Source organism: Perna viridis, chromosome 3, assembly GCF_037379345.1.
Source record: "Perna viridis isolate PV_CMFRI_1.1 ecotype Kerala chromosome 3, ASM3737934v1, whole genome shotgun sequence".
NCBI classification, from domain to species: domain Eukaryota; kingdom Metazoa; phylum Mollusca; class Bivalvia; order Mytilida; family Mytilidae; genus Perna; species Perna viridis.
In genome coordinates this window covers 52,719,651-52,828,470 of record NC_142447.1, presented here as the reverse complement: position 1 = coordinate 52,828,470, position 108,820 = coordinate 52,719,651, and the positions used below count along the sequence as shown (strand labels likewise).

Sequence of the window (108,820 nt, the reverse complement as noted above, 5' to 3'; positions counted from 1 at the left end):
TACCGGTTACCCTTGTCTGAGAACTCCAATTGTGCATGTGGCTATGATATTGAAGATAACTATCACTATTTTTATGTTTGTCCACTGTACGAAAGACAGCGCATGAAATTATTTCATGACCTTAGAAACTTTGATAATATTACAGCTGATTTACCAACACAACTTTGTGGTTCAAGTAACCTGTCTCCAGATGATAGTCGTCATAAATACTGTATACAATTATATAGCAGATTTGAATAGTATGTATTATCGAGTATAGGTCTGATTCACCAACACAGTTTTTGTTTTCAGATACAACATTGTTCTCATATTACATTGAATTTCTCAAGCTCACGATTAATGGATGTGATGATACATAGTTTTGATTGCTCCTTCTGTGTTTTTTTCTCGTTTTATTTTGTGTATTTCTTATTGTTTTGATATTCTGTTTTTCCAAGTTATTTCTTCCGATTATTTTAATTCCTCTTTCATATCATGAACCTAACTGAAGGTCCATTGGCATACTAAAATAAGATAACTTAGTACTAGGATATAATCAGAACTCTGCATTTGTAAAGTAATAGATTAGATAAATAGATAAAAGTATCTATGTGAATATAGCTCGCTAATGGACTTATCAGCAATCAGTGTTCCTTTATTAATAATGAATGACATTCTTGCTTGTATTTTCTATCTTGTAATTGGTTAGGATATGTGTAGGCATAACCTGTTGTCCAATCCATTTCATTTAGATCAATCAAATATTTGAAATGAAAAAAAAAATGAAACGGAAATAGAAAACACCTCAAAATTTGTCGGCGAAGCGTTAAACCGTGCATTTAAACAAAGAAAATACTTGATGAAATGTTGTTAAAACTTAAGTGAACAAAATCGTACATTGTAATGATTAAAAATATGCTTTGTTGGGAATTCCGACTGGAGCTTTTTATTAAGGTAAAAATGTCAAAAATGAATTCTCCGCGATTCTTGTTGGTATCTTTTTACTTTTCCTGCATCATGATCTTCAAAAATTGCATTTATTGTAGCTATACGGTTTTTCGGTATCTACAGATTTTAAAGAAAAATCCGACATATTTAAGTTGTCTTCCCTCTCAATATTCTTGGATTATTTGAGCAATATTCTTTTGATCATTATTGACTCCAGATTCAAAGTTGCAGATGGACCAATTTTATTTTATGGAAAAATACGTACTTTTGCAAAGGAAACAATGTACAAAAGACACGGCGATACCATTCCTATTATCTCTTCAATGGGATATAGTTTTTTTGTGATACTGTACGATATAATATATTTTCTTATTCTAAAAGTCGCTTGATTCAGAAGTAAATTCTCACAAATTCAAAAGGCCTACTGAAGTATCTCTCTTCTTGCAGCTTTACTTTTTGTAATAGTGTGAAAAAATGATTTTACGCAGTTGTACACCTCTCTGAGAATTTCTAATCGATACTGTTTTTGCTGGGTCAGGTGTTTCAACAGACCACTAACTTAATAAATATTCATACGTAGTGCTGTTCTGGGCTAATTTGTGTCTATATTCGGATGAAACAAGTTTTTACAAGGACTACCACAATATCCAGAGAAGCGACTATCCCAGTCCTTTGATTTTAGTTACCGTTAAATATGATGCATTATCTCTGAATATTCCTAACGTAAAGAATTACATACAATTGATCTACCCGAATAAATTTGAAATTAGAGACAACTGATCACTTTCGTCTGCTTCATACCCAGACCTTAACTTTTAACCACACTGATCCATGAAAATGCCACGGCAATGATTCCAATGCACTGACGCGGAGACATCAAATTTAATGGAAGAAAGTGACAACAATTCAATGTAAGTTTTAAATTTCCACACATCAATCAATGTACTATACGAAAAGCAAGACTAGCATTATAAACGTCCACACAGAACATGCAACTATAGATGACACAGGACGTTTAGAATCAAAACTTGGTGAAAAACGTGATGAATTTTACTTTCCGATGAGTATACATTTCACAGCTGATCCTTTACTATAGCCACATCTCCAGCCTGTGAAGTATACATTTCACTGCTGATCCGTTACTATACCCATATCTCCACCCTATGGAGTATACATTTCCAGCTGATCCGTTACAATTATAAAATCTCCAGTCTATGGAGTATATATTTCACAGCTGATCCGCTACTGTCGTACCCTACCGGTGCACCTGGTTCATGCTCCCAGTTTTTAGTGGAGTCCGAGTTGCTCATTTACTTTTGTTACTTTGTATGTATTATTTTAGTTACTTTATGTTCTTTGTTGTGATTTTCTGTTTTCCATGTCTGATCTTTGTCCCTGGATTACATTCTTTTGCTTTCCACTAGAATCTTGGTTCCTTTGATTACTCTTCAAGTGATTTGTACATTGACTTTCTTAGCAAAGCGAGAATACAGTGTCAAATAAAGCTTCTGACAGGGGTATGTTCAGTTTTCGTTGCAACCATCAGTACACATTTGAATTTACTGATATAAAGTCCTGTCTCGCAGACGAGACAATACCTATATCTTCAGTTAAATTTCACGTCTTAAGTAAACCAGGGACTGGCAATCCATCATATCTGACACCAGGGATACTATATTACATTCATTTCATAACCATTTTATTATTCTTAGCGTATTTATTTAAAACAAAATAGTCATTTCCATGTAGCAGATTTTTCTTTTTCATTTGATATTGATTTCATTTAAATAGATGCAATGGTGTTCACAACCACTCGACGACAAATCATCAATCTTTATGAACCTTTGAAAAAGTGCATGATTTTTTTGCCAATTGTCAATTTACCTAATTTTGAACCATAAAATATTAACATTCCTCTTATTTCCAATAAACAAAAAAATATATATAATGTTTCTATAATCTTTTATCTCTTAGGTTTAATGGGGTCTTTCAAGTAAGTCAGGGTATGTTCACTGATTATCTTAAAAGTTTGTATTGCAAGAAAGCGTAATCATCGGATTTTCAGTTGTGTAAGATTAGACTTAAGTAACGGTTGTTCATATGTTGACATATCATAATTATTAATAATCTTAATGCTCTTTTTCTGAATGTATTCAATCTTCTTCGTGCTTGTCTCACCTAAAAGAATGCCATACCATTGGACATAGTTAAAATTTGATAAGATAAAGAATAATATATTGTCAATCTTTCAAGCTTATTCAGGTGAATTCCAATCCTTTTTTACTTTTTTTACTTTGTATGTATTATTTTAGTTACTTTATGTTCTTTGTTGTGATTTTCTGTTTTCCATGTCTGATCTTTGTCCCTGGATTACATTCTTTTGCTTTCCACTAGAATCTTGTTTCCTTTGATTACTCTTCAAGTGATTTGTACATTGACTTTCTTAGCAAAGCGAGAATACAGTGTCAAATAAAGCTTCTGACAGGGGTATGTTCAGTTTTCGTTGCAACCATCAGTACACATTTGAATTTACTGATATAAAGTCCTGTCTCGCAGACGAGACAATACCTATATCTTCAATTAAATTTCACGTCTTAAGTAAACCAGGGACTGGCAATTCATCATATCTGACACCAGGGATACTATATCACATTCATTTCATAACCATTTTATTATTCTTAGCGTATTTATTTAAAAAAAAATAGTCATTTCCATGTAGCAGATTTTTCTTTTTCATTTGATATTGATTTCATTTAAATAGATGCAATGGTGTTCACAACCACTCGACGACAAATCATCAATCTTTATGAACCTTTGAAAAAGTGCATGATTTTTTTGCCAATTGTCAAATTAACCTAATTTTGAACCATAAAATATTAACATTCCTCTTATTTCCAATAAACAAAAAATATATATAGTGTTTCTATAATCTTTTATCTTTTAGGTTTAATGGGGTCTTTCAAGTAAGTCAGGGTATGTTCACTGATTATCTTAAAAGTTTGTATTGCAAGAAAGCGTAATCATCTGATTTTCAGTTGTGTAAGATTAGACTTAAGTAACGGTTTTTCATATGTTGACATATCATAATTATTAATAATCTTAATGCTCTTTTTCTGAATGTATTCAATCTTCTTCGTGCTTGTCTCACCTAAAAGAATGCCATACCATTGGACATAGTTAAAATTTGATAAGATAAAGAATAATATATTGTCAATCTTTCAAGCTTATTCAGGTGAATTCCAATCCTTTTTAGAACATCTTTATCACATTTAATAATGTTACCATTTAGGTCAAAAGATAAGTTTTCATCGAAAGTCTTTTTGCCAGTTGCTATTGCTTGGAACTTATCTGGATTAGCGTGCATTTGATTGTCACAGAACCATTTGATAAATACTTTGCTTTCACTTTCAAGAGTATTTACTATGCTGTCTATAGTTTCAGCAGCATATGCTAAGGTATTGTCATCTGCATAATTGTACAAGTTGATATTATCAACGTGGTTAAAAATATCATTAATGAAAATGATTAAAAGCAAAGGACCAAGAAATGATCCTTGAGGTACACCTTTATATAGTTGTAAAAAAGTACTATGACCAGATTCAATTTTTAGGCATTGTTTCCTATTACTTAAATAACTATCAAAAAGAGATAGGACACTATCAGAAACATCATATAATTTAATTTTAAGGAAACCCTTTGATTAGTCCATTAAAATTGCAGCAACAAATTAAATTTTATCTATTTTCCAATCTTCTAATTTGTTTTTATTAAATTGTCCTGGCAACTACATCATTATCTAAAAGCTGATCAAAAACTTTTAATTTTTTGTACAAAGAAATCAGTTATTTGTTCATAAATTGCCCTTTCAAACATTGTTGGGATTGATGGTGAAACACTGACAAATCTATAATTACCTTTTGTAAGTACACTATTCTTTTTATGTACTGGTTCAACTTGTGCAACCTTTAACTCATCTGGAAAAAAACAAAGGTACATAAACTCTTATTTATTATATTTGTAACTGGTTGTATAACAACTGGCTTAGACAATTTCAAAATATTTGGTGTCACTTGATCAAAACCAGTGACTATTTAATGCCTAATGTACGCATTTGCGTTTCTACAAAATTATTATCTATCGGTTTAAAATCAAAACTGTCTGTACTTTTATTTTTACAAATTTCATTAATTTTCAAAATACCTGCATCGCTTTGACGCAGTCCTTCCTAATGTCCTTAGCCACGTTTTTTTTTCATTTGCATTTAAAATAATGTCAGTTTGGACAGCCTTTGATGGTAAGGAAATGCTTTATTGTTGGCCATGTAAAATCACCTGCTGTCACTCCCATTTTTTGTTCATTTTGTTTTGTTTTGTTGTTGGGGCGCTTTAGTTTTTCCGACGCAGTCGGTATAGCTTCGCTTTTCACGCTTCGACCTTAAGGACGCTCTTCTATGGAAACGCAAGTCACCTGATCGCAGTTCTTTTTCCCGATTGGCCAAATACTGATGACTTAGTGGGGTTCGAAAAAGGAAATTGAAATTGGGTGCCATGCGTTATCTCCTGATGAAAATTATAAGTAAAAAGAACAAATTTTACTGCGTCGGCTATCTTTTTTTAAAGATAGTACTTGTTTTTATCTGTGTGCTATTTTGTTTATGATGTCTATGATGATAACCAAACGTACCCATTAATAGAGCAAAGGTAAAGATCCGAGATGTACCGATAAGACAAGCACCCGTTGCACATGACTGGTTTCCATTGGTTTATCAGTCTTTGTGTTACCTCTGACCTTTACCCTCACCGAATTACTGGGGTAAAAAACGGAAATGTAACACTTCATTCATAAAACCATGTTGACTAGCTATCTGAGCGAGACAGTTATGCTGTTCTTTATGTTAAAGACGTCTATCGTGAAGATAGGGTGATGGATGATTGCCTGACATACTCATGATGATACGGTAAAACTGATTTTTTTTAACGCTGACTTATTAGTTCATATCTTAATTTCAAAAGTTCCAATATTATTTATGTGTTTATTGGATGAAAAATTACGTACAACAGTAAAATCGGAAACATTAAAAACCGAACTAAACGACCCATAAAATCAGGCGATAAACGTTCGATAACAAAAAAATTCTATATCTCCATTATTGTAGGTTAATTCATGTTTTATCAGTAAATTATGATATCAAAACATTAAAGATAAAATTACATAGCTCATCTTATGTGCCAAACACACTATCATGAAATAATTATTTATGTTATTAATTAGATCACAAAACTATCACATTGCCAGTACAACTTGACATGACTAAATGATTCTCTATTTTCAGTTGATTAATTCAAATTTAATGTTTTTTTCTTTCTATAGAGAGTGTGGAAGGAATGTGGACAATGGCTAAAAAGAATGGAATACGAAAACACCATTTTGCTGGACTTGTACTGGGGTTATGTCTTGGAATTATTTTGTCATCTTGGTGTAGGCAGAAAATTATTCCATGTGCACCATTGGCAGGGAAGTGTTGTAGGACTATCCATGTTAATTATCATGTAAACATTGCTGTAGATCATTTTGAATTTCACAACAAACCTAATCTACTAGAGCCTGTCAATAAAAAGAGTGACAAAGGTTTAGACTTAGAAAAGTATATCAATAAAAATGAGAAAAATTTCCTTCTAATTGGTATAATTACAGCTAAGAAGTTTCTTGACAGTAGGGCAGTTGCAGCATTCAAGACCTGGACAAATTCATGTAGTGGAACTTGTAAGGTGATTTTCTTCTCTAGTGAGGGCTCAACAACAAAGAAAGACATACCCCTTGTCAGTCTTCATGGTACAGATGACTCCTATCCACCCCAGAGAAAATCACTGTTGATGCTGAAATTCATGCATGACAATTATGTGAACAATTTTGAATGGTTCATGAGGGCTGATGATGATGTCTTTATTAAAGGTGACAAAATTGAGAAGTTTTTGCGTTCAGTGAACAGCTCAATTCCCCAGTTTATCGGCCAGGCTGGAATGGGGAAGAAGGAAGAAATTGGAAAACTCTTTCTGAATAGACATGAAAACTTTTGCATGGGTGGCCCAGGGATGTTGTTCAGCCATACTACAATGAGAATGTTTGCCCCAAATGTTCAGCATTGTGTTGACAATTTATTAACGACCCATGAAGACGTTGAAGTTGGCAGATGTGTTAGGAAGTTTACTGGTTTGTCATGTACTTGGGCATTTGAGGTAATACATTATTTAAGTTTTATTTACTCAAACCGACAGAATTTTTCATGATATCATGTATATACACGTACTTTGTACATTGTTCATGTTTTTTGGTTTGATGAGATCTTAAAATGTGCAGATATATATGTCTGTTACAAGTTAGTGTGTGTTTGTTATACAAATGTACATGTACATGTATACATGTCTGTATAATACATGTGCATTCAATTTACTTTTTTGAGGAAAGTAAAGGTGCACCAATCATTGAGGTCTTTCATGTATCAACTCCTGGTTCTGAATTTGTTAATCAACTTTTTATTTTCATACTTCTGTATTCCTACTTTTTCTGTCCCATTTGTATGTTGACATAGAAAATTTGAAAGAATGAGGTTGTGGCTGAAAATTAGCTAAAAATCTTCTCCCAGATCTTTTTAGCTCACCTGAACTAAAGTCCAATTGTGTGCTAATCACTTACATCTGTCAGTCAGTTGTTTTCTCCTCACTCAGCATATTGTAACATTATAAGGAGGTTTGCTTGAAATATTTGTTGATTATGCTGATTGTTCAAAAACATACATGTAGTTGCCATATACATGTACATTTATTGAACATAGGGGTGAAACAACTTATTTCAAGTACCTGTAATATCTTGAAAACTATACATGTATATAGACTTCCGTTTTTTAGCTTTCTTTTATGATAGATATTGCTGTAAAGGCAAAAGATGGTCGCCAAAAATATTGTTGTGATTAAACCTACCTAAGTCTCTAGAGTTGAAGTTGTACTTTGTATGACAACTCAATGATAGAAATATATGTACATGTAGTGCCCTTTTAAGATGAAAAATGTTTGTGTAGAAATTGTAAGCCAATATCTTGAAAACCATCATTCTTTTACAAGTAAATAAAAACTTTCAGTTCAAATGATTCCTATGATAAAACCTATAGAAGTCTCTATTTGTTTTCAGTTTGAAAGAAAAAAGAAGGATGAATTTTGCAATTTTTAACCCAAATCTTGAAAACATAGTACATGTAGGTAGAAAGAAACAGTTAAATGATTGATGAAATGATCAATATGGTAAGACCTACATACATGTACATGTATGAATATTGTACAATGAATGAATAAGTTTTCCAGTTGGACAAAGTTCTTGGACAAATTCGTTTTAGAGAGTACATTTGTTGTAAGTTGAAAGAGTAATTAAGGGAACCAAGGTTATAGCGGTAATCAAAAGAATGTAATCCAGGGACAAAGACCAGACATGGAAAACAGACATACACAACAAAGAACATACAGTAACTAAAATCATACATACAAATTTATGGGTTTTTTTTTTGCAGTTTTTAGCAAATATTTTAAAAACCATAATACATGTGCATGTATGTGTAGATAATCCTTTTGAAAAACATACTTAAGATTCATCTGCTTTCAATATGTTTAATATCTCCTTACTTGAGTTGCATGTATTGCCCTTGGAAGACAAAATGTGACAAATTTTGCTGTTTTACACACTTCTGTTTTAAAAATCTTTTAAGATAGAAGGGAAGTAGAAACTGTTGAAAGAATCAACAGATCAACCCTTCAAAAGATTCTATTGAGCCATGGTATTGAGCCACCCCAACAGTGTTAGGAGTTATTTTCCTTGGCTTGAAAGGTAAAAAATAAACTCTTTCAGAGCTTGTTGTTGATAAATATTTTAAGAATTTTAAGCAGATAGGCAAAAGGTTTCAATTGCTGAAATATATTTTACTCCTGACATCATTGCTCTCTAAAAATTCTCTAGTCAATTCATTCCATTGCTTCATTTTCCCTGATGTTCCTGTCATGGCATCTGCTGGTATTCTAAAACCTGTACCAAATGAAGATATTTTTCAAGAGTTGAAGTTCTACCATTGATAATAAATAATATTCAGATAAATTCCCATCTTTGATGTAAATGACACTAGGCACAACGGGGCAAGGTCTGTCAACATTACATTGATGATTGGAATGAATCACTGACTGTAAATTTCTGCTTAGTAAAAACAATAATGAATTGTACAATATAGTTCTCTGCATTAAAGTGTGTTAATAACTATTGTTGTGTCCACACAGCCACTTGCCCCAAATGAATTGAGTAGGTAACATCATTCATAATGTACTTGACAAAGTTCTTTATTATGTTCCATTCTTGTTTATTTAACTTAATTAACTGCCAACAGTCATAGAGACATCATACTATCTGTCTTGTTGTCTATGTACAGTTGCATGAGAGCAGGAAAAAAATAGGATAGGTACATGTAGGTAGAAAATTTTTTTTTTTTTTAAATACATTTTACATTGAGTTAAATGGCTAAACAGTGTAGACTTTAACAGTGCTTGAGCCAAATTTAGGGCAGGCACAAAAGAATAGGGTAGATAAGGTAGCAGTAAACAGACATATTTTTTTGAAAGAGTATACATGTAAATGTAAATATGTTCCTTGATATTTATGTACATTTAAAATGTGTTCTGTTTGTACAAAACTTTAAATTAGGTTCAAAACAGTTAAAATCTCATTCAGAAATAAAAAAAAATTGTACAAAATGATGTTTTAATTTGTTTGTTTGTTGGGGTTTAGCGCCCGAGCAGCAATATTTCAGTTATATTCAGGCAAATGTTTTAATTGGTACATTTATATTGTAAAAACTTTTGGTCATTTTACATTGTATAAGCATTTCCTTTTCAAACCTTTAAAAAAATCAAGTACAATGTCACTGCAATGTACAAGAAATGAATGCTATGAAAAATATGTTCGTAAAGCTTAATTCTAAAAATTATTGAAATGAAGAAACTCTGAAGGAACGAGGTGGGCTGTAACCTAACAGCCAAAATTTATTTTATTTTATTTTATTCTATATGTATGTTAACAAATTAAAGTATATCCAAAATATCTCTCATGTAAATACTACAGCAAATATCCAAGTACATTTGTAAATTCTTATGTCATGCTTACAAGTATGCAATGTATGAACCATGTACAAGTTAACATATATATGTTTATACTAGACATCATTTTTCAATTCTTATTTACATGTACATGTAGCTCCATCTTGAAACATGAGATATTTGAATTTCTAATGAGAACAGGAAAATACCCTAAAGAAAAAGAAAACAATACTTATATTATACTGTGTGTCTCAGAGGTCACCTTACATTAGAGTGACAGGTTTGTTGTCAGAATGTGGTCAATGTACACATGTTTCATTATATTATAATGCAAAAATGGTAGAACCACAGTATTAAGTCCACCTAAATAGTTTAACTTAGAAGTCTGGTAAATGTACATTGTATCTGTACTTAAATGATTATATACATTAGTACATACAAGTGATATATATATATATGTACATATACAAATATATACTAACAGTACATGTGTATAATTCTGACTTCAGTCAATGTTTGGTATCCATGAGTCTTTTAAACATTTGTAAAATTTGGTTCAGTTGACTACAGAAGTTGAAATTTGACCAAAATATACGTATTAGGAATGCCCTTTTATTCGACCTTTGATATTTGTAAAATTACATGTACATGTATAACCATTTTTATAATGATTCTGCTTAACTTACAAGTATCAAAAATTGTATTCTCAAGCATAAATTATAGGCATGAAAGATGAAAAACTAATAAAAAAATATGCTATCGTTTTTTATTGGTGGAGTTGGATAATGGGATGTGACATACATTTCTTGATTCCAATAAATTTGGTACATTTATAAGGTATTGGTAGCAAAATGTATCAATGGTGAGGCAGTTCTATTGACAAGGGACAGATAAGTTAACTTGTTTTCAGTTTTAAACTTATTCATGTTTTCTAGCTCCATAATGCATATCTAAAATTTGGCTGAAGATAGCAGTACTACATGTACATATTCTGTGTCCTGTACATGTACTGGTACATTTGTTTATTTGCGAAGTCTGTCAAAGTATCCTTTCCTTATTTAGTTGCACTTTACAAAGCACTTGTAGTAATACATCTTTAAGTTAATGAGAAGAATTAGGTGCACAAGATATATGAATGCAATAAAGATCATTGCGTAACATCCGACTGCAATGAATCTCTTTGTAGATTAATCTAAAGGCAGTCTGGGAATGTGGATTAGCTAATCCTACTCATGCTATAAATCTTTTGTCAGGATGGTATGATCAGGATGGCCTGATCACAATGGTCGGATCATTTTACTTGATGACAGACCATTCATCTCTGTAAAGTAAAACCATATGCATCTCCTTTTTAACCCACCCTACAATATCAAATGGTAAATTACTTGTTAACTAATTGACTAACAGGTTGTCAAGATAACCCAGTAATCATAGAAGTTAGTGGTCTTTCACTTTAATACAATTACATTTGTAACAAAACAAAGATGAAAAATGTCCAAATAATGAACATCTTTGGGAGGTTAACATTTAACAATTGTTTGCAATCAACTGAAAATAGGGTAGTAAGTTATCAAACAATTATTTGGTTATGAATATGACCAATAAAAGTATACTTAAACATTTATGTGTAGGTGTCCAATATGTTGTGTATGCAGACTTCATGAATTGAAAGTGTCGTTTACTGACTGAAGGTTTAGTTTTGTCTCAAAGATTCAATAAATAAGAATCCAATTTTCTAGTCTATCATTACATTTCAGTGTAACTGAGCAACCTTTCCTCGAATGTCAAACTTAACACTCTTGTTGAACAGGACATAAATTTTCTTAGACGTTGTTTCATGTTTTACCTGAAATTTGAATGTTTTATAGAACAATTACTTTTTTTGGGGGTTATTTTTGTCAATTTATATTGTAGGTTAGGTGTTATTTTAATAAAGTACATGGTAAGACACATGGACGAAATATTATTTAGGTCACTTGAATGTTCATACATTGTATATTATATAGGTCACATTTGCATAGTTACTAATTTTCATTTTCTTAATAACATTTTATTTGCTTTATAGATGTAAGAATATAAACTGCCCTATTTCATACATGTACATGTTTTTCAGCTTTTAAATTTTTAATGAGCTGTGATATGTTCTTGAGACCAAAATCTGATACACTTAGGTGTTTTCAAGCAAAATGGAAGTACATGTAGTCGTGAATAACCAAAATATGATGACTACTGCTAAAAGCTAGATGATTTTAATAGTTCATCAGACTTGTTCTGTATATATGTTAAGTCTTTGCCTCCATTGGCACGTCTGGTTAATTTATAAATTAATTCTATTTTCACTATAAAATGCATTTGGCATTGCAATAGTTCCAACAGATATTTTAAAAGCAAGACAATTTTCGTTACCTATAACATGTTTTATATTGTTTTTAAGTACCCTTATACAATGTACATGTTCATGTTAGTATGTTTACTTTTAAGTTGCTTTTGTTAAACACTGAAAGGTGTTACAGGGAAGTTCTAGGTATAAATAATGAATAACTGTTGCACCTGGTCCCAAGTAACTAATGCCTTCACTTCATGGCTGTTGTCAGTCATAGATTATTAGTAAATTAAATATTTCACTCCACTTTTTTGGACCAATCTGAATTGAATGAGAGTCTTCATAAAGGGAATGGTTCATATTTGTTTCTGCATGTAGTTGATTGAATAAAATGACTTCCAGAAGGTAGTTTAAGCTATTGATAGACGACTTTTTGGCCATCTTTCTTGACTTTTACTTTCAAGTTTTAATGCCTCTCAGTTATGGAAAATGCCTTTTTACAGCTGAAGCCACTCAAGAACCTAATGAGAAAAAAAAACATTTTGTGGTATAATTCTGAAGATACTTTGCACACATGTTTTACAAATACAAACTGAAGCAATCTGCTGTTTGTGCCTGAGGTCAGCTGTGTGGTCTTAAATCCATTTTTTGAAACCCTATTTGGAAAGATTGTTTGTTAATTTGTGTCAGAAATTGTAATTGCTGCTCATCTATTAAAATCCAGATTACATCTTAAAAGCCTGGAATTGTATGTATCCAGAATACATCCAGCAGTTCTCACAGATGCCTGGAATTATATGTAACTATATTACATCTAGGTGAGCAGTTCTCTCAGAACCCTGGAATCGAATGTAACTAGATTACATCCAGGTAAGCTGTTATCTCAAAACCCAGGAATTTTATGTACCCAGAATACATCCAGGTAAGCAGTTCTCTCAGATGCCTGGAATTGTATGTAACTAGATTACATCCAGGTGAGCAGTTCTCAGAAGCCAGGTAATGTACATGTATGTATTCAAGATACATCCAGTTGAGCAGTGCTATCAGGAGCCTGAGATTGTATGTAAGGTATTTAGGGTGCGTCCAGGTCAGCAGATCTCTCAGAAGCCTGGTGTGGACTTGTACTGGTATGTATCCAGATTACATCCAGGTGAGCTGCTCCCTCAGAAGCTGGAATTGTATGTATCTAGAATATGTCCAGGTGAGCATTTTTCTCAGAATCCTGGAATAAATACCCCCAAGGTGAGCAGTATAACCTTGGCATTTTTAAGCTATGCTCTTTTCCTAATAGGTTAGGCTGACACATGAAAAGTTCAGAGGTTATGATGATTCCTGTTACTTGTAGTTACTCACGAGAGTATCTGAAAGAAAATCAATATGGACCAAATCTCCACCTAATGAATTGCTGGTGCAACTTCATAATGGGTACACTTTCAGAGGGTGACCAAATTAGTGTGTCAGATTCTCTATTGAGTTTATATATGAAAAATATTCGAAGTTATGGGTAAGTATAATATAGCAGTTGCAAAGTTATTTTTAAAGCCCCTGTCACTAATTTTCATATACATTATACATGTACTATGTAGTTTGATCCTCATCCTTTAATCCTGAACAAACAGTTTTTCATACCTTTTTGTTTTTTTAATGGTGGATATTGTGTGGATTTTTGGTATACATGTACATAAATTTTGTAACAGTTCTTGTTATATTGATTTTTATTACTAAAAAATATAAACACTTTGGACTAAAAGTATCATAGAGTTATCACCTGAACTTTTTTCTTGACCAGCTTTTATCATCTTCCTGCTGCCAAAAACCAATATTTTGTCAAGCTGTTTGAAACACTAATTTGCTGTCCAAAATATAAAAAAATGTTATTTGTGTTGCTCTAACACAATTATTTGGGTATTGATCATTAATACCCAGGTAACAATAAACTTGTTCCTTCCAAAGCAGTGCATATCACAAATAGAGTTGATAAACAAATTAAAAATATATCTGATGAGAGTTAACAATATTATCATATTCGATTGAATATGAAAAGTATGAATTATTGGTCTGCATCACCTCTCAGTTAAAAGGCAAATGTTAAACTTCCAAAAGTTTGATATATGCTGTAAATTGATAAGACGTGTGTAATTCATTTGTATCTGGACATTACAGTAATCTAGGTCATTTTAGTATATTTTTTAATATCATTCTGGATCAACATACAATGTATTCTAAAGCTATTTTTTCATGGGATCAATGTACTTGGTATGATAATCGATACATGTATATCAGTTATTTATGAAAAATATATGGTTTACAAGTATTTTGGTGTTGCATTTTTTCGAATTACAAGATATTAAACTTACCTGCATGTGTTGCATGTTCTATTTCAATGCACTTTTTATAATTTTTGTGCTTACACCAGCTAGTTCAGTAAGATCTTCTCCTTTGTTACTTTAAACTAGAAATTCTCTCAGTCTGCAAGAATTACTTCAATATTTGAATAATTTGCTGATGAGGAAACCTTATAACCAGGGAATGGTGTAAGGCTTACTTGAAAAACAGTCACCACTTTTCCATAAGATTCATTTTTGCACTTCAAGTGTCAATTTTCGTGAACTTGTTTATCAACCGCATTTGCAATAAACACCACTTTTGGAAGGAATGGGTTTATCAGCTTGTACTTTGTCAATATTCCTCTCATTTTGCAAGTAGTACGCCAATTTGTCATGTTGACCTAATTTAAGATATTCATGACTAGTACCTATTTTAGCAGATAGTGTTGATAGAACTACATAACCATTGCTGATCCAGATTGAATTTAAGGTGGCACTTTTATAAGTGTTACCAAGAGATATTGTTGAAAAAAAGAGTGTCAATTGTTCCATCTAAAGTAACCTATTTATGGCCTGCTGAGAAATTCCTACTTAACCAAATTATTTCCAGAGATCTGAGGAAGAATGTGTTTATCTGATGAATTATTAGAGATTTTTCAAATCTCTCAAATCTTTGTAGTATGTTAGCAGACATCAGGTCAACCCATAGAACTCAATGCTCCCTGGTTAATTCGGTATATAGCTTTCTACTAATGAAAACATTTACGTCTGTCGTAGGTTGGTGTTACCCTATTGTAGCTTTAAGCAGTGAAATTCAATATCATTGAAGTCCAGGTTATGTACTCTACCAAACACAGCTTTTCTGTTAATTTAATAGAAAACTTTTTCATAAATGAACTTTATCAAGAAATTAAATACATAATAAAGCCATGGATATGTCTAGGTATTTGTACTGGTAAAGTGAACATCATAATCTGGTACTTTACTGATACTTGTCTGGACTTTTGTAATGGGATTTAGACATATCAGTCATAAATCTCATTCTAGATAGTCATAGTCTAGGTAGTCTATGCATTCAGTTAAACCATCAAAAAATCTGAACAATATTTTGTCTGCTTCAATAATATTCTGTTTCTGCTATTTTTCCTATTTTTATAAAATAATGATTGTTGCTGGTAGTAACCTTTAATTTACTAGTATGAATTTGAGTGCATTTGGGTGATTTGGTGTGGCAATCAGTTTCATCAAGGTAAAATGTATCATTGTTAAGAATGTGTGTATGTTTCTCAATAAATCACTGTCAGATTTTCTCATGTCTGTAGTCTGTATTCAATGAAAATATTAATACTTTGGTTTTTGAATTGTCAGTTACTTTTGTGGGAGTCTGGTGGAGTATTATTAATATGGCTGTTGTTGATTCTGCCACACCTGTTAAATCATTACTAGAGGTTTATTATTCTGATATGATGGATTTGCCAGACTCCCTGTAACAGATTCATGGGGTGACTGACTTCTTTAAAGGGTCAGATAAGGTCACTTCAGGTCAGACATCAAAGCATTCTCTCCATGAGTATATGTGCTTGACCTTTCCTGTTTCTGTAACAGACCACTTGGAGTTTCAATGATTTCTTTTGTGAATTTTAATTGTATATTAAATTAATTGGAGGGGCATGGGACCAGTGATAACTTTATGCAAATACTTATTGATAATAAGTTGGTTTTATCTTTTGTGGTTTAAATGTTCCACCATGATTAGAGTTTCACTAGATGTAAGTTAGAATGTGGTATGATGTTCAATCGGAGAGTTTCACTGGGTGTAAATATGAATGTGGTACGATGTTGAATCAGAAAGTAATACTGGGTTGTAAGTTGGAATGTGGTACACTGTTCAACCAGAGAGTTATACTGGGTTGTAAGTTGGAATGTGGTACAATGTTCAATCAGAGAGTTATACTAGGTTGTAAGTTGGAATGTGGTACAATATTCAATCAGACAGTTATACTGGGTTTTATTGAAATTGGGTACAATGTTATACCGGGTTGTAAGTTGGAATGTGGTATGATGTTGAATCAGAGAGTTATACTGGGTTGTTAATTGGAATGTAGTACAGTGTTACATTAGAGAGTTTCACTGGGTGTTGCAGTACCTGAACTGATCTGTGCAACAAAAATTGTGATTGGTCACCAATCAGTTTCTGGTCAGTCATTGATCTGTCAAACTGATCCATTAAACCGGTGATTACATCACGTGACCAAAGAGCGGTCACTGTTATTTTACGGTTTTTATTGTTTTCATTGTCAATTTTACACATATTTACATAATGTAATAGATTTAAACATCAATTCATACTTTAATTTTACATTTCTTTTGTTTCAAACAGATCTAATGTCATTTTATCTAACAAAACTGCGATCAGATCGGTCACTGGTCATCGGTTATCGATCCTTCAGCGATCAATCAGTCAATGGTCATCGATCATCCGTCAAATTGTTCACGGATCGGCTCAGGGACTGTAGTTGGAATGTGATACGATGTTCAGTGAGAAAGTAATACTGGGTGTAAGTTTAAATGTGGACAGTATTCAGAGTAATACTGGGTGTAAGTATGAATGTGGTACGATATTGAATCAGAGAGTTATACTGGGTTGTAAATTTGAATGTGGTATGATGTTGACTTAGAGTGGTATACTCAGTTGTAAGTTGGAATTAGGTATAATGTTATACTGGATTGTTTGTTCGAGTGTGGTACGATGTTGAATCAGAAAGTAATACTGGGTGAGAGTTTGAATGTGGACAGTATTCAGAAAGTTAAACTGGGTGTAAGTATGAATGTAGTGCAATGTTGAATCAGAGAGTTTTACTGGGTTGTAAGTTAGAATGTGGTACGATGTTGAATCAAAGAGTTATATTGGGTTGTAAATTGGAATGTGGTATAATATTGAGTCATTGAGTTATACTGGCTGTAAGTATGAATGTGGTATGATGTTGAATCAGAGAGTTATACTGGGTTGTAAGTTAGAATGTGGTATGGTGTTGAGTCAGAGAGTTATACTGGGTGTAAGTATGAATGTGGTATGATGTTGAATCAGAGAGTTATACTGGGTGTAAGTATGAATGTGGTATGATGTTGAATCAGAGAGTTATACTGGGTTGTAAGTTAGAATGTGGTATGGTGTTCAATCAGAGTTATACAGGGTTGTAAATCTGAATGTGGTACGATGTGGAATCAGAAAGTAATACTGGGTTGTAAGTTGGAATTAGGTACGATGTTGAGTCTGAGAGTTATACTGGGTTGTTAGTTTGAGTGGGGTACGGTGTTGAATCAGAGAGTTATACTGGGTTATTAGTTTGAGTGTGGTACAACATTGAATCAGAGCGTTATACTGGGTTATTAGTTTGAGTGTGGTACAACATTGAATCAGAGCGTTATACTGGGTTATTAGTTTGAGTGGGGTACGGTGTTGAATCAGAGAGTTATACTGGGTTATTAATTTGAGTGTGGTACAACATTGAATCAGAGCGTTATACTGGGAAACTATTCATGTTTTATAGAGACATTGATGACTTTACCAACATTGATAACTTTACCAACGTGAACAAATTAATTTATATTTTATTATTGTTCAGCCAAGGAAGGATATAGTAATGCTGCTTTCTGTCAGACATTTCATCTCTTTGTGAATTTTTAGCTGTCTTAGTACTCAGGAAAAACTTGTTTCATGTTTAACATTGAAAATCAACTACACTGGGTGCAATCCTTGTATTGTCCCTATCCGCTGCAATACACAACAGGAAGTTTTTGTAAGTTGTAGAGTTGTAAGGATGGATATTCCATAATCTAGCTTAAATACCTTTTAATGAGATATCTGCCATTGTGTTTAAATTTAATTCCCCTTGTCTGGAGGTAAATTGTATAGAGAAGTGTCATGGTTTTTAGACTACAACAGTGCATTAAGTAGAAATCTGCAGTCCAATTCAATGTCTTGTAGAGAAATAGTTTTCAATGGTAAATCATTATGCAAATTGGAAATACATGAAGTAAAGAATTACAAAAAATGGTCTGCAGCTGATATGTATGTTCCATAGGTGATGTGGATTAACAAAACAATCTATCTCATTGTGGATACTTAGTATTATCAGTTTCTTTTGTTATTTTGTCAGTTTCAAAGACTGTGTTGTGGGTATGTTTCACTGTTTGTTTACATGTACCAGCTCTTATTGAAATTGACTTGACTTGATTTGGTCATACATGTATAGAACTAGAGGTGATGCATGTTCATGTTGTGAATTTCTTACAACTTTTTTAATTGTTTTGGTGCCAAGATAATTAGTACACTTGTTTACGTCTATATGCGGAGATAATTAGACTTTACACTTCCTGTAAATTTAGACAGATCATTTGTTAGATGTTAATTTGTTTACGTTAACTTAATAAAGCCAACTAAAACAATCACATGAATTAAAGATTCATTTGATCTTCAGTTGGGAAGATTTTAGAGCTTTAGTAAATTAAAGTTCACAGAATTTCTCATGTTTACTGTGTATCATCAAATCTGTTTATAAAGATGCAGCTGCATCCTAGACACACTTGATTAATTATTAGATGTGAATTAAATTGTTTGTTTCTTGTTTGTAGGGATTTATGCATCAGTGTTCATTAGAACTAAAAGTGCACTTGCCATTTTCATATTTTACCGTGAGCATAACTGTGGTGGGTAACAAGTTTGATTCCTGGCCATTTATACCAAAAACTATAAAAATAAAAAAAAAACATGCCTTACCAATACTGCATGTAATAAAATGGACACTGGTTTGGTTAAAGTCAAAGCAGACTTGTTTTCCTGCAGGTTTGTGCTTCTAAGTCATCACTATGTACATGCTAAGTGTTCTAGTCACATACAAATAATTATAAAATGTCTTGAACAATTAAAATATCAGCAAATGGAGTTAAATTACAATCAATCAATCAATGTCTCTTGGAAATACAGCAATATTAAGGACCTGAAGAACAAACACCATATGCTTGCTGTATATTCATTCATTTTACCCAATGCACTAAAGAATAATATATTCTTTACTGCTTCTGAACTTTGGCAGACAGTTTTGTCTGGAAGCAGTCATTAAATTATAATCAGTCTCTCGACCTCAGAGTAAAGTTCAAAATCATGTTAAATTGAGTATATATGAGATGAGATGATGACAATGAGTTACTTCCTAAATTACACTACCATCCTGTTTATAGTAGCTTATGTTACATGGCCTTTGTCCAGTAATGATATTCTCATGCATGAAGAGTTGTACAATTACCTATAGGGCTAACAATGCAGGTATGTCTGTTGTAACCTTTTGGCCTCTCAAAGATTCCTGATTAAATTTTTCACTTGGTTTTCTTTACAGTTTTGTGAATATCAATGAAGACACTAATGGGTTATAAATTTTTACTTTGTGTCCATTTGTTTGTTCTTCTATCTATTTTGTGTCAGTTCCTCATTTGTAATGACCTAAAACAAACTTTTAAAACTTCAACATTAAGTATTCAAGTGCTTTAAGTTTAACTGACTTAATCCAGATCAGCTGATCCAAATATTGGTCCTACTTAATCCAGATCAGCTGATCCAAATATTGGTCCTACACATGTGTGCTGATACCGTTAAGATTGATATGTTAAGCATTGAGGCAATACAATTGTCTCGGAAGATTCAGCATTTTATATTATTGTTCTGTAAACAATATGTGTAAAATGTTGTGTAAGTTGTATAACATATTTAAAGGAGAGTTTCTTTAAAGCATTGTTTGATGGTAGATTTTTATGGTTTGGACATCTGTGGATAGTAAACTGCCATTGCTAACTAATATGGACATGTAACAGTACCAAAATAAACAAATTTAACGAAATCCAATTAAACAGTGTTTATGAATAATTGTATTTTTAAAACTTTATTATTATTGAATGTAATTTTTTAATACAGTATAAAACTTTAGACCCATGATGTTGTAACAATCAGACCCCCCTACAGCCAGATGGTATTATCTCTACAGGAGTCAGCATCCTGTGGTATCATGTAACTATTTAATGTCTGTTTGACAGGCCAGATGTCAGAAGGTACTGCTGATATTCTGTGTTAGTAAACAGATTATTTTTGGATTTGGTAACATACCTATTGTTACTAAACAGACTTTTGTTTACTTGATCATCACACCCTCTTTTATCTTGAATTATGGCTGCCTTGTTGTATAATGATTTGATGAAGAAGTACTGAACTTCCTTATTATTTGTGGGAAACCATCCTGTAACCTTCTCTTTCAAAATGATAGTATGAGTTACCCCCAATTACCCTGACTGTGAAGTAAAGTTACAAATCTCTGAGAAAATATGAAACTGTTAACAGGAAGAAAATCTATGAAAAAATATACAACTTGGTCCAAAAAGAAGGCAGAAAGAGTAGGTAAAACTTTACTTTCTGGAGTCTATTTCCTCCTAGAATTGTGTGAAATTATAGTATTCATGATCTGGTAATAAAACCGTCGTAAGCCCTTTGCTTCTCAGTCTGTTGTATTTCATTACATCAATCCAAACTTTATGGGTTTGAAAATGGCTGCATATTGTTATGTCAAATTTTATTACCTTATAATTGAGTTGCATGTGTTCTTGTTAATATATTGTTTCTGTACTATGTGTAAAAGAGATTTTCACATATTTACAAAGAACATTTATGTTTTACAAATTATTGTTAATTTGCTGTTTATCCTAATCTCATTTTACAATTGAAAAGAGTCAGTTAGATATAAATTCTTTCAATTATTGGCAGTCATTGCCCTATGTATGAATCACTAGTATCAAACTGGTTAAGCTGGTGTTTTCTCACACTTTTATGAATTATGAGTTTTGCACTATCCCAGGCCTTTTAGTCATATTGTCCCACTGACTTTGGAAGTTAGTTCAAGGTGAAGCAAGTTGACAGGCCAGACATGTTAATAAAAGAGATCTCATTTTGATTGTTTGATCTGTCTAGAAGTGGGATTTTCTCAGACAACCTGTACAAATTAAATATTAGGTAATTTTGGCTTGATTGTTGTGCATATCCTGACAGTTTGATTATTTTACACCTGTAAGATGAGATATACCCTTATTTATGTTGGTGACTGGTAATCGCAGATCTAGAACAGAGTTGTCATCATATTTATGTTGGTGACTGGCAATCGCAGATCTAGAACAGAGTTGTCATTCTATTTATTTATAGAGAGCAAGTTTTATATCTTACAAGTCTCTTGGCCTGGAGAGTGCTTCACTCCCACTGAAAATTCCATTTTTGTCTAACTTTTTTGTCTTTCACAAAATTGATAACATTTATACAGTGTGTTTGCAGTATAGTGGTTAATGTTTATCTCACGAACTTCATGTGCAACTCAGTATTTATAATATGGAGTTAAAAGTACAAATGTCATTAAAGACTGTCTCATGTATAGTCAGTCAAGAAGCACTTGTTTAATGAAATCTACAACACAACGATTGTAATGAAATGACATTAATACTTAAACTACAGCAGATTGTAACTGGTTTAAACAGGGTTAACCAACATGGTCTGATTATGTAATAATACAACCATTACATCTTTAACACCTCTCATAAAATGTATATTGACTCAGCCTTTAAGTACTTACAATATTGCTACAGTTAGTGTTTGTTCTAAGTACTGGTACATCCATTCTTATGCTTATACAATTTATTATGAGTTGGTGGTTGTGTGAGATGTATATGTACTTGAAAAATTTGAACATTCATACAATAAATCATTATTTCAGAAAAGATTGTCTCATGAAGAGTTATACATGTATTACTTAGGGTTGATGTTCGGTATAAGCCATATTTCAGGTTGAAGGAGAGACCATGTTCTCTTTTTGCTTTTTCATGTGAATTTTGACTACCAATACTCAGATGTTTGTCTCATGAACATTTCCCTCACACCTTTACTTCTAATGTTTACAATTATGCTTAGGTCATCAGACAGTGTGGTGTCCTATTGTTCATTATTTATGAACTCTAAATAATTAGAAATAACTCTATACACAGTATTATAAGTATACACAAGTAATTCAATGAACATAATGTATGGATTTAAACCTTGTGCTATATATTCATGTACATAAAGTATAAAATATTCTTTTTGTTTCAGATGCAAAGTTTGTTTTACCAGAACTACAAAGAAGAAAAGGGTTCTTTTAAAACAACGCTGAAGGACAAGTCTGTTAGGAAAGCCTTGACACTGCATTCCATTAAGGATCCACAACAGCAATACAGGATTCAAAATTATCTTCACTCAACACACATTCAAGATCTTCACCAAAAAGAGTTCTACTTACTACGGGAGATAACTCATCTAGAACAAAATTTAGGTATTTTGAAACCAACCGATACAATAAATAGACAAGCTTTGATGCCCTCTGTTTCAAAACATATTCCAAAAAACAAAAGTGACATTTTATCATGGGACTTTCTATCTAAATCTATCATGTCTCACAGAAACTTGAATCCAAAACGTGGCATAAACAAACCTCTGAAATATGCTATGGAAGATAATATTAATCAACTACTACAGTTAATGAATAAAAATGCCAGACAGAAGGGCAGGACTATAGACTATAAAGATCTATGGTATGGATACAGGAGGGTTAGCCCTCTGTATGGGGCTGATTATGTCCTAGATCTTTTGTTAACATATCGAAAACACAAAGGTAGAAAGATGACAGTGCCTGTAAGGCGTCATGCATATCTAACACAAACATTTCGTCAAGTTGAATTTATAGAGGATCCTGCTACTGCATCCTCAGACATTGATTATAATGAATCTGAATCTCCTTTTACATTTAGAGAACTTGGTGTTCATTCAAATCAAAGAGACCTTTCCAAAACTGTTATACATTTTGTTTTGCCACTGGCAGGGAAAGTAAATGTATTTGAACGTTTTATGAAAAACTATGAGGATGTATGTCTCAAACGAAAGGAAGCCACACAGCTTCACATTGTTGTGTTCAGTCATGAATCTGATTCGTCATCAGTAGATACTCTAATCAGCATTGTTGGGCAATATCAAAAAAGATATGGAGGTTCAAACATTGAAGTTATTTATGCCGATGGTCCTTTTGCTAGAGCCAGAGCTTTAGATCTTGGCATGTCTCAATTAAAAGATGATGATTTATTGTTTTTCATTGATGTTGACATTCTGTTTGATATAGATGCTTTACATAGAATACGTTTAAACACCATTCAGTGGGTACAAGTGTATTATCCAATAGTATTTAGCCAATATGATCCATCACTTATATGTGATGAATCAGAATCATGTACAATCAGCAGGACCAATTTTACATCAGATCTTGGATATTGGAGAAGTTTTGGGTATGGAATAGTCAGTACTTATAAAAGTGACCTTAAATCAGTAGGTGGATTTGATACCTCAATAAAAGGCTGGGGTAAAGAGGACGTTGATCTCTATACTAAATTTGTAGAGAGTAATTTAATGTTGCATCGCTCAGTGGATATCCGGTTAGTTCATGCATTCCACCCAGTAATATGTGATGCCAAGTTGAATGAGGCACAGTACGAGATGTGTATTGGGTCAAAAGCATCAAGTTATGGATCACAAAAGCAGCTATCCAGTATTTTATTAAGTATACCAAATGTTTTAAATAGTAATGATAGGAGATGATGATAGGTTTTATGTAGAGTAAATTTCAAAATTGTTTTATTTTTGTAAAATTTATTTTAGATATTTTTCAATATAAATTCAATTTATTGTTTATTTTGATCAAATTAAGTCTAAGAATTTATGTTACTCATAGATGTTTATAATATTTTAGTTTGTAAATATTGTGTCATTTACTAAGTATAGGATAAATATGGCTGATTGGAAGTGGTGAATAACCAAGATTTGATCACACAAAATATATAGAGTAAAACTTACAAAATCGTGAGCTGTTCAGCATGACTGATTGAGTTATTCTTCACCAACAATTAGTTATCCTTTTACATGTACATGTATAAGATTAAACACAATTAGTTATCCTTTTACTTGTACATGTATAAGGTTAAACACAATTAGTTATCCTTTTACTTGTACATGTATAAGGTTAAACACAATTAGTTATCCATTATACATGTATAGGGTTAAACAATGTTTTATTGTTATTTTAAACAATAGTCTGCTTTAAACAGTATTATGAATGTCAAACAACATGGGTATATTGTGGTGTTTGGCACAAAAAAAGCTTTGAGTGAAGTCAAAATGGTCAATATTCATCTATGAAATATGGAAATTTATTACCTGTACGCTAGTAAAATATGATAAATCACTACTACTTATGTCTAGTTTATTCTATATTTAGCTTACAATATTAAACCACTATAGCAAATTTGAAGCAACCCAAATATCGGCCATTGACATATATTCAATCTCTTTAAAGATAAGATTTGTTCAGTGTAATTTTAGAATGCTTAATTTTCCTGATGTTATTGAGTAACTCACATATTTTGATAAGACCGTTTTGGTTTGTGAAAAACAGCATTAAAATGTGCAATTTATAAGTGTTTGTATAAAACTTGTAAACATGCAAAGTAAATAGATTTGTCAGGTATTAAATGCATGTACAAGGATTTTTAGATCTATCCTGTGACAGAAATAGAATCTATCATAAGAGGGGGATGACTATTTGTCATTTGTACAGCTCTCTGTTGCATCATACTTTTTAGCTCACCTGGCTGAAGGCCATGTGAGCTATTGCCATCACTTGGCGTCTGTCGTTGTCGTTAGCAATTTTCAAAACTCTTCTCCTCTGAAACTACTTGACCAATTGGAATCAAACTTAAAATGAATGTTCCTTGGGGTATCCTGCATAGAACTAATGGGGTTTTTTTTGGTCCTTTGAAAAACATGGCCACCATTACTAAAAATAGAACGTAGAGGTCGCATATATCTCCAAAACGGTTAGGTTTAGCCAAATTCTGACACGCGGTAAATGTGTTCAGCATGATGAGATCTATCTGCGGTCAAACTTTCATTTTAATCTATTAAGCCATGTTGAAGTTATTGCCCTTTTTCAAAGTTCTTTGCTATTTTTAGTGTTATTTCTTTCAAAAATCTTCTCCTCTGACACTGTTTTACCAATTGAAACAAAACTCGATATAAGTGTTCCTTAGGGTATCCTGCATAGAACTGTAGTGGGATTTTATTGGTCCATCAAAAAACATGGCCACTGTTACTAAAAATAGAACTTAGGGGTCAGACAGTAGTTTTTCGCATATATCTCCAAAACTGTTAGATTTAGCCAAATTCTTTCAGTTGCTGAAATGATCCTTATTTTAAGGAGTACAAAAGTCTTCAGGCATAAAATTTGTCAGACACCTTCTGATAAGAGTTATTGCCCTTGATGGGGGAAAATGACAGTTTTTTTTTTTTACAGTTTTCAGCCAATGTCTTGAAAAACTATGATAGATTTAGACTGAATTGATCCTTATGATAAGTCCTATCAAAGTTTTCTTGAGTCAAAATTGTTGGACAACTTTTTGTTTAATTTATTGCCCTTGAAAGGCAAAATTCAACCAGGTGAGTGATTCAGGCTCCTGGGAGCCTCTTGTTTATCACATCCTTTATGTTTCCATTGACAGAAGCATTCTACTATATATAGAATTATCAGGCTGTATATGGTACAGTCACTTGCATTTCAAATTGCTGATCAATTTAATTGACCTTTGGCAAAAAACATAATGTGCATGTATATGTGCATGAAATAATAATCAAATTGGTAAGGGGTCATTTTCTTTCTGACAGCTGCTATTGCAGCCCCTTTTTTTGTTGATATATGTACATGTGCAATTCCTAAAGAGGTGAGGAATTTCACGTCTAGAAAAAGTGTGAAATATTGCAGGAAAATCTATTTAGTATGAATAAATCTTTGAAAAAAATAATTTAATGAAATACATCTTTTAAAAAATGTCCAAAACCTTTTTAAAAAATGCATTGTTTTTAATTACATATATGAATTATTATGGCTTATTAGAATTGACATATGTTTGGAATGAAAAAAAAATAATGGATGGTCCTTTGTCATGTACATATATTTGTAGGATAGTAGTCTCATTTATGAGTAACGTATGTCTTTGTAGCTATTGTTTTGTAGTATTTTTAGATATTTTATGAGATTTCGATTTTGTGTACAATATTCTTAAGGTCATGTTATTTCTTTATATGAGTTCCAGAGCTTGAGCTGGAAGTTTTTTGCGCTTGATATTGAAAACAATTTGTATTTTGCTTCATATCATGGTGCTTTAGTGTGTTTTATCTTGTTGGCATGTTATTAATTTGTTTTTAGCATTGATTTGTTATGCACAAAGCTGCCAAATTATTTTTTAGATTTGTATATTTTCATATTTTTATTAAAACCATAAGCATGATAACCATGTAAATTTTATGATAAAACTATGATATTTTTATAATTGTGTTAGACTTTAATCTGACATTTTAATCACTACTATAGAAGAATATTAGAATTTTTGATAAAGAAACAGAATACATCCTATTATAATAGACACAGGTATATTAAGCTGTAGTTTTCAGAGTAACAGGGAAATGTTTCAGTTCTTTCATAGTTCAACTGAACAGACTATTAAAGTCCTTTCCATGTACAGCATGTTAACGCAGACATTGCATATTGATCTGGTAATCTCAGTCCAACTATAATTGCAGTAATTTTCTGAGAACTCATTTGTGAAAGTAGCCAAATATAAAAAAATCAAATGCTACATTAGGACAAATGTATCTCTGTTGAAGTTATTGATTGATTAAGAAATCCTAAATGGAATGAAACCCACTTCTTGAACTAGAAAGTATTCCTTTTCATTGTGGTTTCTATGAAGTATATTGCTGAGAAACGAAGAATGTTTGAAATTTTCAGTAGATGTACCTAGCTTTTGTTGTACTGATATGAAGTATTCCATATATGAGAATGAAGAAATTTTTATGTGCATTTATTAATTTAGTTCTCTGAGTTTCATTTGCATTTATAATGGCAAAATAGATATGCCTTAAATGTTAAGAGAGTGTTCATGGAAGACCTAGGCAACACATGCCAATTTTTTTTTCCAAGACATATTCATTCATTAGAGAACTTATGTTTTGTGAAAAAAGAAAGTTGTTTTTTTTTATTTGTTGAAATGGGTAGGATGAAGTAAACGAAAATTACTCTTTGTTCTTTTCATAATTTTGTTGATTTGTTAGAGAGCTTTGAACATATATACTGAGTCTTCCACTTTTACTGCAGAAAAATCCTTGTTTTCCCTTGACATAATAATGAGTTTTAACATTTTGAACAAAAAATAATTGTGGGATGAAATTAACTCTGTATACCCCCTACATTATGTGATCTGTCTGGTTTCTACATGGACAGGCTCTTAATTCTAGTGCCTTGCTTTTTAAGTATCATGGTACTCTTCAGCTTGTGTTGGACCACATAGAATGTAGTTACTGGTAAAATACAGTTAAACAGTATTACTAATTTACTATGGAAATTAAACTTATATGAATATACTTGTGATCCCTATATTAAATTTGATATAATTTTGTATGTGTTACTTTTATTATTTTCTCTATCTATACATTTAAAAACTTTCTAGTGTGCAATCCTTTCTAAAAAGATGCTTGAGTCCTGGGGTAGGCTTAATATTGTACTTAATGCTGGAAAAAACATTGAAATTCATATATTTGTGTTTTGTGACTACATGTAGTCAATTTTGATGTAGATAAATCTGAATAGTACTTACTACCCAATTAATAGAAAATAAATTTAAATTGTTTTTGAGGTTGTAAACAAAATTCAGAACACAAGATATATTAATATGGTCTCCAAACCACTTAACGTATCTTCCTTTTACTACAAGTATATACTTAGTAGATTACCCAAATCATTTTGTGACGTCATTAAGTTGTACATGACCAGAGCATTTAGTTCAAGTCATTTAAACCTCTTCATTCTGTTTGGTTGTAATTTGTGATGTTTGTATTGTAACAAGTAACCATGAAGTGCAATTTACTTAATGTGTCCTTATTTCATCACCTTATTATCTTAGGGCAAAATCAAAATTATTTGTTATGTTTATTTTGTTGTATATTTTTACTAAAGCAGTTTGCTATGTTGTGCCTATGTTTAAATTGATTGCTTTATTTACTAATATACAAAATTGTATAGACTGCTATTTCATTCTGGTTTTTTTTTTTTTGCTTTAAAGCTTTAAGATTATTGTACTTTATAAGTATTGGTTGTACTTAGTAATTAGTATTATTATTAAATTAAGTTTTAGAATCAGTCATCCTTACCATTTTATATGTAAAGATATAGATCCATTTTATGTGATTATTGGTTATATCATTGACATCAATTTTTGTTATTGATCATTACAATAAAATTTATTGAAACTGAAACCTTAACTAGAATTTTGTCATGGCAGACCATGGTAAACCTGTATAAACAAAACAAATTTTTCAGTGTTTGTTTTTGACAGGTTTCCCTGTATCTTTTTAGTAGATAATGTAATGGTATGTTACTTACATCTTGTTATGTACATATATAAAGCCCATTAATTTTCTGTTTTTTTTTTATTTTTAATACCCTATGCAGTTCCTGGAAAGCTGATAAGGGGATTGGACAATTCCAGACCATACTTTGTATTTTAATAAAGCTTCAGAGGATGGGCTTTTCTAACTAATCAACGTACTTAGCATTTTTGGAGGTCTTTCATGAAAGTAAATTCTACCAATCAGAAGATGTCAAAGTTTTTAACTTATTTTTAAATGACATTTAATTACTTTGTTACTTTTTGTCAAACTTTGTTCATAAATCAGACATTCAATGCACATGTTCTATGATACAAACTTTGGTCATAAATCAGACATTCAATGCACATGTTCTATGATACAAACTTTGGTCATAAATCAGACATTCAATGCACATGTTCTATGATACAAAATAGAAAACATATTGTTACATAATATGGACAATTAATTTTGTATTAAGCTATAATAGGGCATATGTACTTGAAAATAAATGACATTACAATTTGTAAACATTGTATTTAGATCTTTAATCCCCTTAAATCTGGCCCACAGGTGTTGTGACTGGATGGGAACATTTTAATACTTAATTTGGCCTAAGTTTCAATCATAGTGCACTTGACAATACATGTATATCTACATACTTTATATTCAGTTTTGTTTAGCCCAGAAAAGTGAACAGATATAGAATTTTATGGTCTTATCGTCTTTATACATGTATTTATGTTGATTACATTGTTTTAATTTTTAAATATTAATTACAAAAATCATTTGTGAAATATTGATTTTCCAAACCATTTTTGTTTATGCAATATCACACATTTCAGGGAGTAACATCTGTGATCATATAAACCCACCAAATAGCTTTTTTATCTTCATATGTCTTAGTGTGTACAAAGTAATTCTCATGTAGTAGTTTTTGTTTGCTGTGTAAAAACAGAGCTTTATAACTTAATCACAAAGAAACCCTGATAGCATTAAATGAGTAATCTCATTCTTATACCAGGTAATTGGCTGTAAAAATCTGGTCATCTAAGTCCTCCTATCACATATACAACTAAATGATCAAATATTGCTGAAGATATGTACTCATTATTTCTTACACAGCAGACCAAAACAAGGCAGTTGTATATTTCATTATGATAAACCTCAAATTGTACATTTTTTTTCTTCGAATGGATGGTCTAGTAAAAATCTGGTCATCTAAGTCCTCCTATCACATATACAACTAAATGATCAAATATTGCTGAAGATATGTACTCATTATTTCTTACACAGCAGACCAAAACAAGGCAGTTGTATATTTCATTATGTAAAACCTCAAATTGTACATTTTTTTTTTTCGAATGGATCGTCTTTGCATAATGTATTGTCTTTGATCAGCAGTGTGAGATTGAAGTTTGTGATAGTCTGCTGAATAAATATTTTAACTCAGTTGTCTCTTCAATTCATATAAATATCTGTCGGAAGACAATTGATAAATAAATCAAATGCAGACATAAAAAAATCATTTAAACGTTTTGTTGTCCAATTTATGTAGTGTTGGCATCAGTCGATTGGAGTTAACATGATTCCAGGAAATTGGCAATGATGAATTGATGGGAACACAGCACATAAATATGTTTGAAACATAAAACGTTTTTTTTTTTTTTGCACGAACTTAACATACAGGCCTTTTTGGTTAAACAATTAAATTTACAAAGAATAAACATTAAATTTACCAAGAATAAACATTTCACTGGACTATTTCTTTTCTCATTCCTCCTGTCAACAAGTGGATGGTTTATTTTAAACTTTGTCCATCCATCTCTCTGAATTTCATTACAATTTCTGTACTAAATGGATGGATTAATGTAAAAATTTGTGTGTGGCTTTATATAAATGGGTCATATCTTGTAAGGCATTTTGGGTGCTCTCTGATATCAACTTCCTTTACGTAAGTGGGTATACCTAGCACAGCGTGTGGAACACAACGTTGATCTTCAATCAGGTAATTCAGGAAAACAAAACAAAAACTCTTTTTATAGCATGCAATGAATGTTTGCCTTATTCAAATTAAAACAAACCAATAAACTGCTTCATCATGATTACTGTATAACTCGTGAATAGAAAATCAAGTTATACATCATAATAAATATGTTAAAAGTTAGTGATTCTGATTAAGGTTACATTAGGTTCTTAACACAGACAAACAGACCATTGTATACCATAAAACATTCATCTTCCAAAAAAATTTAAAAAAAAACAGGCATAAAAAATGTCAGAATAAATGATATCTGTCCATACAGGTTTCTTAGGTGGATGTTTTTCCTTTTTAGAAAGATATTCACTTCAGAAACATGACTAATAGACTAGAAGTACATAACCAATAAAGAATGTAAATAATTGTCACTTAAGTAAGTTCTGTGCTTGTAAATAAAGGTCACTAATGACAAGTTGGGTTGTAGTTAGATGTGAGTACTCCTTAAAGAGTTTGCAGTGTTACTCCCATGTACTACTTTCATGATGCATGTGATTCAGACATGGAATAATCAAGTTGGTTACAATCCATTAAAGTACATTGTAATTACAATTGAATTTCAATTATTTTCAATTTTTAATCATATTTTAAGCATTCCTGTTTCATTTTGTTATTTTTAGATACATGTCTATTTGAACTACTACATAGAGTGTTCAGTGTTATAGCTAGGATTTGAAAATAGAGGGGTGCAGGGAAGAGGGCACTTTAATGCATAGCATGTTTTTTTTTCAACAAAAAAGGGACATTGATTTTGTATGTTTGTGTTAAGTCAGTAATTTGTATTCTTATTGCTTACCTGCCAAGTTTTGAAAATGAAGGTCGCATCATAATTTGCAAACTGAGTAAATTTTACTGCATGATTAATATATACATGACACCGTTATTGTATTGAAAGACCTTTCTCAGATGACCAAGTGCTTTTAGAATTTTAACACATACATATAGAGTTGACTGTGCTATAAATGTATTACTGTAGCATTCAGGTCCTCGATGAAAGAGTTGTGATTTTTTAATTGTTGTGTGAACAAGATTTGTCATTGCTCTTGCAGTGAGGCTGTTATAATCAAAGTTGCATATGTGTACTTACTCGTGTAATCAAAATTCATATGTAATCACTATTTCCAAAAATCAATTACAATTGATTTTACAGAAGAAAGGCAGAAAATCAATTCCAAATCAATTAAAGTTGCTCAAATAAAAAAATTCAGTTGATTACTACTTTGTGTAATTACTGCCCATCTTTGGAGTGATAATTTTACACATAGTATTTTTTTCAAGATTTAAGATGAAGAGGGTAAAAATATCGTTCTATTCTCTTACTGGTGTATGATGAATACACATGTATTCATAATTCAAAAATAGAATATCATTTATAACAAAATCTAAATACACAGTTAGATTCAAAGAACTCCAAAAAACTTGATTTTTTGTTTGAAAAAAAAAAAAACTGTTGAATTATTTTTGCTGTGGACACTGATTTGGACCAACATTAAAATGGGAGCCCAATATAAAGAATATAAGATTCTTAAGATTCAGGATAACAAAGGACCTAACAGTGTCAAGACTTTACACTCAACTCAAGAATTAAGCATTCTATACTAAGTTCTTTAAATGCTTGCTTTGCCCCTAATTCCTCAACTTTGGGCCACAATCCCTAAATCAATCAATTTGTGATCATACTTGACTTCTACTCTACTTATGGCAGAAAAAAAACAGGTGTCTATGGATGGCTATGCATACCACAACAGTGCCTTGTGTCATTGTATGCAAATGACTATGGCTTTGTGTTTAGATTAAGAAAAATAAATAGAATAGTGGACAGATTGGTTTACAGTTGTTTTTATAGGGCCTATCTGTTTTACTTGAATGTACACCCAACTCTTATCACTAAGTGCTAATAGCTTGAATAATAAAAAAAGTCTATGTTAAAATTATATAATTACCAAAAAAATATTAACAGAAGATTCAGTTACAATTGTGAGATCTTTGAAATTTAACCTTTATCTTGTAAATACAAGTAGAAGCCCAGGTTTAATTGCACATGTGGTTATAATTTACATAACAGAGGAACTACAACAGTTTTCAAAAAATAAAAGAATCAAAGAATCAAATATGATGTAAATTCCATACATATGTTCCAAATATTTTCAGTATTTATTTCATTTTAGTTAATGTTCTCTGCTTCTCAGCATGTTCAACAATTTTTTTATCAATTTTTAATCCCTTTCTTTTCCTCACTCCATTCATGTAATGTTGAGCTCTGTTTTCAGAATCTGCCTTTTCTCCAAAGTGCATGTATTCTTCCTCTGTAGTGGGAACCCAGAATGGATCAATGTCAACAACCTGAAATCAGGCACACAAATTCTTTACAACCTACATGACAAAACTTCAAATTACATGTATAACTTCAATACACACGTGATTTGAAATGATATTAAATAACAATGCCATGCAATCAATGAGATATCACAGCTATTACAAATCATAAAAGAGACCTCAAAAGTGTCTCAGTTACATTAACATATATATACCAGTTGAGCAGTGTAAAGCCTTCATTTGTCTGGTATGTTTTTAACTTGAGATTATTTATAAATCCTACAAAAGAAGTATTAAATATTAAAAGCAGAAAAACAAAACTTTACGTTAATGCGTTCAAACAAAAATTAATTTTTGAATGAAAATTTAAGCACAAAAGATTAAAATGTGTACTACCAAAGAAATAATAATAAGTTCTATATGAAATAGATATCGATACACTAACCTCCCAGTGACTAAAGACAAGCTGGGGACTAGCCAAACCACTTGTTTTCTTTCTAATGTCCTCGGCAAATCCAAAACTCTCAACAACTGGCAGAGTGGCAACAATATTAAAGATCTGTGATCCTTCCTTCATCTCATCCTCCAGGACTCGACCATTCCTCTTACCCAACACAGCAAATAATTTACCTACAATAACAATATACATGTAGCATTACATATAGATTAGAGATATCAATATCTACTACTTACTTTCTCATTGAGCTGATATTATTAGTGTAGTTTCTGAACGTTCCCATATACCACTCAGCATAGGTTTGTTGTTGGTATTTGAGGATATGATCATACAATATGATAGGAAATCTTCCTGTTAAATACAGTTATTTTTTATACTTGAATTTTCTAAGATGGTAAAATACATTTATACAAAAGTAGAACCATATCATCAATAAGAAAAAGCAAAATTGAACACATTTATATTTGTATGTACGGACCGGAGTACATCTTAAGGCCCTAAACCCAATATGTTATCAACTGTATACATCATTATTTCAATTTTTCCACACTTTACCTAGTACTTCAGCTGTAGCCTGTATATTACACTTATACATAGCAACTACCAATCTCTGAGGTTGTGTTTGGAAAGCTTTACGACATCCAAAGTTTATACATGATATAAGTTGTCCAGAGAATGGTCCATAAGCTTCTGTTTTTTTCCTCAGTTTACCTTCACTATCATCCGATTTAATGGAAGACACTTCATCATCCTCACGACACTTGTGTTCAAGATTAATTTCTGATGTCAACCTTTGAACTCTTTCAATATCAGAATTTATCACAGCATTTCCCTTAAAATTTGAGCATTCTGTCACATCATAATTTATATTTTTACTTTCTGCCCCTATATTGTCTTTACACATACTTTCATTTTCAGAATATTTTGAACTGTCTGATTGACTAACCATTTCCCACTTTTCAATGATAAAACACACTCCTCTTAAAGGTTCTTCACAAAGAGGTCCACTTAAAGTTGCTATCTGAAATCCACTCACTATACTATTATCAAGGTCCCATAATTCACCATCAGATTCAGAGTCCTCATTTAAATATTTCCATACAGTTTGTCTATTGTAGTTAGGGACTCTATTCAACAGTATATTTGGTCCCACACGTCTTGGTCCAAATGCCCAAATCTGATTTACTGCACCTTTCCAAAATTTTCCTGACTCATTAAAACATTTATCAAGTTTCGTTCTGAGTTCAGCTATTCCTTCCTGCATGGTTTTATTCAAGCTATAGATATCACTAGTTTTATTGAGATTATCCAATGGTTTTAATAAGTCTGCATTATCTTCCAACAGTTTGGTTACTTCTTCAGGTAAAGCCTTACTTCTGATTATCACACAACATTTCTTGTTAGCTGTAAATGTCTGTACTAATCCAGGTTTTAACACCTGAAAAAGCAAAAACAAAATTTCACTATCGTTTTCCTAGCACTCTATTACATAAATTCTACCTGCAATTACAAAATCATAGGAAGTGAGCAAGCTGTCTGATCAGTTTCATTTAAATAATCTAGATCAAATTAAACTTAAACTGGAGAATTTTATACAAATTTGAATAATGTTTCCCATTCCTATACATTTAATCTTCTTAGTTGAAAATGGAAATGCAGGAATTTACTGACATATTGAAAACAAAAAATGCTATCAGAAACATTAACTCTACCTACTGCCTGAATCGGGTAATACTCCAGCTTAAGGTATAAAAGCAAAATACTATCAATAGTGAATTACAAGGGACACTAAAACTTCTTCTTAATTACAAGGGACACTAAAATTTTGACTTAGACTAGCATACAAGAACTATGAGGTAAAACTCAGCTTCATAAGACTGTAGAAGTCAAACCTGAACAGTTGGGGACACTATCTTTAAATCTGATATATCACAAACCTTGGGATATTACTAAATATTTGGTATAGAAAATGTTTCTGACATAGAATGAATGTGGTAAAAAAACTTAAAAATTGGTTATCAAACTTAACTTATTTGGACAAATTTGAAAACAGGACAAAACAAAATCCAGTATCTAAACATAGGAATAGAATCAGCATATCAAAGAGCACCACAGTTCTTTTTTTTTTAAATCAAACAAAATTCAGTTTTAGACTCTTTGGATCTCACCATTACCAAATTTGAAAATGGAAAAAAAAAATTATACATACAATTAAAATTAGCAATGTCTGTTGAACTCATACTACCTGACAAGTGTAATTTTTTTACCCTGTAAATACTCATGGTGGCTTAGCAAAAATCAAAAATCTTAATACAATTTGTGATTTTTCACTGTGGATCTCAATTCGATTCAACTTGAAAACTTGGCCAAAAATCAGAATTTTAAATCCATGATCATTTTTGCATGTCAAGGAACCCCAAGAAATCAAGACTAAAAATATTTCATTGATATGGGTTGATAATAAACTATTTGTACAAACAGTAAGAATGCCTTTGTTTTGGCAAATAGCAGTTATGGCCATAACTGTAATGATAAAGCCTTTCCTTCATTTTGTGGTATGGATCCTTGTGGTAAAATGTCAAACAAATCCATTCACTTATACTTAAGATATTGTCTTGGAACCATATGTCTATAGATGACAATCATCACAATGACAAGGATACAGATCGTGCAAACATCAACAATGACAAAAACAACTCCGTCACAAAAACATTAAAAAATCACATGAAAACGCTATCCTCCAACGGTCAGAAAAAAAATTGTGATGGAAACAAAGAAACATTATTTTTTTAACAAATTTTTTCCTTCAAGATAAAGAATTAAGTTGCAGCAATAGATATCCTAAACATTATTAGTTGTCACATATTGTCCCTGTATTATCTAAGTTCTAGGCTGCGGATGATAAACTTACCTCCTCATCTTCCTCAAACTCCTTCATCTTTGATGTTTTACTGACAATATTAGAGTCCTGAATAGCTTCATTAACCATATCTATCTTGGGTGGATTAATTATGGTCTCTCTGAATGGTACTATGGGATCTGATACATTCAGTTTTATTTTGGCATACCTAAAGTTAAATATAATCAATATCAATGAAGAACAATTCAGATGTTTACAGACCTAACTTTTCTTAAAATCATTTTTCAATAAATTCATTTATTCAAATATACAATTAATACGGTTGTTCTTTATCCTATGTAACCCCATATATGCTCTATATTCTTTATATTAGCTCACACATGTTAAGTAACGTACATTGACAACTTCATATAAACCTGATAAATTTATATATGGCACAATTAAATGCTAACAAGAAATCTTTGAGTGATGGCTCACTATTGATAAGCCTGCTTCCAATCATCATTAAGAAAATAAATAAAGTCCTCAGTAAACAAAAAGTCAAAAATACATTGCACCAAATGGCATACCTACAAAAAAAAATGTGTTAAAATTTCAAACTGCTGAGATGAGTAGATGCTGAGAAAACTCTGACAGAAAAAAAACTGCTATGGACAGAAACACAGACATGGGTCAAACAGCATACCCACCTCTCCTTCAGAGCACGGGTATAATAAATTGCTTGATAGTATGCAGGTGAAGAACTATACCTTAAGACCAAGCAGTGCTGCATGGAGATAGAGATAAAAAGAAGGTGGCGTTGGACTGGGCAAGTTTTTGCAAAAAGGAGGAGAAGATATCACTAAGATTGCACTAAGATGGACACCTGACAGGAAGCAAAAAAGTGGACATGCAAAAGAGACATAGTGTAGGATGGTCGAACAGGAGATGAAAGATATAGGGAAGACCTGGAGGGAAATAGAGAAGAAAGCACGACAGGCAGTTGTGGTGTCAGATGGTTGAGGCCTTATGTGCTGATGGGCACAAAGAGAATAGATAGATACATAGGATGCAGCTTGATATGACCACTGAGGTAGAACACCAAACAGTAGGGACAAGTATGGACACAACATTCAATTTAATACAGCTTTTACTTTGGATTGTGATTAAATGTTTAATAATGATTTGACAGGAATGAAAGTGGTCAAAGAACTTTCTAAAATTTACAGATAGACACAAGAAATAAACAATGTATATAAAGTTGAAGAAATGACTTGTTTCTAAACCCTCTTTGGGCTCTGAATTATTTCTGTATACAATAACCTGACCTTTCTTTAAGATCCTCAATACACCTCTGTAAATGTACCTCCCCTGCAGTAACAATCACATGTTCTCCAGTCTCCTGTACCATTACCTGTACGCAAGGGTCTGCTTGATTCAACAACTTCAATCCTATCATAAGTTTCTTCATGTCACCTGTTTTGATAAGAACTTCTGATAAATCGTTTATTTTTAGAACTGTGTTTCCTTTCTGGCCCTATCAAATTTATTTATCAATTACAAAATTAATCTTAATTCTAGAAAAATACCTATCTGTAAGTAGCCCTATTCTGCAGGAAAATCTTGAGTTAATTTACCTACATGTACACAATTTCTTCAATAACATGATAGCTACAGATGGTTTTGCTTTTTTTTTTTATTTAATTCTAACATCATTTTATTACAGCATTACTTGATTTATTTTGACATTTTTGTTGTGTTAAGTGTCTTTCTATGTATAGATTGTCATTCAGAGAGGTATGATTCACATTGTTTCTCCACTTAGACATTAAAGTTAGCTTTGAGCATGTTCTTTAAATTCTCCACAAATTAATGAGATAGATAGAGTTCTCACTACATACATGTATTGTACCTTTTACAGCGTATGGCATCAAATTATGTTCCTGGGATTAGGAAAATATATCATACAAACCAGCATTAAGATATAGACACCGTACATACCAGCATGTTTTGGCTCCAGAGCTACTCTGACTATAGGTGAAGCATCAAAGTATAGATCAGTAAAGGCAGGGCAGGCAACAGTACTAGATACAGTGGCTGATTTCAAGATATGGTCCTCTAATCCTCCTATACCTTAAAATATATACATATGTCATTTGGTCAAAACATTGTAACTGAAGTTAAACAGAGTAGGAAATTCAAGATTGTCCACGACAAATACTCTGTTTTCAATAAAGTGACATATTTATTTCTTTTTCCAACAAGTTTAAGTGCTATCTTGTAGCCTAACAGAAAAAAGTTTTTAAACATTTCAATGACATTTCCTGTTAAACCTGTCTAGAATAATTAAAATCAAATTTACCAGATGTAAGATTAAGGAAATCAAAAAAATAAAATATGAAGTTGTTAAAATACAAATATATCACAATAAAAGGTTTGTAAGAAATGAAGTATTTAAAAAAAATAAATAAAATTGTCCAGAGGACTTAAGGCTGTTCTTCTTACCCTGCTGTCAATGCTTTATAAAGGTTAAAACCATATACTGTGAAAGCACTTTTATTCGTGGATACCAATTTTCATAACTTAGGGAAAAGTTATCAGTTCGCAGATTCTTGAATTCATGGATTTGACAAGTTTATAATACAAAATAGTGGGAAATATCGTTTTTGTTGGGAACCAAATTTCCCGTTTCACAAAACAATTACACATTCACAGTAACGTTATTAAAGCATGATTATAAAAGTACCTATAATGTTTCCTGCTGGTATGCTCTCCATTTGCTCTAATTCTCGACCCATAAATAGAAATACATCTTTTATGGTTGCTATAGTAATATGCTTATCACTACTGAGGTCTTTCACTACTAAACTATCTTCTATCCTGCTGCCTGAAGCCTCCTTTAAAACAAAAAATAACAAGTTAAAGGGAAAAAACACTGACAACAAACTAAAGGCAATGAAATAAAATACAGTCATATTTGGTAATAATGGTCAATACAGACTTTAAATGACTAGTATTGAAAATAGAAATTTATAGTTCAGTAAAATTTTGTCTTTGATTATTTATAGCAAAAAAAGCTGTCTGACCACATATATTGTAAATGCATTTCCACTTAAATCAATCAATGGATTTCGAAATGGTATATGAACATTGGGCATCATTTGTAGATGTGCATGAAATGAGACAATTCTTGGCAGATACATTCATAGGGAGATAATCCAACTAAGCGAAACTTCTGATCTACAGAATGGATTTTGATGAAACTTTTTATGAATGATGAGGATTATATTTAAAGGTGTTGATATGCCTTAAGTAAGATATGTGTAATTATTGTTGTTTCTAAAGGGAGAAAAAAACCCATTTTAAGGGTACTACAATTCAGCTCACACACAGTTCTAGTTTTTCCATTTAATGTGACAAAATTATTTGTTTAAGATAATAACCTTTTTAGCTTGGCATAAAATTTCATGATTAACAAGCTAATCAGTACATGAGTAATCCATTATTTTCTATAGTTTACCTATATACAAGCAGGCTAAATTTTCCACGAAACTGCATTTACATCAAGCAAGCATATCAAAATTTATTAGTGAATCAGCTACTTTTACACATCAGTCAACTTTCAAAAATAATAATGAAAATCTGTAGTGATAAAACCAGTGTACCTGATGATCTTTGATATTACAACAAAGAAACATACCTAAAAGTTATCAATTCAAGGTGGTTAAAGGAACTAAAAACATAAAATTTGAACACAAACCTCTGCTAAAGCTACTTGAGGGTCATGTTTTGGTCCTAAAACATACATTTTCTGTCCTTTCCTAACAATTCCACTCATTACTCTAGCAAAGGCAACAAATACTTGATCTGCCTCTGGCTCGGCATCTTCTAAAAAAAAAAATATAGAACATAAAGTTTATATATAAGTCTGGAGCGTTAATGGTTGTATTATCAAATGGCTTCAGTATATCTTATGGCCAGAAAAATCATCAATATCTGGTCTGTGCATGTAAAATCGGGAGCATAAAAATAGCATCATGGCAGCTTCATTCTCGTTTACTTGGTAAATGTAATTGATAACCACAACAGTCTCAGAAACATTAGCTAGCTTCGATGGTTAACAACAAATCAAATCTTAGCTATTTCCAAGATAGGGGTGGTTAAAACATGGAACCTGAATATTTATGAAAATGTCGTAATCAGCTTATCAATACTGGACAATTCAACCAAAAGACACTTTGGACCATGACAACCCACAGTTCCTTACCAAAGCTGGCCCATACATATTTCAGACCATGACAATAGGAAAAGGGCATACCATTTTGGAAGTTAATAATAACATGGCTGACAAAAATTATGAAGGACTTCAGTGTTTGAATTCATGTTTCTTCAGGATCTTTTAAGGTGTCACATTCCTTGTATTATGAAAATGGATTCTCTAACAAATAAATATGGGAAGCAGTAAATAAGTCAACAACTATCTTTCTTTGTGGTAAAGAGCCTTGTTTTAAAACTTTAAACAGATCCATTTGCTCAATTCTTTTCAAATTATTTGAGAAAAACAGCTGACAAAGAAAACAGAAATCAGTTTGTTTAACAAACAAATAATTATTCAAATACTCTAATCCCAGACTAACCATTAGTTTTCTCTTCTGTATCCAATAGTAATTCGGCAATCTCAGAGTTTTCTGTTGAGATTTCACTTTGATTTTCTGTTGTTTTGTTTTCAGTTGCCAATCTCTGGGCATGTCTGAGTCTTGCTTGTTCTCTTCTCTGTTGTATATCTTCCTCTGTTAGAGGTCTGTTACACATAATAATACAGTGTAGTGATTACAATAACATATGTTCCTCAAAAATTCTATTCAATACAAAATGTATGACCAATAAGTTAACAATCAGTTTCTTCATTGTTTTAAGTTTTTCACTTAAAATGACTTGTTTAATTACATAAATGCTGTCTAAAAATAGAAACAGTGTTTACCTCTGTTTATTTTGTGGAAGATGACTTCTTTCTACAGGAAACATCTTTGATACAAACACTATTACAGGGGCCTCATCAGTAGCTAGACAATTCATAAAATCTGAAATTTGAAAATAATAAAACAAATACCATGTTTATCTTATAGACCAGTTCCAAAAACTAATTGATAAGATTACTAAAAGTTTTCTTACAAAAGAGGGAGTGAATAATTAGCTGTTAAAACTTTGGAACAGTACAATCAAGTGATTCTCCCCATGTCAGAGGTTTTTACATAAAATCAAATTTTTGATGTACAAATGTACGAAGAAATTCAATTTTATTTGTATTTTTCATAGGAAATATAGTAATTTTAAACAAAAACCTCCCACTTCTAAAATTCTAAATTTGTCATTAATATTTTGGGTTAAGAAGTATGTCTTAGTTTTAGGTGTTTTTGATTTGACATGTAAAATATCTAACATGAGGTTGGTGTTTACATGGTGTCCTGGATAAACAAATTGGAAACAACACATGCATATGCATTCAGATTGCTTGTAAAATAAACAAAGAATGTTTTTTCCAAGCCTTTTACTTTACCTTGTTTGAGTTTCTGTGTTTCTTGTGGAAGTTTATCAAATCTCTTCCCTTGTGGACACATTAGTTTCTCAATTCTGTCTTCCGTGATTTCTAATGGCGATGGTAACTTTTCTACTACTGCACCTGTAAAAACAATGCCATTTTTTCAAAGGCAGGATTTTTGTGCTGTTTATTGTAATAAAGTGTAAAATGTAAGAATCTAATCTACAGTAGTGTTTGCTTATAACATACAGTCTTATGATGAATTCAGGCTTATAACGAATTAGTATATATTTCCAAGTTCCAGTGTTTTAAAACTAATGCATTTCATCATTGATATATCAAATTCGCTATAGCAAAATCAGTGATATATAACGAAGTATTTCTTATGGCCCGGCGACAGATAAATTGCTGAAGTTTGCCTGGATAAAACAAAGGGTCAATTTAATTATTATGTAAACATCAGACACAACTTGTTTGCTACTCATGGTAATTAATTAATCACCAATTTCACTGGTGATGAAAATACAGTACACAGGTTTCATTGTTTTTTTTTTTGCAATGCAGGTACCTTTGGTTTTGTAGCAGGTACTTTTCTTCATTTTGTTTAATAAAAATGTATGAAATTTTAAAATTCTGGAGGTACCGTTTAGTAGTTTAGAAGGGTAAAAGTACCTGGTACCGCCTCTTAATAAAAAGTCGTCAGTAGAAGATCTTGCCTGTATTTTTGTTTTATTACTCAGTTAAATATCAATCAAATAACGTAATCCATTAAAATAATTAGCATAAGAACATCCCAGCTTGTGAACTTTGATCACTTTTGATTTAACAAATCAGGCATTTAACACAGTAACTATTTAAAGACAGTCCCCTGAGATTCATTATAAACGAACTCTACTGTATAAATATTAGACAAAATAGCAGTTTTCTAATACTGTGAAAGTACTATTCTTCATGGAGTACCAATTCTCATGGTTTTCATGGGTAGGCTAAACCACAAAATTTGGTTCCCTTACATTTATGTGTATACTCAAAACCTAAAGCCATGAATTCAAGAATCCACAATTATGTGTGTTTTCTGTTCTTCCCTAATCTACAAGAAATTGGTATCCACTAATTAAAGTACTTTCACAGTAAATGTCTGCCTTTAGCACACAGCACTCCATGACCCCCTTTTATCAGTGGTCACATCTGTGGAAAATAGAGACAAAGGTCAAATCCATAAAAATAGTTTTAAATGTTGCCATTTTTAATGACTTACTTCCCTCCCTATAAAGAAAAATGCCATTTTACATCATTTCAACTATCTATCCTTCTTATATAAGAATTTATATCCTTTCCAAAGCAGAATTAACAAATATTTCAGTCAGGAAATGATACTGACATGTAAAACAATTTTAATTGGAGAATGGGTGGGGAAAGAGAACTGACATTTTCCATGGAAAAGATAAAACCGGATTTACAAGGAGACAGTGCAAAAGAAATGTATTTCCTGTAACGTCATAATTGATCAACTGAACCATATCACTTATATCATATATATCGCTATTCAAACTTAAATACACATTTTGTAAAATTATTTTATTTGTTTTCCTTATATTTTCATACAAGATTATCCAGTGATTGATGAGTGTACATGATGGTTGTGTACTTTCCTCACATTCTTCAGTAACCCTCTATTGAAGACTGTACAGTTTAAACTTGTTTTGTGTTTTGTTGGGCTTTTATTATAAGGTATGTAATCTTATTAACATCTTCCATTCATTTTGTGTTTATTTTTGAATTATAATACTTCAAAAATCAACATCCAAAAACAGAAATTTATTAACTATAATTATCTAATCAATATAATAAACAATGCACAACCAACTTACCTAATACAGCATCAGGTAGAGGGAGCCACTGTGTTGTTATTGCTTTTATCTGTACTTTAGGATCATTGTGCTTCAGATCTCTGGGTGATACTTTCAATCCAAGGGAAGTAACTATTTTCTCTATCAAGTCCTTGTCTCTGAAATTATTTTTAAACCACATAAAACAAAACATTCTGCTGTTTCCTATTGTCTACATGAATATAAAAGAACAGTGTTCCAATGTCTCCTGCAAAAAAAAAAGGTTAGGAAAACTTTAAATTCACTGAAATTTTCTTAGTCTAAGGGCCATAACTTCCATAAAAATCATTCAACTGTAACCAAAGTCGAACTTAATCTGTAACTTCTCATTATAAGAATACATACAAAATTTAAAATCAGTTGGTGAAAGCATTACAAAAAAGTGTGGAAAACTGTAAATTCACTGAAATTTTCTAAGTCCAAGGGCCATAACTTTCGTAAAAATCATTCAACCAAAACCATACTCGAACTTAATATGTAACTCTTCATAATAAGGCCATATACCAAACCAAACTTATTTGGTAATGGCATAACAAAAAATGTGGAGAAAACGGGGACGGACAGATGGACAGAAGGACGGCATGACAGACCGACACCTGGCATTTCCATGTCCCCTCGCGGGAGACAATAAAAACAGTTATCTTTAGCAGATTTACTCCTGGAATTTTTTATTGTGTAGATTTTTGTTCCTATCTCCCACCTGACAGTCAGGTGAGTCAGTAAATCATCAATTTTACCTTAACTTATCAAAACATAATAAATAAATGTGCAACAAGTGACAGAACTAATACATGAGAGAAATACACATAATACAGATGCATGTTATACACAATGTAGATGTACCATTCTTACAATAGTCAGCCAAATCTAAATGAAAACTGAAATGAGTTTTGGCAAGAAATATGTGGACATTTCATAAATACCTTACAAGTTTTAAGAAAATTAACTTTCAGTTTTATTAGAAAAATTGTCAAATGAAAATATCATGTGATTATGTTAAGTAACCATGATTCTAGTACAAACTATTTATGTGTCATCATAGCAGTATAAAGGGTTACACTGAAGGCTACTCACTTTCTGACATAAACAGCATCATACACTGACCAAATATTCTCCATAACTATCTGTACAAATAAAGGTTTCTTTCCTTTGGCCTGAAAATTGAAATGTGTGTCATTTTAGAATGCCTTCTGGGACATTTAACATACCAGGTAGAAAGATACAAAGAATTCCAAAACATTGGCTGAACTAATTTTCATTAACAGTCATTAACAGATCCTCTACTCTCAAGAGACATTTCAAGAAAACAGTCGATCACAATTCTGTGTTACACAGATTCCTACTAAAGGTCCCCACTAAATACAAGCAGTTTGAAGGTACCTGACAGAAGTCTTTCAAGGCTCAGTATTCTGATTATGAGTAAATATTTGAAACAGTTTAGAATTATGACAATGTGGTTGAAGAGCTTAAAACAATTGAAATCAGACATTCACCTATTATGATAAAAAATTGACAATCAAAATACAGGTCAGATTCTTTGTATCAAAAACCCTAAATGTTCCTTTTTTTGTTTGAAATCATACCAATTTAATTTTGAACCCTTGAGGACATGAGAATCAATTCAAAAACAAGGCCAAAAATTTAAAAAAAAAAAACAACACACAATTAGATTCAGACTATTGAAGAACCCTACAAGTTCATCTTTAAATAAAATCAAACTAACTTAACTTGGGGCCAAACCCCTAATACATGGTAAGATTAACCCAAAGAATTTAAGATTTAATTTATAAATCCCATTGAGAAAAGCAATGTATACAACTAATTATAGAATGCTTGTGTTTGACTACTTTTAAACTCTATTTCTTAAACAATCCCAAAATCAATCTCCACCTTCCTTTTGTGAATTGGAACGTCGAGGTACAATTCTAAAGAGATCCATGCAATTCAACTCAAGTTATTGTCTGAGAAATACATGTCTCAATATGAAACAATATGACTGTAAATGTTTATGGATCTAATAAAAATGGATGAAATGACTTGACTTGAACATAAGTCCAACCTGTCAACTCAGAACAGTCCATCTAAGGAGAGATGATATACATTACAATCAACATATACTAACAAGTGTTTGACTTTTCTACCTGAGCTCCTTTCATGATTCTTTTTGTTTTAGAATTCAGATAATAGTCTCCCCACAATGTCTTCAATAGAACATCCTTGTTAATTCCTGTCTTCTTAGAAAATATTTCTGCAAACTGTCCACAACTGTAACATTAAGAGTAAGAAGATGAGCTGACAAATCAATCTAATACATGCTAACTTATTCTATTTCAGAACTGGATAATAGAGAAATTATTACTGCCTGATATTTTCAATCAAAGGCTGCTGCCTTGGTACTAAAATTATCAGCAATTTCTTATATTATATTGCCTATCAACAAAGTAACACAATTTTTAAAAGACAGAAAATCATATTCATGTACTATCAGGCTCCCTCTGATATTTTCCGACTTAATTTCAAAATTGCTGCTATTCTTTTTTTTTTTTTTAACAACAAATAAATACTTTATTCAGTTACGCTTGATACATATAGCAGCTTGAACCCAAGCTTTTCAAGGTGTTCCCTGTAAATTCCTATAGTTATCCAGGGTAATAACTATTTGTAAAAAATACATATATTTATTACCTAATTATAAGGTTTTATCTTGTTTATTAAATATACACAAATTTTTCTCTATTTTCAAAATTTATTCAGGACAGGGCGATCTATTGCACTGTCAATGTACTATTGCACGGTGCAATAGTCTCCTTGAGGAGTCTATTGCACTGACCCCATAATGACCTTTATCTAAGCCTTTTGATTGGTTGAACTTTTTTTAAGCGCTTCATTGAATTGGAATTTACACACAAAAAACTTGTGTGTAAAATCGTAGATGTGACTCTCGTCTGCCAACTCGTAAACATGGAGCGGTCAATTTTCTATTCCTGGTCGAATGGTTGTCTCTTTGACATATTCCCCATTTCCATTCTTTATTATATCTCATAGACAAATTAGGTAATAAAACAGTTATTAAATGGGTTGGATGCAATAGACCAGAACATTTGTCCTTTGGTACTGAGAATGATCAAGTGTTCTATTGCACGAGGCCAACCCATTTAATAACTGTATAATATAAATAAACTTTCAATTACAAAGTAAATAATCGACAAGTACGAATTACACAGACATACAGGTAATTAATCTACCAAAAGTTTTCCTAAACCTCACTAAAAATAATTCTTTATTTTTTTCACTTATTCTTTTCTTGATTCTTTTATAAAAATGGAGAAAACATTTACATTTTTGATTTTTGTTTGGATATATAATAAACTTTGTAGATAGAAAAAGCAAGTATTGTCAATATATAGTTGATTAAAAAATACTTTTCATCAGCAATCTTATATCCCAAGACAATATGTTCTAGTTTAATATTAGAATTTTTTTTGCCAGATTTTCTAAAGACATTATTAATCTCATTGCAGAATGGTTTTAAGTATGGACATGAGATAAAGAAATGAAAATAATCTTCTTCCTGTTGACAAAAATTACATAAAGAATTTGCAACTATCTTCCATTGAAACAATATTTTTTTGTTGGAATGATATATTGTATCAACTTCCATCTAAATTCTTTTAATTTATTTTCTGTTAAATAGTTAAATATAAGAAGATATAAATTACCCTTGAAAAATGTTTCTTGAGAACTGAAAATTCTCACCCATTTCTGAAAGCAACTAGAATCTTTAAATTTATCTTTAACTAATGATTTGTAAAATATGTTCTTTGTAATTTTAGCTACATCTAGAAACGAAAGTTTCCAGGTAAAGCTTTCCATCTTAACATTCACTAGTTTTAATAGATTCATTTGTCTTTAAGAGACGTTTCCATTTATGCGGTATAGCTTCTTTCAGAATATTTAATTCTGCTATCCAGTTGCTTTTTTGTTGAAGTTTGTTGAAACTTTCTCAGAAATTTGATTTTGATCATCTAGAATATCATTTATTTATATAATGTCACTTTTTATCCAATTTTCGAAGCAGATTGACTGATTTTTGTATTTAATAAATTTATTACACCAAATAAGTTGTTTCCTGATCCCTATAAAATCTGAAGGATCTTTATCTTGACCACCCCCAGCAATAACCCAACTACAAAATAATGTAGTATCATCAGCCAATTGAGAGATCTTAATACCGGGTACACTTATTTTCCTTATCTAACTTGATTTGAATGTCTTTAATATTTTGATCTTGTCTGATACGAAGCGTCATGATTTCCACAGTCAGAACAAATAACAAAGCTGATAAAGGACATCCTTGTTGAATGCCTCTAAAATTCTTAAAAGTTTGTGATACCCACCCATTATTTATTATACATGTTTGAATATCTGAATATGATGTTTTGACCCACCTAATAAATGAATCATTGAAGCCAAAATGTTTCAGAACTGTAAACATGAAATTCCATTCAAGAGAGTCAAAGGCCTTCGAGAAATCTACAAAAACTATAGCGCCATCTATCCTATATGTCTCAGCATAATCAATCACATCTTGTATCTGTCTTAAGTTAAAACCTATGAACCTATTTTTGACATAACCAGTCTGATTTTCGTTAATGAGTTTTGGTAACACAAGTTTCAGACGTTGTGCTAGAACGTTTGATAATATCTTCAAATCTACATTTAATAAGGAAATTGGTCGGTAGTTACTAATGTCTAAGGGATCTCCTATCTTAAACAGAAGAGACAATACACTAATTCTCTGGGAATTTGAAAGCATACCGTCTTCATAACCCATGTTGAACACTTTTACAATTAAAAATTTTAACTTTTCCAAGAATTTTCGATAAATTTCTACTGATAAGTCATCTAAGCCAGGTGATTTATTAAGTTTCATATGAAAAATTGCTTTAGTACACTCCTGAGCAGTAATCTTTCCATTGCACACTGACATGTTATTTTCCTTGAGATCGGATTCTAGGACAGTTTCAAAAATATATGCATTACTACCCTCTAAATCTGGATTACTACTAGAATATAAATTTTCATAGAACTTTTGAATTTCTTGCAAAATGTTCTCTTGATCTTTTAATACTTCCCCCTACGTATTTCTCAGTTTTGTTATGGATTTCTTCAGTTGTCTCTATTTTTCAAGACCTAAAAAGTATGAAGTATTTTTCTCCCCTAACTGTACCCATTTTTCTGTAGCCCTTATTTGTGCCCCAATCCCCCTCTGTTCGTATATATTTGTAATTTCTATTTCAAGTTCATTGATGTTTCTATCTAGACTTGTATTATCACTACCCGAATCTTTCAATTCATATTTTCCCCGTAACTCCTTTTCTAATTCCCTCAAATGTTCCCGATTTAATTTAAGTCGACAATATTGAAGGGTATTTTCTCTTACATGTATCTTAAAAATATCCCAGAGTAAACGTAAATCCCCATTAATGAAATGGTTACTGTGAAAAGTATTATCAATCAACCTGTTAATCAAGTTCACATATTCACAGTCTTGTAAAATAGAGTTATTCAATTTCCAATAGCCCTTTCCCTTTTCTAATACACAGGCTTTAAATTTTATACACACACTCTGGTGATCTGTGTAATTAATAACAGCTGGTTTGATTTTACAATTGTCAATTAGATTAACACAATCTTTACTAATGAGTATCAAATCAATTCTACTTGCCTGCGTTTTATCTTTTCGCCACCAAGTGTATTGTTGTGTATTGCCATTTAATTCCCTCCATATATCAACCAGTTTATTTGTTTTAATAAGCGCAATTAAACTATTTACCGGTTCTACTTTATTATTTTGTATCTTTGAACTAAAGCGGTCTATATTCTTTAAGTTTTCATTAAAATCTTCCCCGAGAATCAGTATCCCAAGTCCATGTTCTTTAATCATGGAGTCAACTTTCTTAAAAAAAGAGTTTCTATTCGATCTACAATTAGGAGCATACAAACAAAAATATTCTTTACTTGACACTCCTAATACAGGAAAATTATGGTACTAAACATATGCTTCTATTCTTCATGTGTACTGATAATGTAGATGTTTGATTCTAGTAGTACTGTAGTAACATTATATACTGGAAGTCATTCATGTACTATTGTTAATCTTTGTTTGCTTAATAGTAATAGCAGGAAGCTTTGATGGGATTTCAACTACTCATTGTTGACTCGTGTAGCTTGATTTCCTTTCATTTTCTAGCTCTAATGTACGCTTCATAAATAAGTGAAATTGACATAACAGAGCATTTGAGTTGCTTAACTTACGTAAAGCCCCATCCATCTAATGCACTGGCGAATACAACATTTCCTTGGTCTGGAGAAAAGTAAATATTTCTTTCCTTCTCTGTGTCTTCAAAGGCACTTGTTGTATCATGTGACTGAAAAAACAATTTTTACAAAGATTTTCCTCAGACACTTTTTCAAAAGTCAGCCAAAAGATGTACCTTTTCTAAAAACTTTTTGAAAAATTATATACATGATCATAAGTAATTTAGGCACATTCCTTATGATATCTACACTAAAATAAAGTTATTACATGTATCACTAACAAAACATCAGGTAAAGGATTGTGCTGAGGCATACCGCGAATAAAGAGTACATACAAAATTATTTGTATCAAAAGTTAACTGCAGGTTTTTACCTACCTGATATTCATCAACATCAACATCACCATTTGTTTGCTGAAAAAAAAGATAACTCACATCTAGAAACAGCTATTAAGTAGGTTTTTAAAAAAAAAAAAAAACAAACAAAAACAAAAACAAAAAAAGAATTATTTATATATATCCACACTAAACTTTCATTTCCATTTAGAGAAACAGAAATGATTAACTGCAGAACAAACATTGCAATTTGATCACTTTCATAGTAATAATAAGGAGATTTGGTAATTATATTTAGATTACCCGAACAATCAAAAAATGTAAAGCATCTCCACTCCATGATTCTCATGTGACTAGCATCAGTTTACATCTTTTTAAATGAAGACTTACATGTACAAAACATTTCCATGTGAATTTAAAATTGGAGATCATTACATATAATTTACATTGTTGTTGGTAAACCTAACTCAATTGATCACAATAAATCTTAAGTATTTGGCACATTTTTTACAACACAAAATGAATGGAAAAAGACAATGACATAAAATTAGATTTCTAAGTTTCATATTACATGTACATGTACTCTAAAGCCAAAAAATGATGGAAACTGTTCTTACATCATGTGATTTATCCTTCCTAACATTTACTTAAAAAGACATTTTGATAGATTATATTCATGCAATGGGGTTTTACTATGTCTATAGCCTGTAACTTTCATCTACACAGCCAAATGTGCCACATATGATAATCATATGGTGTTCAATTCATATGATATTTAACATCTCATTTGTAAATTTTGGCTTGAAAACATATGATGATATGATTATATTGATTATATCAATGATCATATGTAAACTGAAACATGATAATCATATGGTGCTCAATTCATATGATAATCATACATTGCAAACAATGAAATTCTCATGTGTGGCACATTTGCCTGTGTATAAACCTAAAATATAGTCAAAGACTTTTAAAACAGACAAAATACTTACATTTGATGTTTTCTCAAGGATTTCTGAGGTAAACAATTCACTTGTTACTAAATTCACCTGAATAAAAAATTGATACACAACATAGAAACTATCTAAAAACACATGTACTAAAGTTTAATTATTACCTTGTATCATATTTTGCTGAAAGTTATTACAGCTAGTTGGAATAGACCAGTTCCATTTTCAATACAAATCTTGGTGGGCTAGTGGGTAATTTAAATAGCTCTCTAGGTAGAAATCTGCCTTACTTTATACCATTGTGTCCTACTTAACTACTACAGAACACCTGTCAGCTATGAGGTCTTTTGGACACTGTCTTTTAAGTTTTAATAGCTGTCAATTATGATGACTTTAACCACAAAAGGTCAAGTAAATACTACTCACTGAGGCCATTAAAATCATTGTTAAATTTTCTATACTGGTACATTTGCAAGTTTATATTTTTGGGCATATTATATACACTGTCACTGTAAACCAAAGAAAAAAAAATAAAAATGATACTATCATTTTACAAACACTTCTTAAACAACTTTTAATTTAATAACTAATTGAAACTAAAAATAGGCTTGATCTATAAATACATGTATTTCAATAAAATGAACAGTGTTATCCAGTCAGAAAAAAAGTAAATCCCTTGTATGTACAGGACAAGCTACCCAAACACAATGTTGGATGGAATGACCGCGAAAGTTTATATCACACGAAAATTTCTTGGTTTACAGTATAGAGGTTATGGTCATCATAATTGACAGCTATTCAAATTTGAAAGGCAGTGTCCAAAAGATCACACAGGTGCTCTAAAGTTGATAAATATGACACATAGCCAATGATAGGTATAATGTAGAGCAGATTTCTACCAGGAGAGCTATTTAAATTACTCACCAGCCTACATGAGTTAGTAATGAACTTGGAACTGGTTTTTTTTTCAATTAGCCGTAAAACAACAGATTAACTTTGTTGGTTTGCATAAATGCTAGTATCATATCAAAATACTACATCTTAAAACAATTCTGAACTCAATAAATTATACAATGTCACATCAAACACAGACTGTTTTAGTGTATCAATATACATACACACCATCTTTGTCATTTTTTATAATTGACACAGTTTATCACTTGACATGGGCCTTTACAAGACAATTACCATACCATACAATTAATGATTCTACCTGTTCTAAAGTTTGCTGAAGCTGATAAAATGCTTCTAATGGCGCCATTTTTAATTCAGATATTAACCTGTCCATCTTGTTCAGGACTAATATTGGTTTGATGTTCTCAAGCCAGGCCTGTCTCAACACTGCATGTGTCTAAAATATACAGATCACCTATAATAACATCAAATGTAACACAAATGTGTATAATTTCCATACACTGTAAAGCCATTCATAAAACTATGTGAATCATTCCTTAAATATAAAACAAAAGAAATAGAAGCAAACTTTTTTTTTTATAAAAGTTCGGCACTTAATGATAAATATACATCATTGTCTACATCAACAAGTACAAGGTGTCCAATACAGCTTTGTTGTAAATATGATACATGTTTATTTGTTCCAATATTATAAGCAATGCTTTTCATCATCTCTGATTGCTAAGTAGCTGGGAGTTCACCTGTTATTCAGTTTACTCCACTTACATGAAATTATATCCTCTGAACCTTGACAAATATACCTATGCTGAACTAGACATTTCCCTGAACGGAACCAATACCCCTGCAGCTTGTAGAAACATGTACGTTTGAGGACCGATGTGGACACACAATTCTTTGTGTGGGATAAATTAAGCACTTTTTGACATACAATTTTGCTGCAATCTCTGTAACTCCATAACAATTCAGCAAGTTGTTACAGAGGAGTTGCAGACAACACATAAGACCAAGTTTTGCTGAAAAAAAAGCCTATATTTAAACTGCCATCACTTCTACAATTTTTGCCCTAACATAAATTCCTGACAATATGCACATCCTAATATGGTAATCTAACACCCCATTATAATTAAGTTTCATAACAATCCTGCAAGTCTTTAAGGAAAAGTTGCTGACAATGCATCAAACCAAGTTTTGCTAAAAAAAAATGCACAAGTTCAAACAACCATTTGCAGGGGTATAAATACTTGTTTTTGACCTCTTTGTGAACCTTTATTCTAACCAAGTTTAAGTTACAAACCCCAAAAAACAATCTTAACCATTCTTTTTAGGATATAAGTTGTTGTCCAGACATAAGGAAAATGCTTGTTTCATGCCCCTTTGTGGTCCTTAATTCCTAAATGGTTCAAGTCTTAACTTCCAAAATCAATCCCAGCCTCCATTGGTGGTATGGTACCTTGTTATACATTTTGAAAGAGATTCATTCACTAACAGTCATGTCATTGTCTGAACATCAGGAAAATGAATGTTAAAATCTATGAAATGCTTGTTTTAGACCCCTATCTGGCCCCTAATTCTAATACAGCTGGAGCTATAACCCCCAAAATCGATACCAACCTTCTTTTTGTGGTTTAGAATCCTGTTATAATATTTCATATAGATCAACTAACTAATACTTAAATTGTTGCACAAAAACTAAGTGGATGACATACAACAGACTACAACCACAACAACGATGACACATACAAGGACAGTGCAATACCAATATGCGACTGCAAATTTTTTGCGGTCATTTAAAAAATACAGCCTGAAAAAGTACAAAGCACAGAAAAAAACTGTTAGAATTAGACTTGTGCTTACTCCCATCAAATAACATGACACACATACAGCATTTTCTTTTCACAATACCTTCACTAATATCTACTGGTACAACAAAGTCTACCTGTGGACATGCACTTATATGCATGAAAAAATTTACCTGTAGACATACCCCTTCAATCACATCTACAACCACAACAAGAGTCAACTTGTCAACATGCAGCATGACAAAGTTTGCATATAGACATACAACATGAGAAAGCTTAATTGTAAACATTCTGCATGACAAAGATTACCTGTAGACATATAGCAAGACAAAATTTACCTGTAGACATACACCATGACAAAGTTTACCTGTAGACATACACCATGACAAATGTTTACCTATAGACATACACCATGACAAAGTTTACCTGTTGGTATACATCATGACAAAGTTTACCTGTAGACATACACCATGACAAAGTTTACCTATAGACATACACAATGACAAAGTTTACCTATAGACATACACCATGAAAAATGCCTACCTATAGACATACACCATGACAAAGTTTACCTGTAGACACACACCATGACAAAGTTTACCTGTAGACATACACCATGACGAAGTTTACCTGTAGACATACACCATGACGAAGTTTACCTATAGACATACACCATGACAAAGTTTACCTGTAGACATACACCATGACAAAGTTTACCTGTTGGTATACATCATGACAAAGTTTACCTGTAGACATACACCATGACAAAGTTTACCTGTTGGCATACACCATGACAAAGTTTACCTGTGGGCATACACAATGACAAAGTTTACCTCAGGGTATACATCATAACAAAGTTTACCTGTTGGCATACATCATGACAAAGTTGACCTGTAGGCATACATCATGACAAAGTTTACCTGTGGGCATACACCTTCAACTACATCTACAACTACAACAGCACCATCACATAGCCTAACAGCAGTAGAAACTTCACTGGAGAAATCTACATGCCCAGGTGAGTCAATCAAGTTAATAAGATAGCTACTCTCATCTGAAAACCAAAAGTTTTTTAAACTAAAATGAGAAGAATTGATGCACTAGGTTCAATCATTATTCAAATCCCATTTTTCATACCATTTTATTTAATTTTTAAAAGATCATTTATAAATCTGTATACATGTATAAGTGTATTAGTAACTTAACAGTTTTGTTTTCAATTACTTTCAACTATTCTTGGTATATTGTATTTGTTGGTATGATAGTTATCTACATCACACAGTATACTTTTCAGTTATTTTCCCAGATTAATTATCATTCTACTTTTAAATGTAAAAAAAAAGAAATGTTACCCTCTTTAGCAAATGTAAACTTACAATGCTTGTACATTAAAGATATAGCACTTGACTTCATAGTAATGCCTCTGATCTGTTCATCTTCCCTGCTGTCCATGTATCGCAACTGACAATAGCCAAAAGTATATCAGTAATGCTCGCAATTATTCTATTTAAGCATTTGAAATGAATTGACTAGATTTACATGTGATATCGGGTAACTTAAATGCATGTAACTTTTAATGTTTTAACAGTGACCAAAAAAATCCTGTGTTCCTGTCGTTTAATTCTGGACCCTTTTGACCTTGATTTGAAAACAGGGCCACAAATTTAAAACCTACACAGGACACAGCTTGATACCACAGCAGACATCAAACTCTGAACAATTGGGGCAATAAGGACACACCATTCAAACTTGACAAAACTTTTAATTTTGATTTCAATTAGACATTTGACACATGACAAGATTTTGACTCCATTTTGAAGATGGCCCCTTATTCCTAAATGGTTCCACCCACAATTCCTCAAAATTCAATCCCAGCCTTTCTTAAGAGGTATGACACTTTGTAGTACAATTTCACAGAGATCAAATCACTTTTAGGATATTGTCAGGATACTGACAAAATGCTTGTTCTGACCCATTTTTTTTTTTGCCCTTAATTTCTACGTGGTTCAGGTCACAACTCCAAAAATCAGTCCCAGACTTGTGTCATGGCACCTTGTGGTACAATTTTAAATGAAATTGCTTGTTTCTTGTCTCTTTTTGACCCTAAATTCCTAAACAGTTCAAATGACAACTCTCAAATTCAATACCAGATTCCTTTTCGTGGTATGGCACCTTGTGGAACAATTTCAAAGAGATCAAGTTACTTATATTCAAGTAGTTGTGTGGAGATCTTGGTCAATTTGTGGTCATATACTGTGAAAGTACTTTACTAGTAATTTGTGAATACCAATTTTTGAGGATCAGGAAAGAAACACAAGTTCGTGAATTCTTGCAGTTTTTAGTATACACATCAATGGGAATATCTTACTCCTTGAGAACCAAATTTCCTGGTTTGATCTTCCCACGAAAACCATGAAAATCAGTACCTCATGAACAATAGTACTTTCACAGTAAAAACCCTGTAAGATTCTGCATATCAAAGGGTCAAGACTAGAAATCGAACCCTATTAAATATGGTCAAGAAATTACTATAAGCAAGTTATATAAAGAGAATGAATATAGTGAATATGTCAAAAAGACAACATCCCCAAAGAAGTGAAAAAAAGTCAGCTCAAGGCCACCAATACACATGCTTGTTTTTGGTTCATTAATACCTTAAAAGTTTAGACTTTATCCCCCAACATCAATCCAACCTTTCTTTTGTGGTATGGAAGCATATGGCAAAATTTACTATCAACTATTACGCAAGTTATTATACTAAAACCAAGTGTCTAAAGTTGCCAAGGATATACACACACATATCAAAAAATCACCTCCGTGCATGCAACTTTTTGGGGAAAATCCCGAAAACATATATGACTGATTGATACACTGGCAGATTGCAAACCTTCATTTTGTGTACCACTTCAGCAAAGCTAGTAGCAGACTAACAGAACATAAAAAGTAGTCACTATTTAAAGTGTATTTGTATCATATATACATTCTCATCATGTGATGCACAAAATTTTACATTGGAGGTTAAATCATATTCAATCAATCAATTGTATTTTACATGCACATGTACTGTAATGACAACAAATCAAAAAACATGTATTAATGAATTTAAATTTTCAACAAACTCACAATTTAATTCAGAAGTTGTGCACAATGAAAATAAATACCCCAGACACCTAAAAGGAAATGATATTTACCTTCCCAGCCATTCTTTGAGAAATTATTCCATTACTTGCAACCAAGCTATCAGCAAGAGTTGTCTTTCCTGAAAGGAAAAATCATCATCTTGACTAAAACTGTATACTCAATATCATTTATTAAATTCAATTATAGACAGTCCTGACTATCATAAAAAAGAAAACTTGTGTTTTAAAATAATAATTACTGCTTTTATAAACATATTTTTAAACATTACCATGATCAACATGTGCTAAAATGCAAATATTTCTAATGCTGGTGGGCTTCTGTTGAAGAGCAGATAGGACACCAATATCTAGAGTCTTCATCGTCTGTAAAGGAAAAAAAGTACAGTGATTAAGATATGAAATATGTATATATTCAATTGTACATAATACTTTTATAATCCAGTTGGTTACATTATAAATACATTGTCTATTTGCAGTACCTGAATTGATCCATGCAACTAAAATTGTGATTGGTCATCGATCCATCAATCAAATAAACCAATGATAGCATCACATGACCACTGAGCAGTCAATATATTTTATGGATTCCAATATTTCTTTTGTCAATTTTACACATATTTACATAATACAATAGATTTAAACATAAATTAATTACTTTTATTTTACATTCATTTTGTTCTTAACAAACGAAAAACAATATGTGGTTTTGATATCTTAATATTAGGGTAAATTCAGTACGGTAGTATATTGGATTCGTTCCAGTGGAAATTCTTAAATTTACATGAACTGATCATTTGTCATTTACAAAACACAACTGCTGTTAGATTGGCCACTGATCATTGGCTATCAATCTGCCAGTCAGCAGTCATCAATCAATCAAATAGTTGGATGGATCGGTTCAGGGACTGTAACAACATGTGGTACATTATTTTTCTAATCAGTACAATATTGTGTTACCTATCCTTTATGACTTATTGTGTTTATTTTTCGTTCCAAAAAGCATAGTTGTTAACCTTCAAAAATTCTAAAATTGGAGATCTAACTCTCAATCTTATTTAAAAAGATTATTTTAATGACACAATTAAACCATATCTGTTAACCCTCCTTCTTCAGGAGGGAGACATCCTCTTTTGAGGTAAATCTCCCTCTTTGAGAAAGTCTGCAATGTGGGAGACACAAATCTCCCCCTATCACAAATTTCTCCCCCCCCAAACTCTTGGCAGAAATATTGCACAAATTATGTTCTAAATGGCTCATTAAATTGATATACATATAAATACAATGTCTATGTATGTACAATGTTTATAATAATCAATGAGACACAATCAGCCAATAATTAATTATTTTGTTGTACTAATTACTAAAATTTTGATTAGAAACCTTTAGTAGATGAATGAGATTATTATAGATTTTATATAGTTGTCTTACCTTTGTACTTGGATTTGTAGCAAAATTAACCTATTTTTCCACAAAAAAAGTTGTCATGCTAAATCTTCCTCTTAGAAAAGCTGAAAAAAGGAAGATCTTCTCTTTTAACATTCAGAAGATTAACAGGTATGGTAAAACTGCATTATGTTTAGCAAAAGACCTTATTTGAAAATAAATCTAATTCCACTATGAAAATTTGACATGATCCTTTCTTCTGAAAGATGACAAACACTAAGTTTCCCTAACCCCTATACTACAATAATAGTATTAATGGTTGTGATCAATTTGATTTGAAATATTGAAGTAATTCTTATGATTCAAATAAGATAAGAGACATTTCTGAATGAGGCTCCTCTTCTGTTTTGACATGGGCACATAAGCAGAAGTCTGTTGAATTTTTTTTTAATGAAATATTGGGAGGGTCCCACCAAAAGCAGGTACAGCAAATACAGTACTCAGGGACATTTCTTTCTCCAACACTCGTCAGAGTTCTAAGTCTGAGGTAGTGGGTGAAACACTGTGTCAATCAGATTTTTTCTCGGTGAATTATGAATATTACACCCACCCAGCTTGGACATGGTATATTCTGGTTGTTAATTGTGTACGGAGAAACACTGACCCGTGTGTGAAAAAGTTAATCTCATTGATCTTCGCTGACAATATGGACATTGGTACTCAAGCTCCCAGGTCACTGACCTACAAAATTCATTGGGGACCCATGAAAATCACAACAGTAGAGTCCAGTGCACTTGTGAAAATTCTCAAGCCAATTGCCGAAATCTACACTAGTAATACAAGTCAATTGTTGAATTGTCCAGCTTAATCAAAGCACAATAAAACAGTGGTTGAGACAATTGGCATGTGTTAATAATGTTTGACAAATATTACATGAAAATCGTAAAATAGATATTTATTGTTGATAAATACTTCATAACTGTCCTGTATTGAGTTATAATTAATTGCAGTCCATTCGATGACCAGACACACATCGAAGACATTGAATTTAAATTTCTAAAAATAGACAACCATGTGCAAGGTCCATCAAGGGATTATTTTTATAATGGAGTAAACATCGGTTGGCATCAATTGAAGTTTGAAATCGTTTAAGAAAACATATCATTTTTATATAGGTTGTATTTGAAACATACTTTCAATAAGAAATGTATCAGAATTAACTTGAAGCATTTTTAGCATTCGAAAATGACCGCCTGAAGAAGACTTTACAAGGTCACTGTCTCGTCCTTGTTTAGATAATGTATTGTAACTTATTACTGACAATGTTCACAGTCCTGATTAAGGGCTTCTACTTTGAAATTCTTTTGTACACATTATCTAGATGGCTTGGGACCTGCAAGTAGTTTCATTTCTGAAAAAGCCTTTCAATTACTAAAACCATCAGAAACAAAAAGCGTCACCAGACTGTTTTTACTAGTCCATATCTTGAATCAAAATTGTTGGTACAACAACCTATACAATCAAAGTGTTTTATTTATAATTATAATAGTAATTATCAATTTAAAAGTGTAAAATTACAATATCAAAAGATTGGGTTATCACTTAATAAAAATAAGAAGTAATATTTCTACATGATATCTCCCCCTCCTTGGATGTACAATGTAGCTATTAACATTTACAAATGATGAACATATACAAAATAAAAAGAAACAGAATGTACCAAAATTTTAATGACATGACTACATTTTAACACTTACTGGAGTGTGTGAAAAGAGCAAGTGTAGGGATGCTATTGTCAATTCCTATTTAGAGAGGACGAAGTCCTTATATGACTTTAACCTTTGACCTCAGAATCACAGCAAGCCTGAATGGATAACACAAGTATGTGTAGTCAAATCCCAGTCGGCAAACCAGAAATATGAAATAAGGATCCAACTAGTTTCGTATGTTTAACAAAAATAAAATGTTTATAGCTCAGGTTATAAAGTTTAATAAAGTTGTTAAAGTAAGAAAAATAAATCTTAGTTATTGTAAAACTGTAAAAGGAACGATTACTCTTGAAAAAAATACCAATATTCAACTTCGAACTCTTACATGTTACACCTGCATAATATCAGCTTCCCAATTCAAATAATAAAGAAACCCATCAAAATAGAATAGTTTACATGATATGCAACTTATTACAATAGTCTTTAGGACTCAACACTAATGGTGTTAAATAGCATTGTCAAAATTGGATCAAATGTCTTCCTAAAAGATTATTTTATTTGCTCAAACACTTTTCAATACATGGTCATGGTATAATACAATACAAAAATATAAACAAATGGTAGACAATATGTGATCAGAGATACAGAATCTCATTGATCATGGACATTTTTTTTTTAAATATAATGAAAAAAAAACAACATTCGTGTTACCTTTTTAGTTAGCAACGATGGCTAACGGAAGTAACCCTATATGTGACACATGTCAATGCTTAAATTTAAAACGTGGTTGTAAATGATTGCGAAATTGTGCATGGGTTAATCAGAACAAGGGGAAGGAACGTCGTATAAAAGGTGATAAAGAGGAACGTCTCGGCCCAAGGACATATCGGTCTAACACAACTCGGACCCTTCGCTAATCTACAAGGACAACTCTGACAACAGTACTAATAAAGGAGATATAAAAGAATTATATTTGATACTTCAAGAATTTCAAAAGACAACTCGACACATCTTTGAAAATAAAAGTACTCAAACCTTTTGAATGAGGTAAATCTAATCTCTAAATCAATTTAAAAATGTTATCAATAAAAAGTAATTATCATCTGATTAACTATCTGCTTAAAAACTCACTCCCATATAGCTTGTTGTTCTAAAGCATTGGTAAAGTTAATGAAAATTTCAAAAAGTATTTACACAAGTGGTAATTTATCGATTTTGCACGGAAGAATAACTTCTCTGAGGACGTATGCTTGCGGGTGTGGATCCATAAACGGGCTTACCCTATTATTGCCTTGCTTCGCTCGGCTATATGGTTAGTTCATAACACGAATTATTTTTTTAATGAATCCACATATTTGCTCGTCATGACCCACTTACATTGAATTGTTTTATCGGGTTTTTCGTTCTGTGCACAAAACAAGGATAGAATATGCAAAAAAAGAGACGCCAACAAAAAATAAAATACAGAAAACTGATAGAACTGAATATTACATTGTGAATTTATTATGTGCTAGCTCATCTTAAACATTTTTTCTTTTTTTTTCTCGTATTTCTGGTTTGTGTACAACCCGGTATACAAGATCATCTCCATTGGAGTTATTGGTACGCTTCTGAGAACCGGTAAAATAGCAGATTTGTATGCATCGAAAGTTTACCATTGCACTGTCATTCGTAGAACGTCACAGACGACGTCTTAGGAACGTCTGTCTTGACATGAACGCAAGGTAGGAGTTCACATTTTCAATATTCTTTAATTTTAATAGCAAAGTAATTATTCTCCTCAGTATCCTAAGTTTAAGGACTACTGGGTATACTTCATGCATACTAGTCCTTCGGGTATTCCCTGGCCTTACTCTACTTGGAAGTTTTTCTAACATTTTTGATGCTTAACAGTTTTTAATTTTTTAGACGAATTTAATTTGTAAATCGTTATCGAGCCAAAATAACTCGGGACTGATTTGGCCTATCATTTTATTTCGGAGACGGACCAAACCCGTGTTCATGGGCTGATATATATAGTTTTGAAGACCGAGCGATGCAATTAAGGCAAGGACATTTTGAAGATATACAGATTTAAAATATTTATATATATTTCATGCTAAAAAATGTTTTCACTATAAATTTTATGGGGGTGGACGCTATGAAGCAGTGTTACTTTACAAAATGTAATTGATTTAGTTTTTTTTCTGTTTTATAAACCATAGTGAGCAGAGTGTGTATGATTAATGATAATTCCAATATAATTTAAAAGGAATGCGCATTTTTGTTATGGTTTGTTCCATGTGTTGTGTGACCCCTTAATGATCTCTGCAAATATTCTACTATTTCGAAGGTGCTTCTGTTGCGTTTCATCATAGCTGTTCCTTTTTCAAAACTAAAATAAGGCACATAGCTCTACCTTATTTCGACTTGAAGTCACAAATTCAATCACAGTCGTGATAACATAATGAAACAGACAAAATACAAATAATACAAATACAAGTACATGTATTTATTCGTTCAAACACATTTGCAGTAAATGGTTATGATACAATATCATATGTGATTGAACCATAAAATAGAAGTAATGAGCAACTATAACATTAAGAACTACATGACCTAGAGCAGAGGTAATTCGAATACTTAAAAATGTCTTTAACTATGAACAGGGAATAACACTACCTGCTGTAAGATGCATTTTATTAGTCCGGTGACGTTCCACAAAATAAAATCTTAAATCGACGGTCTATTAAAGTAAAATAAGCCTTTATTTCACCATGGATTTTTATAGTATACTACTAAAAAGCCCTTGATTTATTTTAACTTTTTTTTTAATTTCCCATTAATTGTCTTGTATTGGATATCCCCCTATGATAAGGGTCACCGTGTGATGGGGAATATGTATAAGGCATAATATACTATCCGGATGAAATCTTATCCTAGGGATATATATTTTTTTCAAAGGATATCATTTGACTTTGAAAACATTTGGGGAACATAATTCGTACTCCTAATTAAAACCCACGTCTCAGCTAGTACTTTACGGAAGAAACATGTTAAAGAATTGAATAAAGCAAGTCTTTAGCTCTATTAATAAATTTGGCTGGATTTGTTTCTGTAAGAAATGTATCATTGTAACAAAATGAAGAAAAAAAAACTGTCAATATGTTTAGCGAAATGTTTTGTTATTGAAAATTATCCGTAAGAAAACTTAATTGCTTCATGATATCCTGGCAATTAATTACTTTTTTATACACGTGTACATGTAGATCTACTTTTTCCTAGGATAACATTTAATCATATATAGAATAATATCCTGGATAAAAAATAATTCGTAAAACATCCCCAAAAATGATATCCTGATTACTTATTTTAAAAACGGCCTGGGTACTAATTATTATCTAAAAATATCCAGGAAAACATGTCACATCAAAAAATATCTGAATCATTAACAACTCTCCCCCCCCCATTTTTTACATAGTAATGGTACCCTAAAGGACATCCTTTCAGACACATAAATGATTAAATCATGGTACGATTGTGTATGGAAAACATTTTGCAGCCATGGAAAATACTTTTAAACTATTATAAAATATCCACAGATTAAATCTAATATTATTTTTTCCCGGCGTAAAGTATTTAACACAGGATACTATTGGGTGTTACAAATACACGTAATAGTTTATATTACAATAAAAAAAGTAAAAACAACAAAAGAAGAAGGGCTTATTTACAGTGAGTTCAGTGGAATTAATAAAAAATATAGAAGAATAAAAGTTAAAAAGGTATTAAAAGTGACCTTTAAAACATTCTATAAATGCTCAATTTATAGTTCTAGAAATTTACACAAAAGTTTTGAAACAGATTTATTTTAAGATGTGCTGTATGTTTTTACGCACATTATGATTGAAATTACTTTTAAAGTTCCTTCCCTTATTACTCCCCTTGATAAATATTTTTGCTTTCCCGACAGGTGTGTTGCCATCCACCATTTTGATAAACACCTGTTAGGTGCGCTTGACGACGTTTGATTCCGGTGAAGTTCCATCAAGTAAAAACGGCTGGAATTGTATGCTATAGGAATCAACAGAAATATCAAGATGACAACAAAGTGCAACGAATGCACATGCGGGTAAGTCCACGTTTATGAGAAATATCAGAAGCAGATGAGGTATTGATACAACATTATTTCAATATTTGTCTGAAAATAACACCGGTCGTGACATGCAAGGTTATGGCAAACGCCTATAAACAAGTAAAGGGTTGTTATTTCAGGTATGGTCCAAATAATTCATCAAATGACTAACTCATGCTGTAACTAAAACTGTGACAAAGTCAAGAACAATTACACTTTAGATGTAAGTTATCTCCCATGTCACAATATTTTGTAGCTATGGAGAAACTTGCATTTATAGAGAAGAATACGAAAGTCAAAGTGAGAAGGGTTAAAATTTTAATTTAAACCAGTTTATAATGCCATTATCTTCTTATTTTTTTTAGTTTCCAGTAAAGTAACATGACTTTAAACTACTAGGATTTAGGTTTTTGTGTCCATTAGCAAAGGCAAAAATAGACATGTTAAAATATTTCTTTTGGGAGAGTGCAATATTTTTACTTATTTTCAAAATTTTTCACCTGTTACTTATATACAAATGAAGATGGTTTGCTTAACTGTATAGTCTGTATGTAAAATGAAGTTTAGTGCATTACACTAGTAAACACTGAACTTCTTTTAAAGCTGATAACATGTCCATGTAGGTAAAAAAAATCAGGTATATTACTTACAGTAGTGTAGAACAAATCACACACAGACCTGTTTGTCTTTCACTTTTTATACCCCATCACTCAAAGGGTGAGTTATTATGTGATACCCTCCAAGAAGTTGTTTGTCCGTCTGTTTGTCAGTCCATGGTTTCAAAATTATAACTTGAGAACAGTTCAATGAATTATTTTGAAACTATGCAGTTGTTAAGTACCACAAAATACAGGTTAAGTTCAATTTTCAGCAAATTCCAAAATATAGATTTTGAGTTAGGGCATTTTGAATATTTTGCAATCCCGCTTTTTTCACAATTATGTGGAGGGTTATCATGTTATGTTCCATTAATGTCCTCATTTTCAAATAGAGATTTTATAATATGATTCTTTTTTTTACTGCATATTTACTGTACATCGACCATGTAAAATCAGATCTTCCTGCAGCTTGTACTGGAAGGTCCTGTCTCTGTACCATTTCATCATTATATTTTCAAGACTCCTGGTTACATATGTCCCTTACAAACTTCATTCTTAAATCTCAAACAGCATAGAGACATCTGCTAGTTATTTGTATGCCTGATGTCTTCATAGTGAGATGTCAACCAAAATTTAACCAAGAAGTTGATGTTATGTGGCAGTTAACATATTCTTAGACACACCTTTTATGCAATGTTAGAAAAAATAAAATGTTACAAAATCTATTTCTTCTCCATGTAGATACATTGTATATAGATATAAAAGTCCTTAACATTATTTCAAAGCCTGTGCATTTTAAATCTGTTTCTTTTTTATAAAGTTATAATGCTTTAAATAAAGGAAATCCTTAAGTAAAACATTCATCATATCACTAAGAACAAGGCTGTAAACTGGTTGAATATTTTTGAAACATTAGCCATAAGAATTTTTTATTTAATTATAGGACAGCAGTTTCTCAATGATTGTCTTGAAGTTTTATTTTAAGTTTCTTTAATAAATAGCTATGATTTCTAGGTATAACCATCAACTTGATTTTCTGAATGAGTAAGTAGATTTTCCGAAGTGATGTGTACCAGTATAATTCTACTTCCTTCTAACCAGCAGAAATGTGGCAACCGTGCACCCGCTGTTCTTTGGAATGAAAAAACAGGACCAGCATGAGAGGTCATGGTTCTAGCTTTTCTGATTCACCGACTTTATTTGATTGACCATAAAACTTCTATTGTTGATTCTACTGTCCATAGAGCTTAAACTGTCTTAAAGTCTGTTTACCTTGGTTTAATCATGGACCACTTACATAGCAACTGACCATCATTTATCTTTCTATACTTATCTGTCAAGAAGTCAACGCTATTTTGGTATGATGTGTATAGAACTTTATTGCCTGTCATATTAAAGTTGTGAGATTACTTTATCATATATGAAAGGGAATGAAACTTGAGTTATCTCCCTTTTGATAGTAATGGTAAAATCTAAATCTAAACAAGAAATGGATTCTCAGTATACTTAGAAGATCATAAGAAGAAAACATGTGACCAGACTTTGATATATTTAGGTAGTCATTTCTGTTTCTTCATTTTTGTTCATTTCATCTTTCCTTTTTTTGTTTTTTGCATTGGCTTATTTGTTATGAAATTGCTTTTTGATATATAATTATATATATGTGACCAAAGAAAATATTCATTTTATGAATTAGATATATCTCACTCAGGTCATTTATAACCACTCAGATCACTTTTATGGTATTAAATATTTAAATGTAGGTACATAATCCTAGTATAATATGCTGATTGACTTGATTTTGTTATTATTTTATAGAAATGACCCATGCAAACACATATTAAAGGACACAGTGTTGCTGACTTTTTAACACATTGATCAAGATAATCCCTATTTATGGCATTGTTCCATGTGCTCCATTTAACTAATAAGTTGATAATTGTGACAATTCAACATGGATTTTATAGTAGATTAATCAGATAGTCTGTTTTTATTTTTTTTAATAAGTGCAGCTGCTTTTATTGAATGGATTTTGCTTCAGTTTGCACAATATTTTTTTCTATTTTGAAGAAAATATAAACTGTTTCATATAGTTGTTTGTAGTGGCATGAAAGCATGTGCAGTAACTAGACCTGGCTATACTGACCATAACTTTTTCAAAAGTTTTATTTGGATATACCAGTAGATCTAAAAAAAATTAAACCAAATATTCAACAGCTGATATAACACAGTCTTAATGATTATAATTAATCATTCCATATAGTAACAAAGCTTTAATGTCATATATCACATTCATGTGGATCAAACTAAAAGAAATATGTTGGTAAGAGTGCTTTGCTCATTCACATCCACAGTAAAATCTGTTTAAAACAAACCCATTACCTGTCAATGAAAGGTAATAACAAAATTACCCAAGTGATAAAATCTAGGCAATAATCAAAAGGAATAGTTGTCTATACAACAAATGGCAATATCAGGGTAAAAAACAAGTAATAACATGTCTGGTTGAAATATACAGGGGTCTTTAACAATATTTAATTGGTATGAATTATTTTCATGATTTGCAATACTTAGACAGGTTTTACTGTAGTTTGTATAACTACAAAACATGTGTTTGGTCATCATTTTAGCAACACTTTCACTTATTAATGGGCTTAAAGTTAGCTAATATACTTTTGATTTTCTTTTTACTTGACAGGAAGCATGTGAAACCCCATGTACACACAGATGTAATTGGCCGAGGTGACCCATCTTTAAAATCTACAGAGTATAGCAATACATACAAGCAGCACCCAATACATATGAGAGAGAGCTTTAAACCCAATCAAGAGGCTCTACAAGGTGGCCAGTTTGAAGATAGAACAACTAACAGGTAACTTTCAAACCATATTAGCTGTTTCTACACAGTTACTTTTAGCTTTCTAAAATAATGTAGGGACATGATATGACTTTGACTCTGTGTGTCTGTCATGACTTTGAGTCTGTTTGTCTGTCATAACTTTGAGTCTGTTTGTCTGTCTTGACTTTGAGTCTGTTTGTCTGACATGGGTTTGAGTCTGTTTGTCTGTCATGACTTTGACTCTGTTTGTCTGTTATGGGTTTGAGTCTGTTTGTCTGTCATGACTTTGACTCTGTTTGTCTGTCATGGGTTTGAGTCTGTTTGTCTGTCATGACTTTGTCTCTGTTTGTCTGTCATGGGTTTGAGTCTGTTTGTCTGTCATGACTTTGAGTCTGTCATGTCATTGGTTTGCCTAGTACAAGTTTTGTTTTTGGTTTGAAAATGGAGTCACATCACCATGATATTTAACAAACATATACAATATGATAAGAATCTCAGCACAATTGTTATGACTTGGCCTGGTCTTCATTGAAAGTATCTCAAATTAAGATATTCCTGAAATCTATTATTTCGAATGATACTACTTTTTGTTGATGAAGGAATTGAGGAAACGGAACCCTAAATATCTTATCACACTTGCTTGTTTTCTTCAGGTTATAGTGTTTCTGTCAATAAAATATTAACAAACAAGTCCAATAATGGACACAAGCTTTATCCTCCATGCTTATTTACTGAGTACAGGAGTATGGCTAAGTGAGGGTAACAGTATTACACAACATTATATTGATTAAATCATGAGATGATTAAGTTATTAATTGATTATTTTCATACACGTATTTGACATATTTACAGACAAGACTATATAAAACATCCAATGGAGAAGCCTTTTGTCAGAGTACCAGATCAGTATCATAGACCTGAAGGAGCCATGGATGGTGTTACATCATACAAAAAGGAATACACAAGTCAGTATACAGTCTTCATACAATGGCTACATCAATTATTGTTTTAATGTACAGAAAAATACTTTTTGGTATCAGTAATATACTATATGTTTTCACACCAACTGTTTGATTTTCTGATTTCTCTTTATAGTTGTAAGTTTGTTGATATAGTATGTTTTTTGTTACTATTACATTAAAACTTGCATGTTGTGTTAATTTTTCAGAGAAAATGGCTCCGCCAGCTCAACAGATAAGACATGATGGTCAAAAGCTACAAGGGGGAAAATTTGAAGGAGAACCCACCTACAAAAGTAAGTTAAATTATGGACAAACATAACTCATCATTACAAATAAACATGTGAAATTGCAAGATAAAACTCAAAATGTTTTATGATTTCGTAATTACATATGATAGACAATATAATTTCTTATATGTAGAAGTTAATGTGTGAAAATTTATTATGCCACCATTGGATGATTTAGGACTTGTACTTTTTAGCTCACCTGTCCATAGACCAGGTGAGCTATTGCTTTGTCATCGGCACCCTTGTTAACATTTTCTTAAAACATATTCTTATCTGAAACTGCTGGAAAGAATTCAATGGAAGTTGGTGTGATTATTCCTTAGGGTATCCTTCATAAAGAGTATGCTTCAAGTTTTGATCCATCAAAAAACGTGGCTGCCATTACTAAAAATAGAACATAGGGATCAAACAGCTGTTTTTCGCGTATATCTCAAAAACTGTAAGGTTTAGCCAAATTCTGACAGGAAAAAGTATTCAGCATGATGAGATCTATCTGTAGTCATATTTTCTTGAAAATGTTTTGACAATGTAGGAGTCATTGCTCTTTGTGGAGATTTTTTGCTGTATTTATGATGTTACCTTCAAATATTTTCTCCCTAACAAGACAGAATTCAATGAAAGTTGGAAGGATTATTCCTTAGAGTATTCCATACAAAATGACCAATCGAATTACTGATCTGTGAACAAACAAGCATTGGCCACCATTACTCAGTGGTCAAATTTTTATGGAAATCTGTTTACCCATGTTGTTTTTTTGTTTTTTTTTTGCTATTTTTGATGTTATTACTTTTTAAAATCTTCTCCTGTGAAATTACTGGATAGAGTTCCATGAAAGTTAATATGATTGAAATTATTTTTAAAATTTTTATCCAAGAAAAATCCTGACCGCTTTTACAAAAATTCAAATGTGACTAATTAAGTCAGGTGAGCGATTCAGGCTTTTTAGAGCCTCTAGTTTTAATCAGAACATTATCTCAAATGTGTTGAGAAAATTTGCTCTATCCTTATATTGAATTATTAATTTTTCTTCATTTGGAATATTAGGAAAAAGAAAAATAAATGTATTTTTTTATTTGCAGCTGATTTTAAAAAGTGGGATATGTCTGGTCGTCAAGGACCTTACGTCAGTAAAGATGCCTGGTCACAACCTACTGCCAGGTTTGAGGGGGAGTCTACAATGAACCACGATTATCGTAAATATCAACAGCCTCCTCGTCAGTCCATGAAACCATCAGAAGCCTCCAAATTGTCAGATGCTCCGTTTGCTGATGATACAGATTACAGAACCTCTTTCAAAGCTCATGCTCCCCAACCTAAGTTTGTTAGAGAACGCGAGTTGTATAAAGCTCCTGGTGTACCCTTTGATGGAACTACTACATTTAAAAGAGATTACAGAGGACCGACTGGAGAGATAACAAGGAGCTTCAAGCCAGAAAATGCTGCCTTCTCGTCAGGTGTACCACTAGAAGATCTAACAACCAATCGTAAAGATTATATCAAATGGCCTGCCTCTAAACCTTATGTCCATATACAGGAAGGATACAAGAAACCAGATGGAGAAATGTACATGCAGACAACTCACAATACAGTCTACAGAAATCTGCCTATGTCTAGGAGTATACCCATGAAACCATCTGATGCTAACAAACTCACAAATGCACCTTTTGATGGTACCACAAACTATGCCCAGAATTACAAGCAATGGCAGATACAGAGAGTTGAGCAGCCAATTAGGGATGGATACCATCCAAATAATGCACCATTCGAGGGACAATCTACTCAGAAAGCTCATTATATTCCTCATGGAATTCAGCCTAACAGATCATACAAGCCAGACAACACTGCCTTTATGAGCAATGCCAGATTTGAAGACAACACAATGTACCGTCAAGATTATGTTCCAAAGCCACGAGCTCCATGTCCTTGTTTTGATCCTAATGCTGGTAGTGGTACATGTGCTAAACATAATATCAGTCAGACTGTTACTGAATTACCTCGTGGTATGGCTGTCCAAGTTGCATAAACTGCCTCATTGTAATCCCATTTTTACTTGTTGCTTTTATCACTATTAACACAGATAATTTTTATCTATAGGAACTTGTTATTTTGTGGCTGAAAAGCAATCGTTAAACTGAAAAAATAGTTTTCTTCTAGAAACTTAGTGAGAATGTTAGTGATATCAGGAATATTTCAATGAACTTGATAAATGTCAGAGACAATCTAAAGTTTTGATGACTTTTTCCTTCATATGGTTTACTATTTTCAATACTCTTAGAGTACAAAGTATTTCATCAGAATGCAATAAACAAATACTGCTGTGTTGTCATATAACTCATGTGTAGAAAACAGAATTGTGTAGGCACATATTTGATTTGTTAAATAGAGGTAACATTTGGTTGGATATGAAATACATGTTTTCCAGTTGCCAACTTCTACGCAGATATTTGCTGCTTATATTTATTTTGGCTGTTGTTTTTCCTGCATGTATCTCTTCAATTTTTGGTTGTTAGAATTTGGCTATAGTGTTTATTTTTATTCAGAGGTCTTGAGCACTAACCGAAAAGTCATGTACTATGTCAAATGAACTAAATGAATGTTGGCTTTATATTTTGTAACTGTAAAATGTGTATTTCCTAGAGGTAGATAGTTAAGAATTAGGAGAGTGTTTTTTTTTTTTGTAAAGGAAGGCTCTGTGCTATATCTGTGATAAGATGATAAGTATACTGCACTTACTGTGCCTTGTAAATATTTGTTTTGTAACTTTGTAAAATAAATGATTGTTAATGATTATATTAATCAGGGCAGGATCAGAAATTATATGCAGTTTTGACTCTATAAATTAGAATACAATTTGGTTATTACTGGTTTAAATTGTTCAAACTGAGGTCAAAACAGCTACTTCATTTCTGCAACTGCCCAATTAAATTGATTTGTGATGTATGTTAACTGTTTACAAGTTAATCCGTCCATTTTTGTACATTCCTAATTATTTTGAATTAAGCGTTAAGTTGATCCCTATTTATATTGTTATGTTGGTGTATAAATGGATTTAGCTAGTGATTGTTTTGTGCCAAAATATTCAGTTAAGTATTTTAATACCAACAGTCACTGTACAGTTTATTTAGCATTGATTTTTAGTCCTACTATATTTTACATATAATTATTAGATTTTGTAAACATATTAGTTAACACAAACATTTTTACTTTTTAGAATAACTAAAAACATGAACAATGACTTGTATCTCAAACAAAAAATGTGAAATTTTGTTTTCTTTTTTAAGAAAAAAAAATTCAAATTTATTATTAGATAAAGATTTCTTTTTATGAAAAAGATAAATTAACACAGCCAAATTCTGCAGAAAAAATAAGTGTTTATAAAAGTGTTTTCAGTGATGCTGAATTGTTATCAATTTATTTATAGTATCCTAACCACTTTGTGATTAACATGCTAATTAAGCTTAAAAACAAATGTGCCTAACAGATGCTACTTTTAATCATCCAGAACTACATTCTTTATCCCTTGTTTTTTCTAAATTCTTGGCTTGTACTTTAGTTAGGCAAAATAGTGCTTGTATAATTGTACGTGTATGATTTCTATTTTATGAAGAAGCAATAGATAATTTGAGAGAGAGTGGAAAATATGTGATTTTCCAAGGGGTGGCATTTTTGTCTGATATTTTCTAGTAATTAATAGTCTTCTGTGTTAAATTTTTTGGTTAATAATTTTCTCTTTATCAAAATAAATGCAAGAAACTTTTTCAGATGTAAATGATGATAAGCTTCTAGTTAGAATACATGCTTGTAATATTCTATTATATATATAAATCTTAGCCCCTGCTGTTCACAGTTCAGATCCTAGCAGTATTATTGATTACAGTATTAGAATAAAAACATTTTTACTTCTGATATGTAATACAGTATCAGCTCTAGAATTAAAACAGTACATTTAACATAAAATAAGATCAGACTAGGAGGAAAAACAGAAATCAGATATGACTTTGATAACTTTTTGCATTTATATGTCATTTTGATTAATGTCAGTCATGTGTTTTTTAAAGTGCTATACATCTATTATTGGAAATTTTATCATGAACATTGCATTTTAGTCACCTTAAAGGTGTGCTCTTGCTGTGAGATGATTTTATTATGATGCCGCTTGACAGTTTTAAAAGATTTTCATTGTACACATGAATGCATTTAAAATCAACAATCATGATAAATAGTGCTATTACATCAGGCTTGCTCATCAATGTAAAACAATGGTTTTGGCATTGTTTATGTCTTATACACTTCAGAGTCAACAGATTTTTTTATGGCAAATTATTCTTATATTTTTTTCTATTTCTTTTACAAAAAGCATTTGTATAGATCTATGAGCAGTTCGTTTTAAGCATTATCTATTTAATTTCTTTTATATATACTTTTTGAATTCTGTTAATTTTACTACACTTAAAATGAAATGTCAGTATATATACCATGTAGAATAAAAATCATGAAAAATGCAAATTGCACATTTTATATACAGCCTTTCTGTTTCACCACATTGACCCAACTTCAATACATTCAAGTGTAAAAGAGAGTAATCAAGGGAACCAGGTTTCTAGCAGAAATCAAAAGAATGTAATCCAGGGACAAAAACCAGACTTGGAAAACAGACAAACACAACAAAGAACATAAAGTAACGAAATTAATACTTACAAAGTAACAAAAGTAAATGAGCAACTCGGACTCCATAAAAAGCTGGGAGTAAGACCAGGTGCACCGGTAGGATTAATTCAATACAACCAAGTGTAAATGTTCAGAATGGAAAATGGTCAGGTCTAAAATATTGTCATAGAGACTGCCACATTAACAATTAGTGACCACACGGTACGTTTAATATTCTGAAGTCGAATGTAGTAGAACCAGGGGAAAATAACAAATATCTTAACTAAAACAAATAACTACTCAAACCTAAGAATCAGGCATATCAATAGTATATATACAATGGCAAAAATGGCTCACGATAAATTAATATATATGACAATAAATTACAACTCGAAATTCAAAACAAGAGCTGAGTGACTATTATGTGGATATAGCCCCCATTCCCACCCCATATTAGCCTTTTCAGTTGTCCGTGTAGTCAAAAGCATATCGAAAGTTTAGTGTGGTACAGAATATCCTTGCTAATTTTGCAAGCTTTTGAATAGTGTATGAGCATAAGTACGGAATTGTCTTCCTAAGTTCTTACTTAACATTTGGTAAATTTTCTTATCTTTCTTTTTTTTTTTAACGTTTTTATATCTTTCAATATCTGTTCAATGTTCGATTGTGCTCCACAAACAAGAACTCGATTGACATCATATTTATATCTGTTACTAATTTTAACTTGTCTTTTGGTTTTTGTCATTAACTAGGTAATTTTTAGATTGATTATTCACAGATATATTTCCGTCTACTATATCGAACTAAGGTTTATGTATAGTTCTACTTCATACCACGGTTAGCAAGTTTAATAACCGAAAACACAATCCCTGATATTCATTTATTTTGTCTTTTATTTACCATGGGATTTTCGGGAAATAAATTGAATGGAGTTAAACTAAAATACTGATAATCTGATGTAGACATGAGTGGGAAATCCTCTGTGTGGGGTATATGTGTCGATGTTAGTGTGACCCATCCAACCAGGTCCTACAATAGAACACATATGGGATATTACTGACTTATATTTAGACATTACAACACTGAGTTGAGGATTTAAACAGCAATGAATAATTCTAACGTGTACATAATACAAGCCAGTTCTAAAATGATACTGTTTGAATATACCCTATAGACAAGCTTTTATCAATTTTGCCCTAAGAAGGATGGCCTAGTTGTATTAATAATACTTTGAGCAGATATTTCCTTAACAGACCTATTTCTAATCATTGTCAAATGCATCTCTGTGGAATCATATTTACTGGATTATAATTTAGTGGTATTTAATCTAAATAATGCAGATAATAAAGACTTTGCCAATGGTACTTCACTTTGATTATTATCAGGAGGAAAGTTTTTGTATCTTTTGTGTCTGTTCGGCCAAACCGGGAAATCGAAAATTTAAAACTTTTTTGTTTACTAAATCTGCCTTTGTCTGCAACAATAAAGCTTACCTGATCGATAATATTTTCATTGTCATCAATAAAACTCTGAAAATTAACAACTGTTTCCTTGCCATCCCAGGTAGAATAGATAGAACTACTAGATTGTTCATCATCATGATGCTTAGTAACAGCGAGGCCATATCTCTTCCAGGAAACCGATGCTTCGTTCCCCACTTTATGTTTAGTCGGTATTGCTGCATCACTCATTATGTTCAGGCGTATTGCTTTTGGATCTTTATATTTTGTTAAATGGTCCCTGTTGTAGAATATGTAGTATTTTAGCAGTTTGGATTCTTGTTCGAACTTAGCTTGATTCTCTGTCATTTTCAATGATCTGGTAAATTTTAATTGTTCATATCTTTGGAAAGATTGAATCATCCAGTCATTCTCTTGTCGTTTGATATCTATGTCTAAGGTTTCGAACCTATTTTTCTGTCCAAATACGTCCATATCTACTTTAAAATGGTAGGAATGTTGATGAATATTGGCAACTAAATTTTCATTTAGTCTAAAACCATAGCGATTTTCTTCTGGGCTGTACATTGTTGGTAAAGGGCGACCTGAAAAAGACGTTCTTATGGTGATAGCACCATTTGGTTTGAATATAAAGTCAAATATATGGTCATAATTGAAAACGGTCAAAATAGATCTTACATATAGCACTAAACTATCGGAATATCGGTAAGTGGAACTGTTTCTGTATTTATAATGACTATCACTCTCTTCGTTGAAAACACAGGAAGTGTTTGGGATGATGGTTGGTTCCAGAGTTCCTTCATATACATGTGAACTTGATATAAATATTGCATGTTCTGGGCAGTCTATTCCACGCTCAAGTACCCTTGCCCTTGTTCCAAGCAGGGTTCCACTATATGTTAAATCAGAATATCTCATCCATCGGTTATATCCATTGTGAAATATAGATATTTCTTGTAGACTTATTTCATATGCATAATAAATATCCTTGTATATAACATTAAATACTGATGGACCAGAAACGGTTGCCATTTTCACATCGAATTCCCAGAAATCTTGTTTGATATGATTTCCACTCAATGTTGGCGTTTTTGTCCAATATAAGTCATCCGGATTGGTCTCAAAGTGATTAACAATGTTCGCCCTATTTGTGTATGGAATGTACGGCATCTCATCTGAATTTGATTCAAAATCTGTGACCAACTGTTCCGGAGAATCATACAATTTATTCCCAAGCCAAATCTTATAAAGTTTATGCTTTGAGTGGTCATTATCTGTCATGTTAATAAGTAAGAAAAGATCTACCGGAAACAAAACGTAGTCCGGTACATCATGATGGACCCAATACCAAACGAGGCGCTCATACTTTCCAGAAATAGATGGTGACATCGGTGAAAAATATTCTACTTTGAGACAATGTTTTCGACAGTCAAAGAAACTAGCCTCATAACAATTCATGAGAACATGTCCAATTGTGTCTTCTAATGATAAAAGAATTTCATCTAAAGTTAAATAATCCAACTGTGAGAATGGTCTGAACAAGAATGGTACACTTTTCTGGTAATGTTTAGAAACTAATAATTTGTGGAATGATATATTATGTAGTGGTCCAATCAAATATTCCTCTATTAGGGGTGGATCTAAATCACCTCGGAATAGAACTACTTCAGCATTTCTCGTTAAGTTTTGTAGGTTATGTCTTTGGACAATGTCTGCTTTACTTGGCAAATGTAATTGCACAAGGAAAACATAACTCCTTTCCAAAGCGAACGAAATATTAAGATTTAGATTAAATATCGGATGCTTCTGTAAATAATGTTTGATAGCCTGTGTTTCTATGATCGAAAGGTCTTTATAGACCTCATTGTCCGATACAAGAGGTTTCGGTAGCTCATGGGAGTTCAACAAATTATGTGACTGGGGTAATATAAATTCATAGTAGATGACCACGGATGCCATTCCAGCAGTGACAAATAAAGAAAACACCAACAGTAACAGGACAAACCATCGCCATTTTCTAGCCGGGTCTTCCTTGGTGTCAAGCGGAAATTTGTTCATCTACAATCAAACAGAAATAGTGTAGACTAGGTTCTAGCAATTAATATATTATATAATATGTTTTCTGTGTATGTGACGCTTCCAGACTATTTTGTTTCAAAACCCCATGTATAGGTCACAATTATTGTTGTCTCAATATATGTGTTTTACAACTATTGCTCTAACATCTAGCTGATTTTACAAGAATTTCAAGTAACCGATGACAAGACGGACATGATGCACGATACGGAATGACAGCAAAAGAAGTTAAAGGTAATGCTCATTTTTAGCTTACGAAAAGTAACCTGAAAACAAATGAATTAAGATAAATATACATTCTTACCTTTTTCTGGTTTCGTGATTTAATCACGATACAAGCTCCTGAAGCATTGTGGTGATAATAAGATGTTGTATAAAACAGCTGTATTTTGTAACGTTATATAAATTTATTATTTAATGAACGGACTGACAAAATGATAAAAAAATCTTTAAATATTCCAATTTGAAACAAATCCAAATCACATGAGCACCTGTTTCCGTCTTTAAAAAAGTTAAATGCATTTTATTTTAATTTCCTTGATTATGAAGATATTTTAAGACTAATATTTTATCTTACAACACGGTCTCCCATCATCAACTTTATGCATGGTTCCTATGCATGTTAAATGCATTATAACACAACATAACTACACGTTTGTACTTACAAACATATAACAAAGATTCGTTAAGGTTACAAGGTTAACTCTAATATATGTCTTCTTTGGATCATGTAATGCTTTATATTAAAAGAAAGCATTAAAATATTGGCATCCTTTGTAATTAGTTATCAACAGTTCCCATTACATCACGTTGAGATTACTTTCTGATGTGCAATGTTAGACAAGGGGAATAGAGAAATATCACTGAATATTTTTTATTGTGAATTGTGTAATTATTTGTCTTTCCTTTATCCGATGAACTTCCATAGGTAGTTAAATGGACAGTTTACAACGATATTTCAATAATTCCACCGCCCGCCCGCCCGCCATTCAAATACTTAGTATCCTTGATAAATGTCCAATTAACTACCGAAGACATTTTTTCAGGCAATGGTCGTTTAATCCTTATTCAGGATTTATCATTATTATGCATTGAGATATTCTCCATTGCGGTTGTTGTGTGTTTTTTCCCTCCATGTTGTTTATTTTACAGTTAACATGTATAGTCTATATTCCGGTACTACCAATCCATCATAATTAATATTTCATTAACGATCACTTCTAAAGACAATCAAGAATTTTCAACAAACCAGCTAAGTTTTTCCCACATCTAGCTTTTGTGTGAATTCCCAATATGTCTTCAATTAGTACCTAGCCACTTTTTGTTGGATGCTTCCAATTTTTACTCCACATAATGTATCATATCACAAATATTTGCTCCTTTTGCTATGGGAAGAATCTGAGATAAGAAGTAAATTGTCGGATTAGCTAACATGCATTCCTTTTTGTGCTAAACAAGCTTAAAATACCTAACATAATATTGTCCTGACATTTACTATCGTTGTATATTATTCAGGCAGTATATAACTAGTGTCGTTCGAAACATACCGCAATCTTAAGCCAGTCAGTTTTTTTTTCAAGTTCGTAAAGCAATCAACACAAGGACTAAAGGATGCAGTTCTCTTCAAATTAAATGTCCTTGTCGACGCGAATTGATTGATTTGTTTTAAGTTTATGTATCTTGATGAACAAGAGTATAAAGTACGACCCTGTCTTCACAGAATAAAAAAAAAACCACATCAACTTTGAACTACATCGGATTCACGACGGATACACTGTATTTAATCCATATTTGTGTATATTTATATATTGCATATAGGAAAGGACGAAATAAGTATATATTCTTTACTTTTGTCCAATGCATTTTGTTTTGGGCAAATAAAATACATTTAAACTAAACACACTGTTCACCGAGCATGGAAATCACATCTTGTACTAAACAACCAGTCTTTGAAAGGAAAGATCCATTCCTGACTTGTTTACAAGTTTAGCCAACTTTCGGCAAAGTGCCGATCTTGTTAGCTTTGTTGTTCAGAGCTTGTTCTACTTCATGTTAGATGCTATAGAAGCCCTGTACTTTTATCCTTTAATAAGACAATGCGGGTTTTGTCTTCATATTTCTCCTAGTCTGTTCTTTCTTCCTATGATGCTATTACAGAAAAACAAAGACGAACAAAGTTTTACCTAATTTATTGACTAAGTAATACATATGTAATATCAATTTTTATGTTGTAGAGGTGATAAAGGCGTAAGAAACTTAAAGAAATGTTTCTGCTCAAATTTGAAAGTACATTGGCCTCAAGAGGACAGGAATGGCTATACTTAAATGACTATCTAGTCAAAATATTATAGAGACGAAACTAAAATAGACAAAAATATTGCACCAGGATTGAAAAATTTATTTCAAGGTTTACCTTTAAATTTCAGAAAAATTCGAGGGTTAATTCTCTTGAGTTTACAATCTAATAGCACATCAACTTCCTCTCTACTTTCCATAAAACAAGCGAAATTTGAAAAGTAGTTGAGTTTTTTTTATATTGGGTGGTTCTTCAAAGTAATACCATATTCTAGAGATCATAGTTAAATAAAACCAAAACAAGTGAAGAACACAACAGGTTATCATGAGTTACCATATAAACAGTTTTCCTGTGGAAATTTCTTACTTACAACAAACAGGCACCATGTTTCTCAGAATTAACAGAAGTAATCTAACAACAGCAAACCCGTGGATACCTAACTAAAAAGTGATAACAAAAGATAACAAAATGTTTTTTTTTAAATAGCATCAGTAGAGAAAATAACAGTGAAAATGAACAGTGCAGTAATGACTTATAACAACAGTGTATAATATAAATCTAACAAGATAATATATATAGTCTGTAGTGAACCTTTTGGTTCTGTGATACCTAACACTTAAATGGTTTAATTTACCATTAAGATATTCAACATAAAACAACAAATATAATGTATACCCTCAGAAAATAAAAATTAAAAATTGTGACAAATAACACTTAGAGCAAATTACTTAGTATGAGACAATGTGTTGGAAACAGCACTTGGTAAGTATGGCAACAACTTTTATCTTCTGAAGGTTTTCATACTTTAAAAGATTTAAGAAAAGAGATTCTAAGTTGACATAATAATGTGTTACTATTAATCTAAATCCATGTTGAAGATCCATTTATAAAGTCTATATCTAAAACATTTCCATTGAGACAACAGTGAGAAGGTCCATACCATAGTTACCAGGCATATTATCAACTACATTACTATGGTAACCATGATTATATTCTATTAAAAGGAAACACATCTATGTTTTTTGAAAATAAATTAGAACATGTTATAGTATTTTAAGGTTGAGGATGAAAACATAGATCCTGCCACAGCATTAGTTTAAAACACAAGAATATTGCAAGTATAACAATGGCACTACAAGAATAAATAACAATAATTTAAAAGAGTATTATAAAGGGCACTTACACTAAAAGATAATATATATCACAGGGAGCGTCACACTGGGGGTCACACCTGACTTGGAATAACTGATACTCTGTTACCAAGGAAACTTTCACAATTTATTTTGCAGAACTCCACCCAGTCCATGGATAGCTGTTATTTATTATCTTAAAACCTTCTCTAAATAAAGTTAACAATTGGTTTTTGCTCCCACTGTAGGTTGCGTTTCGTATATGTTAGAGCAGATATTGTCTATAACAGAATATAAACTAAACATTCTTTCTTACAAGAAATAGGCTTCTAACTGTTTTGTAAAATGACAAGTGAAATCTACAAGCTCCTTAGTACACCATATATTGATCTGTGCTTTATACAAAAATGTACAATGTTCAGCAGGTTTCAGTATAAAAATATCTATCACAGACATTATATATTATGGAAAGACTACATCACAGCTACAGGCTGACGTGTGGTCTGTGTTGACAACTTCTGTATAGAGGTCATCACAGGTGCATTATGCCTTTCACAGAATACAACCCTACCTGGAGCAAGATGAGGATCATGACAGGGACATGGTGGCATGGCTTTCTTTGTGTAATCTGTCCTGTACATTGTTCCATCTTCAAACCTGGCATTACTCTGGAATGCTGCATTATCTGGACGGAATGATTGGGCTGGAGCCACACCATGAGGTATGTAGTGAGATTTATATGTTGGCATTCCCTCAAATGGAGCAGAATTAGGATGGTATTCCTCTCTTTGATGTGGCTGCTGTCTTTGCATTGCCCATTTCTTGTACTCAGTTGAGTAATTAGTTGTACCATCGAATGGTGCATTTCTAGCTTTATTGGCTGATAACGGCCTGACAGGCATATTCTTCTGTAATGGAAGTTGTTTGTATGTTGAATTATGGGTAGTTGTGTGGTACATTTCACCCTCTGGTCTTCTGTATTCGTCAGGTTGATGAACAAATGGTTTTTCTGCTGGCCATTTGACATAATCTTTACGATTCGTTGTAGTATCATCTAAAGGCTGACCTGAACTAAATGCTGCAGCATCAGGTTTGAAGCTTCGTGTTGGTTGGCCATGTTGCCCTTTGTAGTCCCGTTTAAATGTAGTCAAGTCATCAAGAGGTGCTGAGGTAGGCTTGTACATTTCCCTATCTCGTTGGTATTTCTCTGGTAAAGCATGTTTTCTGTATTCTGCTCTATAACCTGTCATGTCCTGTAAAGGTTGGTCAGATCGAATGGTGGCCTCCATTGGTCGCATGGCTTCTCGTCTAGCCTGGTTATATTTACGGTAGTCATGATGCATGGTACTTTCTCCCTCAAACCTCTGAACTGGAGGCTGCCATGAATCTCTCATACCAAAGGGTTGTTGTCTACTGGCATCCCATTTCTTGTAGTCAGCTAAAAATAGAAATACAGAAAAACAGTTGGTTAATTAGTTCAGTAAAGACACTATTTTATATGGACATAGTATCAGCAATATTGTTGACATGCAGGTATAGGTCTGAACAAAATTGTTCTGTTTGAATTGATGTAATTCAGTAGTGATTATTTGACCTTTTAACATCGGGCAGATGAGGTATTTTTATTTTATTTACTTTTTAAGGAAAACAAAGACACAATATATATCATCGAAAAGTGACTTTAAAAGTTTAGGCAATTCAAAAAATATTTGACATTTAAACTTGAATTGCAAGATTGTTGAACTGAAAACTATAAAAGAAGATGTGTGTTAAATAAAGCAATGTAAAGCTTTGTTAGTCATATATCTACTTTTTATATCTTTGGTAAGGTTAATTAAATTTTAATTGGATTTTTTTTCCAAAAAGATACTTAAACTCATTTGATTTTTCCACTCTTTTTGATATTAACAAAGAACTTGCTAAAATAAAGTACAATGCTTTTATATGCAACTAATTGTCGCACATCACAAACAACCAAGTAAAATGCCAGGGGAACAGAAAACATTTCATTTGATAAAAACAAAAACATAAACAAAAGCAAGGAATGTTATATATATACAGTATACCTTTGTAGGTTGGTTCTCCCTCAAATTTTCCAGATTCTAACTTCTGTCCATCATGTCGAATAGCCCTTGCTGGAGGAACTTGTTTCTCTGAAATAAAAATAAACACTTAAAATATTCTGACTGTGTGATATTTTTGAAAAAAATATGATATAGAGCTTATACAAAGCGTGCTGTAAGAAAATCCGAAGGAAAGAGGAGTGGAAATACCCAGTGGTTGTTTCCACAAAGAGTCCCATTTCTAAGGATCAAATTTATACCTTTTACTTTTTGTGAAATTGACCACAGGATATTCACATGCAACAAGTGTTTTAAAATCAAATGAAAATTTTGTTTGTTACTTTTCTTCAGTTATTTAAAACTATTTTATGACTTGAAACATTTCAGAAAAGCTTGGCTTTAAAAGTCCTTATTCTACAGTATAATCAATGAAAATGTGTAAAAATTGTAGTCTTGAAGAAATTTTCTGTTTATTATTTTTTCAATACTGAAAATTTTGTGCGAGATTTCCCATCATTTTCATTATATTTTACTTCGCATTTAAAATAAAAAGATAATAAAATATCTATTAACCTGTTTTATTTTTACATTGAAAGTTTTGTTATAGCTACAAAATAAGGTAATAATTGTGTGTATAATTTTTGGACAACTTTGATTATCTCCCCTGTTCACCAATGACAACTTGAACAAAACAATCACAATCTATCAATCAATACTAAAAGCTTGATCCTATCTACAACTTAAACCCTGTTATAATTTAGTGCATGTTCGTGTTTTTATAATACACCTTTTAAATTTCAATTTATCTTACAAATATTTTTCTGTTACACTTCATGCTTAAAAAGTCCAAAGAGAATCAGCCTAAAGAATGGCCATTTAAATGCAATAACAAAGAAAACTGAAAGAAGAAAGTAAATCAGAGTTAATGGAATTCTTTGATGACAAACATCCTAGAGATTTTTAAGTGACCCTGAGAGTCTCCTGAGACATCTGTGTACACAGAGATGACAACACAAGTCAAGTTAACAAAAAGAGTAATCCTAGTGATAAATAGAGTAAAATTGATGGGGCCTTTACTTGATTCATCCCTAAATTGATAGGGTCTTTACTTGATTCATCTGTAAATTGATAGAGCCTTTACTTGATTTATCTCTAAATCTAAATTGATGGGGCCTTAACTTGATTCATCTCTAAATCTAAATTGATGGGGCCTTTACTTGATTCATCTCTAAACTGATGGGGCCTTTACATTCATCTCTAAATTGATAGGGCCTTTACTTGATTCATCCCTAAATTGATAGGGTCTTTACTTGATTCATCTCTAAATTGATAGGGCCTATACTTGATTCATTTCTAAATTGACTGGGCCTTTACTTGATTCATCTCTAAATTGATAGGGCCTTTACTTGATTCATCTCTAAATCTAAATTGATGGGGCCTTTACTTGATTCATCTCTAAACTGATGGGGCCTTTACATTCATCTCTAAATTGATAGGGCCTTTACTTGATTCATCTCTAAATTGATAGGGCCTTTACTTGATTCATCTCTAAATTGATGGGGCTTTTACTTGATTCATCTCTAAATTGATGGGAGGGGGGCTTTACTTATTCATCTCTATGGACAGATTGCTTGATCCATTCGCATATCAATCTTACACATATTAAAACCTGCATAAATATTTTGTTTAAAAATATTTGACAGAATAGTTTAATCCAAACAAATATACATAAAGGAGAACAAATATTGCATTTATCAATTGATTAATTAAAAAATTTAGTAAATAACCCTATAGTGTGTCATATAATAAAGAGTAGGTCTAAAGAACAAATGAAAAGTTGAAGAAATTCGTAGTATTCAAAATTTCAGGCAGTCATAAAAGTAACATATTAACCTTTACTAAAGCATATCTTCAGCACATTCAGTTTTGACAAAAGAATTAATCATTAAAAAAAAACCAAAAAACTAACTCACAGACAATGACCAAAAAGCAGGGTACTGATTTGGTGTATTTCAATTTTAAAGGAAAGAGAAACTGCGGTTAGAACAGAGTTAAGAATGAAAAAATACTCACTTTCTCTATTAAAACATTTGTGTTAAAAATTATTGAAGGGGAGAAAATCCTTAAAAAGGATTATTATTCATACAGACAAAAGCGCATTCAAGGACATTTTATAATCTCAACTGAACTCTTGTTTGACCTTAATAACAAGAAAGTACTTCTAATGTTATGAAAAAAAAAAAACAGGACTTCAACAAAAACAATAAAAATATATAAAGGGGTTAATAAAAGGAAAAAATGTGACTTTACACAATCTGAGGATAATATATCCTTGTTATGTCAACTCTAAATGGAGTGATTCTTCTTTGTCAATAGCACTTAGAGATGAAAAACTTGTTAGTTACTAAGAAATACAGCACAACAAGACTTGAAATCAATGTTGGTTTTTACCAAGGCCTAGATTCACCTGCACCAAGATCAATTCTAAGGATATATATTTGATTTCAGATTCATTGATTTGTTACCATAAAACATTCATGTTGATCCTTTCCTGCAGTTCATTCCATAATAAATTTTCAATGCAACACTTTAAGCTTTTTTATATTTGAATTTTAGCAGATTTTTTACTTATTTTTGCTTCACAGTTCATACAAATAAATGTAGGTTTTGTTACTTATCCAACTGTTACAAAATTCATGGACGTTTCAATTCATATGAAAAGCCTACCCTAAAATAATTTCAAAAGAATAAGGTCATAATTCAATGACAAAAATGTCAGGAATAGTATTGTCCAAGGTCCTTGATTTAAACAACAATGATAAAAATGAACAAAACCTATTGTACCATAATATAAAACTCATTCAAACATATATTGTATACTGGTACTGATATCCTTTAATACATATACATATAATCTTTTCATGGAGAAAGTAAAAATGGTAATGATTTCCTTGGAGACAACAAACAAACAATGTACCACCCTGTAATTTTGGAAGACAATTCTGTAATACATGTATGGCTGAAGGAAATCAAGCTTAGGGGAAACACACACAGTCTACTAAGATACCTTTATGGGTGTAAAATATAACCTATTCACCTTAATATAACAAAAGAAAATATTTTGCTGTTTCACATACTTTCAAATAAACTTGAATATTGGTGTGAAGGAACTTCTTACAATGAAAAAGAACATCATTAATATAAAACATCATCCTAATTTAACAGTTAAATGAGTAGGAGTTCATTAATGAAGTCTAGACAACTACTTGAGACTTTAAAAATATGTATAATAGGTATAATTCCCTGTGATGCTAAAGAAAAAAAAGAAGGAAAAACCCTAGAAGAATAATGTCATTTACTTAGTAATAAAATTTGAACTATTGTGGTGTATACATGTAAATTATACAGCCAATATCTGAAGGTTGCTCTAGGGTTTCTAAAATAAAAATTTGCACAAGACATCATCCCATATCTTAATGAACATACTTGAATTCCTACGTAACACATGCATTATACAAAACTGCTTTACCTGTATATTCCTTCTTGTATGAGGTCATACCCTCCATATGTCCCTCAGGTTTTCTATACATATCAGGCTGTCTGACAAAAGGTTTCTCAATTGGATGTGGGACATAGTCTTGTCTGAAAGAAAAATAAGTACATTGATCATCATATACTGTAGAAGTAATTTAACATGAAGTTGCATGTTTGGTTGTGCTAGGTATATCTGTTCCATTTATTCTACACAGTGAAAAATGGGAAAGTCCAAAATTTACTTCAAATGTATACCCCATCTTTATAAGGGAACATACCAAATTTGATTCTATTGGAAGCATGATAATTGTGACAAAACTGAATGAACAATGGACAAGATGTTTCCAATATACCACCCTCTTTGAGTAAGGGTTCTGGTTGCAATCTTTATAGTTTGCTAATTTTAAATTCCAATTTCATGCTGTAAACATTTCCCAATATGTCAGGAGACATTAAATGATAAATTAATTAAATGATAGAGAAAGTTTTCGTCTAAAAAATCTCGGCTCCCAATAGATGAATTTATTTGCTGTGTGGATTCATATATTTTAGGCATTTGTTTGAAAGCAATATTGGTTGCTCTCTGATATTAGATTCCTGTATGCAATGTCCCACTTAAATGGAATTTAATATTTGAGAGAAACCAAAATTGCTTACATCATTTGCCCTATCTATATGAAGCAACACACTTAATTTGAAATCAAACCATCCATTGGAAGCTGAAATAATTGTGACGAAAATTCAGACAGACAGACAAAGTGATTCCAATATACCTCCCACTCGTTGACTTGAGTTGGGGTAAATATATTTAAATAAGCTATCTTATATAAAGTAAAAAAAATGCTTTTTTGCCCCTTTCAGTCCTTTATTTTCAAACAATAAGGGTCATTAGCCCAAACATCAATCACAATCTTTTCTTAGTCTTAGTGGTATGAAACTTTGTGGTTCACAATTACCCAATATTTTGTCTGAAAACAAAAAAAAGTTTTATTTCCAACCCCTTTAAACCCCTTAATTTCCAAATAGTTAGAATATGAACCCCAAAATTGATCCCACCTCATTTTTATGGTATAGTATAGCACAATGAGGTACAACCTTATATCAAGTTATTGTGCTGATGTCAGGAAAATGCTTGTTGTTCAGCTCCTTTTTTGCTCCTATCAGTAATACACACAAAATAAATCCTAGTCTCACTTTATGGTATGGCACCTTGAGGTATGTTTCAAAGAGATTCATACACTTTTACTAAGCTGTTGTTCTTTCACTTGGAAAATGCTAAATATAAGCCTCTTTTCAACCTCTTTATTTTTATAAAATCAGACCAACTTTCCCTATTTGGTATGGATTCAAAGATATCCATATATGCACAATCAAGTCATGGTATAAATAAACAACATGGAAATACTTGTTTCTGGTACTTTTTGGATTTCTATTTCCTAAAAGATTCAAGTCATAACCCCAAAAATTAATCCCAGCTTTTCTTTTGTAGCACTGAACTTGGTATTACAGTTTCATATACTTTGACAAGATATGAACTTTATCTTAACAGACTGGATAGAATTCATTAGTATTTTAAATTTAAATCACCCTAGTGTATCAAATTAAAACATACATAAACCATATAGTCCTGAAACCATGTTAATTTAGAATGCAAATGAATACATTTCACATCATTAAAAGCTCTTGCAAAACCATACAAAAATATATTATTTTTTGAGGATGAACAAAGACCCCTATTTCAATTACACCTGGAAATTGGCCTGAATAAGGGTCATTTCAGGTCAAAAAGTTCTTTTCTTCAAAACACTGTTACTAACCCTCCTTTTGAACTTTTACCAATAACAGGAACAGCCTTATCATAAGTAGTTCTATCATAAACCATCCATCGAGCATCTTCTTGACGCCTTTTTTCACGGTTTTTTATCCTATCTACACTTTCTTGGTCAAGTTTAGTATAGAATTCCTGATCCCGTGGTGAGACTATAGGAGAAATATCTTGCATGTTTTGATTCTGGGAGTTTATCGGCACTAATTGTTTATCATTCATCTTATCATAAATCATCCATTTAGCATCTTCTTTACGTCTTGTTTCTCTATCTTGAATTCGACGTATACTTTCTTCATCCAGATGAGTATAGAAGTCCTGACTATGATTGTTATCAGAACTCCTGGGAGTAATTCCCTGATTATTATTATTCATAGCCTCTTTAGAGTATCCTGGAATACTACCATCCTTATTCAGAAGTATATAAGCCATTGTTATGTTCACTGATGAAGTCAACTCAGTTGTAATATCTTCCTAATTGATTTTTCACCTTTATATCATGTAAGCTTAAGAGAGTTGTTTGCTCTACAGATGGGGTATATAAATTCAAAAAAATGTAGAAAACTATTACTCTTATATAGGCTGTTCAGCAAACAATGTGTTACTTTAAAGAAAACATCCGTATAGTTAAGTCTCATAAAGTCAACACAGATTGTCCATTCTCATATACTTCATTACAATAAATTGGGGTAACACATTATCAATGGTTTTGTTAAATATCCATGTAAGTTCTGGGGCAAATAAATTATGATAAGATTTATCCTTTGTGGAGCCTTTCAGAATTAAATTTTAGTATTGAATTTTCATTGGTACCCAGCTAAGTTTACATCGTTCACTACTAGTTTAATAATTTACAAGCGGATAGGCTGCCTAAATCACCATGGTTCTGGCCGACTGTTTATCATTTTTGTTACCTGATTTGGTAAATTGAAAATAAACAACATCTATAATAAGAAAAATATTAAATCCATGAATTCGTAATGAATTAAGTCTTACTGAAACACACCAGTTTATTCAGAGAATTAATTACTGCCTACAGAACTATTTACAATGTAAAGAATTAAATAAATTAAAATCAAAATGGACAAAGGAAAATTAGTTTTCCCTCCTATTTATCAAACAGGAATTTCTATTTACAGTTCCTCACCAGATGATTTATCAGTTTTATCAAATAAATTTACATCTTAGTCAAATAAACTTCACAATTTAAGGGGTTTCAAAAAAATTCTTTGTGTTTTCATGTTAAATGAGCAGCCTAACTCTTTATATGTTACAATTTTGAACGCAATTACTGTACAAGTTCCAATTTATTTAGATCCTTCAACCCTAGTCTGACCTTATGAATTTCACTACCAATAAAATTTGCAATGGAAGAAATATTTTAAAATTTTATTTTCCTAGGTGTAGAGGTGATACCCTTTACCACATGTTTAATATCCACAAGCATTTACAAATGTAACATTTAAATAGTAGAAACTGAGATTGGAAAGCACTGACTTACATTTGCCAAATCCAAGAAGGACACCAAATCTTTTTATTCATTGCAAAAATAAAAATCAATCATGAACCATTTGTAACCATATTTTAATTAGATGTTCAATTATCAGAAATGCATCATAATATGCTCAAATAACAAAAATAGGACTATTTGGTTGTGTTTGAAATGACAACAGTTTCTACATGGGTAATTTGATCAGCATGATCTGTAACTCATCATATTTTTACTTTCCAAAAATAAAACGACTGAAAGTGAAAGCACTGCAGAAAAAAAATCTTGAAATCTAGTCTGTTACTGATGGATAGGCTGAAAAAGAACTTCCATTCCCCTTAGTCTTTGCACTATAAAACTTCCATAGAAATAGACACTAGAAGTGATTCAAATTCTATCTCCTTAAAATACTCTAAAATGATTGAATGATCGTAGTAATAAAATGCTCATTTAACAGTTGACTAATTAAACAGATTTTCTGCAATATTCTAATGTTCAGGTATCTTACTCCATGACCCACATTATTCCCAGTATTACCAAATATCTAGGTGCTTGCTTACCCTGTTCTCCACATACAGTGATGACTGAGGCTGAATACTGGCAATAAGGGTGTCCAAGTAAGCATACTTATATGAACATTCTTTTTAAAGTGAGCAAATGATTCAAACAACACACGAAAAATTAAAAACTGGGTCAATTCTCTAAAGGTAAGAATTCAATGTTCTCTACTTTGTCAGAATCTGGTAAAACAATATGAACTCTTACCAAAGGATGTCCAGAATTTATCTCTTCAACATTCAGCAGTCTAATATTGTTAGAAAGATCTACACATCACAAACAATATGAGCGATTTGTGGATAAGGCTAACAGTCTTTGCCATAAAAATTTCTGACAAGCCTGAGCTAAAAAATGTTAATCCACTTAAATAGCAATCATTAGCATGTAAGCCAAATTCTGCAAGCCCACCAGCAATTTTACCAGCTATGGCTGTCAGGCTGTTGTCAATTTCGAACAATGGGCCAACCATGTAAAAAAGGTCTTAAGACACCTTACCTTTGTGTAGTTCTATCATGGAAATCTCCACCATGCATGGGTTCATAGTTAGGTTTGAAGTTTTCTCTGTGTGTGAGAGGATGTTGTTTATATACATTGGTGTACTCTGTTGTTTTATAGGATGGATCTCCCTGACCAATTATATCTTTGTGTACGTGGGGCACCATGTGACGTCTGAAAAACAAAACAACTTATAAATTGTCTTTTAAGCTGTTTTAATGTGTTAACCAGAAAGGTGTAATAATCTAACATTTTTGTAGCCATAGTGTACACATATTTGACTATAATCATGAAAATATACAGGACCCTGTTCAATAATCAGTTTTGCAACAACAACTTAAACAGCAGTTAGAGACACTGATTACAATTAAGCATGTTTTTTTAAGCATGAAAAAACTTTCTTCCAAAATTTACATGAAATCAAGAGTAAGTTCAAAGGTCAAGAGACAAAATGAAACACATTTAATTGATTTACAACAAACAACAAACAGAAACATGAAAGAACAACCTATACTCCAGCAACCCCCTCCAATAAAACCCAAAAAATCTTGGATACATGATACATCAAGCACAAAATTTGGATTTATGTATTTGTGAATTATATATAATATAAGGTGGATTTTCATAAAATTTTCACTGTAAAGCTGGTTTACCTAGAGATTAAATTAAGATCACAAATGAAATCTAATTTACTTTAGGCTTATGGTGTATCATTTAAAATCAATAACATGTAAGAAATGTATGTAAGCTGTTCATAGAAGAGATATGAACATGGATTCTATCATATTATTGAGACAATGTTTCATAAAAACTAGTTACAATGGGCTTTGGGGCAAAAATGATGCAAGATGGAAGGTATTCATACAAAAGTCCAAGATCAAAATTTAGCTCCCTTGCTATACAGATATTGCAGATACATATCTTTGTATTGACAAATACATTCCTTTTTAGTTTCATTGGAAACACCTGAAATGTATTTGAGATTTTAAAATAGAGGTACTGTGAGCAAGCTCATAAAACGAGTACCATGTTTTACTGGTGCCTAGAATGTACTAACCCTTAAAGGCACACAATAATAATACAAGGATGCACTCTTACAAAATTAGGAGGAGAGGCTGCTTAGTTACAACGAGACATAAAAATCTATGTAAGCATCATGTCAAACCAGTTAAAAATGATGGTAAGGTGTTATGGGGACATTAGTTCATCTTATGTTGTTCTTAAACTGTCAATGTATAAAATTGTATGCTTTTCAATCATATACATGTATGTATACTTTTATACTCTTTAATATCAAAATACATTTCAACTGAATAAGCTTTAAGTACAACAATTAGTGTTCACATATCAATAATTGCCCACAGAACAATAACTTTTGTTCTGACCACCAGAATACAAGTCATTATTGTTCATATAAAGTGAACCTGAACCATGATACTCTTATTTGAAATTATTTCACTCCCAAAAATATATTCAGTTATAATTTAGAAGACATTTGAATCTATCTATGAATTGTTTTAGCTATTAACAGGATAAATACAAAAATACTAATCATATACATAATATCAATACCTATAAATATCATCAGAAGAGAGATAACTCTGACATTTCTGGTAAAAAGTGCTTACTGTTAACAACAATATTATTCTCTATGGTTGTTGCTGGGTAGAAACCTTGTTCATTGGCTGACTCAAGGGGGAGGGGGTTCCTTTACATAATCTATGATAAACAGGAAACTTGTCATTTTTCAAACTTTACCACTTAAGCAAATTTTTTTGAAAATTTTTGTTATTTCATTCATTAAAAGGAAAGGCATTCATATACAATTGAATTGCAATAGGTAAATTCTAAAGCAGTGTAAATGGCATTTCTTTAGGAATTATCTATTGTAATCTGTATGGGTAAAGAAAACTGAAACCACCACTCCAAATGGCAATTCAGGATTTTTCATGTGACTTTAAAAAATATCTATAAACTTGTGTACCATAGAATTTTAATTAAAGGAAATTAAATACCAAGCAATAAACATGTTAGTATACTCATGGCATAGGTTTTATAGGACTTCTTTCATATACTGATTGATAGAAACCTCTACTTGCATTGCCTTTTAATTTCATAAAAATGAATGTTGTCAATGGCTCCACTGTGAACTTGTACAAAAATACTAACAATATCATTCTTTCATGGACAAGAAATATAAGTATGTACATGTAGGATGTAGTTATAACTACTGAATTCAATTTAGTCCTTTCAAATGTAACTACCCATAACTACCTACATCATGTATACAGTGAGTACCCAAAAAGTACACATGGCATAATGTTTTCAGATATTACAGTTTTTTCAACTGTCAAAATAAATGCAGATAGGCCATTACACAAAGCATAGTTTTCAATACTGACTTTTAGTATTGCTACAATAATTTATTTTACTGTTAATGAAGAAGCAGTAACCTGCTGTGGTTTTCATAAGTTTGTATTAACAATATGAATAAAATATATTGATGAAGAGACTAAAACATTCATTTAACTTTCAATTTTCATTGTAAGTGTCATTGCTCAAGTATGAATTGATTAAATGGCTCACAAGATCAAGTTATACATGAGAAATGTAAATGGAAACGGAAACAATGCGACCATGTGTCAGTGAACAGTCAGTAGTCTACCATTCAAACAAGATATTATTGATTTAACACTTTCCAATGAAATGGATATATCTAAATTACAATAATTTTCACAGATACTGTAAACCTATACTGAAAGGTTTATTATGCTGAATAGTATATGGTAAAAACAGGCTTTTAATAACACAAAAACATACGTCTATTGTTAGTCACTGGTTTAAAGTTCAGTTTTAACACAAAGTAAAAAGTGAAACAATAAAAGTTTCTAAAATTACTGACAGGATTAATGAACTAAGAAAAAGGGCATATTCAAATTTGCAACAATTTTACATAGTATTTCATGGTGTAAGAACTTATTGACACATATAAACCAAACTTTTGGGTCACTATGATTTTCTATGATTTCACAAGCCCTACTGTAGTCAGGGTTAATTCCATTCATGTAAAAGTGGGACATAATTTTGCAACATAAAATTTTCAACTCATTACCTTGAGTCTGGCAATAGTTCCAGGCTCACCAAAGGGAAAATAATATAAGGGGTGCCCTATTAGCTCAAAGACGAAATAGTTTCAATACTCATAAAAAACAAGGCATCTTCTAAAATGGAGGATGATTCACATAAAATGCAAGCTCCTACACATGTATTTACTTCTAGTGTAACTACCATCCTCCTTTATACACTAAGACAAAATAATTTCTGTACTGTACAATTTGAGTTTTCTATGATGTTCTTTTTTATTGTTTTGATTAACTTGATTGAAATACAAACACATTCTTGAAGTTTCAATATTGAAATTAAAAGGAATACATTTATTAATTAAAAAAGAGTACATTTGTTCATTAAAAGGAGTACATTTATTCATTAAAAGGAATACTTTTATTCATTTAAAGGAGTACATTAATTCATTAAAAGGAGTACATTTTTTCATTAAAAGGAGTGCATTAATTCATTAAAATAAGTGCATTTATTCATTAAAAAGAGTACATTTATTCATTAAAAAGGAGTACATTTATTCATCAAAAGGAGTACATTTATTCATTAAAAGAGTACATTTATTCATCAAAAGGAGTACATTTGTTCATTAGAAAGAGTACATTTATTCATTAAAAGAGTACATTTATTCATTAAAAAAGAGTACATTTATTCATCAAAAGGTTGGTTGGTTTGGTTTGGTTGTTGGGGTTTAACGTCCGAGCAGCAATATTTCAGCTATATTCAGACAATGAACATGAAATGGATGATAAAATGAACATGAAATGAAAAAAAGAAAGGATGGGTCACAAGGATAATAGGGTCGACAAATTTTGATTGCCACTGGAAAAAGGGGGGATGGGTAAGGTCGGGCAATTTAGCCTCCTGTGGCGGAGCGCAAAGGTTCCTACTCTATCCAATACCACAGCAGGGTTCTTTAACGTGCGAGGAACGTGGCATCTTTCCCAACACGGTGCACCACTATGGTTTGCGGTCAGGTTTTCCGTATTATAGCCTGATAACCCCAGCATGTAACACGCCAGGGGTACCCCATTCCACCACCTGGGGCACACATCCCAGTTGCTCTGTGGGCAGAGCACCTAGCCCCCGGCTAAGTTTCTGAGCACTATTTAGTCGCCTTATACGACAAGTTTAGCGCTGCTGCAGGCCTATTCTTTTAACACCCGGACCTGCACGGGGCTTCATCAAAAGGAGTACATTTGTTCATTAGAAAGAGTACATTTATTCATTAAAAGAGTACATTTATTTATTAAAAGATAAGACTAAAAAAGTTTATGCAAAGATCAAAAACAAACTTAGGCATACATTATATGACAACATTTAATCCATATTAAAAAAAAATGTAGCCAGATAAATACATCATTTACAAAATGAATACTGTTTGAGAGGAAGCTAGATTTCAAAAATATAATCTTTGATCAGTTCAGTTGAGGTCTGGAGCTATTATGTTAGTAATTACTAGTAGTCCCTATCTCATGAGTTTTAGTGTGTGATACATGTACATAGAGAAATCAAAGACTGAAGTCTACAAAGTTGCTAATCGTCAAATATTGTATGCCACCGAATTTGGCTTACTTTCAACATCTGAAATGGCACGAATGCAATATGCTCTAAAATCGGATGACTTCCGCTAGAATCTTGGTTCCCTTGATATGATTGTCTACTCTTTTGTAACCGTGAAGACCCAAACGTTTTCAATCAAAACAACTGGTTACCCGGAACCAGATTAAATAACTGGCTATATATAGATAACAGGGTCCTGATAACGTATATGACCTATATAGTCAATTTTAACGAGCCCCTGTGTTTGAATCGGAAACTGGGTAATATTACATAATTTCAATGCTAAACCCATCATTTCATCTTTTTATGTAAACTTCCCGTTATCATACAACCAAAAAAACACACATAGACATGTGTATGATATCTTTTAAAAGTGGCACATTTTAACAATCTTTGGGTTGTTTATTGACCAGGGAACCAGATTAAACAACTGGCAATGAATATTCATAATCGGGGCCCTGCTAATGTATATGATCCATATAGTCTTTTAACAAGCACCTGTGTCTGAATCGGAAACTGCATAATTTTCAATGCTAACTGATCATTTCATGTTAACTTCCTGGTCTCATACAAACAAGATTGATTATTGGGCTTTAACACTTGAGCAGCAATATTTCAGCTATATTCTGGTGATGAACAAGAAATAGATGATAAAATGAACATGAAATATGACGAAATGAAAAATGGGATGGGACACAAAGGGTCAACAAATTTTGATTGCCACTAGTAATAGGGAAGAATGAGTAGAGTTGGGCAATTTAACCTCCTGTGAGCACTATTTAGTCGCCTTTTACGACAAGCTTAGCGCTGCTGTGGGCCTATTCTTTTGACACCTGGTCCTGCACGGGACCATACAAGCAAGAAACACATGTAAAACACAAGTGTCTGATATTTAAGAGGTACATTTTTATTTCGTATGTAGCTAGAACTATGATGCTATGGTGGTAAACATGGCACAGATCTGCACTATAAATATATAATTATGCAAATATGAAGTACTGAAATTACAAGTGCAAGAAGTCTCTCACAATGTTAGTGACTTGAAAAGGTGAAAACATAGAAAGTAAGAATAATGAATAAGTGAACAATACCCATGTTTAAAAGGTAAAAAGGAACTACATACAAATAAAATATAAATAAAACGTAAAAAAATGAAAAGAATATGGGCCCAAATTTGCCCTTACTGCATTTGTCAGGAGCAAAAAGATGAGAAAAGTGCCAACCATACCACAGAGACAAAGTGCCCCTCAAAAGTGACTTTGATCATTGTGAAAATGCATCAAGTTCAAAATGAAAATTCTAAAATTGTAAGTGAGCTGACAAAAAGCAATTGAAAACTGGGTTATGGTAACTAAATAATGCGGGTTTTGACATTCATTCCAAAGGGGTGAGCAGTCCAAAGAAAGCTGATGATACACTGTTCTAGGAACTTTGTTGTTTTCACCTGAACATGATTCCAAAAGGACAGTTACTTTCATGTCGTCAACACTGTGATTTGCCTCCCAAAAATGTTCACTGACTGGACAATCCTTACCATTGGTGACGCTTTGTGTTCTATAAAACGATCACCCAACCTCCGATACGTCTTGCCAATGTAAACCATTTTACAGCATTTGCAAACTACAAATGTAAATGACATTTTCTGAGGTAAAGGTGAAACCATCTTTTAACTTGAAGACTTTGGCTGGCCCAATGACCTTGTCAGTTTCCTAAGTAAAAGGGGATGTCAAACAGCATGGTTGCTTATAGAGCAGTGTGCCTTTATAACCGGCAGGAGGCATCTAGTGGCCCTCTTGGAAGAACTTGTAACAAGTCACTCTTTCAGACATAGAAAAATGTATCAAAGAGACAATGACCCTTCCTAACTGTAAAAAAATGTAAAAGGCATTCTAAAAGCCTTCAATAAATTCAGAAAAAATTTCCAACACCCAGAGTCTGCCTTTTCATAAGGTCCTTAAAAGGACAAACACACCTGTTCTGTACAACAGACACCATGTTAAACCTGAAACTAGATTTACGAAAGCTAGGGGTTCCTCGGATGTGGCATGGTTTAACTAGTTTAATAGAGCTAAAATCCTGCCCTACCTAAAGCAATGTAGGCCACCTACAAGTACAAAAAATGTATATAATGAAACTATATTCAAAAGAGGCTTGACTCAAATATAAAAATTTGGAACATTACACCACACAGGACTGCTAGCAGTTACTGACATGCCACCTCAAGCCCTCAATTGAACTGATTAAAAGAATATGTCTCACCAAACAGCACATCTAGGCGTTATACTTCCACATTTAGGGTTTGGTATAATGATACATGTCTTATAATCTACATAATTATTAGAAAGCATATCCCATGTTATTCAAATAATCAGGTTTTAAAACTGTTTAATTTTGGTATTAATGGTGCTTTGTTTAAGGGATTATGATTTTTGAATTAGACAATCTTAATAAAAAAAAATTGATAAGTTTAAGATCAATTTTACAAAGTGAAAAATACAACTTCAAATTAGCAAACAAGCGTAAAAAAGCTGTAACTAATTAGAGGAGACAAGAAAAAGTGCAGTTGATTTTCAGTAATAATGATTAGGCCAAAAAATAAAACTCTAATCTCCTGCAAGAAAAAAAATAGGGTAGGTAGGTAGGAAATAAAAGGACAATTAATTGGAAAGAGTGAATAACCAAAATATGATCACGAGTGTCGAAGAACGCCTAGATTTAACGAGTGTGCAGAATTTGTTCCACGTACAAGTTAAATCTTACTGCATTCTTGACACGAGTTATCATATTTTGGTTATTAACAATAACCAATTGATTATCCTATTTATCACATGTATATAAAATTCCTCCATTATTCGTTGCTATTTTTAACATAAATTTCAAATTTTGTGAACGGCCAATTGATATTTGTGTTGTCACTTTTTTGCAGGAGAAAGCCTGAGAGTAAAATTACAGAATTTATCTAACAGTTTGAAATATTGAAAATTTTTACACTGGAAACATTTGTTAAATTACTATTATCTATACACCAGTAACAAAATGTTTTGTTTTTCTAAAAAATTTACATTGAGTTAATGGAGAAACTATCTAGACTTTAACAGTGCTTGAGCCAATATGGCCATAAAATGTTAGGAAATGCAAATGTATTCTCCTTCAGACAAAAATAGTCCTGATTTTGCCTTAAATACTAAATTTTTACAATTGAAACATTGAGAAATATTTAACTACACAGCTTTACAAGACAGAAGAATCTATTTCTCACATTAAAATTGTGGCAAACACAGAAAATATGGATTTTTTATTAAATAAGGAGTTTCTACTTTAAGCATGTTAGATATCTTTATCAAACACTCCCTGAAATTTGCATGACTTGAGCAAATCTCAACCCTTTACTTATATTTCAATGTTCTCTAACTCATTATTAAGCTTGAAAATTTACCCTTGGATATCTTAGATTTCTCTTTCTTGCACTCTCAGAGGTGTTTGATTTTTTAATGTTTCAATGAACTTTAATGTCTATATATGCTTTGTTTCCCTTACAGATGTAAAAGATATGTATGTAGTCTTGTTGGACAACAGAAAACACCTTTTACATGCACACAGTTTGCTTTAATGATAATGTAGAGAGTACGATTTTGGGGGAAAAATAGGGTTTCTTCTAAGAAGCAACTGGATGGCAAATTGTATTGTTCAAGCACACTTTTGTTCAAACAGGCCTTTGAAAAGTGCATTTTCATTATGTCCGAAGATAATACATCTCACCTTTCATTGCATTAAACCTATTTTCAGTAATTTATCGCAAAAAGGTAAGGAAAATTTATGGGCTTGGAAAAATGTTCCCATTATATCACAGTATAGAAAAGAAAATTGTCTTAAATCATTTCTATCAAAAACCTAGCAATGATACATATATGTGATAAAGTGGTTCCTTCAGAACTGGAGATTTGTCATTTTTCAGCTGGAGATATGGTTTGAAATCTGGAGTTTTTTATCGGAGTTTTTTTCTTGTAGCATAACAAGTTAATTGTGTGTGAAGTTTATGGAAAACCTTACACATGAAGTTTGTTTTCTTTAAAAACTATGATGAATATTCTAGGAAAGGATTATCTACCTTATTTTGATTTAATGCCATAAGTTTTTTTTTTTTTCAATTTTATGTACCATTTTTGAAGACAACATCTTTTCACATTCTTAGTATCTGAGGCATGATCATAATAATTGAAAATTGAAGTTCAAGCCTTTTTATCATTAACTGCATACCATGAGGTTAAATATTTCGGAAACTGTAGCAAATATTCAATAATGCTGATACATAATTTCCAAAGTCATCAAAATTCTGAAGGAGTGGTATTTCCTATAACTATTGCAAAGAAAATTTGGGAAATATATTGTACTGTTGAAATTACAGAAAATGTCAAAAAAAAAAGATAAAAAATTATAAAGGAGGTAAGTGACATTTTGAATCAAAAATGATAATTTTTAAATTTGTCAACACACGTGGCTCTTCAAAAGTTAGACTGTTAAATTGACAGTATTTAAAAAATTAATTGTGCATTAGAAATTTATCTATAGAAAATGATTAGCTGTTCATAAAATGGTGATGTAACCAATCAGGATCCATTTTTCTAATTGTCAATCATCATTGGTAACCCTGATCAGCTGACCTAACATAAAACATTCCTTAATCTGTTTAAATAGCAGTTAACACCTTTTTGTCAAATTTATGGCTCATTAAATAATCAAAGAAATGCGATTGAAACATACATTTTTGGCTCTGAATACTGGGGATTCTAGATAATTTTTGATGGTTCCGAAAGTGGTAGATTTTCTGTTCCTACGGTAGAACTGTAGAAAGGTTCTAATTCCGGTAGAAATGACCTACCGGCAGTAGGTTCAAATGTATGATGGTAATTTATAGAATATTTCAAGGGATCATGATTACTTTTAAATCCTTATTTTATAAATTTTCTAACAAGACCATCGAAAATTTTGAAAATGGCCGAAAATCACATAAAAATTACATGTTTGTCCCTAATTTTCCTGTCCTTGAGAATACTTGTCAATATGTGATTTCAATGTTTACAATTGGTCCCTAGATCAAGCACAACAAATACCAAAAATGTATATCATTCAATGTTCTTGAACTAGCCGTGCCATGATGCAGTGTAGTCCCCTCTGACCCTGCAACCCTCCTCTTTTTTATTTGGATATTGATATATCAGGTTAACCTACAACCCCTCTCTTTTTTATATGGATATTGATATGTCATACCTGACATGTCAATTTCCAAATAAAAGAGAGGAGGTATGCAGGGTAAAGAATAAATTCCGACTAGATACAATGGAACCCACAATACAGAACGGTGTATTTTTCAATACTTCATATTTTTGGAGTGAATCATTTTTTTTCACAATTAAATTATGATCATTTTTTTTTTATTGTTTTACTGTATATGTACAAACACATGTTTGATACTCTGGAAACTAAACAAATAAGATATTCTGAGTTATCCCCCTTTGGTTGAAAAAAAACCTCAAATACAGCAGGGCAATAGAGTGTTTTTACAATTATTTGTTTAACTTCATCATGATTCCATTGTCATAAACAATTGTACCTTATTCAAGGATTACTGTAATCTGATAGTATAATTAAATTACACCCATAACAATCAACAGGTGCCCTTTAAATTATTGAAGAAATAACACCAATATATTTGAAGACAATACTATAGTTACTTACCCACATGTACATAATTGACAAGTTTGTGCCATTTTCTCTACAGCTTCAGGACCAAAATACAAAAATTTCCCTTTTTACGCGTATGATTTCTGTGCACGTTGTACACGTTGTCAAGTACATGCACTAAATTGTTTATTAAGATGGTGGATGACAACAGACGAGTCCATTTGGTTTTAAAGGTAAACCAGTTTACATTACGACATTTGTTTACTTAGAAATTGCTGGAAAAAAATGGATTCTAATGTCACTGGAGATAAATATCAAGTTAATGTCGAAGTAGTTTTCATAAAGACTAGTTAATTGTGGTTTCCATTTCCATAACATATGTTCTCATTACCAACATCTATTCTATTACTTCTATACAGTCTTTTCTATCGACTCGTCTTCTTTGAAACGTTTCGCTTATAGGAAATGACTTTCCGAAATTTTTTAATGATATCAATAAGCCATTCCAAAGAAGTTATTGAAAATTTACTTTTCTGGGGTAAATAATATATTTTTTAAATTCTAGGCTTGGCAGAATAATGTTTAAAAAAAAAAGAACGATGTATACGTTTAAAACGTTGCATGATAAAAGTATTTATTTTCAATAAAAGTGGACGCCACTTACAAGATTTTTTTCCCAGGATGAACATTTGGACACGGTTAACAAACACAAATACCTTGGCATTTTATTTTAATCCAGAGGCTTGCTTAATCATCCGAAAGAGGAAATTTATTAGTCCAAATGATAATGCTGTCTTTGGACCGAGGCTAATTTTTATTTTGCTTGGTCGCCTTGACAGCTTGAGGTATAATAGTTACTATTGTCTGGACTAGACAGTAAAAAAATCACTAAAAAATTCGTTAATAGATGCTTATCTGGCACCATTCCAACTATTAGCACACAACATATGATCAAACTTATCTTGATCACTATAGATGAGGTTTTTTACATTTACTAAGCATCTAAGAATGGAAAAGCCCCAGGAACTGGCGCAAATTAAGCAGAACTATTTAAAAGGCACACTTCTCTGAATGCGTTAACTAAAATTTTTAACATTTGTTATAACTCATGCAAAATTCCGGCTATTTTGGGAGTAATTGCTTTTTCTACAGCTGACCCTCGTGATCCTATGTCATATACCGGAATATTACTTTGGCTCCTATATCATATAAAATTTATCGTGGGGTACTAAATGACAGGCTTACTGAAAAACTAGCTGGATGAATTAGAAGTTTTAAATGATGAACAGAATGGTTCAGAAAAGGTCTTAGCTTTGTGGATCATTTGGCAATATTTATTTTAATTATTGAAACATATACATATGTTAGGTACAATTATTGAAAACTATACACATGTAAACGTTCAACTTTTTGTTCCCTCATAGGTTTTAAAAAGCTTATGACGGTGAATAGAATTTATTGTTTACCAAGCTAGACGGATTTGGAATAAGTTCAGATGATGAATTGGTTGTATTCTATATAATTTACAGTTCAGTCATGTGTAAAACTGAATTGTCATATGACATGTAGAAATTTAACTGTTCGTTGCTTGGTTTTTGATGGATGAATGTCTCATTGGCTATCATACTACAACTCCTGATTTTATATTGGTGTAAATTCCGGTTTAAAACAGGGGTGCATCTTATCCCTTTGCTTTTTAATATTTTTATTAACGACCTTGTAGATGAGGTCAAGATTGAATATTGGTGTAAGAATAGACGACGATATTATCTCTGTTTTGATTCATACAGACAACATTGTTCTTTTATGTGAAAATGAAAATGATTTACAAAGAATTTTAGATAATTTCAATCTACTTTTAATGTAGCCAAGCCTGCCATTAGAGCTTTAGGGTTATTAATATCTAAATATAAAGCAAATGTTGGTTTTGACTATTTCATCTTTACAAAACCGTTCGCACAATGGTTATGGTTGTCATTGAATATGGTGCCTGAGACAGGAATTCGTGTATCAATGTAATAAAAAATAGAGCAATGCGCTTCTTTATGGGGGTTGGTAAATATAGCCCTAATCTCTCGTTATATGGTGATATGGGTTAGATCACTTGTTCAGTGTTATAATTGACATATTTTTTGTTTGTTTTGTTTTGTTTTTCATTTTTAGATTTACAAAAATGTGTAACGATATGGAATGAATAAGGAAGTTATTCTATGGGCTAACAGATGTTGTATTATTATAATAAAAATTGAAAATTTAGTCTATAGTAAATTTTGAGCTTTAAATGTCAACCATTTTTTTATAATTTTTATGAAAGCTAAAAAAGAGAAAGCTAGAAATATTAATTTTGATAACTTTAAGATTAAAAGTTATCATGATTTAAATATGCATAATCGCAATAAACTGCGAAATTATAGGATTTTAAACAAGAATTTGGTACAGAAAAAAAACATTTACAGAGTCAAATTCCTGCTCGGTAGAGAAGTGTTTTTTTTTTCTAAATTTCACTGTGGCGAAGCACCATTAAAAAATGGACACACGCATAATGGTATCTTAAATGAAAATAGACTGTTTTAATGACGCTTATAAAGAGAATAATATTGTTGAAGATGAGAAGCATGTCGTGTTACATTGTTCTCTATATTTCCAATTTAAGGAAAGCATTTTGTAATAGAGCTAGGTCTATGGTATGACTGAGGATGATGATAAATTAAATCAAAACGCTGATGCACTGAGTCAAGGAAGACCTCAAGGTAATCAAAAATATTCATGTATCCAAATTGTAAGCTAAATAAACAGATCAAAACTTAGTCCTTTCAAAGAATAATCATTTTTTAACGCTGTGTATATTTATACAGTTCGTTTATCAATATATATTTTTGGATCTTCTTTTGTATCATTGCTTTTGGTATTCCTGGCTGTATACGTACGTTGATGACCTCAAATTTCCTAACACTTAAATCAGCATTTCTTACAAAATATGAATTCCACCGAAAACCACTGAGTATCAGTGATCAATATTCGATCACTTTTCAAAGTAAGGATGGATCCACACCTTGAAATTTCGGTTTGGAGATGCATGAAGTAGAATTGCATCCTGCAGACTGGAGTTCAACAAAGGTCTAATCTCAAGGGAGAAAATGTAAATGCTCACTTTGATGCAGAATCTTTTTGTAATAAATTAAAACTAAATTTTTTCTTTGTCATTGTTGTCGAGATTAGGCTATGGTTTAACTCGTATTATCTTTCTCTAGGAATTTTCCAGTTCAAACAAGGATAAAAACTCTTGTTGTAAAATTACTATGCAGTTTAAACATCAATAAACTAAAAACAACTTTGTAGCTCATAGATTTGAGCAATTTAAGATTCCAATTAAGTTGGAAAGTCAATGGTATAGAGATATTGTGAATACATGGAATATGATGATGTCTTTATCACAAATGCATTTTGAGTATAAATCCATCTTTTTTTCTCTCCAAAACAAAAAAGCAACTAGTGAACCCATACCCCATGAGTACCACCTGTCTGCCTTCAATAATGTTTGCGCATTTCTTTCACTTTTTTCTGCATGATTGTTTCACAAATATATAAAAGATTACAATATAAGTAACTCTTATGTTTTGCAAATATATAAGTGCTAAGAAATCAGGCTTCATGTTTTTTATAGTTTTTTACTCAGAGATTTTGACATACACATTTACATCTGCTTCATGCTACACATACATGTACCAGCACTTGAGAATCATGAACTTTGTTTCATGCTTAAATAGTGTCCCAGTAAAGGAATGGTCTGTTTTACATTTGATCTAGTAAAACTTCTAAGTGATAACCTCTCTAAAGAAATCAAGGGCAAAATCATAACAGTGTCTGATATAAGCAAAATGTTACAATGTAAATTCATGAAAATATACATGTATTTTAAGCATATGATATGGAGAAACCTCCTCTTGTTGGGAAATATTGTTACATGTACATATAATTTCGTGTAAATCAGGCAAAAATAAGGGTTGGGTAGTTATAACAGTACCAGGTTTTTACTGGTTTATAAACCACCCGGTCAATATTCCCACAGTGATCAGTACTGGTCGATTGAAATTTTGCAAACAATATTTCTGTCATTACTCATAGTTTTTATCCTACATTAAAAATGTTAATACAGTATATATCTACTATATTTCAGTGTTCTTAGGTTTTATTCTTTTAATTTCTCTATCAGCTGTATTACCTACCATTTCTTTCTTTAAAATAATTCAAATTTATCTGAAATAACATAACAAACTTTACAAAAATGTACAATGATGAACACGCCTCTGTTTTAATAACTATGTATAATAGGTAACACAAGTATGAGTAGAACAGGTTACTTTTCACATGTCCTTGTTGAAACAACATTCTCTCATAACCAGAAAGATAATAAAAGGTGGTTTGAAACGATGAGTTTAAAGCAATAAATTAAAGTCATTTCATTTGCCAGACAAAAACCTTCTAAATACAAAAAATGGAAAGATTGCTAAGGTTATTGCTTTAGGGCTTCTTCCATGTATTATTTCAGCTACCTGCTGATTAATAATGATGTTGGACCCCCATTTCAAAATCTAAATCTCTGGATCAATCCCTGAATGTTGATTATCTATGAGCAATTAATGTCACATTGTAAAATAGAAAACAAATTAGATACATATATTACTATATTACAAATATCATAATTTCGTGTATGAAATCTTTAATTGTTACTGTACTTCATATGCCAGTGGCCATAGTTAGAGTACATGCACGTGTATTTTTGTAGTTTTCAGTGTAAATTTCTTGTTCACAGACATACAAATGTAAACTGCAAATTTTGTTAAGAATTACTGTCCTACACTAGCAATAAAAACATTATACCTATCACTAGTTTTGAACATTTTAAATAACTGTGTACATACAAAGTATATGAATAAATAATGTATACCTTCACCACTTACCTAGCACATTATACATGTAAGAATGTTCATGAAAATCAGCTCTTAGAAAAGGTCTACTTTTGGTAGCCTTGATATCCAACACATTTTCAATGCACTTTCATGGACACAGAATTTCTAACATAACTGTGTCTTTCTTGTGTCATGAAAAATCCTATTTCTTACTTTATGATCTGCATTCTAAATAAATGTGTCTGGTTTATCTTGACAATGTACTAAAAAAAGAACCAAATTGATAATCATGACTTACACGGATATAATACACAGTCATGTACATTGTATTAATATTTCTTTTAATTCCACACTGTATAGTACATTCCAAAATCTGTATCGCATGCAAGTATCAACAGGAGACTCGTATATCAACTCAAGGGCGGTTGGGCCACTGGCCCGCGGGTGATATGGTTCGAGGGTTGATACTGCATGTCAAACAGATTTTTGCATGTCATGTTCCTTCTTTCTTATATTTTATCTATACAAAATGACTTCAATTGTCTTCTGTGCAAGGTGTGATATATTTACAAACACGTATACCTGGTAGATGCTTTTTCTAAATTTCGTTGTGGTGTTGCACCATTAAAAATAGAAACTGGCAGATATGAAGGTATTTTGAGTGAAAATAGATTGTGTTTTAATAATGTATGTATGGATAATGGTAATATTGAGGATGAGGAACATGTCATTTTGCATTGTCCTGTGTATTCATATTTGACAGAAGATATTTTTATTCGGGCTAAATCTTTTAATGACAATTTTGATAATTTAACTGATGATGAAAAATTCATATTATTATTTAGTGATGAAAAAATGTTCTTTTATTCAGCCAAAATCTGCCATGATGTTTTATTAACTAGGAGAAATATTTTATATAGGTAGTTTTTGTTAATATAATATACTACAATGAAAATGTATATATATAGTATTTTAATTACTTATTTAAAGTCTCTCATAACTCTTTGAAAAGAGTGGCTCTAATTTGACAACATAAAGTTTTAAATGTATATGTTTTGTATATCGATAATAATGGTATTAGACAAATGTGGACTATTAACTTTTAGAATCATATATATTGCTTTTAAATGTATATATAATATGTCAGTTAGAGGTGAGACTATAATAAAGAATTGTCTTGTCTTGAATTGTCTATATTATGATAAGCAATATATGTCGAGGGAGTGATATAGGGTATGACATATGGGTCTATGGTTGGATTTAGAGAATGCGATATACATGTATATCCATGGGAGGTCTAGGCGTGTGATATAAGGTATGCAATATATGTCTGTGGGTGTGATATATAGGGTACTTGAAATGGGTTCAGGGATATGATATACGGTATGCGATATAGGTCTAAGGGTGTGCAATATAATTCTAGGGGTTTGATATACAGTTTGTTTGTTTGTTTGTTTGTTTGTTTGTTTGTTTGTTGGGGTTTAACGTCCGAGCAGCAATATTTCAGCTATATTCAGACGATGAACATGAAATTGATGATAAAATGAACATGAAATGATGATGAAATGAAAAAGGGATGGGAAACAAGGATAATGGGGTCGACAAATTTTGACTGCCACTGGAAATAGGGAGAGGTGGGCAATTTAGCCTCCTGTGGCGGAGCCGTATGGTTCCTACTCCGGGAGAATACCACAGTAGGGTTTTTTAACGTGCGAGGAACGTGGCATCTTTCCCAACACGGTGCACCACTATGGTTTGCGGTCAGGTTTTCCGTATTATAGCCTGACAACCCCAGCATGTAACACGCCAGGGGTACCCCATTCCACCACCTGGGGCACACATCCCAGTTGCTCTGTGGGCAGAGCGCCCTAGCCCCCGGCTAGGGTTCTGAGCACTATTTAGTCGCCTTTTACGACAAGCTTAGCGCTACTGCTGGTGATATAGAAGGCAATATGGGTCTAGGGGTGTATGTGTAATGTCATGGCTATTGTGTTCACTCACGTTCCAAGGACATTACTTTCTTTCACTGGATACCCCTCCTTTTTGATAGTTCAAGATTATCTACTGAATGTGATGAATATGTCAAATGACCTCCTTTCATCCTTACCGTTGAAGCAGAGACATTGTTTATGTCTCTGCTTCGAAATCATAATAATTTAACAATTCTGTTTATTTTCTATTTTAAATATTTCATTGTTTGCTACATGTATGTACATGTGTGTTCACCACTTCATTTTATTTATGTATATGTACATGTA

At 31.8% G+C, this 108,820-nt stretch overlaps 5 protein-coding genes and 1 long non-coding RNA gene across 15 annotated transcripts; 2 read left to right on the top strand and 4 right to left on the bottom strand.

The window, feature by feature from the left end:
* Positions 1–5,743: 5,743 nt before the first annotated feature.
* LOC148622868 (chondroitin sulfate synthase 1-like) lies at positions 5,744–26,779 on the top strand. Of its 2 annotated transcripts, XM_088573149.1 has the most exons (4): positions 5,765–5,884; positions 6,298–7,163; positions 11,967–11,994; positions 22,876–26,779. In XM_088573149.1, exons 2-4 carry the CDS (start codon positions 7,096–7,098, stop codon positions 24,406–24,408), a joined length of 1,629 nt encoding a protein of 542 aa, XP_088429275.1. In that variant the 5' UTR covers positions 5,765–5,884; positions 6,298–7,095; the 3' UTR covers positions 24,409–26,779. The 2 variants fall into 2 exon arrangements, with proteins under 2 accessions (XP_088429274.1, XP_088429275.1); XM_088573148.1 differs by lacking the exon at positions 11,967–11,994 and having other exon boundaries at positions 5,744–5,884.
* Positions 12,766–14,861, bottom strand: LOC148622869 (uncharacterized). 2 transcript variants are annotated; one of them, XR_015920713.1, is made up of 3 exons: positions 14,733–14,861; positions 14,144–14,227; positions 12,766–12,896 (listed from the first exon to the last, which is right to left on the bottom strand). It is a non-coding gene; the product is annotated as an uncharacterized LOC148622869 (long non-coding RNA). The 2 variants fall into 2 exon arrangements; XR_015920714.1 differs by lacking the exon at positions 12,766–12,896 and adding an exon at positions 13,610–13,736.
* Positions 26,780–33,240: 6,461 nt separating the features above from the next.
* On the bottom strand, positions 33,241–61,761 carry LOC148622867 (elongation factor-like GTPase 1). 5 transcript variants are annotated; one of them, XM_088573143.1, is made up of 25 exons: positions 61,628–61,743; positions 59,872–59,948; positions 59,253–59,332; positions 58,094–58,187; positions 57,876–57,943; positions 56,061–56,145; positions 55,605–55,738; positions 53,184–53,321; positions 52,013–52,069; positions 51,060–51,095; positions 50,680–50,792; positions 46,503–46,626; positions 45,436–45,515; positions 44,344–44,480; positions 42,491–42,613; positions 41,915–42,014; positions 41,571–41,734; positions 40,694–40,821; positions 39,680–39,830; positions 38,935–39,066; positions 38,262–38,409; positions 37,006–37,162; positions 34,650–35,532; positions 34,083–34,267; positions 33,241–33,664 (listed from the first exon to the last, which is right to left on the bottom strand). In XM_088573143.1, exons 4-25 carry the CDS (start codon positions 58,182–58,184, stop codon positions 33,476–33,478), a joined length of 3,423 nt encoding a protein of 1,140 aa, XP_088429269.1. In that variant the 5' UTR covers positions 58,185–58,187; positions 59,253–59,332; positions 59,872–59,948; positions 61,628–61,743; the 3' UTR covers positions 33,241–33,475. The 5 variants fall into 5 exon arrangements, with proteins under 5 accessions (XP_088429269.1, XP_088429268.1, XP_088429273.1 ...); XM_088573142.1 differs by lacking the exon at positions 59,872–59,948 and having other exon boundaries at positions 61,628–61,761; XM_088573147.1 differs by lacking the exon at positions 59,872–59,948 and having other exon boundaries at positions 40,694–40,818; positions 61,628–61,761.
* A 739-nt stretch (positions 61,762–62,500) lies between these two features.
* LOC148622866 (stabilizer of axonemal microtubules 1-like) lies at positions 62,501–74,223 on the top strand. 2 transcript variants are annotated; one of them, XM_088573140.1, is made up of 7 exons: positions 62,501–62,640; positions 64,869–65,027; positions 66,644–66,673; positions 68,328–68,501; positions 69,321–69,433; positions 69,637–69,723; positions 70,797–74,223. In XM_088573140.1, exons 2-7 carry the CDS (start codon positions 64,996–64,998, stop codon positions 71,738–71,740), a joined length of 1,380 nt encoding a protein of 459 aa, XP_088429266.1. In that variant the 5' UTR covers positions 62,501–62,640; positions 64,869–64,995; the 3' UTR covers positions 71,741–74,223. The 2 variants fall into 2 exon arrangements, with proteins under 2 accessions (XP_088429266.1, XP_088429267.1); XM_088573141.1 differs by lacking the exon at positions 66,644–66,673 and having other exon boundaries at positions 62,503–62,640.
* A 1,007-nt stretch (positions 74,224–75,230) lies between these two features.
* On the bottom strand, positions 75,231–79,978 carry LOC148622865 (putative amine oxidase [copper-containing]). 2 transcript variants are annotated; one of them, XM_088573137.1, is made up of 3 exons: positions 78,205–79,978; positions 75,858–77,882; positions 75,231–75,393 (listed from the first exon to the last, which is right to left on the bottom strand). In XM_088573137.1, exons 2-3 carry the CDS (start codon positions 77,880–77,882, stop codon positions 75,241–75,243), a joined length of 2,178 nt encoding a protein of 725 aa, XP_088429263.1. In that variant the 5' UTR covers positions 78,205–79,978; the 3' UTR covers positions 75,231–75,240. The 2 variants fall into 2 exon arrangements, with proteins under 2 accessions (XP_088429263.1, XP_088429262.1); XM_088573136.1 differs by having other exon boundaries at positions 78,566–79,978.
* A 96-nt stretch (positions 79,979–80,074) lies between these two features.
* Positions 80,075–101,867, bottom strand: LOC148622864 (stabilizer of axonemal microtubules 2-like). Of its 2 annotated transcripts, XM_088573139.1 has the most exons (5): positions 101,707–101,867; positions 91,291–91,464; positions 86,919–87,031; positions 83,393–83,479; positions 80,075–82,764 (listed from the first exon to the last, which is right to left on the bottom strand). In XM_088573139.1, the coding sequence occupies exons 1-5, from the start codon at positions 101,736–101,738 to the stop codon at positions 81,800–81,802; spliced, it is 1,371 nt and encodes a 456-aa protein (XP_088429265.1). In that variant the 5' UTR covers positions 101,739–101,867; the 3' UTR covers positions 80,075–81,799. The 2 variants fall into 2 exon arrangements, with proteins under 2 accessions (XP_088429265.1, XP_088429264.1); XM_088573138.1 differs by lacking the exons at positions 91,291–91,464; positions 101,707–101,867 and adding an exon at positions 88,741–89,407.
* Between the last annotated feature and the right edge of the window lie 6,953 nt (positions 101,868–108,820).

Bases quoted from the DNA above. Each gene is read 5' to 3' on its own strand.
- LOC148622866 (XM_088573140.1), top strand. From the start codon at position 64,996: ATGACAACAAAGTGCAACGAATGCACATGCGG. The intron at 65,028-66,643 runs GTAAGTCCACGT...TATGATTTCTAG, and splicing joins TGCAACGAATGCACATGCGG to GTATAACCATCAACTTGATT. The intron at 69,434-69,636 runs GTCAGTATACAG...TTAATTTTTCAG, and splicing joins ATACAAAAAGGAATACACAA to AGAAAATGGCTCCGCCAGCT.
- LOC148622864 (XM_088573138.1), bottom strand. From the start codon at position 89,180: ATGGCTTATATACTTCTGAATAAGGATGGTAGTATTCCAGGATACTCT. The intron at 87,032-88,740 runs GTTAGTAACAGT...TTTTTCTTTCAG, and splicing joins GGTAAAAGTTCAAAAGGAGG to ACAAGACTATGTCCCACATC. The intron at 83,480-86,918 runs GTAAAGCAGTTT...TTTTTATTTCAG, and splicing joins ATACAAGAAGGAATATACAG to AGAAACAAGTTCCTCCAGCA.
- LOC148622865 (XM_088573136.1), bottom strand. The intron at 75,394-75,857 runs GTAAGCTTTATT...GTTCTATTGTAG, and splicing joins ATGAAAATATTATCGATCAG to GACCTGGTTGGATGGGTCAC.
- LOC148622867 (XM_088573142.1), bottom strand. From the start codon at position 58,184: ATGAAGACTCTAGATATTGGTGTCCTATCTGCTCTTCAACAGAAGCCC. The intron at 57,944-58,093 runs GTAATGTTTAAA...TTTTCCTTTCAG, and splicing joins TTTAGCACATGTTGATCATG to GAAAGACAACTCTTGCTGAT. The intron at 53,322-55,604 runs GTAAACTTTGTC...TGTATATTTTAG, and splicing joins TTGAAGGTGTATGCCCACAG to ACACATGCAGTGTTGAGACA.
- LOC148622868 (XM_088573148.1), top strand. From the start codon at position 6,312: ATGTGGACAATGGCTAAAAAGAATGGAATACGAAAACACCATTTTGCT. The intron at 7,164-22,875 runs GTAATACATTAT...TTTTTGTTTCAG, and splicing joins CATGTACTTGGGCATTTGAG to ATGCAAAGTTTGTTTTACCA.